The sequence below is a fragment of the Stegodyphus dumicola genome, chromosome 6 (assembly GCF_044657685.1).
Source record: "Stegodyphus dumicola isolate Sdum_Otavi_A_Nest chromosome 6, ASM4465768v1".
NCBI classification, from domain to species: Eukaryota; Metazoa; Arthropoda; class Arachnida; order Araneae; family Eresidae; genus Stegodyphus; species Stegodyphus dumicola.
Genome location: NC_140773.1, coordinates 164,331,777 through 164,475,955, shown reverse-complemented (window position 1 = coordinate 164,475,955; position 144,179 = coordinate 164,331,777). Strand labels below are relative to the sequence as shown.

General features: G+C 32.6%; 3 protein-coding genes across 6 annotated transcripts; 1 reads left to right on the top strand and 2 right to left on the bottom strand.

Moving 5' to 3' along the window:
- Positions 1 to 37,327: 37,327 nt before the first annotated feature.
- On the bottom strand, positions 37,328 to 92,137 carry LOC118181867 (docking protein 5-like). Of its 2 annotated transcripts, XM_085819133.1 has the most exons (8): positions 91,898 to 92,137; positions 87,010 to 87,174; positions 83,684 to 83,789; positions 78,172 to 78,394; positions 70,949 to 71,065; positions 50,288 to 50,477; positions 45,275 to 45,419; positions 37,328 to 44,169 (listed from the first exon to the last, which is right to left on the bottom strand). In XM_085819133.1, exons 3-8 carry the CDS (start codon positions 83,747 to 83,749, stop codon positions 43,921 to 43,923), a joined length of 990 nt encoding a protein of 329 aa, XP_085675259.1. In that variant the 5' UTR covers positions 83,750 to 83,789; positions 87,010 to 87,174; positions 91,898 to 92,137; the 3' UTR covers positions 37,328 to 43,920. The 2 variants fall into 2 exon arrangements, with proteins under 2 accessions (XP_085675259.1, XP_085675258.1); XM_085819132.1 differs by lacking the exon at positions 87,010 to 87,174 and having other exon boundaries at positions 91,898 to 92,136.
- An 18,740-nt stretch (positions 92,138 to 110,877) lies between these two features.
- Positions 110,878 to 116,760, bottom strand: LOC146996892 (uncharacterized). 2 transcript variants are annotated; one of them, XM_085819130.1, is made up of 2 exons: positions 116,425 to 116,760; positions 110,878 to 115,724 (listed from the first exon to the last, which is right to left on the bottom strand). In XM_085819130.1, the coding sequence occupies exon 2, from the start codon at positions 114,775 to 114,777 to the stop codon at positions 113,251 to 113,253; it is 1,527 nt and encodes a 508-aa protein (XP_085675256.1). In that variant the 5' UTR covers positions 114,778 to 115,724; positions 116,425 to 116,760; the 3' UTR covers positions 110,878 to 113,250. The 2 variants fall into 2 exon arrangements, with proteins under 2 accessions (XP_085675256.1, XP_085675257.1); XM_085819131.1 differs by having other exon boundaries at positions 110,880 to 115,724.
- Positions 116,761 to 119,901: 3,141 nt separating this feature from the next.
- On the top strand, positions 119,902 to 136,579 carry LOC118191810 (leukocyte receptor cluster member 9-like). 2 transcript variants are annotated; one of them, XM_035362657.1, is made up of 2 exons: positions 119,902 to 120,108; positions 135,088 to 136,579. In XM_035362657.1, the coding sequence occupies exon 2, from the start codon at positions 135,100 to 135,102 to the stop codon at positions 136,183 to 136,185; it is 1,086 nt and encodes a 361-aa protein (XP_035218548.1). In that variant the 5' UTR covers positions 119,902 to 120,108; positions 135,088 to 135,099; the 3' UTR covers positions 136,186 to 136,579. The 2 variants fall into 2 exon arrangements, with proteins under 2 accessions (XP_035218548.1, XP_035218547.1); XM_035362656.2 differs by lacking the exon at positions 119,902 to 120,108 and adding an exon at positions 128,944 to 128,966.
- Positions 136,580 to 144,179: the final 7,600 nt, after the last annotated feature.

Sequence of the window (144,179 nt, the reverse complement as noted above, 5' to 3'; positions counted from 1 at the left end):
TAAGAATCTGTCTACTTTTTATTTAGTACACAATTTCAATATCATTGTTTCTTGTCTCATGTTAGCTAGTTTCATTCTTAAGTCAGCAAGTATAGCATTATCAGTAAATAATTCTAGTCGATCTGCAAATATCGCATTCAGTCAGTAATATAGTTCTGTCGGTACTATAGTTATTGTTGACAATATGGATAGTTTCAGTCAGCAAGTATAGCTTTTTCCGCAAATTCTTCTTTATTTTGTATGCAACTTTCTGTCTTTGTATATGTTTTTGTTTAACTATTGCATATTTGAGCCTAGTATTTTTACAGATGACTTGTTTGTTTGTTCCGTACTCTCCTACTGTTCATATGCATTTTTTTTTTTTTTATTTTCCAAACTGTGTATCATTGCAAATTATGTATTCATTTCAATTATGTATCATTGCAAATTTTGTATTCATTTCAAATTATGTATCTGTTTGCTAATATCAATAAACGACTGGGATCACGTAGTGGGAAGACGGCGCTAAACCAATTAACCAAATGGTAAAGGCGTGGTGCCCGTCTTCCCCGTTCCTAAATCCTAATCCTAAATCCTAAGATCAGATCGATAATTTGATACTCAGCATGCCTAGGCGTTGTACAGACCGTATTGCATCGTCTGGGAGACATACAATGTATTAACAATCATATCAACCATGTAATATTGTTTTTTTGTAAATAGGTTCTTTTTGCAATTTGCTCCAGGGAGAAAAAATCGCTAATTTTTTTTAATAATATCAAACATATAGCATCTTTTTTTGCTCTTTACCTTTTGTTTAATAAATAAGCTTTACAAAAAAGTCAAATTTGTTTTGCTTCTAACTCTTTCTTTGCCTGATTTTGCATTATCCTTAATTTATGGACATGAGTGTATTTATCTATTTATCTAACAGAGAGTTTGGGTTGAAAAAATTACTAACTTGAAAACAGATTTTCTTGAACCTTTCTTCTAACTTGAAAGGCCTGTTTCGTGTAATTTGAAAGAGCTTTTCCAGACCTGTTTCAAGTTACACGACACAGGTTTCTTGTAACTTGAAATAAGTCTGGAAAATTTGAAGATATAACGCTGATTTTTGTTCTTTGACTTCTAAAATAATAGGTTTTCTATTAGTAATTTTATTTAAGTAGCAAGATTTAGAATTTGTTTACGACGTGTATCTGTAGATTTAACTTGTAGTTATAACGCTGGAACGTTCTTCAAAAAAAGATCTACCTTTTAAAGCAACTTTTTTTTCATCAAGCCTTGCGCAGGTTATCGAAGCCTATATAGTATATTGTTACGTTTTTCCTTTTCTGACACCAGTTGTTGCGTTATTTTCTTCGTTCACGTTCGTACTGGGTTTGTGGATTTGGAGTGAATAACGACGCACTTGATGAAGTATCGAAAGACACTTTATTTAGCCAATGTTAATCAGGACAGCTCTAATAAAACTTTTTGCAGTCGTCAGAGATCTACTATAAACACGTTGAAACAATGAATGACACAGCCTTCACATTGTCAGGCAGTAACGGTGCAGATAGCTTCACTGCAAAGCACCCGAGTACAGCTCTCAACTCTGCTTGGTTGTTCTCAGAACTCCACGTACTCTCGAGACTCTCCCCTCGACGATACACGAGAGTATAGCTCTCGACTCCGCACAGTCTAAGACAAAACTCGACGATGCACTAATTTGCGATGCACTAAAAGACTCTCTCGATGCACTCGACGACCACATCGGCGCTAGACCTCGAGACACTCGCTCAATGACTGACTATCAGATCGCTAGACGAGGCACACACACTGAGACACACTGACTGCGGACCAGCAGTGTTTATATAGTTTTCGGCTTGTGTTCGAGAACATTCTGGGCTAGAATTCGAGAACATTCTGGGCTAGAATAGAGAAGATTCTGGGATGAGAAGATACTGATGACTCGTCTGCGTTTTCATCTACATCAGCACCAAATTATTAGTTCTCGACAATATGGCTTTCGGCCCGGTTCATCTACATTACATGCACTGCATGATATCACACAAGACATCCTGAATAATAAATTCTCTGGCTACCACACCGCATTAGTCAGCTTAGATCTTAAAAGCGCATTCGACAGTTTGTGGTGGGTAGCTATTAAGCAAGCTCTGGTAAACTCCAATTGTCCGAGTAATATTTATAAAGTTTTAGAACACTATTTGCAAGACAGACGTCTTATTGCAGTACATCCAGCGGGAATTATCGAAAAAGTACAGACAAGAGGATGCCCGCAAGGTTCTTGCGCAGGTCCTCAACTCTGGAACCTCACTTTTAATAAGATCCTTCAAGCTCCCTGGCCTGATATATGCGTATGCTGATTATGTGGCTCTTGTTATCCGGGGACATTCTCGCGAAGTTTTACAGCAAAATTGCAATGAGTCTCTTCAAATCTTTCAACAGCATTGTGATGATCTGAAATTGATTATTGCTGAAAACAAATTCAAAGTACTTCTTGTACCTAAGAAAGGAGGTTCCTTGGTCAGGCGACCAAGAATTGTCCTCAATAGCCACAGGTTGCAAATCCTTAGAGAAATCAAATATTTGGGAGTTATCATTGATGATAAGTTAACCTGGATCCCACATATTCTGTCCATTAAAAAACAAACAGAGATGATTGCCAAACAGCTTCGTTATCTTCAGGGATATCGATGGGGATTAAACCACCATATCCAAAAAATTCTATATTGTACTGTCACAGAAAAGATTGTTACGCCGCTGCTGTTTGGGCACTCCCCATGCAGGGGAGAAAAGTCAAACATCTTTCAACCATCCAACGCCTTTTTGCCCTGAGTATAACTCGGGCATATACAGGGTGATTATAATTAAAGTTTAAGTTTCAAAACGCTATAAAAAAGAACCACTGATGAAAATGATGCGAAATTTGAAAGGAATGTTATTGAAGAAAGCGGAAAGCGTATGGCAGAAGAAAAAATTTAGTTTCAAAAGTTAGCAACATATGGCGCTGTAAGCGGCAGAATCACGACGAGAAATGATTCGTAAAACAACGGCTAAGGGGGAAGTTACACATTAAAACGCATTGACAAATTAGAATTGTTGAATAATTTTATTTGCATGACTGTACATATCACATCGAAAGGGACAAATCGGTTTCAAGAGTTTTGCGGCGACATACCGCATAAGAACCATTCATCAAAGAAGTTCGGAACTGGCGCAAAACATGTTCATTATGGTGTCCACCGTTGTGTGCAACAAGTTGAAAGCGACAAACAGCATGTTCCACAACGAATCGCAGTGTCTCCGGGGTGATGTTCAGAATGCGTTGCGAAATGCGTGCCTTTAATTCCGCTAAATTTGCAATTGGAGCATGGAACACAACATCCTTCAGATATCCCCACAGCCAGAAATCACACGGAGTAAGATCAGGCGATCGGGATGGCCAGTCTGTAGGGAAATGACGGCTGATAATTCGAGCATTTCCAAAATGGCGCCTCTGCAGCTGCTTCACGGGATGTGCAATGTGCGGAGGAGCGCATCTTGCTTAAAAATGATTTCATCCACACATCCACGCTGTTGCAGAGCTGGAATCACGTGGTTGCGCAAATGAGACGCATACCTCTGACCAGTGACGGTTGCGGTAACAAGACCGGAAGCACCCGTCTGCTCGAAAAAATATGGTTGTAGGATGATTGATGCCGTAAAGCCACACCATACCGTGACCTTTTTAGGATGAAGTGGTACGGGGTGCGTTGCCAGTGGATTTTCTGTTGCCCATATTCGACAATTCTGGGTATTCACGTATCCTGTCAGATGGAAATGGGCTTCATCTGTCCACAAAATTTTCCACGGCCATTCATTATCCACTTCCATGCGAGCCAGGAATTCTAACGCAAACGTCTCCCTAGCTGTCAAGTCAGACGGAAGCAACTCTTGCACATGGCCAATTTTGTACGGATAGCATTGCAGGATGTTTCGTACAATTTTCAGCACCGTGCTCGTAGGCCTGTCCAATGTTCGGGCAATTCCTCGTGCACTGCACGGTTGCACACCACCGGCCGACCCCTCCTGTAATGCTGTGGCCACTTCTTCAACTACCGTCGAATGCACTCGTTTTCTCCCTCTACCAGATTGCACTTCAAACGAACCTGTCGTTTCGAATTTTTGCATCATTTTCTTTAGACGTACGACACTCATTGGACCAACGCCTTCTTTTATACCCTTCAGTATCCTGAATTTTTGCAGAGCTACTCTTGCACAATCGTCATTCTTGTAATACAGTTTTACCAGCAGAGCGCGGTCCTGCAATGAAACACTTATGGCGAACGTCTGAGACGCGAAATGAGGAACAGCCTGGTACCTGGCGGCTTTATAAGACTGAAATTTAACTAACATTTTAATTTGTCTTCTTCCGCTTGCAGCGCCATCTGTTGCTAACTTTTGAAACTAAATTTTTCCTTCTGCCATACGCTTTCCGCCTTCTTCAATAACATTCCTTTCAAATTTGACGTCATTTTCATGAGTGGTTCTTTTTTTATAGCGTTTTGAAACTTAAACTTTAATTATAATCACCCTGTATTACAACTTCTTCGGACTCACTAAATGTTCTAGCCGGTCTACTCCCTCTTCATATTAGAACTGAGGAAGAGGCTGTTCGTCAGTTACTTGTGCAACTACGCAGGCCTATCACATTTGATGGAGACCATTATTTGCCTGATGACTATGAAGCAAAACTGAAACCTTTTAGTATTCATCCAGCAGACTATGGGGTTGGAGTTAGGCTCCATATTCCACCATCAGTGTTACGTAATTCTTCAAGCCACGTGATATATACTGATGGATCAAAGATAGATGATAACGTAGGAAGCGCTTTTGTTGCTTTTCGTGATAATCTTCCTCTAGCCCACTGGAAGGGACATTTATCTATGCAGAATAGTGTTTTTCAAGGGGAAGCAGTGGCGATAGCACGCGCTATCCGCTACTTGCTGACTCAGAATATAACACAAGCGACAATCAATTCTGATAGCCTTTCTGTCATCCACGCCATTGGCAATCCTGAGCATTCCTCTCCAATTATACGAGACATTCAACAGGACTTACGTGCTTCTCCGTCTTTCACTATTCATATTGCTTGGGTTAAAGCGCATGTAGGAGAATATGGTAACGAACTTGCAGATGCCTATGCCAAGGAGGCGGCTTCTGGTGATGCTGATGAGAATATATCCATTCCTTGGCCACATTCTTTTCTCAAGCGAACTTTACGTCTTCGAGCAATTAGTAAGTGGCAAGAGGAATGGGACAATAGCTTCACCGGTCGACGTACTTTCTACCATCTTTCATATGTGGCGACAGATCGCTACTGTGGCAATGCCCATCTTTCCCGTTACATTTCGGGGCATGGACCTTTTCCTGAATTCTTCGCACGCTTTGGCATAAGTGATACCAATGTCTGCAGTTGTGGTGAACTCGGCTCTCCGGAGCACTATTTAGCCAATTGTCCCCTGACAGAAGGCCTACACATACGATTTCCTACGCAAAATCGTCAGGCATTTTGCAAACTCTTAGTTAAGCAAAGACACCTGATCCGCAAACTAAATTGCGTAATGGAGAAAGTCTCCAGCATTGGGCTTGACCTATGTCAAGTTTAATCTAAATGGTTTTCAGGAAATATATTAACCATGTACTATCTGCTTTTTGTAGCTAGACTGTTAATAACAAATGAAATATAAGTTTGACTGCATCACGTTAGTTTGTGTGTATCGAACTCCATCTATCACCTTTTCAGGTTTGTTAGAAATTTTTATTTTTATTTTTATTTATCTATTTATATATATATATATAATATATATATATATATATATATATATATATATATTTAAGCTATGCCTTTACATAGTTCTCATGTTGGTTTGATTGTACTGTACTCTTCTATCGATAGTATGCTTTTCTTATTAAGTTGATTGTCTATAAGACAATCATTATCTTAATCATTGTGTCATGCTTACAAGTATCTTCATTCAGTATGGTATTATTAGTAAATTATGTTGGTATGTTGTATTGTAATGTATAGTGAGCCTTTGTACTATAACAGAAATTGTAAATGTTTATTTGATGGCATCATGTTAATCTAATTACATTGAAATCTGTCTCATGTTGTAAGAATCTGTCTACTTTTTATTTAGTACACAATTTCAATATCATTGTTTCTTGTCTCATGTTAGCTAGTTTCATTCTTAAGTCAGCAAGTATAGCATTATCAGTAAATAATTCTAGTCGATCTGCAAATATCGCATTCAGTCAGTAATATAGTTCTGTCGGTACTATAGTTATTGTTGACAATATGGATAGTTTCAGTCAGCAAGTATAGCTTTTTCCGCAAATTCTTCTTTATTTTGTATGCAACTTTCTGTCTTTGTATATGTTTTTGTTTAACTATTGCATATTTGAGCCTAGTATTTTTACAGATGACTTGTTTGTTTGTTCCGTACTCTCCTACTGTTCATATGCATTTTTTTTTTTATTTTCCAAACTGTGTATCATTGCAAATTATGTATTCATTTCAATTATGTATCATTGCAAATTTTGTATTCATTTCAAATTATGTATCTGTTTGCTAATATCAATAAACGACTGGGATCACGTAGTGGGAAGACGGCGCTAAACCAATTAACCAAATGGTAAAGGCGTGGTGCCCGTCTTCCCCGTTCCTAAATCCTAATCCTAAATCCTAAGATCAGATCGATAATTTGATACTCAGCATGCCTAGGCGTTGTACAGACCGTATTGCATCGTCTGGGAGACATACAATGTATTAACAATCATATCAACCATGTAATATTGTTTTTTTGTAAATAGGTTCTTTTTGCAATTTGCTCCAGGGAGAAAAAATCGCTAATTTTTTTTAATAATATCAAACATATAGCATCTTTTTTTGCTCTTTACCTTTTGTTTAATAAATAAGCTTTACAAAAAAGTCAAATTTGTTTTGCTTCTAACTCTTTCTTTGCCTGATTTTGCATTATCCTTAATTTATGGACATGAGTGTATTTATCTATTTATCTAACAGAGAGTTTGGGTTGAAAAAATTACTAACTTGAAAACAGATTTTCTTGAACCTTTCTTCTAACTTGAAAGGCCTGTTTCGTGTAATTTGAAAGAGCTTTTCCAGACCTGTTTCAAGTTACACGACACAGGTTTCTTGTAACTTGAAATAAGTCTGGAAAATTTGAAGATATAACGCTGATTTTTGTTATTTGACTTCTAAAATAATAGGTTTTCTATTAGTAATTTTATTTAAGTAGCAAGATTTAGAATTTGTTTACGACGTGTATCTGTAGATTTAACTTGTAGTTATAACGCTGGAACGTTCTTCAAAAAAAGATCTACCTTTTAAAGCAACTTTTTTTTCATCAAGCCTTGCGCAGGTTATCGAAGCCTATATAGTATATTGTTACGTTTTTCCTTTTCTGACACCAGTTGTTGCGTTATTTTCTTCGTTCACGTTCGTACTGGGTTTGTGGATTTGGAGTGAATAACGACGCACTTGATGAAGTATCGAAAGACACTTTATTTAGCCAATGTTAATCAGGACAGCTCTAATAAAACTTTTTACAGTCGTCAGAGATCTACTATAAACACGTTGAAACAATGAGTGACACAGCCTTCACATTGTCAGGCAGTAACGGTGCAGATAGCTTCACTGCAAAGCACCCGAGTACAGCTCTCAACTCTGCTTGGTTGTTCTCAGAACTCCACGTACTCTCGAGACTCTCCCCTCGACGATACACGAGAGTATAGCTCTCGACTCCGCACAGTCTAAGACAAAACTCGACGATGCACTAATTTGCGATGCACTAAAAGACTCTCTCGATGCACTCGACGACCACATCGGCGCTAGACCTCGAGACACTCGCTCAATGACTGACTATCAGATCGCTAGACGAGGCACACACACTGAGACACACTGACTGCGGACCAGCAGTGTTTATATAGTTTTCGGCTTGTGTTCGAGAACATTCTGGGCTAAACCGGTAAGAATTCATTCCAGAAGGCTCTCCATCCGTCCATGGCATATCGCCGATTTTGTCGCAAAATGGGCGATTTCTCGCCAAATGTGACAAACCTGCCCCCCTTTGTCATTTTATGGCAACCCTAAAACTGCTTTGCGGAGAAGCTATCTGTATATTTCGTAACAATATATTTCTGCAGTAACAATATATACCTTCAGTTTAGGTTGGATTGCGCTTGTCAAATTTGCGCTATGGAATATCGAAATCATGCTAGCTCAATAAGTCGATAAGCCAATTCAGAAGATAATAATAAGTCAACTAGTGTATCTGTGGCACGTGGAAAAACATAAATTCTTATTTGGGCTAGAAATTTCGAAATCAGATAAGCGATCGGTGGATGGAAATGCAGTCGGGTAAAGCACTCAAAATCTAATATCTGTTGATATAATTAGTACCCCTAGAACGAAATTCTAGTTGCACAACACATTCAACGAAAAGTTTAGGTTCAAAATGAAAAGTATGCTTAATACCTAAAACAATTACCTGTAAGAGAAAATTTTGTCTACTCAAGGACTTCTATGTTGCTGAAGCTCGATTTCTGTATGGTTAGAATCAGAAATGTCGCTTATCGTCTCCTAATATTAATCTACTAAGAGCGTAAAGTCGAATCTACTATTTCCACTCTAAAAATCAACTCGTTCTTAGACAAAATGTGTAAACATTTCATTCATATGCACAGTGAATCTTCAAATCGAGTGTAAATGTGCATTGACATGTGATCTTGGATATCTTGGCAATGTTGTGATGGCTATTTTCTGCATCAATCACAACTTAAAAACTTTTTCTCATCATATCATATAACTCATCAATCATCGTTCTAGGATAAATTGAGCAACCCATGTTACATTGATGGTGATTATCACATCAAGAAATTCATTTTCATCATAATATCTCTGCAGAAAAGTCTCTCCTGATACGATGCATTTGTTTAAGTATTCGAATGTCAGGCTGTTCGACACCCACTTTAAACACAATTTTCGGCACAAAAGATGCTTTATGAAATTTTCACAAACAAGGAATAGGATACCTACAGAAAATTACTAAGTTTCTTAAATATAAAGCGACGGTTTTTCGAAATTCGCACCCGTACCTAATGCACAAGGTCGTCGTTGATGTTGGACGGGTGCCCAATTCGCTCCACATCGTGGACGTCTTAATGATTTTGGACCACAGCAACTTGACCTCTTGACGGAAAAGTATCTACATCAACGGCGTATTATCTGCATGGCTTAGGATGTTAGGCGCAGAGACGTGACACAGCTGATGATGAATTTCAATTAATGGTAATCTTTGTGCATCCCAAAACTTTATCCCTAACTTAACCTCACACTTGACGACATAGTTGACATTTTAAGCTGTTAATAAATGCGATACTACAAGTTATCAATAAGTGGCAACAGTCTGAAAAGATTTAGCCGCATCCTAAAACTCTCAAGCGCTTGCATTCGCCTTTCGCAATGCATAGCTTGCCATCTCTTGCCAGTATGGAAAGTTATTTTCTGGATGCGCCTTATATGTTTGCATACAATACTTATATATAATACTGTGTTGCATATGCACTTGGATATAATATTTTCATAAATACACTTTTGGGAATACCACTTATATACCATATGTTTACGTATTTTTCTTGTATTATTTACAAATAAAGCTTTCGGGATTATAGATATTTCTTGCACTTAGATATGGTTCTTACAATTGTGTAGAGTTCTTACGATTTTTAAAACACATATAGAATACTTTTGCTTATGTGGTGTTTACAGCATTAGACACAAATCCAGTTTCAGTTTCGAGAGTTGCTTAGCCCTTTCATAATTTTAGCAAGGAATGCTGTTTGTTTAAAATACATCAGTATTTTCAGTTGGAAAGATTATGTGTTTTTTGTTCATGCGTCAAAAGTGTACAAGATAGTGTTCAGGAGCTTCACTTGATTCACAGGCATCTTGATCTATTATGTTAATGTCATGATTGAGAAAATAAATGGGAAATAGGCCATGTTCTCGTAAGTACTTTATTACAGGTTAACTGCACAGAGTTTTCGTAGATTACTTCCTGTGTGATACGAATATAAGGCAAACCCTTTTAGAATGTCCTCATGTCCTCTACGTAGGCATCTTTGCCTCAGGCCAGGGTTTTTTAAACTGTTTTCAGTCGCGACCCCTTTTTATCATTGAGATTTTTTCGCGACCCACAGTACCCCATAATATTTACGAACATTTTTGTGGGACCCCTATAAGCATTGCCCAAATCCAACAATCGCGTGCGTGAACTGTCAGTTTTTTCACTTTGTACTGTAATATACTATTGCAGTTTTAGGTCATTAGCTTTAATTTCTAATTTTAGGACATGGAACAATGTGAAAATTTTAAATGAGTAACAGACGAAATGACAGCGTCACGTGCAAAGCGTTAATATTACACTGACTACCAATAAGTATTTGGACACCTGTGATAGAAAAGGAAAACTAACTTTATTCATAATCAATATTTGGTAGAGCCTCCAAGAGACGTAATTACAGCGTGGATTATCCGGGGCATACTTTCCACAAGCCTTTGTATGACAGCTAGTAGTATTTTCTTCCACTCGGCTTGGAGAAGATATAGAAGTTCCTTCACCGATTTTGCACGGGTAATGCACCCCTGAATTCGGCGATGCAACTCGTCCCAGAGGTTCTCGATAGGGTTCAGGTCTGGACTCTGGGAAGGCCAGCCCATTCGATGAACTCCATCAGCACCACACTCGTCGGTCTCTATCTCCCAGTTTCCTTGGTCTGCCGAATCGGAGCACATTCCGACAATCACCGCTCACCTTCCACTTCATAATCACATAGGCCACTGCGAATTTTGGGTACTTCAGATCGCTAGATATGTCCCTTAAGGATCGGCCACATTTGTGATACCCGATAATTATACCTTTCTCAAAATCAGAGAGCTCCAAACTGCGAGGCATCTTGCATGCGACTAAAGCCGATGCTGTTCCTACACGATATATACCGTCGGAGTCCGTGACGTAGCTTAGGACCGCAGATATCATCGTTTGCATAGGTGTCCAAATACTTATTGGTAGTCAGTGTATAACAAGAATGCGTCGAAACGCTTTCCTTTTTTGTTTGTCTGTATTATCTTATCTTTATCTATTTTCAGATACATTGCGCAAAAATATTTGGTGATTGTAAAATCATTATAATTAGTTAAAGAATTATCAAAACTGCTAAATGTTTTGGCGAACCCCTGCTGCGAAACCCGCGAAATTCTGCCTTAGGCGAATAATTCTATAATAGGTTTTTATTATTACTAAATAATTAATCCAATTTCAGTTAATATCACAATATTGGCTTTATGTAAATGAAGGCTTTAGGATTTGCCTTTAAACAAGATATTCAATAAAGTTTACTATGAGGGTTGTTTCCTTAAACATTGGCCTTAATTATAACTTTATCAACTGCAATTTTGTTTTCAAAATTTGGTAGAGAATTTTATGAAAACAATTTTAGTAATGGAAAGATAAAAGTTTCATAGATATAAAATTTAAACTGTTCGTATGATAACAGAAAATTTGAGATCAGAATATTTTTAATCAGATTAAGAGAAAATACAAAATTAAAGTTGCTTATTTTGGTGAGTAATGGTTCTGTGTTGAGTAAAACAGCACTCTTTATTATCATTAATAGATTGTCTCATAACATTATTTATTATGAATACCTCAGCTAATTCAACGAGTAAAGATATGGGATTTATTAAATTTAATTTACTAAAATACGTTATTTCGTTAACAATTTTTTGTTCTATACGAGCCCAATGTTCAAGAAGTAAAATATTTTATATCTTTAATTTTTCATTGACAAAACCCCCTAACTTCGTGCTAAAGCTGTTTCCTTAAAATTCTTTACGCTATTATATTTATTATTAATATTTATAGAAATAAAGCCTGTAGCCTTTTTTTTTTCAAACCTTCTATATAAAATTAAATTTTAAAATGTCAGCTTTTAAAACTCGAATTTATTTTGAGATCATTCGCGCTTTTAAAAGTCTATGGAAAAGCAAAATAATGCATCCATATATGCAGATAAATAAGGGTAAGCCAAATTTCACTGTAACTTTATTTATATTTTAGAAGGCATTTAACGTCTTCCAGTAGAAGAGTATTTGCTTCTTGAAACTAACTCTCTGGAGAAACAGATTTTGTTTATCGAATCCACAACATTCACTTTTCCACCGTTTATTTCTCAATAAAAGATAAATATTCTGGAAGAAGCAGTTCTTACTAGTCTTTTCTCTACAAATGACAGCCTCGTAGAGATTGCCTTAAAGCGGGATTTTACGTCTGAATCCCAGCTGTGCCTGAAATCCACGGTTACGTATTTAATGGATTAAAATAACCCGGAACATTTTGGAAAATCTCTCAAGCATTTTATAAGTGAAAAGAGAAATTTAATTCCCAGTTTAAAGAGGGAGGCATTCGGGAATTGCATTACTTGACCTTACATTGCTTTGAGGCATATTTTAAATAACTTTAAGACTTCATTCTAAGAGTTGAATAGACTGGAAGAGTTGAGAAATATCTGCATTTTTGTTTCTGATGACATCGTAATCTAGGACTGTTCTCAAGTGGTCATGGGAGCAGAAGGAAAGCTTCATCACTCGAGAAAAATAGAGGCAGAGAGAAGTAACAAGCGTAGAATGAGTCATAAATTAGAACACGTATTTATTCTCAGGGGTAATTCAGAAAGCAGTTATGTCTTCATACAAGTTTGTTCGTTGAATTTTTCGAGTTTCTAGGGTAAATAAATGGCTCGTAACTTAATTCTTCGTGCTTTCCAGTTTTATGAAGCTCTTTAAACTTCCAGATTTCAGTTTGCTCCAAAAAGAGATTTTAATATTATTTTCAGTTAGTTTACAACTAATGTTCCTTCTTTCGGCAAAATCTATTCCCTCGTACACATTGATATTTTCATATTGAAAATCGGTGATCTATGAAAAAGCTCTAGAAAAATTATAAATAAAGATTTTAAACTTAAATAATCAGTTTTATACCTCAAGGGAAGTATAATACTGTCTTGGTAAAACTGATAGATGAGAAGATCTAAGTAGCCCTTATCCTTGTGATGTAGCAGCTCTTGGCAGTTCTCAACGCACGAATGGCAAGGTCTTCAATTCATCTTCCCCGTGCCTTCAATCACATCGAATTATTGGACAGCTTCCGATTTGCAAACAGTAAAACTTTCAATTTATCCTTGCAGTTTAATCAATCTGTTAATGATACGGAATTTTTTGTAAAAGCAGTGCACTGCTAGAGCGCGGAAAAAAAACAGAGTTTGAATTTATTTTAGCCAATTTCACAAGTTGCTGGTTTTGTTATTATTAAATTTAAGTTGATGCAAATACCGCTATATTACGAGAGCAGTTTATTTTTATTTGATTATGAGACTCCTCGCACTTTGGCGATGAGAGTAGATGTTTTGTTTTTCATTCTTTATTCGTAATTTTTTTTCCTTAAAACTAAAAATTAAAAAACGCAATTTCAACCCATTGTTTATTTTTGTTATTTTTTATTATTTTTGTTAGAGACTCCAGTAATATATGTGTGTTTGTCCATAACAACGATCTGTCCGCCCTTATCAGCTTTAGAGATAATGATATTAGTATCAGAATGAATTTCACGTAAGATCTCATTTTCCTTTTTGCTAAGATTAGAACCCAAAGATTTATTGTTAAAATTAACGTTATGAGTAATTAGGTGGCGGATTGTATCCTTCTGCGTTTCCGAAATTTTGGAGAATTTAAAGGCTTTCTCTATAGGGGCGATGATTTGAGGAATTGAAGCTTTAGATGTCTTTGAAAAGTTGAAATTATATTTTAATACTTTTAACTGATCCTCCGAAAGATTCCTATTGGAGATATTAACGATGGAGTTAACGTTTACAGTGGGAAGATCAGCTAGATAATTGGGACTATCCGACTGGTGTGTGAGTTTTTGGAATTTAGAAATGAGCACATTTTTATGCCGTTGACAAACGGTATCGGTTCTAGACCAGGATGTATGTTCAAATGAGGAAAAATTTTCCGTGGAATTAGCAATTTTTAAATGGAGGTAATATAATTCAAATTCAATTTTAGATAAACGTTTGCGTGTGTCCCTTATAATGTGACGAAGAAGTGCCAATTTGAATTTATGCAAAATTTTTGAAACGTGAACGGAAGCTTTAAGGCTACATTTCACATGTATAAATTTGGGAATGAAATTTTGATGTTTGCATTTAAGTAGAAACTGTAGATGATTCAAGAATTTCGTACGCTTAAGGCGTAACTTACAAAATCGGTTCCTGTCAGTGGACATATTGTGAAAAGGGCACAAGCAAGAAACAAGTGAACAAAAGAAATGTAATTCCGAAAGTCCAAACAAGTAATTACTTATAACATGAAAAAAACACCAATAAATAATGAAGACAATTTTCATCAACAAATGACAAAAACATTCGAAAAGGAGAGAAACATCCAATACTGAAAACCAATAGCCACGTGGAAAGAAGCAACGAAAGTCAAAATCGTGCACGTGGTAAACCGAAAAAATATAGAATTACCTCGAAAATGCCGGTTGATAGCATAAACCAAATCCGAAAAAATGATGGCCACGTGGAAAGAAGTAAATAAAATGGTGCGCGTGGTAAAACAATAAACAATAAAATATTCTCGAAAATGCCGGTTGATAGCACAAACTAGACTAGAAGAGAAACACGCTAATGTGACAATCAAAATCGTAAAAAACAACCTTATATTTAGCGTAGGTATAATGAAACACTCAATCGATTTCGAGGGCAGCTAAAGGTCCCTCCTCATCAGGAGAAAGAATTACATAGAAAGAAGAAAATAGGAATCACAGAAACACGTGGTGCTTATCAGCACTGCACGCGGTTATAACTAGATTTTTAATCAGAGTTGCACTGGCCGCCTACTTTTACTGAGCCAGGCTGTCTGATCAAGCATAAAGAAATATTAGCGAAGTTAAAATAGGGAGCGAGGGGCAAATGCACATTACGCTCAAAATCTGAACTTCAAATAATGGAAAGCAACCACTGAACGGATTTTTATACCCTCTGGTAGTACCAAGTGCGAGGAGGTAACGCCATCTATCGGCAAAAATAATTGAATTAAGACAGTAGAATTTTAAAGGCATTAGGAAGGACTGGATTGGACTTCAAATCATTAACTAAACTTTCTAAATCTTTGTGAATGTGAAAAGCCTCAAGAAAATCCAATTCGCCTATGGAAGAAGCCTTTTGGATGATTTTTGCAGACCCAAAATCAAAATTATGGTTAAAAGTCCAGCTATGATACGCTATTGAAGACTTGTTAATTTCCCCTTTTTTGACATAAGATTCATGTTCCTTGATACGAAACTTCAACGCTCTTTTTGTTTGGCCAATATATCTTAAACCACACTGACATGATATACTATAAATTCCCCAAGAATTCAAGACAGAAACGCAATCTTTTAGAATCGAAGGGTGAATTTTATTAATAGGGGAGAAACCGACTTGAAAATTGAATTTCTGGAGAATCCGTGCAATTTTATAGCTAACAGAAGGATAAAATGGAAGCACGACAAGGTCATTGATATTATTTCTAACAGTAGAATGTCTTCTTTGATGGGAATCTGAAAATTTTTTGACGGCTTTATCAATAATCACGGGAGAAAATCCACGGTCAATCGCAACTGCTCTCAAATAATTAAGTTCATTGGTAAGCAAAGATTCAGAGGAACAAACTTTTAGCGCGCGGAAAACATAATAGTAAAAAGAAGCCATTTTATGCTTAACAGGGTGGCATGACTTGGCATGGGGTGGTAAACAAACTGCAAAGGGTTTACGGTACACAGTGGTGCTAAAATCGGTTTCATTGCGGATTATAAGAATATCGAGGAAGGGGAGAGGAGCATTGGCATTGGCATTAAGAGGCTCATTGGCATATGGCGCTAAATCAGAATTCAGTAAAGTTTGTGAAATATCCAAGTCAGAAATTAATTCTGCGGCCATGATGTGATTTTTCAATGAACAGATTGATAACAGTGCAAAGAAGACCACTTTACATTTGTACTTTGGTAGAAGTTATCAGTTTGGCACAGTCAGTGAGGAATAGCAATTTTAGAAGATTGAGAGATCCGTTCTTCACGGTTCAGGGGCTGGAACTAAAGAGGCGGGGGCGTGTCTATGCCTTTTAGCAGGAGGATAGATGCCGTAGTCTTGCAACATGTTGGCTCTTGGTCGTTTTTGAGATCTTGGAATACCAGTATAGTAGACAGGAAGCTGTTGAAGTGATCGGTTATCAGTCTGTTCAATTTTGAGGAACAAATTTTGTAATAACAATATCAATTGGTTGAATGGAAAGATCCAAGTGGATCACATCAGTACGTATGTACCAGGCTTCAAATAAGGACTAACGTACGGTTTTACTTTAAAAGGCTTGTAAATTTTTTTATGTGACTCTTGACAGCCGTACCCCAAATGGTACACGCGTACATTAAAATTGTCGAATAACTGAAGTATAGAGAAGAGCTTTGTTTCTGATATACAGATGACTCTTTCGAGCTAATAGGGGGTAAAGTTGGGATCTGACGCTCTTCGCTTTATTGAGAGTATTCTCAATGCGAAGATGCTAAAGTAATTTTGAATCAAGTATCACTCCTAGATACTTATAAAGAGTTTGACCAGGGAATATTGTCCTCAAATAATTTTAAATTAATGGAAGGGTATGGGAGTCGGGAGCGTGTGAATATCCTTCGCAGCGCATTTAGCGATATTAATTTTGATTTTCCAAGTAATGAGCCAGTGCTCAAGGCTTGAGAGATAACTCTGAATGTTGTGAACCAGTTTATCCAAGTGTTTGTGCTTGGAGAGGATGGCCGTGTCATCTGCATAAAGTCCTAGAGTGACACTGGGTAATTTTAGTATGTCATCAATGAAAATGTTGAACAAAAAGGGCACTAAAAGACTACTTTGTGGGACTCCACTTAGGATTGGGCGGAGCGTCGAAATGATAGAATTATAGAAATAACTCGTGCTGTGGAAGAACGGTTAGTGAGATATGAGTTCATTATGTGAACAAGTTGAGCCGAAATATCAAGTTGCATGAGCTTGATTATGATTCCCATATGCCAAGTCCTATCAAATGCTTTGGCAATGTCAAGAAAACGTAAGCCGGTAAGCATTTTGCTACAAAAGCCTTCGTGAATAAACTCCACTGTTCTCAGAATCTGGTGCGTTGTGCAGTGTTTTGCTCGAAAACCAGATTGTTCTTCAATAAGGACTTTTTGGCTCCGTAGAAAATCATTCAGACGTTTAAGTAGCGCAAATTCGTATATCTTAGATAACGATTACAGGATGCTGATGGGTCTGTAATTTTGAGGATTTTATTGGTATAGGCCAGGTTTTTGAATAGGCACTATAAGTGCACGCTTCCAGTTTTGAGGAAAATAGCAATGAAATAACATATAGTTTATTAAAATTACTAAGAAAAATAAATAGCTGCTGGGTAGGTGTTTAATTATGCGATTAGAAATAGAGTCCAATCCTGGTGCCTTTTTAGATTTGAGCTTAGATATATATTCGCTAATTTCGCTCTTTGTTGTGTACTGTAAGTCCCTCATACACGGAAAAATGGAGAAATTGTTCAAAATCGCGTTGGAAAGAACTTGAGGTATTAGCAAAAATTCCTTCATTATTTGGTGTTAATTGAGTTTGGAAGCTGCCAGTTAATAATATAGCTTTCTCCGTGTCTGTATGGGCCATCACTGAGTCCTTTGCAAGGACGTAATGCTAGGATTTAACCGTGTTTAATTTCTGCAATGAAAACTTGTCATTAACTGATTGATAGGAGTTTTTCGGGATAATCAAACAAATTTTGATTCAACTTACTGTTTCTGACACATTTCAGAGCATGTATCTACTGTATCAATTATGGGTTATGTTATCTTTACCTTTTTCATAATGGATATCAAATCGCTATTAATAAAGAAACGAGTCACTAAAGGAAATTTAACTAAATTGAAAAGTAAAACAAATTCGGATACTGTTAACGCAGAGGAGGCAAAAATCGATCTTTTCAAAAAGAAATTGAACAGTTTAAGGGCAGATGTGTCACGCACTTTTTATAATATTTATGTAACATGTAAGAAAAGGGAAGTTGATACCTATTTTAAGAATATCAAACAATTCAAAAGGCAGTTGATGATCTTTACTAAGATTCAGAACGAAAACGTTCTCGAAATACAACTTCTGAATTTAAATTTAACTGCTTTTAGTGGAAGTTAGATTAATGGCTTAGCGACCTTTTTAAGGCAAGTATACATTAGAATATTAAATTATCAGATGCTCAAAGGCTTAAATATCTTAAAGAGGTATTGAAAAGCTGATGCTCTAAAAATAATTCAAGCTATACCTATTTCAGATTTAAATTACAAAATTTCTTGGAATTTGCTCGATATATTTTCGAATAAACGAGAACAACTGAATGCATTAATTAAGAAGATTATTTCGCAGCCAAATATTGCTGATTCAGCGGACGCTATTTTGAATCTCGTTGACGTCACTAATGAAGGCGTTCGTTGTAAAAGTGCTCAAGAATAGAAAGTTGAAGGCTTTGGTGATACATTGTATAACTCATTTACTTGTAGAAAAATTGGATAAAAATACACGCATTTGATATTAAAGGCAATTATAGGACGATCGACTGGAAACATTAAATGAATTACTTACTTTTTTAAAAGGAAATGCCACTTTACAGCGGTAAAACCAATTCTAAGGAAAATATATAAATTAAGAAAAGGTGATAAATTCTAAATTCACATTGTTAGTATTACAAACTTCTACAAATTATCCTTACTGTAATAAAAATTATCACTTATATAAGTGTGATCAATTCAGTAAACTGCCTGCTTAGAAGGGAATCTATTTTGTGAAATTTAATAAAATTTTTTAACTGTTTATCTAATGTGCATAATATTAATGCTTGTGAAAGCTTGAGTATATGCAAAACATGTCATAATAATCATCATATTATTGCATTTTATGAAATCTCAAGATGCTGTTTTACCTGTTATTAATAATAATGAAGATACATTTTCTGCTCATTAAAAAGTGTTTACTCCTCGAAATATGACAGAAAATACGATCCCAGATAATGTTTCAAATAATTTTAATAAGGTAAACTCTAATTTTGAGATTGATAGAAATATGAAAATATAAATTTTGTTATGCACTGCTACAGTCAAAGTTCGGGACACAGTAGGCAACTTCGTACAGTGTCGAGTCTTACTGGATTCTGGCTCATAGGAAAACTTTATTAATAGAGCTGTCTCTAGAAACTTCGTCTGGATTGAAAAAAGGTAAAGATCCAAATATCTTCTCTAGGATCAGCCGTCAGCCGCATCTAAAAACAAATGGAGAACTGGAGATTACGCCCCCCCCCCCATTTTGGTTCAGAACCTTCCCTTACAACTTCTGTTTTTATTATAGACAAAGTTTGTGGAAACTTACCGCATGCATTAATACCATCAAATAGTGAAAACATTGAATTACCGAGTTTTTGTGGATCCTACATTTTATGAATTTGCTCCAATATATATTCTTCTAGAGTCAATGTTTCCATGTCACTTGTCACTTGTCCACTTGTTTTCCATGTCACTTGTAAGGTGAACCATTGAAACGAAATTAAGAATTTCCAACAGCTGCTCTTTCGAAATTAGGTTGGATCATTTCAGGAATACCGTTATTTAATTCTGTATATCGTTAAATGATTTAGGGTTAAAAACTGCGGAATTAGTTAAGAAATTTTATACTCTTGAAGTAGTCTTGAAAGAAATTGTTCTCACGAAATCCAAAGCAAAATGTGAGGAACATTTTTAAAACTCTCATAACAGAGATGATGCAGGTAGATATGCAGTAAAATTATCATTGAAAACTTCGCCGTTAGAATTAGGAGATTCAAGGGAATTAACGTTGGAGATGTTTCTACTTTTAGAAAATAGATTGGTTAACAAACTTGAACTGTGTAAATTATAGAAGGAACTTCTTGATGAATATGGAACACATGGAATATGCAACACATGTCATATTCAGCCCATGGAAAATGCAACACATGGAAGTCTTCATGGAACACATGGAAGTCAGATTCTGAACCTGTGCCTCCAGTACCACATTACTTACCTCACACCCGGTAGTTAAACCATCAAGGGCTAGCACTAAATCAAGATTTATATCTGACGCATTAGCAAAAACATCCAGCGGATATTCGCTTAATGACTTTTTGCATGTAGGCCCTAAATTCCACTAGAATTATATGCCATTTTCGTCCGACTTTGAACATATGTCACGTTACGTTACGTTATGTTCCGCTATAAACTCGCTATCTACTTGAATTATCCTGGAGGTCTAAAAACTAAAAATGAGATGTGTGGTCATGATATGTTTCATGAGATATTTAATTTATCTTCGACTTATACTAGAATTGTTTTTAAACTCTGAGCTGTTTAGATACTTCTTAATATATGTAAGGTTCCTTTGTGTTAATTAACCAGTTATTTTATGTTTTAGAACTTCACTGTCACATCTTCCTTCTGTTTTCCCGCCAGGATGCAAATTAATTCGCAAGTATTTAAGGTGAGATTTTTATATTGTAAGACAGAGTGTGTTCTGCCTCTCGAGGCTATGTTACTAGGTTGCTAGAGCATACACAAGATTTGTAGTCTTCAGTCTTCCATCATAATTACCAACAGTTGATTATCCACGCCGGTTCACAAGTGGTTGGCTGTAAGCCCCAAGAACGCCTTCTGTTCTTATTAAGTTTTAAATAAAAAGTCTTTTACACCCTTCTCAAGTTTCAGCGATTATTTTAAATTTAAATATACGTTATTTTAAATATAATTTTAAAAGATGTTTTTATCGCCGTACATTATGGGCTTTTGTAAGAGACTGCATTCTTTATATTAATTAGTAATTTATGACAATTCTTTCATTAATATTTTATGCTAGAAAAAACAACAAGAAATTAAATTCTCTAATCATATTAGCAAGCGACCGCGAGATTACTCTATTACATTTATGGATATATTACGTAAAATCATATTGAATTCTCTCAGTACGATATTCCATTAAATGATAGTAATATGATTTAAAATACAATACTATGTTCACTTAATGATCCGAAATGAGAAATTCTACTTAAATAATAATTATAACTAATCAGTTTAGAAAATTAGGCATAAATGTATTTTTATGCGTAATTTGCTCAATAAGTTGAATGGTTTAATAAAAATGCTCATTCTCTCAATTCAACTGTAATACAGAACATAAAAATGTTATGTACTATAAATTTAAAGCTGCTCTCACCAGGAATCTAACCCGAGACGTCTCCGTAGCAGCCTGAATGTGCTGACTGCTTAATTACAAGTATGCTTTAGATGAATTTCTTTAATTCCTTACATATCTCTCTGAATTTGAAAGGTGATAAAGAGCAGAGGATTAGACCCAGTCCGATTATGCAAGGTTACCATTCACCACGTTCTGACTCAGGAAGCCTGGATAGTCATTAAGTACTGCAGGTGAATACGATCCAAATGGGTGCGAGGGTATGTTGACAGTAGACAATTGCACTAAAACAGAGGTACGTATTAAATCAAAAATCTCACAGCCACACAGCTATGTCCCAGCCATTATTTGAACTCTGGATCTTCAGACTGCTAGTTGGACATGCTACCAGTTACACACAAGAACACGCACTCAGGAATTAGTTATATTTTCCTCTATTTGAAGGGCGACCAGGGAGAGTATGGCACCTACTCAGAAACATGTAGGTGGTAACCTTTTTTTTTTTTTTTTTTTTTTTTTTTTTTTTTTTTTTTTTTTCCTGCATCACTGTAGAAACATTAAGTTCTTCTGGAACTAAGTACGCAGTCCTTCTAAGTAAGTAGAAGAAATGTTGAGAACATCATGTATTATTTTTTTACGTAACCACTCTTTATTAAAAAATAATATATTATCGTTTCAAGTAATATCTTTTCAAATAGCAAATTTAAGGACGTAATGTTTATTTTAAATAACACCTTTTTTTTATGTTAATTTTCTTCTTCAACTTCCATTTTATTCGTCAACCTCTCCAGAACGCAAACTAGGTGGAGTTTAAATAGCGAACTAATGAGTTAGTTAAGGATAAAACTTCGGCAATGCATCAAGAAAGAAGATAATTTCGCGAATCACCCACCTATATGCCGATACGCATTTCGATGAATGTTTTCTTGTAGTTGATAGGGCTTATGTTTAGAAGTTGCGAGTAACTGCAGCCATGTTGTATAGACACTAAAAGTGTATACAGACAATATTTTAATAAACTTTATGCTATGGTTTACACCTTTCTATATTTTTAGAGTTCTAGATTAAGTGCAAAGACAATATGTGGTCCGAAACGCAAGGAAGTTAGTTAGGAAACACGTAGTTAGTTTTAAGAGTTAATTAGAATTTAGACTTAAAAGAATTCCGCCTTTATTTTGCATTAACTTCTTTAAGATACTCATTCTTATAGGAAACAGAAAGCATCTAATTTCAAATTCCAAATTAGTTACACTTTCGCGTCATATGTAAAATTGATTAAAAGTCAGCCTTTTACTTACAGTAGTTTTAGAGAGAATATCTGTGAATTTTCAATAAAGTAAATATTCCTCTTCCTCGAGGAGCAAAAATATTGTGCCACTTACATACCTGTATAGATTAACTTCGACAAATTGAAACTGGAGATAACATACGCAAAAAAATGCATAATGGAAATTTTGATGTACTGGGGAAAGAGTTGACGTTAATTTCAAACTCTTCTTTTTAATATTCAGATGGACTTGCGAAATTCAAGTGATCAAAATTCTGCTATATATTCCACACAGTATTTTGCTTTATATTTCTGCTGCTTGGAAAAGAATTAGTATGTGCTTCTCTCCTTCGAAATGCATAAAGTAGTTTTATAAACGAGCATCAGTTATAAGTTTGAATTTTGCTTGATTTTAAACAGTCACTCTTCTTAACCGTATTATGTAAAACTCAACTTATTGGATCACCTATACCCGGAAAATCGATTTCCAGAAAATTCTGCCTTAACCTTTATGGACAGCCCTCAGCTATAAGTAGGTATCCAAAGCGCCGAAACTGTAGCTTCGAGCTATAAAGTTCAGTAATGTTACCCTCAGAAAAACTGTTCAGACCAAGGTATAGAGCTCGATTAAGCTGCTGATCTTCCGAAAGAGGGCAGGCATAACTTTTCTCCGACCCGTATGTCTCAGATTCCATCGTTTTAGTGTGAGTGAGTAGTGCACAGTTAAGGATAAAGCCTGAAATGAATGGGTGACTGGTGATGTTAAGGTAGATCTGACTTTATTACCCGTGATGCAGCGATAAACAAGTCGAAGATATGGTGAACATAATATTGTGAATGTTTCTGACGGTAGTAATGTAGTCAATTACTCTGATTATCTGTCAGCCTTTCTGACATAAATAATAGTTAGCTAGATCAACATAGATCTTCTTACATTTTTCTATCATACAATTCATTGATCGCAGATATTTATCTTTCTGATAACAAAGAAAATTACTTTTTATACAGTTTTATTTGGGTTTGTTTATTTAGATCAAATCATGAATTTAATTTTTGATTTCATCTGCCGACTCGATTTTTTAAATGTTTTGTACGTACATGTCTTGCTAACTACATCCTATTTCTCAAATATTTATAAGTTCGGTACGGAGTTGATTTTTTTTTTTTTTTTTTTTTCGTATTGAGTTGAATTTTTTCACATTTTCTTATTTAACAGTCACATTGCAGAATTTTTATCATTACTTCTTCGGATAGAACTAAAAACATTCTTTAAAATAAAATGTGTTCAATATTTCTAACTTAATCTACAGAATTTTGGTGGTTTCTCAAATTCCGTTCGATCCTTCAGCTATCGTACAACTGCCAGCAATAATGGGTTTTTTAAATTAAAAAATTTAACTCTGCGTACTTATCATCTTCATAATTTTAAGCGGAGATGAAACTGAATATTTTAAAATTAAACGAAAAAAAAACAGAAATTTAAATGAGCTGAATATAAATTTATGCTACTAGATATATCCTTAAAAAATAGGGGAATGAGTCGTGCATATTTGTTGTTATTCTGATTAAAAGGAATAGTTTTCATACCTTCATAGACTGTCATTTTCTTACTTTATTAGCTTTGTTTTTCATACATTAAAAATACAAAACGCATGAAAGCAATATTCGAATATTATATTTTTTAAGTTAAATCGAGTAAAAAGTAAAAAATCTAATATAATATTTTTGGACATATGCTACTGAAAGTAAGAGCGTGGGATACTCGTATAATGATAGCATTAAGATTAATTTCAAGAAGCAATGGAAGTGATCACGTAGAAATTATATATATATATATATAACTCTTAAAATATTCCAAAATTATTTTTAAAAAATAGAAGGGTAATTATTTAGATAATTAGGGCATGTGTGGGTATTGTCCAGCCGCGCCACATTTCGCTATATCCGTATCCATATTCGTATCAGTAGCAGTTGATACCTGTACAGCATTTACTATTTATACATATAAGCTGCATATATAGAAATTGTGGGGCAGTTATAACATTCCCTGTGTTGCATCAATCAAAGCTATATCGTAAGAAATTAGTAAATTATTTGTTGAAGATGCGTTTGTCTGCAACTCTATCTTTCCACCTACGTAACATCTTCATTCTTCTGTGGCGCATATTATTTGTGTGCGAACTACATCTCTCTGAAATATTTTGGCCATTACTAAAAAGTTAATTTGTTTCATCTTCCGCCCAAACTACAACATCATACCCACAACATACCCACAAAAGGCTTTACCCGGCTCCTTTATTTCTGCACTTGTTGGTAATAAATATACACTTTGTTTCAATGTTCCAAGTGGCTTAGTTCTTTCTGCTAAAATAATTACTAAAAATGTTTATTCAATATTTTGGCATTTTTAATTTTAAAAATTCAGTTTTATAAAAATTTACAAAATCTAATTTTTTATACGCTCATCTGGTTTCTATACCTATATTTAAGAAAATTGTATACCTGATATAAAAAATAAAATATAAAAAGATTTATCTTCCATACGATGAAATTGACGGAAATATTTGAATTTGAAGCTGGAAACCAAATTCAGGAGCCCTACTCAAATTAAAGAGTGAAATGTTTGCATTCTGTTTGCATGTAACTAAAATTAAAATAGCAGTCTAGAAAAAAGTTTCTGATGTTATTAGATCAAGTGACGAGCATTTATTTGCAGATTGTTATGAAAGATGAAGATCAACGATACTTGTTTTTTCAAAAAGATAATTTATTTACAGAATCTTATAGAATTTGTGTTCTAGAAAAATATTGGTAGGCTTCAGGACTAGAACATAGCCAACTCACAACATTATTCGCGGGATTCAAAAATTTTAGATACCTCTAGGTTGATGAGTTTTTGTATGATTATTAGATAATTATTCTAAAGTCATACTTCATGGGTATCATAATAACACATTTTTAGCAACTGAGAATTTATAAATTACATGTGTCGTTAAACCGATTTGAGACAATGATCATTAAGCAATTGGAACAGATATTTAATGAAGGCAAAATTCAACCTGGAACTGATGTCAATTTCAAAGGAAAATTCTATTCGTCTCTATGGAGTAAAAATCTGTGTCTCTTTCCTTCGACATTCAACATTAAAACATTCTTTTCTATAGCTATTAAAATCATAAATTATTACTTACTATTAATCAAATGCGATAAAAATATTCCAGCTATTCAACAGAAATCTTCGCTTAATACAGATTCCTTTCAAATTAATACCATTCTTAATTATCAGTAAAATAAAAAGAAAAAAAAGTGCTATTATGCTTAAAGAAATGCTATTATTCCCTACTGTTTCTCCATTCTTTTTAAGCAGATCTTAAAAACTAGATAGCATTCAGTGCTTCAAAAACCATTTAATATCTATTGCTGACATGCTAATTTTTCACAGTCTTTTAATGCAAAGAAAAAGACATAAGTGTGGGGGGGGGACAAACCAACCGGAAAAAGTCACCAACATGGTCTTTACTCAAGACTTGTTATGCAATTTTAAAACAAGTTCCTAGTCTTCATTTCTGTCAAAATGCATTTATTTTTTTTTTAATTTAGTTTTTTCAAAAAATTAGTAAGAATAAGAATAGTCAATTCATTTTAGGAATTTTAAAATGTTAAGATCGAATGCGAATTGTTTTAGAATAAGTATTATCTAATAAAGCAGATTACTCTGTTACGTTACATTAAAGCACGAAACCAAAACAAAATTACGGATAAATTTAAAAAACAAAAAAAGCTTGATAAAATTTTAAAAAATTAATGGATGAGATTTTTAATAATTAAATTAAAGTTAATTACGAAATTAGATGGACATTTAATTAAATGCTTCAGAAACTTTTTTTTTTTTTCGAATTATTACACATCATGAAAAAATAACCTTTCTTTTACACAAAAATTCAACAGCTTAGGAAAAAAGAACATATTACATCTTTTTGCTTTACGGTGCTCATGTTTCAGGAAGGTTTAAAGGCTCGCCTCCATTTTCTGCTCGATTTTCCACCCAATTTCTATTTTATTTATTTCGGATCTTTTCTGTATTAAGATTGAAATAAGGATCATGAATAATATATTATCCGAAGTTTTTTCTTTCAAATTTAAATGCCGATATATCGGGCGAATTTTTACATTTTCTTTGTATCTTCTATCGATAGCATCGAAATTCATAGTACTTTTTTTACAAAAAAAAAAAAAAAAAAAACTATTACTTTTTTGTATTTCATTCTACTTTTCGCATACTGAATCATATCCAAATAATGCGTTTTTATAGAAAATTTAAGAGTATATTTTCAAATAATTGCATTAGTTCGTTTAATGTTGAATTTTAACAGATAAAAAAGACCTAATTATCATATAAATTTTCAAATACTGCATTTTATAATGTCCTACCTGGAATGAGTATTACTTTATTCATTATTTAAAAAATTTAATTAGTTTCACGATGAAAGGGAATTAATAAAATTAAAGGAATTTCTTATAAGAAATTATTTTTCTCAAACGTGAAATTTTTATAAAAATTAAAGAAAAAAAAAAAGCTTTTCATATTTCAATAATTCAAAAAGTTGTTAAAATACTTCGCAAGATTTCTAACGTTTTAGAAACCAGCTGATAACATCATGTTGGTACAAAAATTTAGTAATTCAGGAAGAGTATTCAAATATTTTTATTTAATATACTCAAAAATAGCTAAGATATTTTCTGTTAAAAACTGTTACATTTTTTCTTTAATCATTCGACATAAAATTTTAGATGTGTTATTCCTTTAAAATTATTTAACTTTAAATGTTAGAACAAAGAACGATATATCGGCATATGAAAAATTCTTCCGAGTTTTCAAAATTTTTAAATATTCCATAACTGAAACTTGTACAATAAATGCATTTTCTTTTAGACGGTTTTGTGAATAAAATTGATTTTATAGCATTGGATGATTTTTCTAATTCAAAAGTACCATTTTTTTTCTACCAACAGTTAATATAGTTGCTCTTAAATACCTATTCAAGCTATCAAAAAGTTATCCTTCTAGTTATCTGAAAAAATTCAAAGTATCGGAAATTTATAACAAGAGAAAAATATTCTAAAAAATATTAATATTTAAATTAATTAAATATCGCACTAATTTTACATTAAAAAGTTACAAATCTCAGACAAAATGAATTTAAATAAAAATCAATTTAAAAAAATAATTATTATTTGCTCTGAATTTAAATATTAAACTGAATCTTAAATATTTTAAAAAGTAAGTCGACAAACGTTTGTTGTAAAATACTTAAATGAGAGAATTTAAAACAAGAAATTTCCTAAAAGAATTTATAAAATCAAAATCCAATAATAATAATATTTTTAAATGCCACTTTCCAGCGGAGGTATTTTCAACACTTAGACTACATATAGAAGTAATTTACTTAAAACTTTCAATGCATCATTAAAATTTTCCACAGAACTGAACGCAATTCGGAGTTATAAAATTAATAAAAATGAAGCAGTATTTCGAAATTTCTTCACTATCTTATTTGTTTAAAAATTATGAAAGTTTCAAATTGCTCCTAATTATTTTAATTAAATGCATTTATCATATAAAAAATGGTAAAAGACAAATTTTATCAATCTTTTTCTATTTAAGCACCACATGACCATGATAAATAGCCAAAACTATAGTTTAATTCTAATTAGCTTAAAAGCTGCAGACGTGTCTCTGATCGAGATGAACTAAGCTTATGGTCTGCTTTCCGCAGTGTCACTTGTCAGGGACGTGTCCTTTTGCACGTCAGATGGATTGGCATTGCCTTTATGATTACTATACGTATCAACCTACACGTAGGTAAAAACGTGTGGCTTTTCATGGCTGTAATGATAATTCTTTCCATCTCCTTTAAAATTCACTATAAAATTGCTTTGAGTATTATCTAAACAGCTTATCTATGCAATATGAAGAGCTCTTAGTATGAAACTAGATTGATTGATAATGTTAGGAAGTCTGACGGCAAATTCACGATATACACATTTGAAGAGTATAAGTCCGATTGATCTCTTATTCTTGAAATTAAATGCCTTAGACGTAGAACTTACATACCCAAACATCGTGCCAATTTAACTATAAGCTCATAAGGTACCAGATGCGGGCGCAGCTAGACCCACCAAGCCGGTCTTAAAGCTTATAAGATATTTTCTCCCTCCATCTAGAATGGCTTCGTGATGTAACGGTACCACACTCGGTGCATATTTGAGTGGTCCAGGTTCGAGTCTCGGGGAGGGCATCGCACAATTTTCACATCTCCTGCTTTAAAAAAAAAATCTGAAAGGTTTCAGTCTTTATATTACGCCCTAAGGGACTTTTTTTAAAGTTTTGTGTGTTACTTATTAAATATCATGTTCTTCGCACTTAAAACATAGAATTCAGTTCAATAGCTATATTGCAAAATAATTTTAACATCAGCGTATCTTTAAAATTTCCGATACACAGTCTCCAGCACTGGAGATAAGAATGTTTCAAATAGTTAACAAAATAATAGATAATAAAAAATATGAAATATATAGTTAATATAGAATATGAAATAGATAATACAAAATATGTATACAAATATATACAAAATATGAATAAGAGAATAAAACTCCAAATCTGGGCTCTCAGATGACCATAATCGGGTGGAAACGTATTTAAAATTTGATGGCTCTAGGTACCGTTGTTTTATCACAATGCAAGAAGCATACAGTTACATTTATGCAGATTCCTTATTATTTAATTTCTTTAAATATAATACAGGGCTCTAATATTTGCTAACAACAATTTGAAAAGTGAACCGACATTTTAAGTTTTCAACGCAAAATGCCAAAACGGAAATAATAGTCCTTCTAGGCAAATTGCCCCTTTGGACTAAAAAATCTGAAAGGTTTCAGATTTTACATTACGCCCAAAGGGGCGTTTTTTTAACGTTTTGTGTGTTACCTTTATTTATTAAATATCATGTTCTTCGTACTTAAACCATAAAATTCAATTCAACAGCAATATCGCAAAATAATTTTAGAATGAGCCTATCTTTAGAATTTCCGATACAAAGTCTCGCGCGCTGGAGAAATTTTTTTTTACAGTGTTGCCATTGCTCGCTTTGAAATCGTTTTCCAAATTTCAAATTTGAGCTTCCAGATGCACATATTCTGTGGAGGATTAAGTTATTCAAAACTGGATGGCTCTAGGTACCGTTGTTTTATCACAATGCGAGAAACATACATACATTTATGCACACTCTTCATTATTTAATTTTTTTAAATATAACACAGGCCAATAATATTTGGTGGCAACAATTTGAAAAGTGAAAAAGACATTTACAGTGAATCAACGCAAAATGCCAAAACGAAATTAATAGCCCTTCTGGGCTAACGCCCTTTGGGCTTTAAACTAATGACTACTACAGTGGCGTCCGAACTAAAAGACGATGGACAATAATTCGTCATTACCAGAATCTGGCGATGCTGTATCCTAATCACCAGTCGCCCCTTAAAAGGGTGAGTATATAAGGTATTTTCTCCCTCCTTCTAGCATGTCTTCAAAGCATAGCACACTCGGCGCATATTCGAGAGGTCCAGGTTTGAGTCTTGTCGAAGGTATTGTTCATTTTTCATGTCTCCCGCGTAAAATAAAACCTAATGACTGTACAAGCCCTTATTTTTTAGAAGTTCTCTTAAGCTTATTGTATTGTTCCACAATTTTGTTCTTTATATGTAATGCTATTGAACTGGTAGATTACCAGTTTCATGCGAAATTCTGCAACTAAAATATGTGATGCGTTATCGTTCAAATATAACTATTAATATATAAATAGTGTTTCTTCCCGTTAGCAAACATATCATAGTTGGTTTCTTTCCGTCTAGACCGATTTGGGTTTAAAACAGAAATCGTAAAAAGGTATCGTAATGACTGAAGTCATCTGAAGAATTTTAGTCCGCGTCCTTGTTAGTGAAACATGTTTCATCACAAGATTGACTGTACCAAAAGGCTTGGGCTACTGAAAAAAATGCGTCTAGAATGCATAACGTACATATTTTCTTAATTTAACTTAGGCTAACACTATGTATTGCAGAATTAAAATACTTATTCTACCCGAGATTAAAGCTATTTTTGCTAACAGCAGTGCTTGTTATAAACAAAATAACAGGCGATTAGCATCTAGGTCCAGCAATTTATGAACAGAAGTCAGGATATATTTTGTTTTCAATATTAAAATAAGTTGCATGGATAATTCTAGGAAAGTACACCTTTTCATAAAGAATAAATCAATTATCTCAATGCAACCTATTCAGCTGAATTCTTGAGATCTGGTTGAAAGATTTTATTGATTAAAGATTGTCATCACGGATATACTAAAAAGAAGAGAAAATATATCAAGTCCATTTTCCCAAAATAAATTATTCTTGGATAAGGTATTAGAAGATTATAATAACACTTCAAATTCATTCGTTGGCTGTGCAGCTTAACGCTTTGGCTATATTTGACGCATCAGTACGTCATGCATTTGTTTGGGCAAAGACGCACATGACGTTATAATACGTCATTGAAACTGAGACGAGATTTAGCTAGCTGATTCTGATTTATTTCAAATAAATGTGCATCTGTTGCAACAGAACAAGTAATTTCAGTAGTTTGGTGAACCTTGTTTGGGATACACAACACCATAATGACAGAAATAGAGAATATATTTTATCAAAGTGATAACGACAGTTTTAATGAAAGTAGTGATCTTGAATGTGATAAAGAATTTTATAACGATCTTTTAAGCGATAAAGGAGAATTTCAAAATGAAAATGATGAAGAATACATAGAACTAGAAAGTGATAATGATAGTGATATTATTCCAAGACGTAAAAGACGTACGCTTATCAAGCATCAAGCAGTGATCGTGAATCTTCTCGTGAAAAATTAGATGAATGAATATGGGAAGAAAGAGAAAATGTACCTGATGTAAAATGGTTTTCTGGAGTACCTGCAATCAATACTTTTCATTAAAACTGTCGTTACCACTTTGATAAAATTTCTATCATTATGGGTTTATGTATACCAAACTACTGAAATTATTTGTTCTGTTGCAATAGATGCACATTACTTTGAAATAAACCAGAACGAACTAAGTCTCGTCTCTGTCTCAATGACGAATCAGAATATAATGTCAGTCTTTGCCCAAACAATGCATGACGTACTGGTCAAATCTAGCCAAAGTGTTAAATATGCTCCAAGTGCAAAAATACTTTTCAAATGAATGTGTACCCAAAGGGTTGAATGTATTTGATAACTATCATTGAGTCGCAAAATCACTGAGTGTACATCGTTGAGCAATATCCTTAAGTTTTTACAGAAATGTATGTTCATTTCTAATGCTTTCACAAAAATCTCAGAAATGTATCAATATTATAAAAAATTCAAGAAGGAATATATTGATTTTAATGTACAAGATAATCAACTTAAAGACACTAAACGAGAAAGGATTCAATTTATTTTTAAGGGGATAAAAACATTAGGTGATTAGTTTTCAGCACACTACACTTACAAGTACATCAGTCGCTGTTATTAAATAAGTCTTTCTTTATCTGGAAGGAATGATTCTAATCCTTAAGTCTAATGAATTTCAGATTGTTAAAAGTTGTTATATACTATAACTTGTTAAATGACTTCAGGTGAATCATCTTTACTTCGTTGCACGAAGTAGACGCGAAAAATTTCGGATATCAAATTTCAACGAAAATATCCATTTTGACTGCCCTAATCCATTTGAACGATGCTTTCGCATGACATTTGTACTTACGGACAGAATAAAGAACTCTTTCCCCCCCCCCAAAAAAAAGTGGATTGTAAGATGGATTTAAATCGGATTCAGAAGAGATTTTATCGTGATGTCTGTACGTATGTATATATGTATCTCGCATAACTCAAAAACAAGTAGCCTCAAAACGTTGAAATTTTGTTTATTTGGAACTGGTATAATATGTAGTTGTGAAACTTCCTTTTTGGTGTTGCAATCGGCCACAACAAATGTATATATATGTGTTGTGTGTTCCCAATCTGTTACCCGGCTCGGTGAGCTGCTTTTTATTATTATTATTATTATTATTATTATTATTCTATAAGCATTTTTTCCTTAACTATATTGTTCTTATATTCCAGTTAAGGTTTTTTATGCCTTTAGTTCATCTTCATGCAACAGTTGTAGAATTATCAACAATTTAAAAGTGATGCTAAGCTTAACGATGCCGCCATTTGTTTACATTTGAAACTCTTAGTAGAATCGGGAATTAAGTCAGTTTGTGCACCAACTTCAGTGTCATTTTACCGAATGGGACTTAAAAAAAATTCAGTTGTGTTCAACGAAAAATCAGTCTTCCTGCTCGCTGGGCGAACTGCTTGTTTTGGCGTAGAAATTCTAATTTTAAATATAATTTTTTTTAACTGTTTTCAATCGTATTTGGTATTTCATGTTTTTCTGTATTTTACAATTTTTAATAAAGATGCTTTGAGTTTATGTATTCTTGTTTTGCCGATATCTCTAAACATCAGTTAAAAGCAGTTTAAAAAATAATTCTGCATAAAAACAAACAATTCGGCTAGCGAGCAGGAACAAAAAATTTTCGGTGCACAAAATTGAAAGTTAACTAATAATTAAGTACTAATTTAAGCATTCAATGTGCAACTGCTAACCACTAATGGATGCTTAGCCTTGAAATTATTTCAATAAAAACAGTCACTTTCATCTTTGTGCCTTTTTTTTAAAAAAAATTCCCCAAAAAAGTATATTTGGAACTTGAAAAATTTAACTTGAAATAAGGATTTTTGTAGTACTAATATGATTTCGGTAATAAGTTAGATTTGTTTACCTTGTATATAAAATGGACTTTTGTTTAAAACACACGGTGGAGATATTTTGATCTCGCACTTTTAAGGATACATGATCTTAGGGATAAATCCACATTAACAAATTTCATCAATAAAGATATCATTACACTAAATTTTATATGAAATGAAACATATAAGTCCATAGAATGACTATAAAACACAACTGAAGGAATTTTAATGGAATACTTGAATGTGAATGATTTTGTTATTGTTTAGATTCTCAATGAAAAGTGTTATTCAAAGTGTGGATCAACTTGAATATAAAAGTTGGGATTTTTATATAATATATAAATGAAAAGATATGTCAAGAATTATAGTAAAGGAAAGATTATACCACGAACGATATAAATAAAATTTTAATAAAAACATCTGCTAATTATTATCGTTTTCTTCAGTTTAACACATCATTTTTATTAGAATTGTATGCTTCTGATTTTTAAGTAATAATATAATCATTTCAATTTATATTTTTTTACACTTTTAAAGTTAAACTTTAGTATAAAGTTGTGTTTATAACATTCACGCAGATTGAACATTTTAACCAAAAAGGATGCTTATAGATCTATTTAAAAATGCAATGACCATTATATATTCCAAATACTATTAATTAAATTAAAATAGATATTTCATAATGTATGCAGGTTGAAATTTTTGCATGGCACGAAATGAAAAGAGATCAGTAGGATACATGATGCCTTTTTTTAAAGACTGAAATTTTGAATTCATTAATATAAATTTATTTATTGTTAATTAAATATATCATATTCTGTGAGAAAAAGATGAAATAATAATTCTGTTGACATTTCTTAATGTATAACAAAGAAAACAATTTTAAATTGTCAAAAAGGAATACTCGTCCCCAATGTGGGGAAAAAAAGAAAATATTTCAATAATTTAATTTTGACATTTGTCTTGGTAGTTAAAATTCATCAACGCAGCTAAGACTACAATTATCCAAAACTAAGATTCATATTTTATGCACTAGAGAGCAGCACTCTACTTGCCACAAATTTATAACACAGTCAAAAGTCGTTAATTCGGACACCCATAATCCGGAATTATCTATAATCCGGACCTCAAAGCTTCAAACTTTCTGCGCATGCGTCGCGTTGACGCAAGGCCTTTACGGCTGAGAATATGCTTGTGCGCGTGCGCGTTTAATGTATAACGGACGGTAAAAGCTAAGCTAAAATTATTTAATTATCTATTTCAGTTAATGTTGCAGATTGCGTTGTTCCTTAACCTTCGAATTGGATCCGGCTTATTATTTTTTGCAGACTGTTACAGCAATTTTATAAAAGTAAGCTTGAACTTTCGATTATGTCAAATAGAATTTCTAATATATATTTATTAATATGTAAATGATCTACAAAGCAAAAGTATGTTTTGAAGTTAATTAAACAAAAAGTGGAATTGCTACAAAAAAATTGATAAAGGCATATCCTTTGTTTATCTAAACTTTAACGTTTGTTTATCTAAACTTTGTTCATCTTTAACGCCGCGGCGCCATGCAATGAATTGGAAGTTGATCTGTCAGCACTATCCTTATCTTCAGGGCAGATGTTTTTATTTTATTTGGCTTATAATTCCTTATTAAATGTAGTATTTCATCTCGATGTATCCCATCTTTGATATGATTTAAATCAAATTCCTCGTCATTATAATTCGCTTCCGATAGCGAAGAAAGTGACAGAGGTTATTGAAAACGAAAAAATTTCAATTGACAAATTAGTCGGTATTCTCGACACAGCAATTATAGGACTTGAACAGCGGAACTTTGTAACTGAACAAGAAATTATGTCTGAAGAATTAAAGAAAATGTATTATCACATAAAAAACGAAGCAACTTAAACAACTTACATTGAAAGAAATGTTTAATAAAGTAAACAAATAAATATTAAGCTTTTTTTTTTTGTAAATTTTGATACCCTTTAGATCATAATTGTTCTTTATTTCATAAATTACGGTTTCATATTTTTAATTTTATAATTTCTGCATGCCATCTTACCAGATTTAAACTGATGATCTATAATCCGGAAAAATCGATAATCCGGAATCGCCGAAGTCCCGACGAGTCCGGATTAACGACTTTTGACTGTAAAGTTAAGTTACATAAAAAAAGACTTGATGAACTACATAATTGAAATACTTGATGAGACTGCCAAAATTTAATGAAAAATAAATCATAGACATTTCAAAGGCCAAAGAAAACACAATCTAGCTTTGAAAAAAAAAAAAAAAAAAAAAAAAATACTATCATATTTAAAAGTTTCCTATATAAACATGTAATCCAAAAAATTTAATTGTATTAGTTTACATTTACACTATTAAAATATTTTGTGAAGTAATAATTCACATTCTATTATGTATCAAAATATTAAATGAATTATTTTAAATTTACATTTTTATTATTATGCAGGACTTATAAAAAAACTTATTCTACAAAAAAAGGGGGGACTGAATTCTTTCAGTCAGTCTCTCTACTAAATAATGTTTCATTACAATAATCACTCGTAAATGCTTAACCATTTCAATGCCTCACCAGTGAGCAAGTGGACACTACTTCTGAATAATAGTATTTCAGCTCAAGTGAGAATCACAGCTTAATGAGCTGGCAGCAAAAGCATTTTCATTATTTTTCTCACTTATAACATAATTATGGGCCAGTATCCATTAAAAGAAAAGAAAGGTTTGCACTGAAAAACCTTTTTTTAATGATTAAAAACCTTTCTTTCCATTAAACGGTTTGCACTGAAGGTTTCAGTGCCATCAGCCTTTGCATGTTTTACCATAACTTATTAAATGAACAACCATTTTGGTAATTTTTCTAAAATATTTCTCATACTAATTAATTAAACTAGGAAATTATAAATTAAATTAAAATTTTTTAATTAGGAATTTTTTATCCTTCCTTGAAATGTCCATAACAACAAAATGCTTAAATAGCATGACCACATGCTACATGCACAAAATAACTTTAAAATTTCTAGAAGATTGGTCTGTTAAATATTCTTTCTCTATTGCATCAAAAGAAAATAATATTAAATTTATATATTACATTTACTATAGATGAAGGTGTTTGAAATTCCAATAGTGTTTAAAGGCATGACATCACTCACTGCTTTTTTTTAAGAATATTTTTTAAGCTCAATACTTTTACATTTGGAAAAATATTTACTGCAGAAGAATCAGTAAATACATATTTTTCTTTTTTTTTAAAAAAAAGCATATTTTATGCATTTAAACTTTTGACATTATTTTTGGACTCACTATTTTTTTAACTAAGTGTTTCATAGACAGTGTTATACAGTATACTTGAAATTTATCACTTAGAATTTGTTAATCCTACCTGGTACATGAAATTTATTGATCCTAATTTTAAAAAAAAATAGAAAACAATAGAAGCACTTTTACTGTGAACAAATAAGTTAAATAAGACTATAAGGAATGCAGTCATTTAATTATTTCAAATGCAGAATGAATTAACAAGTTACAATTAAATATTTAGTTTCAGAAATCAGAATTTCCTTTCAGACATTTAAACACACACACCAATTAAGCTTACATAATTTTTATTCATGAAATAAAAATGATAAGTGCTACATTTTGAGCAACATAAATGGAAAAAATATATACATACACATAAAAACAAAAAAAGACAAAATAAAAATAAAATCTCATGCACATATATAATCCAAAAATATTTAAATATGCAATAAATATAAGGAATGTATCTGTGAAGAAAAGAATCAAACATTTCACTTTGATATGAAATTAAAACATGCAAAGAAGGGAACTAAAAGAAAATAATAAACATACACAATATATTTTCACTGCACGTAAATACTGATAGTTTCAAGTAAATATTTGTGAAATTAACACAACACAATTTATAATGGCCAGTCAATTAAAATAATCTGAAAACTACTGTGCAAAACCTATAGGATAAGTAGTAACACTGAATGCCAAAGAAGCAGTCACTGTCAAAAGGGAAATGAATAATATACATATATAGTGCTAATCGGACAGGCACTGAATCATATGATTGAAAAGAAAGCTGATCTATTGGTTACACCATCCAAACAAGAACTGAAAAGTGTTCATAACAATATACAAACAATGAGATATATTGCAATACATGAAAACAGAAACCCCCTTAACATTCTTGTTTCAGTTCAGTACCTCCATTTCAATTCCTTGGATAAATAGAAGCAGTTTCTTTTAGAAAATCTTCCTAAATAGATAGATTGCTTCATGTTTTACCAAAATAAATTAACCAAATAATATTCTACCAGCAGAAAGAGCAGAAGGCAAGCAAACTTCACAAAAAACAACATTTATACCATCAAATACTGCAGTGAGCTCATTGATTTTGCAATAACATAGCCATTTTTGAATGCTTGCATATAGCTGCTTGAATTGTACAAATACTAGGTGGTTAGTTCCCTTTTCAATCAAACAATGCAGTGTTTACTCCCTTTAATGTTTAATGCACATGTTCATAATTTCCTTTACAGTTGTAACTGCTTCTCCATCATTTCACATTATTGCTTGGCCGATAGGTTTTCGACAATACCCTTAGACTCAATTTTTGTCAATTTAGTGTAATAAATATGAAATAAGTGAAATAAGTAGTGTAATATATAAAAGTGTATCAGTGTTTAAATATATATAATAGTTTTTATGCAAGTATGTGAAAAAATTTGTGATTTATATTCAATATTATGATGCACTGTACTGCTGATACTGAATCCATGAATCTTTTCTTATACCAATTATGGAATAATTTTTCCTACAGGTATCGGCAAATGTTTGTTTATAACTGTGCTTTCTAAATAACTATAATTTTCTTGTGGTTGCATATGTCTTATACACTGCATTACCAAAACCATAAAACAATTATTTATTTTAAGTAATGAAAGAGCATCATAGAATAACATCTGCTGTTCCCAAAAGAATAATAATGCACATTTAAAGAATCAAAAGTCTAGGTCAATCAATGAATTTTACTTTCAACACAAATGTGAAGATATGACATGGCTCTCAATCATTTGACCACAAATTATGTATTTAAGAATATACTGCATTATATTAATCTATATATATAATACATTCCATAAAATTATATATTAAGTTGATAGAAAAGAAAGTGGACAGGTCAATTAAATTTTGGAAACTTAGTACAAAATTAGACCTTGTATCTTTTCCTACCTGCGTTTCTATGCAGAAACCAGAACTCAAATATGAAGGCTCTCTGAAAGTCTTTTAATTGAAGTACATGTAGCAGCACCCTCTGCAATTGGGCCTAAATATCTAATATAAATTTAAGATGCTGAATTTCCAGATTCAGAGAAACCTAGTGGATAAAAATGAAGAATACTATTAGTTCATTCTGGTCTTGATTTCCTGCAAACAAGCAGATTTCATGAGAAGTTCCCATATGTAATGTAAACACATGAGCCAGTCTGGCTTAGAAACTCCTCTGTACGACACACAGCCTTGAATGCTTTGTCATAATTAATCAATCAACTTTCACTTGGGATGTCAGTATCAGAAATAAAAGAATCTCAAGGTGAAAAATTTGGCAACTAAGATAGATGAGAGACTACTATGAAATTAATTTCTGCCAAACTGCTGTACTTTTAGAGCACTACTGAAGGTGCTTTGGTGCAATATTATGGTTAAACAAACATCGTATTATTGCACAAGTAAGGTCTCTTCTGTCAAATATACTCTCTCAACCCCCTCACAAAATATTAAAACAATTACCAGTTCAATTAAAGAAATACTAAAAACAATGCAGACTGGCTGATCTGAAGAAATTAATTTTCAGTGCATAATACTTGTCATGTGAATAAAACTTTGTCTTTAATGAACTTTATCTGACTTTATGCGGGACCTATTTTGAAGCCAATTTGCTCATAATTATAGCATAAGATTAGATATATATATACATATATATGTTAATACTAGCATAGCTTTTTCATTAAATTCAATATATTTTGAAGATAACTAAACTATTTCTTCCTTTCTCTTCTTTAAGATACTAAAATTTTCAGAATTTTTTTGCAACTTGAATTTCTATCAATACAGTCTGATATAAAATCTATACCAATCTTTTTCTTCTTTTTGGCCTAATTTTACATTTTATGTTGGTATATATATCTCTTTCTTATATTTTTAGTTATGAATCACACATACTACTATGGCTCCAGGCACTAAGCCCTTATAAGACATTTAGGCCTTTACATAATTTAGAATTCTAAATTAATTTCAATCAAAAGACTTCTTGCAGCATACCAGTCAGGATGCAAGTTCTGGAATCAGCATATAAGTTCAGACAGAGCTACATTCTTTGAATTCAATTACTCTACCCAGCTACAATACTTTAAGATATTTAATTACATTTGTAATTTTTAGTTAATTCCTAATGGAAAACTCAATCAACTTTCATTATTACAAAAAATTCAAAATTCTAGATACTGATTTAAAATAATAACAATTAAACACTATTTTTAAAGTATTTAAACTCTATTTTATATGCTTAAAAAAATAAAAAAATAAAAATAAAAGCCTATTATTTCCTAGCTATTAAGTTAGCAATAATGTCACACGTGAGTTTCCATATGTAAAATAACATTAATGTATAATGATTAGCCATTTAAAAATATATAACTAGGGATACATATAATTAAAATACTTTAATAAAACCTCTTAGAACAAAATGTTAGAAATTAAACTGATTTAGAGTAATTTAAATTAATTTAAAATTTCATAAACAAAAATTTTTTTAATAATTAGTTTTGCACAAGCATTATTGTTCTGCTTTTTTTATTAATCCATAATAAAGGTTATTACACGTTGTTATTTATCAGTTGGCAAAGTTACCTGGCAAACTTTTCTACCTTTATGAAAATGGTAAAAAATATACCCAAATAACACCAATACCTGAAAAGTTAATAGTTTACATGAAATTAACTACAGCTTCTAAAACAAAGGATCTGTACTGACATAATGACTTATTTGTAATAAAAGGAATTCAAATCTTAACATCAAATTGCTGTATTATGCATGATTTTTAGTTAACTCTTGACATTCAAAGTGTGCTTGTAAAAGTAACAAAAAACGTAGATCATTTGTGTCTATAAAAAATTTGAAAATTCATACAATTTAAATTGGTCCCATTTACTGTATAATGTATTTTATAGCTGCTTGACACTGAATTTAAAATATAGAAAAGTAAACACACATCGAAAATTTAATTATAAACGGCGAAATATAACACATGATTTAGCGGTAAAAACATTACAGACCAGTATTATCTTTGTTTGTTAGTATAAAAAGAATGATTTTAGCACCCTATATTATCAAAATTAATATATAATGTGTACCCTGGCTAGATTTTAAAAACTATAGCTTCTGAACTACTCATAGAGGGTCATCTTAAAGCAAATTTCACACAAAGTAAAAACTTATAATACTCAGCAAATAAATGCACTGTTCAGTGCACTTTTTCTTACATAAAATAAAAATATCAAATCAGATTTAATCAACTCACAAATATTTCAAGACATCAAACAGTAAAATAATGAAAGTAGTGAAACACTTATAATTCACCCTGTGAATATTCCCAATTGAATAGCTTGGCTGCTTGAAATTTTCCCAGTTTTCTCTATGTGTGACATAAATGCACTCCAATTTCTCTTAAATCTTTCAGGAAACAACAGTCCTTATAGCAGATGGCCAGTATAGTTTTAGCTAATAATTCAATTTTCAGATTGCATGATTCCATTTGCTATTGCTCAAAACAGGTAATTTAACTAATTTTATATAATTGTTATTAATTGGTTTGAAGCTCCAAAACAAACATTACTATATTTGCAAACGAATAATGATTATACTCATAAAAATTATGATCCCCATTTGAAAATGTAAATTTACATTTATTAATTAAGAAAGAAAGTAAAAGCATGCATCAGACTTTTCTAGAAATTTCCTAGCTTTGCATCAAATTTCATTCATTAATTACAGATATATTTAACAGTCATATTCATTTTTAACATTTCGCAGAATTTTAGATAATTCAAAGTTTATGACACTAAGTGTTGCTATAGTTCAAATTAATAATAAAAAACTGTTTTGAACAGATGAAGAAATTTTAAAAACTGAATCATAACTAAAAATTTTTTCTAAAACAAAAGAAAAAAAAGACAGAAAAATCAGTATCACTGTCTGAGATATAGTTTCACTCTGTTTATAAAATATCAGCAGATATAAAACTTTTTGTTCTCAGATGAACAAACTCGGAAATTTCAATAGATGTAAATGTGAATATCGAAGATATATACAAGTATTACTTTATTTCACTTATGGTACATAAATGAACAGCAAACTATATTGTTATCTAATCACCTTAGATTGAACAGTATATGGCAAATTAAATGTTCAGTATCAGAATAGGAAATAAATGGAAAGGCGGGTGAGGGGGTAGTATGAAAATGTAAGTTCATATAAAAACAAGTTGTTACCAAGACAAACGTTAACAACCCCTTCACCTTGTACTAGAATAAAATACATTTTATGCAAAAATACAAATCATTCTTCACACAGTGTCATACATATTTTTAAAATAATTTCATCACATGCACTTTGTTTCAAAACATCACTTAGTAATCTCAATCAATTAAATCTGTACATACTTAAGACAGCTTGGATTCTCATACAGAATTCAAGCAAATTTTAGTAGCTAAGTCTCATTTGAAACACAAAGGTGTGAAAAACATACATGATAAAAATTGTTTCCTTGCATAGGTATAACTGGGAATTCATCAAACACTGGTATTTAATTTCCTGAAATCAATCTCTTATCAAATTGACATAGTAAAAATTTTAATTTTAACATTTTTCTAATAAATATCACCATAAATTAATATTAACTGACAAGTGAATTATTCATAAGGTCAAACAAGAAAAACATTTATATATAAATTTGTACTTCAAACTTACTTCAACTTCAGAAGAAAGTTTAATTTTAAGTATTAAATTGGTGTGGAGATATATTTTGTAACACATGAAAGTAACGCAAATCTATAGAGCTATAAGTAACAGTAAAACAGACAAAATAAATTCTAATCTAAAATCTGGTTATATAACAATTTACAAACATAGGAAATGCATTTTAACTGATGCTTTTCAAACACAATATTAATAACAGCACAAATTCAACATTTAAACACCCAACTCCTGATCAAATGAGGGTAATTTAAGCAGTCCACAAAAAGTCTTAAAATTGTTTATTGCAGTATAATGGAAAAATTACAATCACAAACTATAAGAGGCAACTGTGAAACATAACTGTCTGCGGAAGATACAAAATAAAAATATGTGGAATAATAAATAGGAGGGAGTAAGGATGATGTCACACTTTTTGCAATCTGAAATACACAAATCATTAAAAATAAACTGCTATGTCATAATATATCAAGTGTACAGCCATTAATCATCTGTTCACAATGACTCTACAGAAATCCAACTGTTGTATGAGCAAAAACATTTGAAATGTTTTCTTTTTCACTTAATTAATTTGCATAACCGAATTAATTTATTTTCTAAACTCTTGAAGACACAGGTAAATAGTTAATAGCACTTTTTTAGTTATAATATGGAGTATTCCTCTTTTCTCCAAATGCTTTTGGATTCAAATGCATTTGGATTAATCATAGATATCATCTCTGTTATTACTCTGGTTAATCAGGAGTTGACTGCAATGTAATTATCATTATTATGATTATCATTTATAAATATTAACTGTTTATGCAACAGCTGAAAAAGGGAGAATTTTTTTTCAATCATAACAACAAATATTTATTTAGGCAGTATTCAAGGTGCTTGCTCTCATACTGCAAATGAGGTTAATAAAAAATAAATTTATATTTTGTACAATTCAGCATAACATAAGACACAAATTTACAATTGTCAGGCATATATTTAATTCTCTTACATTTGTCAGGCATTTAATCAAGATTTTTAATATGAAAATGGAGTGAAAATGTGAAGTGCATCTGTGACTAACAAGACTTTTTTCTTTCCTTCTTTTCAATATTTTTAAGCATTTATTTGTCCTGGCACAAATAACTGCTCACAGTTGATGTGATGAATGCACAGCTGTAAATTAATAAAAAATATTATATTCAGCTCAAACATTAACATTATGTATCATTTCATACAAAAATGATAGATGACAGAAGCACACAAAAATACTCTGTTGTCTGCAAAAAGTCACATAATATTCACTTTCTTCTTAGGTTTTCAAGAACAACTATTTTCCATACTGCAATAAATGAGAGCGTAAGCTGCATTTTGATCTTGGTCTGGGAACAGTCTGATGAATTAAAGTTTCTTCACTAGCTACCATTCGTTTATGATCAGCTACTACTTGAAGATTGGACACAATAGCTTCTTGATGATCTTCATCACTGTCCTCCATAATATGATAAGAGCTAGATTCTGGAAATCCAGATGGATAAGACACACTTCTTGAAGATGATCCCTTTTGTGATGATGAATCCTAAGTACAAAATTCATGTAACAGAAATGACAGTAAAAAATTAATAAAATATGTACATTTATAAGCACAATTATAAATAGTACAATTTTTAAATATATAAATAATTTTACTGAACAGCGCTATATGAAGAAGGTAGCGATACCCGATGAGGCAGAAAACTGTTGTTTCTATCATTAAGTTGCCACATGGTCATGGAATTTTGAGGAAGCATACATCTACTATTTATGAAATGTGTTTTCCCTTCTTTTAACCACACAAGGATTTTAAAAAGCCTTATATCTTATTAAGCCTTATATCTTATTTCTATATTATTCTGATTTTAGCCTTATATCTGAAATATTCTAGACATCAGATGGCCGGTTTTCAGTTTTAAAAACAGCTGAATCTCCTTCCCTTCCTGTAGCTTTTAAAATGCTATATTTTAATTTTATGTCATGTAAGATTCAGGTTTATGCCCACCATAGACTGAATAATATTTAATATAAAACCATAAGAATATTTCTTGTGATTTACAATGGCAGCCCTTAAAAGTTATGGGTAGATTACTTGGTTAATATTTCTCAGTTCTAATCTTTTCATATACTGAAAGACACATAACTGGCTAGTATTAAATTAACTGATTTCATTTTCACAGAAAAAAGTTTCAATAGTGAGAGCTTGACTATTGCTTCTCTTTTGTTTTGATCTTAATATATATTAATTGGAAGTAACCATCAAAATTGTCTCCTGCCATTTTCAAAAGCTTTGCTTAATGTACAGTTTGAAAATTATATCAAAAGTTGCAAGCACTACTGTTTTTAAATTTTGTTGAAACATTAGTCATGATCACTGTGTAATATTATAACACAGTTAATTTGAAAACATATTTTTACAATAAGAAAGGTTATATTATTCTTCTAATCATTTAGAAAGAGCTATTACTTAAACTAGGTTGAAACCCTATGGATGAACATGTAAATTTTAGAATTACAAAAATCTTTCTAAATAAGTAAAAGTGAAAAAGATTGAGAATTATATAATACACTAACATAAAATAAATATAAATATAAAAAAAGAAATATAAACAACACAGCATTCCTAATAAATTATGTTTCTAATACTTTACTTGATTAAAAAATATTTTATCATTATGTTCCTTCATTCTGTGATGTGCTTCAGCAATTGCAAGTGTTGCCTGATGTACTTTTCGATAAATTCTATCACCTTCAAGAGTTTGAAAAACAAACATCCCTTCACCGGTTACACACTGCCTAAAAACAAAGACATATTTATCATTACATAAAAATCACAAATGAAATGCAAGACAATCACTAAAAAAACATACACTAATAAAATTATGAAAACAAGTACCTAACATTGAACATAACTCATTAGATATGTATAAATCAGAAACTAGTATTTTAAAATCTAATGGCAAAACAAGCATTTTGGAATAAGAAAAGAAAATCAGATTTTTCACAAATTTTTCTAACTTTAAATGAAATCATTGATTAGAATTACTTATATAGTAACTGATAACAAATGCACATAGTGAGTAGTCATAACACAGCAGATATCAATTTATGTGATCACAATTAATGTCATCATTCTGATATTGTTGTCAAACTATCCCATTTATATAAAAAGTCCCTATATATTATAATTAAAGTTGTATAAAAGTCCTTCCAATCCACAAAAAAAAAAAAAAAAAAAAAAAAGAGGAAAATACATTGTGATTCGGTTAGTATGATCAAATGATAATAATTTGGTTAGTATGACCAAAGTATTAGAGGACAATTTTTTTTAATTTAATTAAAATTGCTGTATGACACAGAAATGTCGCCAAGTAAAGAAGTTAGTCATCAAACTGCCCGATTTTAGTTTTAATGAGTCATTTAAAGTTATGCAGCATTCCAAGTTTGATGCAAATTTTGAACACCTGAATTGATTTCAAAGGCGATCAAGACAAGTCCCTCCTCTTAGGAGCAAAATTTTCCTACAGACTCTTTTTCCCCAAAATTCCTGAAAAAAATGTACCTGAAATACGGCTTTTTCTAAGGGGATCCTAATTTTAAATTTTACAATGGCATGTTCTCTTCTAACTTGATTAAGTCAAACCATATACAAATAAACCTGTTTTCCAAGTTTTAGAAAGATTTGCTGGATTAGCCAGTCTAACCAAACTGGAATTCTAAATAACCCTTCTTTTTATGCATCAAAAAAAATTTTGCTGTGTTTTGAGATTTATTATGCTAATCAGGAAAAGGCATGTGCCACTAAAAATCAATCAATATTGCACTGAAGTTATCATATATTTCTGAATATAAACTGATCCAAGTATAAGCCTAAAATTTGTTTTTTCTTTAAAAATTTACCCAAAATTCAAAATGCCTATATAAGTCAAAATGAATAAGAAAATTCTTCTAACATTGAAGCATGTCATCATGAGGTGAATATGTTGCCAAGCAAATAAAACGAGAGGAATATTTTATAATTAAACTGTTGTAAAGTAAAATATCAGACACCAATGATGATAGCTTTATTTTTCATTTTATTTTTCTGAATGATGAGCAGGAAGAAAAGCCTTATATGGCAAATTTCAAACTACAGGAGATCGTGCCTGATGAAAATTCTAACAACAGCATGGTTGCTCTGCATTTTTCCATAAATGAAAAACAAGTCTGAAAATGGAGCAGGTACAAATTTCACAAGCAGGTCTTTTATTTTGGTCATGATGCAAAAATCTAGCATCATAAAAAATTTCAAAAATAATTCAAACCAATAGTATCTGAATATATCACTTTCATTAAACAAATAACTCATTTCACTTAATTCTGCTCATAAACTAAAAAAATAAAAAAGTGAAATATTTTGCAATTTATCTGTTGTGCCCGGCCAATGGAAAAATACCTATTTCTTTTGCGAAATAAGTAAATCTATACATAAGCTGAAACCCGTACAAAAAATTTCGAAAAAAGAAGAAAAAAAGGTTAAGAAAAATTTTCAATAATTCTTGACTTATTCTCAGTAAGTGTTTCTCAATCCCCCTTAAGGAGGATTTTAAAGCAAAATGAAAATATTGTTTACAAATAAAAGCAAAATTGAAATTAAACCATGAAACATAGATTTATAAAAGTTTGTGAAAAAGATGTGGCACTCAGGGATCCACTGATATAAGCAGAAAAGAAAAGAAGAGTCAAATTGAATAAGAGTCAAATTGGGAAAGGTAGTAGTTTGGTAGCAATATATGACTGATTTAATGAAAGAAAATACTGTTTATAAATACATTAAGAATGAAGAAGAAGATGCTGAATTAACTGTTGCAGGACCATGTTTGCCAAATGAATAACCTAAATTCTCTACCACATACAGTCCCGAAAACATTTATAATATAGACAAAACAAGTCTATATAACACTATACATTGGCCTAAAATGCATATTTATTTAAAACTGAAAGTTCATTTAGATTGTAAAATATCAAAAGATTGCGAGACTGTTTTATACTGCATCAATTTGTGTGGCAGGAAAAGAAAACTGTTTAGTAACTGGGAGGGAAAAAAAAATCCCTGATGCTTTAAAAAACCAAAGTTTTTACCAGTAGATATAATTTAAGGCACAAATGATGTCAGTTATTTTTAATGAATAACTTCTGAAATGGATAACGACAGAAGAATATTTTTTTTTTTTTCTTTTTAACAATACAATGCATGAGTAAATGTCTCTCTTATGCTTATTGCAATTGCATACTTGTAAGCAAATACCACAGCTTTTATTCTGAAATGCAACAATTGCAGATATTCCACTATTAATGACATTTTCCATACATGAAATGCTGTGAAAGCTGTGCTTTTATATTTTTTTTTATATTATATATTATACGAGGGTTGGAACTTTAATAGTGGCAACTATTTATTTACAAGGAATACAAAAGTGATTCATGTCACCATGTTTTACAGTCCTTCAATATAGTCGCCAGCATTGTGTACAACCTGTTTCCAATGATGTGGAAGTCACAGAATACCTGCAGCAGCGCCTGTTTTGTTCATAGTTTGAATGGACCGGTCTACTGCCACAAGAATCTCAGGAACAGTTTGGAAGCGAGTGCCACGAAGTGGTTCCTTCATCTTAGGAATTAACTCATAGTCACAAGGGCTTAGATCTGGGGAGTATGGTGGATGGTAAAGCACTTCTCAGCCCCATCGCTTGAACAAATCAGTCACAGCTTGCGCTGCATGCGGCCGAGCATTGTCATGCAAAATGAGAGGACCTCAAAGCTGGTCGGAGATTGTGCTCCAAAAATGAACAGTAACACTGTGCAATGACGGTCTGCTGTGGGGGAATGGTATGCATTAGGATGACACCATCACAGTCGTACACGAGAATCACCATAACTTTCACATTGCTGGGGTTCTGACGAAATTTCGAACGCCGTGGTGACCCGTGATGATGCCATTCGTTTGATTGGCATTTCAGTTCTGGTTGGTACGATCGGGCCCAAGTCTCATCCAGCGTAATGATATGGCGTAAAAAAGCATCTCCTTCGCGCTCATAGCGCTCCAGGTGAGTTCGGGCAGCATCGTATTGTAGCCATTTCTGCATTTCCGTCAATTGATGTGGAACCCATCGTGAAGCAATTTTTCTCCCGGACAGGCATTCCTTCAGAATGTGCAGCACAGTCATTTGCGCTAATCGTGTTTGTCCAGCCAAGTGACAATTTGTTTGGCGGCGATCACTGTCCATTAGTGCGGCAACAGCTTGCACGTCTGCATCGCTGACACTCGGACGACTTGGCCGCAGCATGTCTGCCACTTTTGGCGTCCTTCATTGAATGCTTTCACCCATCTTGCTACAGTTCTGTAAGGCAATGCAGATTCCCCGCAAGCCTCTTGAAGCCCTTGATGACACTGTCGTACTGTATGACCTCTGGCACATTCAATTTTTATCCAACATCATTGTTCTTGTTTTGAAAACATCCTGACAACACTTATTTTAGACCGCGAGCTAATACAAGGATCCGTTCTTCGCGTCACTCTGCATGCACGTGACGTAGGCAGGATGAGTCTGTTTGCTGAGAGGTAAGGTAGGTATCTAGTTTACGTGTGGTATACGCGATATTCTTTGGTTTTGTTGCGTAGCATTTTTTCAGCTGTGTTGCCACTATTAAAGTTCCACCCTCGTATTTTATATAAAACTGCATATTATTTTTATATTACATTTTATATTAAAACTGTATTTTATTTATTTTTGCTTTAAGAGTATGAAAAATCATTTTGAAAGTAATTTCATTGGTGAATATGCAATACTATTTATGCAAAATATTTTAATGTATTTTCATAAAAGAGCTCTTTCAGACTCTAAAAATTTCTCAATAATTTTTCGCTTTCCCTACATTTTTTTTTTTTTTTTCCTTGTACCCACATTACTTCCTTTTTTTAGGTTTGAATTATATTGAATTTATCTTATTTTAAAAGTTGATTAGTTATTTATTATTATTCTGCATTATTTAGCCATTTATTTACATACTATTTTCATAATCTTAAGATTATTTTTGTCTTTTAAACCTCAAAGAGGTGCTTTTAATTTTAAAATTATCATTCATGTTTCTGCTTGATATGATTTTTACAGAATTCTGAATCTAGTTTCTTTTTATTTATTTATTTATTTATATATATTTCATGGGAAACTTAAATTTGGACCCATGCTTTCAAAATAATTCAAATTCAATTTTCCCTTGAATTTGTATTCAGGAAACACTATTTTCTGCTTATCATTTTCCCCTCACAAATTTAATAAGTAATTATCATCAGCATAATATTTACTCACTCAGCTAGTACAACTACACTCTAAAAATATAAATTAAGCAAATATATTTTTTTGAAAATCCAAATCCAAGGAGTATAATTTTTATAATAATTTATAACATTAATTAGCAGAAACATTAAAAATTTAGCTGCAATTACATCAGAAAGAAGCACTGTTATAATACTATAAAAATTTAATGCTTCTATGAGTTTTTATGATAAAATTTGAATAACATAGTGCATTTTTAAGATCTAAGGGAAATTTAATAATTAAAATAACTCATATGATTAAAAGGTATAAAGAAAATACCTATTTCATAATATATTTTATGTTTACCTTCCTGCTTCAAAAGTGAATTTAGAAGGATCACTACCATATCTGCGTAACGCAGTTAATGGCCAGGCCACCAGTTTTATTCGAGAGTTGTTGATATCCCAGAGGTAGATATTTTCATGAGTTACTTGTAGTAAGCATTCACCAAACACATCAAGTTTAGGTGTAGGCATTAGGTAAACATGAAATTGCTCTGTTTTAAAAATAATTAACAATATTATAAACATGCTTAGCAAGAATAAAAAATTTTTTCAGAATTATACAAAAATAATTACATAAAGGAAACATCAAATTGATAAATGCATTGAAAGCTTATTGCAATAATACAAAAATATGTTATTGAAGAAAATCGAAAAGCTCATTTTATTCATTAAAATATAACTATAAATAGGATATTAAAAGAAAATTATGTTCATTAGTAGAAAAACCAATTATGTTGATATAAGACATGAAGCTTTTTAACTTGCATTATAAATTTGATTATTCAAAAGCTATAGGTTCATTAACTTAATGTATTTATAATGTATACAACATAAGATTAATAATTTTTTGTTTCAATTCAGCATGGGCTACTAAAGATGCAAAATACTTTTTTTAAGTGTGAAAAACTATTACTACTATACAAGCAGTACCACAAGCTGTGAAAAACTATTCATAAGGCAATGCACCATGCAGTCAAAACGTATTTATGTGACGACCCATGATATCACCAAAAAGTATTTATCTCCCAACTCAGGTATGCACACAGCATCTTCCAGAGGTTTCAACCTTCTCTGAATATTTTCCTAGTGTGACTGTAAGTTATGATCCTTCCTATCGGAATTTCAGCGTTATAGCTTAGTGGTGCTCCACATACTGCAGTCTTCATTACCTTTGAGAAAACTTGGATTTGGCTTTTTGCAAAAAATAGAGTGTAATGCGACTTGCTTAAAAGCATCATTTCCCTAGTTTTCCCTTCTCATTTTAGAAGGTGCAAATAATCATAAAGTACCAAAATAGATTAGCTATGTTATTGTTATTTATAAGTTGTTTATTAATGTGACGGAAAATAATTATGAGTTAATATTTTTCCTATATATGTTACAGTACTTATTTAATAAGCTTTTTTAGGATTGGGGGAAATAAACATTTTGAATACTTAATTCTTTTGAAAAGTAGTGCCAGTTTTAATCATCATAAATTGCATATCAAACTGAAGACAATTAATTTTATAAAGCTTTTAAAACTGTTTCCTTCTAAATTAAAATATCAGCTTATTATAGATGAAAAGATTGAAAGAATTATGAAATTTAAACATTAAAGTATTTTGCATCTTTAGTAGCCCATGCTGAATTCAAACAAAAAATTATTAATCTTATATTGTATACATTATAAATACATTAAGTTAATGAACCTATAGCTTTTGAATAATCAAATTTATAATGCAAGTTAAAAAGCTTCATGTCTTATATCAACATAATTGGTTTTTAGTACTAAGGTTGCATGTGATGCTAAGTTTGTCAGTTCTCTGATGCAATTTTAGCGAAAACAGATCATTGCATACATGGTGAGAACAACAGTACATAAAAAATACAAAGTGTGCATATGTTGTATGGAAAAAGAAGAATGTAAAAAAACATGCAGTACTCAATACACTGTTGAAATAGATGAACTTTTCTCTCCGACGTCTTCAAAGAGTTTCAAATGCTCCCCAAAGTCAGCAATGACTTTGCAGTTTCTCAGTGGGGATGTGGATACCCAGAAAGCATCCATATTTTAATACGCAAAATAACTTTTTTGTTAATTATAAATTAAATGAAACAGAAGACATTCAAAATAAATTTTGTTTACACAAAACTGATTTGTTTGCAGATGACATAGCACTGGTCATCATGACATAGCACTGGTGGCCAGAAGCAAAAGATATCTAATAGAAGTATTTGAAGTTATTGAGGGAAACTAAGCCAATGGGCCTTATTATTAACCAAGACAAATTTCAATAGAAGTCCATCTGACTTCTATTGGAAACACACACTTACTTAACTCATCTCTTAACTGGGGATTATAAATTTGAAAAGGTTATAGATTTCATTTGCCTGGAATTGATGTTTAACAAAAACTGACTAACTGAATAGGAGAGACATATTGTTGTGACTAATAAAACTTTTTATGGATTACAGCACTTATTTAGCTATTACTCTCCTGTTAGTTCCATCCTGTCCCGAGTTACATTTTGGAGATGTGGTTTATGACTGCAGAAAGAAATATTTTCAGCTAGCCCAGTTAACACAAGAAGAGGAAGACCTAGCCATCGATGGATAGATGCTCTTCAGGAGGTTTGTTTTGTTCTTAAAACTAAGAACTGCAGAAGTTTGGCTGCTAGTAGAGGTAGTTGGAAATGTCTAGTTCAGAATGCCTTGGCCCAACCTGGGCTGTCATGCAACAGATGATGATAGATGATTTCATCATCCCCATGGATGATGATTAAATCATCCATCATCATTCGTGGTAAAATTCCAAAATCTAGATATTCAACAACTGGAATGATCTATTACTTGGACTCCAAATAAAAATTTTTGGAAGGGGAGAAGAATAAGTTCTTTTTTCTCACATCACACAAAGCAGGAATCGAGATTATTAAATTTGAGGAAAAGAAAAGTGCTACAAATTGATTTTCTTTCACTGACAAGGATCATTATCACAGTGTATTAACCCTTTGCAGTCAGATTAAATTTGGAGATGTGTATCGTACTGGTCAGAATTAATTTCCGTCGATAGAGCATAGATACATAACACGCAAATTTACGATGGATAAACAAGATTTAGTAATTCTTTTGTGAACTTTAGATATATCTTTATTCAATACACTCATCTAGTGATACAGGGTTCATAGCCACATTTTAGTTTAAAAAAATAAGCACCTATAAGCACTTTTCAAGCACATTTTAAGGAAAAAATAAGCACCTGTCTAATTACATTATACACAACTGCATAACCTTAAAAGAAAAATTAGACTTGTAATTTAAAATACGAGCAACACAATATTTAGTAAGAGAATGAGCATTACCTCAACCATGGAAAACAATTAACTTTTTTTTAAATTTTAAATAACAGTTCAATTTACAGAATTAGTTTACAATGAGAGAAAAAAAAACTATGCAGAACTAAACTATATTACCAGATTTAATGATGAAATTTCAGTTCAAAATATAGAAAATAAATAATAATAAGCCATATTAACTGTATTCGTTTGGCACCTAATAATAAATACAATTTATTTTTCCACTCATATTAATATTTAAATAATTTAACTTAAATCAAAATTTTGAACATTTTCTAAATTTTCATTGCATAACAGTTTGCCCTTAACATATATTCCAAGCAAAGTAATTTAAGTAAAAAAGAGGCACATTTCTGAAATCAGAAGACGGGAAATTGCTTCATGTAGTCATCCTTTAACAGTAGAAGCTTAACTAACCCGCATGCTGGGAAATTGCTGAATATTCCGGGTAGTAACTGGAAAAAGAGGAGTGGGGAGATATTGTAGCCGTTCTTTAGATTTCTCGGCTAAATAAATGATTTTGACATTTGAATATGTGCATCATATAAAAATAGACCAACTGAACTGAGAAATATTCTGCTTAGAAAGCACAGTAAAAACTCTTTTAAGTGTTCATAAACAAATCTCAGACTAAACATCAAAATTAATTATCTCTGCAAAATACTGCAAACGTTATTGTGCAATACGTGTGGCGTAATCGGAATCAACAGCTGCCGGTATTCGGAGAATAAAGAACTAAATAAAAAAAAGAAAGAGACTTACTAATCTGGGGTGTTTCCGATTCTAATTTTCAACAGACTGCGTTAAATTTCCGAAATAGAATCAATCTTCGCTTAGGTTGGGTAGACCGCAAAAACTTTTAGTCCTATTCAATCCAGATCGGACAGTGACAAAAAAAAAAAAAAAAAAAAAATCCGTTGCTTCAATATTAGAGATTTTGCGGAGAAAGGGGAGAACCTCCCAACCTCCGTACTGTATGATGTATTGGGGGGGAAAAAATTCTTTTGACTATTTGATTACTTTCCTTTTATTTAAGCCATTCCGAATATTATTCCTTAGAAAGCTAATATGTGTAAAAACACACCCATTTTTTGGAAGTTTATCTATAATTCACCAGTTACTGCAACTATATTATTATAAATATTCATGCATATACTCATAATATAAGCATAATGATCATAATAAACTGACCACGCGGAACAAGAATGCAAATTATTAAAATCTTGACAGAAATTCAAACGTGTGTAGTATTTGGATGGGAGGAAAAGAATACCGAATGTACAGAATTTTCTACCGTTTTCCCAATTCTTTGACCAATAGAACGACGTGCACCTGTCTGTACTCTCGCGCGTACCATAGGTTACGTTAATGCAGAGAAAGGGGGGGAAAAGTAATTTCCGGGAGTATGATTCAACATCTGACGTTGCATATAAGGAAGAAAAGTTGTTTATTTAGTTTCGGCTTTGGTACGGGGGAAAATGCGCGTTCATTAAAAAAAAAAAAAAAGGATTAAAAAAAAAAGCACTAAAAGCAAAAAATAAGCACTAAAAACAAAAAATAAGGGCTTTACAGAAAAAGTAAGCACCTATAAGGGCCTTTATATTTTATTTTCAAATATAAGGACAAGCACTTGTAAGGACCACTACGAACCCTGTGATATGTTTTTGTATAAAAATAATGTTTTATAGTTCTCTTTCGTATGATATTTTTCTTTGATCCTGTCGAAAAATTAGTTTTTGATTGTGGCTGATCTGTGTATGTAATGTCTCTCCAAGTAGTAAATTCGTTTAGATTACTATTCTCATTTTCATCATTTTTTTCTGTTTCACTGTCGCTGGATATTGTTAACTGCCTTACTCGTCACTTCACAGGAACTATGTCACTATCAGAGTCACTGCAATCGTTATCACTTTCTCCATCGGAGTCAGTATTCAAGAGGCCAAAATAAAACTCATCATCGCTATTGTCAGTTTCACTGAACACTTCTTGCGGTAACTTTCTTTTTGCCATTTTGGGGAATTATTTTGAAATATTTTAAGATGAGAGAATGTCTAATTACTGTTAAATACAATTTATAAAATATTCTTTGGAATTCTACAAGGTATCGTTGAACGTTGTCGATTTCATTACGTTCAAAAGACGATTGACTCGCCACTGTGTTTTGCACGGCGAGCGCTGGGTCACAACTTTTGTTTAGATTAGATTACGTTATCTCCAATCAATGGAGCACCATACTGGTTCGTTTATAGGTCCTTTAGGCATTGAGATTCATATAGGAAAAGTGTAAACTGATACATGAATGCATACAGTATACGATTCGTATAGTTCCTTGCTGTGGTGGCTGAGAGCAGACATACGATCGGAACGGTAAAAAGGCTGTGGTGGCTGAGAGCAGACATACAACCGGAACGGTAAAAAGGCTGTGGTGGCTGAGAGCAGACATACAACCGGAATGGTAAAAAGGCTTTGGTGGCTGAGCGTGGACATATGACCACAAAGGGTTAAATCATCCTGCATACTATTTCACTTTTAAATGCCTAGCAGCTAGCAAATCATGTTTTCAATTTTGGCCCTTGAGTAACTGAGGAAGCAGCATTTTTTCTATTTTGTTCAATCCTTCTACACAAGAAGCCAAAGCCTTACTCAAGCTCAAAAACTCATATTTGTCTGCAGTGGAGTCGTATTTCACATACTGGTCTTCTTTTGTTAGTATGGCAGGAAAGAAGGGTTCCACTAAATTCAGGCTCAGGAAGCACTGCAAATTGCATTCTATCCTAACTTTCTGATTTGATGCAGCTTTTTATTTTGTTCATCCTATAATTAATAACCTTACAAAAATTAAAGCTTTCGTAAATGATATCTCCACTTTATTCTTTTCTTGAAACCGGACATCCAACATTCAGCCAAAATCATGCTGTGCACATTAAAATGCTTCGTGCACTGGAATGAAGATATAAAGCAGCCTGTTTTAAAACATGCAACAGTGTGAACTCTTTAACATAAATATGTAATAAGAAATATATTTGAAATATTTTAATATACAAATGTGGGTCCAAAAAATAACCAGATAATTTTTTATAAATAAGAAAAAATTACTAATTTTCAAAAATTTATCTCCTTTTTAAAGGAATTCCTCCTCCTTTAAAAAGCCAAAGCAGTCTATACAATTTTTCCGATGTTTCTTCATCGCTGCCTATAAACAGTATTTCACTGAAATACTGTTTATAGGCATTGCAACTAACCGTTGGCAAAATGCATGTAAGGTTTGATTTAATATCCGAGATAATTTCAAATCTCTATCCCTTCATGACCATCTGAAGCTTTGGTAAAAGGAAAAAATCAGCTGGAGATAAATTAGAAGAATATGGTGAGTGATTTGGCACTGCAATTGAATGCTTAGCAAAATACTGTTGTACAGATACTCTCCTGTGGACCTTAGCATAATCACGTAAAAGAAACCATTGCCCAGAATCAAAAAATTCTTGGAACTGTAAAATCTGTAGCACATTTTTTAATTCAGAAATATTGCCATTTCAGCTTTGAGCCACATTTTAATCAATCTTTATTGATGTTGAATAGCTTTCCTGAAGGAAAAAAACAGTTACTTGGTTATCACTTGGCAAATTCCAAATCATGAAAATCCATTTTGCATGCAAGGAAAAAAAAAAGGAGAGAGAAGAACTGCTACGATTAATTGAAAAATGTGATTGTTTCAGGAAAAAATCAAAACCAAACTAATTACATTGAGGGAATAAAGCAAAACGAAAGGAATTTTTTAATGAGGAATTTTCTATGTTATACAGATCTTGTCCCAAGCATGACATTAAAATTGTTATGGGAAATATGAAAGCTAAATTGGGTAAAGAGGATGAATTTAGACCAGCAACTGGAAAGCATGGCTTGCATGATAGTACTAATGACAATGGACAACGACTAGTACTTTTTGCTGCTGAACACAACATGATAATTTCAAGCACTGTGTTCTGTCACAGGAGAATACATAAGATGACTTGGCACTCAGCTGATGGAGAAACCTGGAATCAAATTGATCATGTACACATCGATTATAGGCATTCTTTGGATATCCAGGATGTTAGAACTTATCGAGGCGCCACCTGTGATTCCGACCACTTTTTGGTTATTGCTAAACTAATTGCTAAAATTTCAAATGCCTGAAAAATACAGGGAGAGAGGCAAAAAAAGTTTGATCGTGAAAAGTTGAAAAATGAGGTAATTGAACGAAATTTCCAGTCCTCACTCAGGGGAGAACTAAGATCTAAAAACATGGCCGAACTGGAAACCGTGGAAAATATATGAAGTTTGATCAAAGACTCGATCATACGCTCAGCTGACAACACACTGAGATATATGGAAAAACCCAAACCAAGGGATTGGTTTGATAACAAATGCTTCCTTGTAACACAGGCAAAAAGAGCAGCTTATACAAATATGGTCCAAAAGAGAAATTCAAGACTTTTGAGGAAGATAAGAGATCTCGAATACAGGAGAAGATCCATCGGCTTAAGAAAGACTTTTTCACGACGACCTATTTAAGGATGTTAAACATCTGGAGAGGGTCCAATGAAAGCCGTGCTTTCTATCATGCAATTTATCTTGGCCGCAAAGATTTTAAGCCTAGAACCACTGTCTGTAGAGACAAAAACAACATCATACTAAATGATAGAAAAAAAGGTACTTCACAGTTGGAATGAGCACTTTAGTAACTCGTTGAATGAGCATATGTGGGATGGGTCTTCAACCTACCCAACTACCTCTGTAAACACCGACAGTATTCCGCCACCATTCTTTGGCGGAAATTAGAGAAAGAATAAAAAGCTCAAAAATAACAAGGCCCCAGGAGCTGACTCACTTACTTCAGAACTTATTAAAAGTGCTGCATGTCAAAACAATGAGGAAATACATCACCTCATCGAATCAGTTTGGAACCAAGAAGTTTTATCCGAAGATAGGAAACTGAGCATCATCTGTCCTATACACAAAAAAGGAGACATTCTGGAATGTACCAAATACAGGAAAATCAGTCTCCTTTGTGTTTTTTACAAACTATTTTCTAATATACTTTTTAGTAGACTAGTAACTTATACAGAAAATATTGTAGGTAATTACCAATGTGGTTTCTGCAAAGGAAGATCTACAGCAGAACCAATCTTTAACATTAGGCAAATTTTGGGAAATAAACTAATATATATGGCATTTCAACACACCACCTTTTTGTTGATTTTAAGACTGCCTATGATTCAATAAACAGAAAATATTAAACTGAAGCTATGAGAGAATTTGCAATACCTGAAAAACTTATAAATTTGGTCACCATTACTCTTACTGAGACAAAACTTAGGGTTAAAATGCAGAATAATCTTTCTGAGCCTATTGTTGTTTCAAATGGGCTCAGACAGGGTAATGCACTGGCCTGCTTCCTTTCTAACCTTGCCCTCTAAAAAATCATAGAAGACTCCAACATTAATACTCGCAAAACTATCTTTAACAAGTCTGTTCAGATTTTTACATTTTCTGATAATATCGACATAGTCACACGCACTCCCGAGTTACTTAGAGAGGCTGCAGCCAGCAAAATGCATCTAGCAATCAACCAAAATAAAACTAAATACATGCCATGTGGTAATAACAGCAGCCCCTATTTTGAAATTGGGAACTGCTAGAAAATTTAAATATTTAGGATCAGAAGTTAATACTCTTGATGATTTAATGCCCGAGATCCGTAGTAGAGTCACAGATGCTAACCGATGTTTTTTCAGTCTCAAAAAAATACTTGAAGTCTAACTTCACTAGCAGAAAAACGAAGATTTTAATTTACAAAAGCTTAATCAGACCCATTCTTACATACTCTGCTGAGACCTGGGCAATGACAGAAAAAGCTAAAAGTATCATTTCTGTCTTTGAATGAAAAATTTTGAGAAGTATTTTTGGTGGCATAAAACGTAACAATATCTGGAGAAGAACTAAGTCTATGAATCTTTTAAAGAAATAGATATAGTAAAATATATATGGATTTAGAAAATTAAATAGGCAGGACACCTGTGCAGAATGGATGAAAATCGAGTAACTAAACAGATCTTCTCGGCCAGACGATTCAGCACTCGAAAAAGAGGGAGACCTAAACTTAGATGGCTCAACTATTTGGAAACAGACTTAAGAATTTTAAAAACAACCAATCGGACGTCCATGGCCAGGGATAGAAGAGCTTGTAGTTCGATTGTGAGGAAGGCAAGGGCCCATCCTGGGCTGTCTGGCCATATGCGGGATGGGTCTTCAAACCTACCCAACTACCTCTGTAAACACCCACAGTATTCTGCCACCATTCTTTGGCGGAAATTAGAGAAAGAATAAAAAGCTCAAAAATAACAAGGCCCCAGGCCCTGACTCACTTACTTCAGAATTTATTAAAAGTGCTCCATGTCAAAACAATGAGGAAATACATCACCTCATCGAATCAGTTTGGAACCAAGAAGTTTTACCCGAAGATTGGAAACTGAGCATCATCTGTCCTATACACAAAAAAGGAGACATTTTGGAATGTACCAAATACAGGGAAATCAGTCAGTTTGAAGAAGAAGAAGTAAAACAAAAGAGTGAGAAGCGGGAAAAAATTATACTTTCCAATTAATGGCATACATAAAAAAATGCAAATAAATGCTAAATGAGGATTTTAAAGTATTTTTATAGCATGCTTTAAATCAAGACAGTATTATCATCAACAGTGAAGAAACAAAGAGATCGTTATGAATAAAAAGATTTCAACAGACTATTTAGTGGAAATCCTTGAAATTCTTTAATGAAAATTCATGGCAATTATAGGACTTAACTAACGTAAATGTATAAATGAACAAAAAAATTGCATCTGTATGAAATTAAAGAGAAAGTATTAATTGCTTGAGCAACTTGTGTTGGGAAAAAAAATTAAACTTAAAAGAAAAAGTTACACTGAGATACTCCCCAACACACACACATTTAGATTCCTTTAAGGCAGAAGTCGACAACATTGTGCCCACGAAGCAATTTTAAAATGCTTATCATTCAGATACCTAAATTCTAAATTTTAGATATATGGGTAACAAATACTCGCAACTGTAATAAAAATTCCTGCTTTATCTTTAGAATTTCAACAACTGTACACATTTTACCATTAAAGTTTTGGCAAAAGCTGAATTTTACCCGCATCTAGATAAACACTACATGATCAGATGAATTTATTTTAAAATGCTAGAAAAATTTGATTCAACATACAGTAACCTATGATTGTTCCCATTATGTCCATGTGTGGAAATTATTTTGATTAGTTGATAGATGGCGCTAGCGCTGCATGTTAACGCGACGCGACGTGCCTTCTGAATTTCCATAGACTCTCCACCGGCAGTTCGATAGATGGATGTCTGATGGTTCGCACACTATTTGATTAGGAACACGTCGGTTCCTATTTAAAAGATTTCGATTTTCGATTATGAAAGCATATAGATTTGTTTGTCAACTGAACCACCATGATTGATTAATGATCTGTAAATATTGTACATATTAAAAGTTCCATTTTAAAGTGATTGATGTCGATTTATAGATCTTAGAATATTTTGAAACAGCTGGTGCAAGAATTGGATTTGGCACGTTGCAAGTGTGCAAAGTCAGCAAAAGGTAAGGCTAAATTTTCTAATTTGTAGAGTAACTATGGCGGAAGAGTCTGTTGTTAAATTAAAATTGAAACGCAAAGTTATCAGGACCACCGTGTCCAAGATTCTAAAAAAAATCGAATCGGAATTGAATAAAGAAGAAATTGATACAAGTACATTAGAAGAAAATTTAGATCAATTAATCCCGAAATCAAAAGCTCTGAGTGAGTTAGATGCTCAGATAGAGCGTGACTTGAAATCAGAGGCAGAAGACTTTGAAACAGAAATTCTATCTTGTATCGAATACGAAGAGAAAATTCCGTTATGGCAATTCAGAGCAAATAAAAAATTGAAAGAATTAAATAAAGTAACAAATTCGGATGATAAAAACTCTCTTAATGAAACTAATTCTAAAATCGAAACCAATAAATGTACGCTTCTGCCAAAATTAACCATCGGTAAATTCTATGGAGATTACACCCAGTGGACAAGTTTCTGGAACTCTTTCAAGGTAGCAATCCATGATAATGAATCTTTAACAAAGATCGAAAAATTTAATTATTTAAAATTGTACTTATGCGGCAATGCTGCAAATGCGATAGAAGGTTTTTGCATTTCGTAACAAAATTACGATGAAGTTATCGAAATACTTAAAAACAGGTTTGGCAGAAAAGATATAATTATAAACTCACACATGCAAAAACTCCTGAATCTTACCCCAGTAACCAAATCCAGTAACACTGTAAAACTTCGCAAACTTTTTGACACTATAGAAACTCAAATACGCAGCTTGAAATCATTAGAAGTCACACCGGTTAAATACAGTTATATGTTGATTCCAGCCATAATGAAAACTCTGCTGTTTGATATAACCTTAGAATTCAATCGTAAAACGGATTCGTCATCTTTTTTTAATGTTGACAAATTATTGCAGCTTGTTCGTTTAGAATTGGAAAGTCGCGAGAGAAGCCATCTTTTGCTCTCCACTCATAAATCAGAAAGCACTTCCTGTGTTTATAAAGAGAAGGGTGGGAAAGGGAGTATCGTCCATTCCACTCAGCAACTGCTGGCGCCGGTTAAAGAAAACAAAACTACTAATTGCTGTCTGTTTTGTAATACATCCAAACATGTTACTGAAGACTGTGAATCACTGACAGTTGATGAGAAAAGAAATTTATTACGGAAACATGCCAAATGTTACCTTTGCTTGAAATCAAACCACCGCATAAATCAGTGTCGAAGCGATCTCGTCTGCTCCAAGTACAAAGGTCGACATAACCGTTCAATATGCTTTCGCGCTGAGAAAGAACTAAATGAAAAAAATAAAAGTATAGAAGATTCGCATGTTCTTTCAGCATTCTCACGCAGCAAAATTAAAACTATTTCGCTTCAAACTTGTTGCATAACACTTCGAACAACTACGCAGTCGGTTTTAATTAGAGCTCGACTGGATTCAGGTAGTATGCGTTCCTTCCTGAGAAATGAACTCGCAGATAAATTGAAGCTTCCTGTTATTCGAACAGAGACTCTTTCGGTATTTACGTTTGGAAATAAAACACCCATCAGAAAAACATTTGACGTTGTTAAGATAAAATTACAGAACAAGGAAACACCGAATTTGAAAATCGAAATTGAAGCTCTCGTGACTGAACAAATTTCAAGTTCTGATTTACCACCTCCTAATCTGGATAGACACATTTTAGGCAAACAGTTAGAAGGTTTACAACTCGCAGATTCTTGGGATTGCAAAGAAAAAATGGTACTTTTCCGTTTTGCCGGCGCAAACCATAAAGTCGCCAATAATGGTTTAACTGATGCCAGATGGAATATCTTCGCTGGTAACCTTTTACGCCTCGGTTTCAAAACAAGTTGAAGCCATTTCTTATCAGATTGTTTCTTTCAATACTGGCATACAATAAATATAGAATTTTTACACGATATTTAAATTTTATCCCCTAAGACAATTCACGGTAATTAAGTCAATTAGAACGCAATTACACCGCTCATCCGAAGGCGAAATCAAGTGTTAAATTCATCAATTCTAATGAGAATGCACTAGGGAAGTAAAGCACTGCGGTTTTACATAATTTCTGAGTAAGCTATTCGTACGAATTGAAGTAATTCTTGCATTTAACTTGTATTCCAAATTAAGATTTAACTTGAAATTAATGTAGATAATTACTGAGCGAATTAGATTTTAGTAGCGTAGTTTACGTGAGATGAGATCACTTGGGGTCACGTGATACGAACCGGCGAATCAGGATTTTGAACCATGAAATCATAGTAAATTCTTAAATTAATGTCTTTTTACAAATTTATTGTCTTTATTTATTGGCTTTTTACAAAATTTTAAACCATATTACAATGTTTATGCCTTCAAAATAAAAAAAAAAATTCTTAGAATTAACATGTTTTATGTGTATACTGTATGCTGTCGCCAACAAAGTCTGCTTGGCGAGATTTGCGCCGGCGAAATGGAAAAGTACCGAAAAAATTACTCTTTTGATAGGAGCTGATCATTATTATGATGTAGTAACTGGGAAACTTAAGCGTTTAAAGAAACATTTAGTAGCTGCTGAAACGTTATTCGGTTGGTCTCTGCTAGGTTACACTAAAGGTATAACACACACATCCACAGCCTTTAATATCATAGTTGAGGAAGATATAATATCTGATCAGATAAAGAAATTTTGGGAGCTTGAAAGTTTAGGTATAAAACCTAAAGATGAATTATCTGACCCATTAGACAATACCATAATGGAAGAATTCAAATCGGAAATTTTATACAAAAATTCTCGTTACAAGGTTAGGCTGCTATGGAAGTCTGATAGACAATATGAGTTACATGACAATAAAGCGATTGCGCTGAAACGATTTGAGAAACTTGTAAAGCGATTTCAGAATAACCCTGAACTCTTTTATTCGTACCAAACAGTTCTACAAGATTATTTAGAACAAAACATCATTGAACCAGTTCCAGACACTGTTGATAGTGAATCTCAAATCACATTTTATTTGCCTCACAGAGAAATCGTTCGTAGTGATCGAACTACTAGTAAACTAAGTATCGTATTCGACGCGTCTTCACATGGACCTGGTGAAATCTCGTTAAATGACTGCTTGCATATTGGTCCAAATTTGTATCCTGACATTCTTGAACTTCTGTTAGCCTTCAGGCTTCATCCTGTAGTATTTACAAGTGACATAAAGCAGGATTTTCTTCAGATAGAAGTAGATGAGAAGGACAGAGATGTAACGCGTTTTCTGTTTACTAAAAACCCATTCGATGATCCACAAAATTTTATAACTTATCGGTTCACACGTGTGTTATTTGGCGTAAATAGCAGTCCGTTTTTACTGGCTGCAACCATTAAACACCATTTGAAACAATATGAGAAAAACTACCGTGCCACTTGCGAATTTCTAAATGATCACATTTATGTAAATGACATCATTGGAGGACACCAAAGCGTTGAACTTGCTTTCAATACCAGTTTAGAATGCGTCAGCATTTTTAGAGATGCTAGTATGATTCTACATAAATGGCACACCAATTCTCAAGAACTGCACGAATTATGGATTAAAGAAGGTATTGAATCCGAGGAATCTAGTCATGTTTCGGAAGCTAGAAATCCTCCATTGAAAGTGTTAGGAGTAGATTGGGACAATCAAAGTGACATAATTTACTTTGATGTAAAAAATTTTATAACATTTCTATCAAAACAAGTTAATACTAAACGTTTTGTCCTTCAAGCAATAGGACGAATTTTTTATCCTGAATCCTTTGAATTTTTGATCTATTATCACCGTTTGTACTTAGAGTCAAAATCATATTGCAACAAATTTGGACACTTGCTTTAGATTGGGATGATGAACTATCAGAAAATTTATGTTCTGTATGGAAAACATGGTGCAAATAAGCTTCCAGTTTAGATGAAATCGGTATTCCACGATATTATTTTTCTGCAATCGGTAATAGTGATGTGGAAAGGATTGAACTGCACTGTTTTCTGACGCTAGCAAAAAGGCGTATGGTACAGTAGCGTATCTGCGTATAATTTCTAGCAATGAACAAATATTTACGGGTTTTGTTGTTTCAAAGACTAGAGTGCGTATGGTACAGTAGCGTATCTGCGTATAATTTCTAGCAATGAACAAATATTTACGGGTTTTGTTGCTTCAAAGACTAGAGTAGCGCCTTTAAAACCACTCACTTTACCTAGGTTGGAACTAATGGGAGCTCTTTTATCAGCCAAACTGAGCACTAGCATCACTAAAGTTTTGAAGTTACAACTTTCTCGTTTTTTTTTTTTTTTTTTTTTTTTTTTTTCGGACTGATTCAAAAATCACACTTTTCTAGATAAAAGACTGTGGAAAGAAATTTAAGCTTTTCATTAAAAATCGTATTCAGGAAATACAAAATTTGACATCCCCAGAAAATTGGCATTATTGTCCCGGTAAATGTAATCCCGCTGATTTGGCTTCGAGAGGAGCTAAACTTCATGATTTGAAAAACAATCCTATCTGGTTTCAAGGACCAGAATGGCTTAGAATGTCGTCTGAGTTGTGGCCTCGACAGAATGAAGAGAAACCTGTCACTGAAGAAGAATTAGAATACCACAAGAATATTAATGATATTTATGAATTTGTGTGCACAGCAGTTGAAGAAAGGCTTATAGACATCTCAAAATATAGTAATTTAAGAAAATTGTTGAGAATAACTGGTTGGATGAAGCGATTCATTGGCAAAATTAGGAAAACAAACCATTTGACAGGTCCATTAACGACTGAAGAAATAGTGGATGCTGAAAATTATTGGATTCGATCTGAACAAGAACGTTTTTATCCCGAAGAAATTGAGTCTCTGAATAAAGTGAATAAAGTCGAAAAGAAATCATCCTTGTATCTTTTTAACCCATTTTTAGACCAGAACGGGACACTTAGAGCGGGTGGAAGATTAGAACATTCTAGTCTGTCACATGATGAAAAACATCCGGCAATTCTTTGAAGAGACTCCTGGCTAACGAATTTGATAGTAGAAAGTGCACATGTTAAAATGATGCATGGAGGAGTAGCAACGACCTTAGCTGAAATTCGAAGTCGCTTTTGGATTCCAAAAGGACGTCAATTTATCAAGAAAATAATAAACAAGTGTCTTATTTGTAAAAGATATTCATTGAAATCTGCTGACCAGACTACTTCTCAAGTTCCAGAGGACAGAATCAATGAGACACCACCATTCTACGTATCTGGCATCGATTTTGCTGGACCGATTTATGTAAAAAACATCGAAGGAAGTCAAAAAGCCTATGTAACATTATTAACATGCGCTATCACTAGAGCCATACATCTGAAACTTGTACCGAATTTCTCTACAGATTCTTTCTTGATCGCATTCAAAAGATTCACATCTAGGAGAGGCAACTGTCGAGTAATTTATTCGGACAACGCGAAAACTTTTGAAAAGGGGGAAAAGGAACTCGAACATTTCTCTAAACTATTGTCGAATGAGAAATTCCAAGATTTTCTGTCGAATGAAAGAATCAGTTGGAAGTCTATAATAGAACGAGGGGCTTGGTGAGGAGGCTTCTACGAGAGATTAGTAAAATCAGTGAAAGAGTGCTTACGAAAAATTCTCGGTAAAGCTTTACTAACGTTTGAAGAATTATCAACGGTTTTAGCACAAGTGGAAGCTGTTTTGAATTCTCATCCTTTGACATATGTATACAATGAGCACAAGGAACCGTTGCCACTGAAGCCAGTCAATTTTTTTTTATTTTTGGAAACAAAGATTCTACATTACCTATCAACTTTAATTCCATTGTTAAAGATGGCTCTACCAAGTCCTCTCTGACCAAAAGAAAGATTTATCAAGATTTATTGGTTAGGCAATTGTGGACTAAATGGAAAAAACAATATTTAATGGATCTTCGGACAGCTCATCAATTAAAAAATCCTAACGTTTATGATGATCTTAAAGTTGGTGATCTTGTTTTAATTGAAGGCAACAAAAAGTGCAAACTTTTGTGGAACTGTGGCAGAGTGATAAACGTTTTTCGTGGTCATGATAATAAAGTTCGTTCTTGTGAACTAAAAACTGCTGATGGAACAATAATAAAACGACCAGTTCAATTATTATATCCTTTGGAACTTTGAAATTTTTTTTTATCGTTTAATAATATGAATATGTTTGAATATGTTTTATGCAATTGTTTATTTTGCTAATTTAGTTTCATATGCTTAGATTCATAGTAGTCTAGATTTACTGAAGTAGTATCAAATTGTATTTGATGATAACATACCTTTTTTAGAATTTAGTATAGTGATTATAGTTTGAATATATTTTCTATTCATTTAATATACTTATCATATAAAATTATATGTTAAAATACTTATTGATATAAATTTGATTGTTGTTAGATTAATGTGAACTCTTGACAAAGTTCAGGTGGGGAGTGTGTGGAAATTATTTTGATTAATTGATAGATGGCACTAGCATTGCATGTTAACGCGACGCGACGTGCCTTCTGAATTTCCATAGACTCTCCACCGGCAGTTCGATAGATGGATGTCTGATGGTTCGCACACTATTTGATTAGGAACACTTCGGTTCCTATTTAAAAGATTTCGATTTTCGATTATGAAAGCATACAGATTTGTTTGTAAACTGAACCACCATGATTGATTAATGATCTGTAAATATTGTACATATTAAAAGTTACATTTTAAAGTGATTGATGTCGATTTATAGATCTTAGAATATTTTGAAACACCATGTACTCTGTTTCACCACAGCATGCTCTCAGTCCATACAACTTGCCATTTCTATTTTGAAGTTGTAAGCAGAGTACACAACCTTCTCTTCAAATTAAAAGATACAGCCGACACAGCTTAAGAAAATTATTTCAGCTGAATGTTGTGCACCAACAACTTATTTCATAGTACAAGAATATGCAGTTTTCTTCCATAGCAACATTTATGAACAATGTGCTATAACAACAGTTTTCATAAATATTTCCATAATAATATATTATTAGAATACAAGGTCTGTTCCAAAAGTAATGCGCCCCATTTTCTTCTGCCATGACTATCCGTTGCACTTAGTGCTTTCTCACCTTACTCCCAGTGATTATAGTAAGCTTAAAAATATTTTATGTATTTTTATATTCATTAAATATACAAGATACTCAGTAGGTAATTGAAAAAGTTGGGAAATATTTTAAGTTTTCTGGTCATTCTAATAATAATATTCTTTATAACAAACACTTGATGGTCAAATTTGTTACTTGGTTTATCAAGCCACCTTTTTTATTATTTCTTATTGGCACTAAATATCTTTGCAGACTTAAAACAGATTGTTTATCATCAGTTGGTAGTTGATGACTTTGAAGCTGCCAAATTAATATGCAAGTAATATTATTGATGTATATTTTTCATTTTTGTATTTAGGATGACATTCAAACTTTAGACAGGTTATGCACAATTATGAATAAAATATGCAACAACGTAAAAGAGATAACTTATACAAAAGCTCCAAATAAATCAGTACACAGTGAGTTACTGATTTCTATGTACAGTGCACATTTTTAAATCAGAACTAAAATCAATTATAATAATTGATAAAATAATAATAGAAAGATTGTTTTAAAAATTAGCAAAGCCACTGATGAACCAAACCAGTGTACAAGCCTAACATTAGTGGTGCACTATTCAAACGCACTTGTCCAGAGGAATTGCATTTTTTTTTTTTTTTTTTTTTTAGTTTTGATAATTAGCCGTGATATATTAAAGCCTGTAGAATGTCTTTCTAAAGTGGGTACAGAAAGTAAACAAGACTCAATTTCTAAAGACAGTGGATTAAAAAAAGAAACAGCAACTGGATTGAATCGGTATTACTGCTTTCATCTGTAGGGAGGCAGAATGGAACTGTTTTAATGCAATCAATAACTGGATTTATTTTTCATACCCATTTTATTAACAGTTGCAGACTTTTGTTCCTTGCACTGGAGTATTTCTTAGCAATTTTGCCATCAGAAAATATTTTTCTAAATAAAGCTGGAGCATGATCCCTTGCATTCAGTGGCACATTTTATTCCAGTAAAAAGGCAGAGAACTGGCATTCTGCATTAACAACATTTTGGACCTTCCCCCCCCCACACACACACACAGAAAAAATTTAATTTTTCCTTTTGTTTTCAGTAGAACTCATGTCTTCTTGTGTTTTTGTCAATGCACATGTTTGAGAACATTGGTCCTTTCACCATGTGAAATCGAAAAATCGCAATAAAAAAAGGTGGTACACATTCCAAATGTATTGTTTCTTTGAGGAAATAATAGAAGGAAAATCATCTGCGTACGATTTTTGAAAAATACATTAGTATTTTATCTTTTTCGCAGACATAACTAAATCAAAAGATCATAATTTTTTAAACTATTTCTTGAAAGCATGTGCACTCGCACCACTCAGCCACAAAATGACCGAAATAACAACCTCGATCTTGTTTTGTGCTCATTGACTAATATATGCTAGATGACACGCAATGGTGCTTGAAGCTCATTGGAGAACTGGAACACAATGTTTTAGGACACATGCTCTCACTCGCGAAGCAGAAGCATGCAATAATTTCTTACTGATGAAACTACTTTGGTTTCCTTTTATATGTAATCTACAGGAAAACCAAGTGCTTTTAGATGCCCAAAATCACCTTGTTTTGTGCAAATAACAAAGTACAGTGCAAAGTTCCAGACTCGTCGTTGCTTAAGTTGCTTTGTTTTTTATACGAATACTTTCTCTTTAATTCTGTAGACATATATAATTTCTTGTTCAGTCATAAAGCTCCATTGTTCAAGTTCTGTAATTATTGCGTCAAGAATTTCGACTAACTTGTCAATTGAATTTTTTTCGTTTTCAATAACCTCTCTGTCACTTTCTTCACTATTGCTAGTGGTATTTTCTGGACCTAGAACTACACTACAGATTTTGCAGGACTGTTAATTGATGGATGATTGGAGCATTGTCATTGCAATGAAAAACGTCTGCTATATGATTTCATTTATTACCACTTCTTCAAATTTCTCTACAAAATCTATTAATGGTTTGCAATATCCAAAAACTGTCTAATTCGTTCTAAAAAGACTATATAATGAGAAAACATCTAACTCCTAATTTCAGGAATTCTTTCAGGTTGGAAGTGCATTCTTACTCCAAAGTTACTCCCTTTTCTTAAAACCCTACAACAGCATTCTTTTGGACATCCCATTAAAAACAATTAGTTGTTTTCAATGTGAAAACAAAAGCTTGAGGGAGTAAATATTCTTTCCAGGAATATTTACCCCCTCAAGCATTTAACCCCACACAACATATTGTTCCCTTTATTTCTTGTCTATTCAGTATACCATTGTTCAAAAGGCTAGGACAAATCTTTGAATTAGTGACCTCAAAAAATAAGAGTGCACATGTATCTTTTGAGTTTCTTCTTGAAGAACTGGGTGTGCGTTATACGGCAAATATACATAGCTTGAAATTATAGATGTGTGTTATACACCAGAAAATATGGTAACTATTTTGATTTTAAGCATAATAAATTAACATATGAAATACAAATAAAGGAAAAACTAAATAGCATTTAAGGTATTTACTGGTTAAAGGACAGGAACATGAATACATTTTCTAGCAAAATAGAGAATATACAAAAAGGAAATTAAAATAATCATCAGTATATTATAATATACCATGCTTCTGTTGGCAACTATCTTGTTTTTTCATGCATTCCATTGCTACTCATAATTAGTTGGATGGAGCTCATAGTTGCCTCTTTCTTATTCAATATGCACTTCCATGATTTGCAAAATACTTATGATGTTATTATTAGTTGCAGTAAAATGTTACATATACAGTGAAAAATGCAATATTTATTTCTATGTGTCAACAGCAAGAATTGTTGCCCATTAATAATTACAACATTTAAATTAAGCACCAATTACCTTGTAATTCTTTCTGGATGCCAGGACTTAATACATCAGGTTCACCAGTGGCAAATCCAGGCTGTGGAACTAGTGATTCTTGAACAAGAAGCTTTACCCATGTGTCTGCCTCCATATCTAATAAAAATGAAATAACTGAATATTCCATATGGAAATATCTTTGCTGAATATAAAAAATGTCTTAAATAAATAAATTTTAAAAGAAATAAATTTTAAAAGAAAAGGAAAAAAAGGTCAGCTTAATTCTTTTGTACCAAATGACTCCAAAATTCTTTCCCTCCAAACTCCAGAAACACCAGACTTTAAAAACTTCTATTCAAAAAAATTCTCATCCACCTTCAAGAAATAAGTGTTAGAATGTTTACAAATAGACTAGAGATTATTTATCTCTTTGGAACTTCATCATACACTACCCTTTTCAGTTTCATCCCTTGACAGGAATTCCAATAAGATGTATCAATAACTTTTTAAAGTTCCACTTAGCATTTGCAACTATTTTGGAACTTCAAATTTTTGAAAGGACAATTTTTAGGGCGTGGGAGCTCTAATTTTGACTCAAAGTAGTATATATTTAGACATAAATAAAATTTTCCATTGCCTAAATAAAGTTTTAACACTTTTTATAATGAATAATAATTTCAACACTTTTTATAATGCACACTTTTTATGTGCATTTATTTGAAGAAGAGTATAAAAGATGTGGTTTTGTTTCTATTTAAATTGTGTAACATTTTTCTCATTCCCATATAACATGTTTACAGAATATATGTTGCCACAGTACAGTAATATAAATATCTGGTCTCACAAATATTTCATTGAACTAAAAATTTCACAATCATCCATAAAAACCTTTATAATAAAGTATGTACATATAAGCACAGATGGCTTCAACAAGAAACATTTTTAGACTCATCCAATATTGGAGAAAACACATATTACTTAATCCTTAAGCAATCTAAGTGAAATTACTTCCTTTATAAATGTTGCACATTTTACCCCGCATAAATGTAAATTCCGAGAGTATGGATGTATGCCAAGCAACAAATACAGAAAGTTTCAATTCAAATTGACTTATACTTTCATTTATTTTTAAACATAATTTCATTCTATTGCAAGACAGATTTGTTGAGAATTTTCTATTGTTTTTCAAAGAAGTAATGTGCTTCATTACATCAGTTTTATGTGCCTCAGGTGTTATTTATATATGTTATTTGGGTTAAAAATTCTACAATATTACTTCTTTAAAAAGGAACAACCAATAACATCAGTTGGGAAGTTGAAGTGTACTGGATTCAGACATCATTCAAGTGAAAAGGTAAATGAGCTGCCTGACCATACAACAAAAAATACAACATTAAGAGAAGATTGATACTGACTTGACAAAGTTAGAACACAATTGCACATCTGAAAGATCTAGGCTCAATTCAAAATGGGTGAAAAATCCATTCTAGCAGCAACACAAAGACTAAAAATGATGACTTACTACAAGGAAATTTTATGTGGCCAAATAATCATCATCAGTCATCAGAAGAGTTTGTTTAATTTTATAAAGCCATCAGTATCAGAATAACTGTTAGAACATTTATTTGGTACTGATACGAGTGAGAAGTACATTCCTTATTGCATACTTCTCACCTAAAGAAATATTTTTTAACACTTGGTCCTATTCATAAAATCCATATGTAATATTCATATGCAAAGTTAATGACTTAATGCACTTTTTGTCAGGCACACAAATCACATAACTTCACGGAGGTCGCAAAAAAATTATTAAAAAGAAAAATCTGAAAGGTTTCAGATTTTAAATTACATATAAAGGAGCATTTTTTTAACATTTTGTGTGTTACCTACATTTATTACATATCATGTTCTTCGCACTTAAAGCATAAAATTCACTTCAACAGCAATATCACAAAATAATTTTAAAATGAGCATATCTTTAGAATTTCTGATGCAGAGTTTCGCTTGCTGGAAATCTCCCATCCCTCCCGGTACAGTGTTGCCATTGCTCACTTTGAAATTATTTAGTCTGTTAATAAAAAATTCATTGAAGTGTTATAAAATATGATATAGATAATAAAACAAATTTCGGAAGATCACATTACTCAAATTTTTATCGCTCTAGGTACCGTTGTTTTATCCCAATGCGAGAAACATACATACATTCATGCAGATTCTTCATTATCTAATTTCTTTAAATACAATACAGGGCAATAATATTTGGTGGCAACAATCGCAAAAGTGAAATAATGCTTTTTGTGAACTGATGCAAAATGCCAAAACGAATTAGCAGTCCTTCTGGACAAATTGCCTCTTAGGATTAATAAATAGCCATTGCTAAGAATTAGACATGGAGTGAAACAACCAGTGTTCTGCATCTCCCATCTAACATGGTCCCTCAGCTGTGAAAATACATAGCCAGGCACTGATTTGTCACTATAACAGCACACTTCCAGCACTCACAGCAAACTGTAAAACATCACCTATAACACCCATGGTGATATTATACATGTTAATATTTTAACTAATATCTGGACACAGAAATCGCAGGATTGAAAAGTAGCAAAGAGGGTAGGAAAACCTACAGGAACTGTGATAATAGCCTGAACATAGACCTGACCAGCTGCATATATGTTTGATTGTCTGGTTATCTTTGCTGAATTGCTAAAAACTGGGGATCTATTTTAAGAGACTGGACCTCTACGATGATAGCATTTTGCAGATTGCCAGGGTTGCAATCTTTGCCCATGGCACTTTTTAAGTAGACTTTATTCACAACAACTAATACCATAATTATTTACTCAAAGACACTTTAACATTAATCAGCTATAAAAAAAAAAAATTAGAGAGAATATTACTTCATTCTCTTGAATACTAATGGGTTAAATATTGCAAAAAGAATATTATTTAAAATGGAAAAAGGGTTAACATTTTAAAGACCATTTTAAAAGTCTATTTTAAAAACCTATTCTTTAAAATGGAAAAAGGATTTACATCAAAATGTGAATCAATTTTCTTAGGAAAAAAAGACAACTGAAAGGACACAAAACAACAACTCCAGTAAATCTTGTTTAGAAATATAGCAACTAGAATATTCTCAATCAATGTAGTTAAATAATTTGTTTTGGACATACTGATTTCAAGTATCAGAGCAGTACACAAACAAATATTTTAGTGATACGGAAGCTGGCTGCCATAGACTTGAGCCTGGGTTTTAAACCTAGAGAAGGCAAAAATGTTTAAGACACATTGCCTTTATAGCATGGTGGCACTTAACACTAGAATTACAGTGGTCTTCGCATACCTAGAATTACGGTGTCATTTTGACCAATTGATAAAATATTGGCATATTTCTCTATATGATATAATATATTTGTGAAAAAGAAATTAAAATAACGCAAATTATGACAACTGTTTATCTTAAAGAATATAGAGACTTTGCAGGTATGTAGTCAAATAATAAACAAGCATTTAAATATTTGCATCAGAAAATGTAATTTCCCCTACCCCTTCCTGATAGCTTACATTTCAGAAACACAGAAAATAAAATGTATAAACATTTACAAAATCTTTTCCAAAAAAAGTGGTTTTTAATCCAAATATTAAAGTACTTTAAAACAAACTTTTTGCTATAAAGAGTACATAGAAATAGAAATATATAGAAATATTTTATTCACAGATAATATATTAGTCAACGCAGCAATTAGTACACATGCTTATCTTTGATTTTTTGTGTACAATATCCGCATACATATTTATTACAGTTGTCGCAAATATTAGAAGCTTTGTTACCTTTGCATTTCCTTACTTGACATTTCTTCCTTCCTTTTTTTTTTTTTTTTTTTTTTTTTTTTTTTTTAATTCTATTGAATCTTATCCATCCACAAAGCCACTTGAAGAGAGAACAAATTTGTTTTTACTAGATATATATTCTTCTATTAGTTCTTCTGCCAAACACAATAGAAAATCCCTTCTGCTGATATTTTCTTTTGTAACTTCCTTATACAGAATCCCCGCACTTATGCCTGCTAAGTCCAAAATATTGTAGAACACATGTACTGGCCAACGACGTGATGGTGCTTTCACGGAGTACTTTCTTGCCATTTGATCCAAAACATCTACCCCGAATTTTGTAGAATTCTAAAACTGTATTACATCAGGAACCTTCTTTTCATTAGTTTCAAATTCAACTGATGAATGGAGTGTACTTAATAAAATTATGTTTTTGTTCCTTTTACCTTGATATGATGTAAGTGTTATATAGTCCTGTTTCATCACAACTGAAGAAAAAAGTTTTTTTTTTACGTTTTTGAAACTAGAGGGAATTTCTCTTTTTTTCATAGTTTCATGAAAAACCTTTGGTCCCCAAGTCTTGGACCACAAACTAAGAATTGGTAAGCCCTTGGCAGCTAATGCCCCCCTTACGTACAACAACGCTATGAATGCTTCCAGTTCTGCTAATAAAATAGTGAAAGAATCATCATGAAGTTTACGCTTGGCTTCAGCATCAGTACACTCCTTTATGACGCGTAAAATTTTTTCATTTATTATTAACTTCCCCGCACCAGAACAAATGTGATGTTTAGCACAGGATGTCGGTCCTGCATTTTCTCGCAAGATATTTTGCAAGGGTCGCCGACCAGAAGTATTTTCTACTTTCCATACAGTTCCATCACTAGCAATTTCTTTACAAGTGTTAGTCTGAATTACATTGAATTTCATATTCCCTTTTGAGCATCTACTAGTTCCCGCTCTGGCATTCTTAGGTACGACAGAATTTGAACTCGTAGAAACAAATCCATTTGTACTTTCACTTGAGCTAGAGGATGATATTGCCTGATTACTTTCTATAATAAATTCAGAATCACAAGATGTTTCACCTCCATCTTTATCTGTAGAATTATTTTTGATTTCAGAACCGGAATTGGCATCAGATAGTTCTTGCATCAGTTTCAAGATTTCTTCATGCGTTAGTCCTTTTCTACACGCCATTAGTATATCACTATAATAAATTCATGTAAATAGAATAAAATTTTTCACTAAAACTTGTTATGAATAATAAACAAAATATCTATGAAAAATCTACAAACGTTCAACTCCTAATACTCTCTTTTCTCTGATTTCATTCCACAAAGGAAAGTATCGCACATATTTCAAATCATGTGACTGGCAGATGTGAAACTACCCAGACCCACCATATTCTTTTCCTTTGTTTTTATTTTGTTTAGCAGGTGCAAATAAAAATAGTTTACAGAAGTAACAGTGTTCAGATAATACAATGAAATGTATTCACATTTCTTTTCTCTCAAAGGGGTCAAAATGACACCTGCTGTATTTCTAGGTATAATCATTTGTTGGGGCTAAAATAAAAATATGATTTTCTTGAAATCTTTACTATTTCATAAATCACAATGATTTAGGAAAAGTCGAGAAAAAATTAAGATATTTGCGAAAAAAAGAAGAGCTGTTGGAGATAAAAGTTCACTAGGTGTCAAAATGACCCCTTCCATAATTCTAGTGTTAAAATATTGTTGACCTCTCAAGTTTTTAGTAGTAGGTAAAGAGTGGTACAAGAGCTATTCTAAGGAGTGACCTCCAATAGAAATGGGATTGAGCTAGGCAGATTGATGTTGTCATCTGTAAGTTGCCAAGACATACGCCAACAATATTCACAAAATTTTCCCTTTTGGCCACACTGAATTCATGGATCTGATCTAGACTATGTTTGATCAGGTGAATTTGTCAAAACAACAATATATTTTTAATGCTGTACATTAAAAAGGTCAGGTATAACGTAAATATCATTACGTTATACCTGAAGTTTCATCTTCCATTACATTACATCTGAAGTTTCATCTTCATTTACTAATAGAAAAATTTATTTCTGTTTAAATTAATGTAAAGCTTCAAAGAAAACAAAATTGCCTACTTGTAACAAAAGCAAATTTAGTAATTTTTTCTTAAGAATACTCACTGATAATTAATTTTAGCATAGCATTGAACCACTTAACTCTCTGATTTGCTAAGTATTTATCAGTTATATCTGGTCACATATTCTTGGTATCAAGAATTTTTTTGACAACAAAACACTTGCACTGAAATTTAGGTAATACTTACCAAAATCATTTTATGCAACAGTAATCATCTACTACTACATCAAATATTCTTTCCGACGAAGCTTATATTATTAAGTTATCAGTCACGCTGTTTGTAATTACCTCTATTTAAGTTTTTGTAATTCTAATTTCAAACATTTTTAAAAAAACCTTCACTGGTTTTGCAACATATGCTGTCAACAATTTATTGTTTCCACTATAACCTTCTAGTATGACTTACATTTTGTACAACTATGTGCAATAAGAAAAATGTAAGCTTTATGAACATTATAATTCTTTTAAAGTAAATTCAAGTTTTCCGAATTACTGTGCTGTTTATTTTCATCTTTTGTACTCACTTGGGTTTTTTTCCTTTGACCCCAAAGTAATTATTGTTAAGATTATGTGATTTAGTATAACCAATAAGTATCAGTTGCTGTAATACATATGCTATTCAAAAATACTTTGGAAACAGAAAATAATGCTTAAAAATTTTAAATTCCCCCAAAAAAATTAATTTCAGGCATTGAAAAAGGAATTTTACATTTCCTTTTGTTTACCATTTGCTGATACATATTTCAAAAGACGTTCATTATGTTAAAAAGGCACAAAATTTCAGCATTTTAGCTAACCTGCTAACACTTTCATTCTCTTCCCCCAACATTTAAAAAAAAAAAAAAAAGTTGCAATCTTTATCATCCAAAATTATTCCACGACAAAATTTAAGGTAGTCTTAATGAATTTAATGAATCTCAGGCTGACGATTAGTCAAAGTTCTTCCAAGTTTATGCATCAGACATTCATCATAACCTTAGTTAAAATTGGAATATACAACTGATATCTTTGCTACCTGAAAACTAATAAACTGTTACCAGTAGTCATCAACACAAACCATAACATAAATTTCTAAAATTATATATAATTAACCGATCAACATAAAAGTAATGTATAATACACATTAGATAATTAATTATCCAAAAATGTTTACATATCAAAGAAAACACTGATTTCTAAAATCTATTATACACTTAACAAAGCATTGCCTTTCAGGAAGAAAATTACAAAATTCAGAATTATAAAGATTCAACTCACAAATTTCACATCACACTCTTTTTAAAAAAAACTTACCAGAATCACATGCAAAACATTTTGTGGTACAATCCAGAAAACAGATCGTAAAAGCATGTTTCTTTACACTGCTTGGAACTCTACATACTGTGCTTACAGATGTAAGAAGAGCTATTTTATGGCCAGTAACAGAGCGAGCAGCTTTTTCATCAATATATTTTTCCAGTCTGCAGGGTGCTTTACTTGATGCTCGCCTTAGTACAATCCATCTTCTCTGCCACAGCTAACAAATAATAATTTTAAAAATGTCACAAAATAGCTACGAATGAATTTCCCTCCTCTCTTAAAATAAAAACTGGCATGAAAAATAATATTTTGTTACATCAAACACATCCAAATCAAACAAATGGCTCATGCGTAACATTTAGCTGTCTCTGTTTTTATAATTAATCAAAAAATATTTTTAACTCGTAATAAATAAAATGTTTCACAGATATTGGCTTCTACTGGATATTTAAATAAGTTTTTTTGAATTAAATTTCAAAAACGTACAAAAGAAAAATTATTATAAATGTTTCAAAATGCTACAAAGAGAAAAAGAAAATACATTTCAACCTTTACAAATCCTCAATTAAAAAAGTCTCTATGGACTATGCAGGTGAACATTTTAAATCATCCTTCATTGTGGAACATGTTTCTATCTGACATTTCGTCAACTTGCTTTGATAGTAGAATCTATGGGTTATACCAGATTACTAAATAAGAATATTCAGTACTTTGACCCCCAATAATGAATTGCTAATCATTTGAGATACCTCGCCGAAATCTCGCCACATATTCTTATACCTCATTACATGTTACATCTCGGTTGATTAATGATTAAATTCTGGGGGCTGCAATAATAAGGAAATACTAAATACTCTTCAGAGCCGACAAAAAACATGGTAGGTGATATTAGTATATGCCAAAAGTTATGATTAATGTCAAAAAGTTTAAAAGTAATTAAACATTTTGGGACACCTCATACTATATTTTCCTTATGGTTTTTCTTATAGCTATGTAATACAGAAATAATATTTGCATAGTACAGAACTATAACTACATGGTGCATTTGTTTAGACAATCATGAATGTTTTGTGTTGACAATCGATGGTAAAATACATGCAAGAAATAATATAACCAGCAACAATTCATAAAAATCAATGCACTGCATCTCATACATATTGTTCAAAGGGAACTTAACCACATACAGAGGCAAAAAAAAATCAACTAAAAACAAAAATTATTCACAAATACAACTATTTTAGATTTCCTACATTTCCTTTTTTTTTAATATAAAATGTCATCATCATCATCAAGAATTAAGCTTTAAACCAGTTCTGGCATCAAAAGAACACTTTTTTCTCAGGTTTCAAACAAATTTTACTTTAGAGCAAAAATAAAGAGATTTTTCTCTTAAACCTACTAGATATTACTGCAAGGAATGTTCTGCAAGGAATTTTCCTCACTTTTTGCTATTATTTTTTTATTTAAACTCAAAAATTTTAGTTCATGTTTGACATCTTCATTTTACATACGATTCACTCTTCTGCAAATTTTAATAGTTCTCAAAAATGATCAGGGATTTAAAGTTATCCAGAATCAGAAGTTAAGGTAGGCACAATGTAAGCAATAGCTAGGAAGTGCTGAAAAAGAAAAATTACTGTAAAGCAAAAGCAGCTACTACTCACATCTTGAGCACCCATTATAACTTCTGGTTCCAGATTACAAGTACCAGCCCTGTTCCTTGTTAGACAGCAAATATAAAAAACACTTTATTAGGCGAACTGACTATTAGTCTTGAAATGACATTTTGCATCAAATCACTAAGTAAGTCATTTCACTTTGCAAGTCTTTTGCCATTTAGCAAAAACTAGGATATTTGTCTTTCAAACTGAAGTTTTCTGTTGCGGATTAACAAACTAAGCTATTTTAAAACAACAGATGCAGTTCTTAAGAATACTTGTTTCTTCTTTTTCAAGCCGGCTGACTTAACAAAACTGCCTTTAATTCATCATCTTTCCAATTAAAAATATTCAGTATGTTCACAAATGAAGTGAGGTATATTTTTAATATTTATTTCAAAGCTTGTAAAACTTCCAATTAATTTTAGATTAACAAACTCAATGATTTGAAAGTGAGAGTGGCAATACTGTATGGATATCTCCAGCATGCAAGAATGAAATCTGAAGATATGCTGTTTAAAATATTTTGCTTTTGAATTTGATTTGAATTTTACGTGTCAAAAGTGTGAAGAACATGACATTTAATAAAGTTAACACATGAAACATTAATAATAAAAAGACAAAAGTTTTGTATGCCATCTTACTAAGAAAACTGAATATTGACACAATTGATAAAAGACTAAAAAATGTATATATAAATGTATTTAAAATTTTATACTTTTGCTGTTGATTTCTACATAGCATAAATGGAAAAAGTGCTTTAATAATAAAACTAAAAAACAAAAATAAGAGAGGGAATGAGTGCAACAGCAGACTGATAAGACTCCTAGCTCAGGAAGAGCTCCTCAGCTCTTTCATAAACCCTTCTGGGTAGATCACCCACTTGCTCTTACTTGGTCGTATTGGACATCAAACTCTGTCGACCTAAGGTCTCGTATCCCCTTGGCCGAGAAGCGCACCATTTGACAGGTCGCTCGAGGGAGGGAGAGACGATACATAAAGATTCTGAGGACGGTAGAGAGGGCCATAACCTCAGAGAGAAATGAAGTGAGAAATGTATACATGAGTTATGCGACCACAAGATTATTGATCCAGAAAAAGAGATTGTATCAATCGTTATGAACTCGCAAATATTCTTATAATTCAAGATCCATGTTCTGAAATATACATCATGTCCACAAAAGTCCTTAACTGTCCTTTACTTTCATAACTGCTCTTCTTGTTTAGGTTGAGTTTGTCAGGTATCAGGCACCTCTGCTAATAGCATTCTATACTGAACACACCTAACCCAATGCTTCCTAGCTCCACCTGTATGGGTCACCCACTTTGTTTATAAAGTCTGACAACCTTTAATAGAGCTTAGGTGTAACTCTTTAGTATTGAGAAATCCTAAAGTAGTCAAGCAAGTTAGAGTAAGAGCATCACACTCATATATAATATGGTGTGCTATTTCCTCATTTTTAAATATTTCCTGCATAAAGGGTCTTGTTGAAAAAGTCCCATAGTATAAATGAGTTTCCTGAAATAGTAGTAGCCCATGATGAAGCCCACAATTATTTGTATCTTCAGTCTTGAGCACCTAAGAATTTTAGAGGCAATCTTAGCAGAAGGTCTGATAATCCCACTTTCAGCATGTTTTTGTCCAGAAGAATCAAGCCAAACTCTATTCATCTTCTGTTTTTCCCATTTAAGGAGGACACTCTTGGGAGTTTTCATAATGATACTACAGAAGGGTTCCACACCTGTTGGAATGATCTCCGTTTTGTAAGTTTATCTGCCTTATCATCCCTTATGTCCTGGTACCCAGATTAGTATTATCTTGTTTCTGGTTGCCAATTCTCATAGAAGGTTTCTGCATTCCAAAACAATCTTTGATTTAGTTTAAATAAGTATAAAGCCTTAAGCGCTGCTTGATTGTCACTAAAAATGAGAATCCACTTACCACGGTAGCCTTTTCTTATATTTATTTGCAGACAGTTATTAATAGTAAGAACTTTTGCCTAGAAGAGAGTGCATATCCCCCAATAACTCCAAAGAGATTAATTATGGATATACACCATGTACTCCCAGTTCTGAAAGGCCATCTTTTTTTTAATCCGTCTGTCAACCAAATTAGATTATCAGTATTTAAATTGAACATGTTGTCATTTTATTTATTTCTAGCAGGAAAAACTACTTCGAATGGCCTGTCAAACATGCAAGTCATTTCCAGTAAGATCATGAATTTTCTTAGTAATATTGATATGACCTTTAGCAGTAGACACCACTGATTTTGCAGCATCATTCTATATGCAATCACTCTGGCAATACTGCAAATGAAAATGTCCCAGGAAATTAGATCTAATATGATCTCTAATGCTCTGGTAGGTGCTGAGGGCATTGCACCTGTGATACACAGGCAGGCCAATCTTGGCAGACTTCCTAGCTTGTCATTCACAGTTCTCTGCTCAACCTTGCACCACCAGATCACAAAGGCATAAGTAATAATAGGTCTGATAATTTCCGTATACACCCAAAATATCATTTTTGGCTTCATAACTGTTAGTCACAGACATATACTTCCAATTACAAAAACGTTTTAAATGATTCAAAGATTTGGTATTTTAAAATTTGAAGACATGAATTTAGTAAATATTATGAAATCTAAGTTTTATACAACTCTCCAGTCCTTACACTTATATTTAAAAAGTTTTATATTCATTGTCACACAAAACACAAAAGGTTTTGACTTCCATATGATAAAAATTGATTGTCACTAAAAATGATGACTTCCATATGATAAAAATTGATTGTCACTAAAAATGAGAATCCACTTACCACGGTAGCCTTTTCTTATATTTATTTGTAGACAGTTATTAATAGTGAGAATTAATATATTTAATTTTGAAATCCATTATTTTTTATGTAATATTTAATTTGTATTAAGGAATCAGTTATTAAATAAATTAAAATAAACTTAGGTTGATTTTTCCCCTTGAATGTCATTAATGATACTGCTTTGTGATTTAGTGTCTTAAATGTATAATTTTACTATTTTATTAAATTTGGTATACCTAAAGAATTTTCACATAAATCATTCATATTTTTACGAATCTTAAAAATACGTTATTAATATTATGATGAATTTTTATCACTTTAGAATCATGATCTCATAATCATACAAAAAATTCATAAAATTATAAATATTTTTCATTTTTAATTACTGCAAATGCCCATAATGTCTATATGCCCATAACGAAGCCTGCCAGGGTTCTGCCAGCATTTTTCATCTTAAAGGTTGCCAGTGTTCAGAACATGAATTTAATGGAAATTCTGTGAATAAGATCCCCATTAAAATATATATATATATATATATATATATATATATATATATATCATGCTGATCTGTAACTGGTTACATTGATCTGCATTTTCACAATAATTTGTATAAAAATGCTTATCATACGATCTCTTAACAGTCGAAATATTTATTTAAATGATATTTTATTTATAGTTACATACACACACACATTTCGCTTTTCAATTTGTGTACAGCTCCTGAATATGATTCTTGATTTTCATATCAAATATCTCCGCAAATTTTTGTCCTACGGGAATCAAACCTCTTGTCTTTTATTTTTTGTAATAAGCACAAATTTTACCTAAATATAAGTATAGGAACTGGAAGAATAATCAATTTTTCTTTAATTTAAAAATATGAAAACATGAATCTTTAGACCATTTAAAACATTTTTAAAACTGGATGTATATGTCTACAACCAATGATTGTGTAAACAAAGGTTGGGTAAGGACTTTGTGGATACAGTGTGTAAAAAATCACAATTCAAGTAAATATGCTGAATACTTACACCAAGCTTACGACTTCGAATTCTGAGATAGCCTTGTTTTACAATATCACTGATGTCGGTTGCCATAACTTACAGAACATTCTAAGTAACATTAATGAAATCACACCTAAAAAAGAAAAAAAATTGTATTTTTAACAAGTTTCAATAGGTGTTCATTACTTAAAATATAACATAAACTGTTTAAGCTATACCTATAACTGCAAATTAAAATATGAAGCTGAAAAACATATTTAAATAGCCAGCTGAGCATCAGCTAGTCATTTTACATGCAGGGAATGCAGAAAAATTTTCACATATATGATTTTTGAGGATAAAAACAATATAAGAAAAAATAAAGCAAAACCTAAAAGATAAATCTGAAATGCAGAGAAGTAATAGCAGAGTAATACCGAAATGTATGTTATAGCAATATGTAAATCAACACTCAAACGCCAAATGATTTTCGAAATTAAATTAAAAATTATACTCTTTTTCACACTGCCCTTTATAAAATGATTATTTTCACTAAATAAGCCCAGTTCATGCAAAAAATAATTTTAAATAATTTTCCTTTCGTATAGATCTTATTTTGCAGTTGCACTTCAAAGACACTTCTTTACAATTAATTTCATTCTGAAATATCAATCTGCTACAATTATTGGATCTTCTGAAAAATTCTACAGCTTTTTTATGATAAATACAAATGAAGCAGTAGAAGAACAGAATAAAATTTCATTGAATCACATACACATCTCTTTGTTCTATGACTTTTTTGCAATCTCTGGCAGCTTCACAATTTTTCTTAAAAAATTATTAGGTTTATTAGTAAAAAATTTCCAGATACTGTTTGACCATCTTCAAAGAAGTAAACTCCAGGCTGTTCAGTAAATTTTTTAAATGATCTGAAGAAATCACTGAAGGGAAAGGCTGGGTGAACACTGGGGAAGGGAGGTGACACAAAACATCTCAGTTATACTCAATAAGCCTTTTGTCTGACATTTTATCGATATGTGGGTTGTCATGATGGGAAGACGACATCTCGAGAATTGATCATTACGGGTGCTTTGCATTGATTTGTTTTTTAAACTGTTATTTGGGAACAGCATTTTCCTGAATTTATTATCTGAATTAGTGGCAATAATTCAGAGTTCCTTTACTCTCATACACAAAGCATTACATTTTTGGTCATTTCAAAAAAGAAGTTTCTTTTTTTCTTTCCAGCAAAAAATCACATGTCAATACTTGAGCAAGCACATTCTGCTTTGTTAGAATATAGGGTACCAATGCATTGTAATGGCTTACAGTCTCTCTGGAAGTTCTGAACTGTATTACATGGATTTTCAACAATTGCATCTTTCAATAGCCCTTGTTTACAAAAGATGACCATCCAAAGCAGGCATCATCTCTAAGGCTGAAATTTCTGCCCTTATCTATCTCAAACATTCTTCAATCTACATCATCAGAAAGAGTACTTTGTTCCTATACTGTACAAATGTTATGAGCAGTTAGGCTAGCATTTCTTCCTTTTTAAAAATAAAGGAGCATTATATGGTGAAACAAACTTTCAGGTCCCCCATTCTTAGCATTTTAATGAAATAATTATGCCACAACACATGCTAGAACAACACTTCTTATCAACAATAACAAAATAATTGGAAGAAATTGTGCTTGAATTTAAAAAAAACTGCAGAATTTTTCCAATGGCTTAGTATATTAGAGACAACAAAATATTTTAATTATAAGCTCATATGTACATCAAGAAACAGAAAATCGTTTGACTAGATAAAGGCAGTCATGCCATTCAGGAAGTTAATAAAGAAAAGTTTAACTATACAAAATGTAGTGATGGGTTTAGTTCACTGGTTTTCATTTAAAAAAGGCTGCAAATATTTTAAGTGGTAATATTGTCTACTTTGGCAGGATGAGAAATTAATAAACAGAAAACAATAAATGCCTGCAAGAGATTTCTTTGAGGTATGTAAAAATCTATTGATTCTTATGAATGTACATGAGTGTCAATAAATTAATACACGAGAAGAAAGTTCTATTTTTTTTTTTATCTGATTTTGGTTTGTGTGATTTTGGCAAAGCCTAGAGGGCTATCTGCCAAAGGAGAGGGATGCCTTCTTGGAGGACTTTCAAAGGGAAACTGGCTCGTATATACATTACAATAGGGAAAAGCATGAAAACGCCCATGCAGCCAGCCCGTTCGTGGGATTCGAACCTGAGACCAAACTACCAGTGTTCAGCGACTTTACCACTTGGCCACTGGTGGGCCTTTCTATAAATCTGTAACAGCATAGTTTTATTTAACATTTTGTTTTATGCAAAGCATTACAAATTACAAAACAAAAACACTTCTTGTATAAAAAACAAAGAATTAAAATATCCATTGCCATCAAGAGTACATGGAATATCTCGACAGAAAAACGAAGTTTTTGCAAAAGATTCGATAACGTGCATTTTATTTAAAAATACAGATATAACTGATATTGTTTTTCACACAAATATACTCAGCTCATGTATAAAAATAAAAAGAAATTAATTAGCTGCATAAATGAACTTAAAACAGCTAATTAACTTTTATGTAACGAGATGAATTTTTTTGGAAAATTTATCTGTTTGGTACACATTTCTAAAAAAAACTATTGCGTGTCTAATTTTAAAACTTGGTATGGTAGCAGAAAATATAATGTTTGAGAGTAATAAGAAACGACGTTCATTTTAGCTAAAAAAATTAAATTTAAAAAATTTTATTAAAAAACTTGGAAAATCCCCAAAATTTTAAGAACATGTCTTTCATTATTTTCAAAATTTTTCTGCTCGGATTTATAATGTTATGTATTTTTAAAGAAACAAGTTAGTTGTACAATTTGGGAAAGTTTAAACACTCACCTGAAATAATTTGTTTAGAAAAGTGTACCAAGGCATTAAAAAAAAAACACATTCTAATAAAAAAGGGCAAAAACTGTACACGTTGTGATAATTCTTAAAATGTACTATTTTAAGACCTTCCAGCACCATAATCATTTTGTTATAACCTTTCTGCATCAATTTTTCTCCATTTTTTCATTTTATTTTTCACTCTGGCTGATTTAGAAAGTTTTTGGAAACAAGAAAGCTTCTAGAACTCAAGAATCATCATTTTTTATAATGATTATTTCATATAATGGCCTGGTTCAATCCCTAATTGTCTTAGAACTTTTATGCAGTTATAAGCCCCATCATCGGTACTATTTCGTTAGAGAAACGTCAGTTAAAAATGCCTCTTTTTTTTTTTTTTTTTCCACCAATTATTGCGAAGTATAAAATTATAAAATACTTAAAAAAAAAAAAAAAAAAAGTACTTTTTCACAAGCAGATATGTCACTTTATTATCCTCAGATCCCCAGGGGGTTGGTATACATTGCAGGACAATTGTTTTTCCAGTAGACATTTAGTATTTTAGATTTACTCAACAAAAATGAATCTTCTCAGGTCTGGTGTACTCAGTTAGGCTGCCTGGATACTAGCTACAGTGAGTGAGAAAAACTTTTTTTAATTACCTGATTCTAAGAATAAGCTACAAGAAAAGATGTTTAGGTAATGGTATAGCATGCAATCTATGGTTTTTAGTTACTTATTCTTTAGGTGGTGCCACTAAAACTGGTTGTTTTAATCATTTCTTTTACTACCACCTGCAGGATTGAAAAAGTTCTTATCAATCCTGCAAACAATACCAATACTCAAACATTTGACTCATGCTGGATGATTTTGAAGCTCAATGTTAAACATGGCATGCAGAGTAGCACACTGAAAATGCTTCCACATTATCTCCCTGAAGCATGGAAAAAGTCAATTAATAAAACTAATCACTTTTTGTTTTTTGGCCATGCTGCACGATTCATAAAAAATGCCCTACTGCTTTTGCTTCGCAAAACTTGAAGGAATTTAAAATTAACAGAAATAAAGTTTAATAGGTCGTTAAATTAATTAATGGAATCATTTTCATTTGAGCATTAATTATTTATATCCATGTTTAACAAGAGCATTTTAGAAGTACAATCTAAAGAAATAAATAACTAATTAAAGCAGTAGACTGAATACTACCTCTCCAAAGTTTAATTACTTCAACCTCTCTACCACAACTTATACTATTTGGGCCAAGGAGAAAATAAAATGAAAACAGATCAGGGCTAATCTTTGGAATATGGTAACAGGTAGTTTGGCAACATTTTGGTAAGGCGATAAAGGTTACTACTAGCTTAGGACTTTAGCAGTGTACATGGATAAAGTCAAGAGTATGCGCAATGCCATTTTTGTGCAATTCTGGGATGTTTTTTTTAAGTGAAAATAGGTCGACACATACATGGATACCATGTATGTGCAATTCTTAAAAACGTGGCAAGCAGTGGGCGATTCTGCACTTTCTCCCAATTTCGCACCTAATCTTCGTCATGATTAAGCACTTTTGTTCCATAAAAGTTCTAGCATAAGCGTAATTCGGCTAGCAGATTAATGAAAAAAATGTTGAGTTAAAAAAAAAAAAAAAAAAAAAAAAAAAACCATGCCTTTACTTCGTGAAAACAAAATGGCGTCCAAAACAAAACTAGCAGGTTGCTGTAGCAGGGTTGGTCGCCAAAAAATCGCCAAGTTACCATAATCCAAAGATTAACCATCCAGATCAGAATAAAAATCTGGCTCCAGTAAATTTCTCTAGAGAATATTTTGGAACCATCAACATATTTATGTAACCCACAATATTCAGGGTATCTAAAATTTCATCATATTTCAAATCAACATATTTATGTAACCCACAATATTCAGGGTATTTCAAATTTCAGCTGAACTTTAGAATATGGTAACTGGTAGCTTGGCGACATTTTGGAGGTGATAAAGGTTACTACCTGGGACTTTGGTAATAATGTGAGCAGTACTCAGTTCCGATTACGCATTATTTTGCGTGAGGGAAATGAGAGATCATGGGATATGTCATGTGATATTAATGGACGAATTATGGTTCTTTAATCGGAAAAGGGGGGAAATCAGAAAAAAATCTGGAAATTTTGTATTTGGCTTTATTCTGTGTTGTGTGAAACAGTGTTCGTTAATTTTTGGATCCCATGGCCCTAACTAAAGTGAATTCGAAATGGGTATTTAGTGGGATTGAAAGGGGTAGTAATAAGTGTTTCTTTAAGGTTGTGCGAGATAGAAGTAAAGATGTTTTATTAAGTTATTTATTTTACCTGGTACCTTGCTGTGAACAATAAGTATGATTTTAAAGATCCTGAAACAGGCGCACATACGCTTGCTTTTTATTTAGCGGATAAATAAGAAAAGTTTATCGCACACGTAATCAAGATTCTGAAGAAAATTAGGTAAGTTAGTATTTTTAATTATTTGAGGATATTATTTTTATGCACTGTTCTAAATGTAAGGTGGAAGTAAAGTAATTTGGTATTATTGGGAAAATTGTTATTAGCAATGATTTAGTTTAAAGTAATTAGGATTGTAAGCTAATTTTTATTAATTTAATGTATGTGCTTATTTATATTTTAAGTAGTGTTTTTGAATTTAATTATATTTTAATTAAATGATAGTTATTTTGTGAATTTTACGTTTGTAGGAATTTGGTATACATTTTAGTTGAAGTAAACGTGCATGGAAATAATTTAAATATTTGACACTAAGTATTTGTAATGCTTGCGGTATGAATTAGTTGGTGACGTTTATAATATAATAGATGATTTAGAGGTAAAAGTTTTTGGATATTTTATTTATTTTACATGTGGAAATGTTCATATTTGGAAAGGGTATATACTTTTTCGCGATCAGGTAATTTCATATATGTTCTTTTTAACCGGGTTTAAAGATTCAGAAAACTGTCATGTATTTTCGTGAAATTTTTCTAATTTATGAAAAAAAAGCAGTGTACATGGATATAGTGAAGAGTGTGCGCAATGTCATTTTTGTGTAATTCTGGGATGTTTTTTTAAGTAAAAATAAGTCGACGTGTACATGGTTTATGTGTATGTGTTATTTTGAAAAACGCGTAAGGAGTATGGTATTGTGCACTTTTTCCCAATTTTGCAGTGAATATTTGTCATGATTAAGCAGTTTTGTTAGATAAAATTTCTAGCATAAGTGTAATTTGGCTAGTAGATTGTTGGAAGAAGTGTTCAGTAGATAAAAAGCAAAGAAACATGTCTTTACTTCGTGAAGACAAAATGGCGGCGGGGAAAAAAAAAATAGAGGGTTGCTGTAGGAGAGTTGGTCGCCAAAAAATCTCCAAGTTACCATAATCTAAAGATCAACCCAAATTTCATCATATTTCAAATCAACATATTTATGTAACCCACAATATTCAGGGTATCTCAAAGTTTTTAAATTTTGTACCTTATAAATAAGAATAAAAAACATATGTATCATCATACCTTATGCACCAAAAAGTATACCATTTACATTAATTTAACTCTTTGAGCACCATGGCCGGCTTTATCCGGTATTCTTACTTTCTATAATAATATAAATGTCATCTTAATAAATAAAAGTTTATGAAAATAAAGTCTAAAGTAAGTAAATTACAGAATTAGCTAATAAAGGACCTTTAAACACTGGTCTTTATGACGGATCAAACAACCCGAGCCATCCAGAGGGTTAAATCTTTTGTGTAAAAATTATACCATCAAAAATAATGTAATATACAGTTTGAACAATCCTGCAACAAAACTTTCCAAACCAACCATCTTTATTTGTCCCTCTGATGAGTACTTTTAATTTACACAGTACAAAAAAACCATTACTTACGTATTCAAAAAAATTTTTTTTTTTTTTTCAAAAGTAAATAACAGGGAAAAAATAAATTTTTTCTTAAAAATAAAATTATAAGAGGAAAATACGCAAAAATTTTCATATTAACTCAGTTTATGCGGATTTCTAATGAATAGTGGTGCTCTAGTGTAGAATCTCTAGTCTAAGAATTGGGTGCCCCTTCGATTAGCGACAATTTTTTGCAAAATTTTGGCGATGAAATCGCATTTCTGGTTACTATGATAGTTTTGCTTTAGCCTCCTGACTTTTTTTTTTTTTTTTTTTTTTTAATAAAAATAGATTGATGTGTACATGGACAAATTTAAAGCAGTGCGCAATGCTTATTTTGTGCAATTCTGTGATTTTTTTTAAGTGAAAACAGATCAATGTGTACATGGACACAGAATTTATGCAATTTTTGACTTCTTATTTTGGTTTTGTGTAGCGGCCATCTTGAAATTGTGTCTTACTGACACCAATCTTGACATCAAAAAAGAATTGCCAAAAAACTAGGGGCACCCAATTGTAAACTTCAATAGTGGATTTTATTTTCCCTTTTTAAATAATACTTATAAAACAAAGATTTACAAAGTTAACTAACCAAATTCTTTATGACAATCTTGCTATTAATAAAGAAGCTTTTTTTTTCCCCCCATATTGTTTCAAGGAATTTTGGTGGTATGACTAGGAACTCTTAAACATTTTATAATGCTCTTAAAAGAGAAAGATTTGATTTAGAACAGAAGGAAATAAAATCTGCAAAAGCATTCTTATAATAAACATGAGTAAGATTAAACTTGGATACACTTTTTTGTGCATAAGAGTCTGAGAAAAACTATAACAGCGTTTATTAAATCACTGGCATCGAAAACTCACTTGATCTAGCTATTTATTTTTCTAAGAAATGAGGAGAAAGAAAAAGTATACTTAAAAGTTGTTTTAAAAATAGAAAAATTCATAATAAAATTTTAGTTATTATGTTCAAAAAAAATATTTATGTTACAATCAACCAAAAAATGTTTTTTAACTATAGGGCTAATCTAAAAAAAAAAAGCATAAAAAATTTTTCAATCTTATAGAACTTTCGCTACAAAATACAGAAAGCTGAAATGAAAATCTAATGCAATCTACATATTTTTCCATATTATGCAAGAGGATTTATGCTGTGAATATCTAATAAATATTCACAAAAATATAATGATTTTATAAAACAGAATAGATTTGAAGCAACACAGTACAGATTTTACAATTTTAGCACACTGAATCACAAATTATAAGAAGTCAATTTTCATTACAGTTCAGCATTACAATTTGAAGTAAAATATACTCCTGTCACGTATATATACACTATAACCTTCTATCTAAAAATACTTGAATTAAAGCATCCGAACTAGTATAAACAATGAGTTACACAAATAAATGTAATGGTTGAAGTTCAATACAAACATTTCATCTTTGACACGTTTGATCCATTCAGACACAAATTATTAACTATGGATAACAGCGCGTGTAGATAAAACGCCAGTTCTCTGTCGTTAACACAAAAACACGTGTACTTCAAAACCTATTCAAGCAGTATTGTCCCCAACATAAATTACTCATTCATGATAACAAGTTCCGCGTTAATCACAAGCTACATTCAACATACCAACAAACTCTGATTTGTTTTTTTATTTATATATTTTACCTAATGCCCTGTCATAATATGTTGCCAAATTCTAAAATGAAATACTACTTTAGAGGGGGTTGAGACAGTTGCAAAGAATCTCTAAGGAAGATTCTAGAGATTCTTTGGTTGGACAGAAATCCTCAAAGTTCGAAAAACAAATACATTTCAGCATAAAACTATAGTTACGAGTTCATAGAAAATCAAATTAATAAGGACCCTAAGTGTTCTATGTCTTAAGATACAAACATAATGAGCTGAGGATATTTTCAACACGCCGTGAGTTGTATAATCCAAACTTTACCCTCCCTAAAATTTCTATTCAACATCAAGGTTGGCAAAGTTTCTCCACAAACTTGATGCAACATATCCCATATTTATGCTATGAAAAAAAAAAGAACATCGTGACGGCACAAAGAAGAATCTTTTACAGCCTAATAGTTCTAAAAAAGTGTTGTTAAAAGAGTGTACTCTTGAAGCAGAAATTTCCCTAGTACTAACGCATTCCTGACATCTGTCATCTCCTTCATCGAAAAAATTATAACTTCGAAATACTCATCTGAAAAATTACAAACTGGATTCCAGGCAACAATGTTACTCATCCAGTTCTTTGAGTCTGAGAACTAACACAGATCGTATTTTATTCTCGAGTGTCGTGATGTAGAAACATCTCTTTACTCGGCTTCTGACAACAATCTGGAAGCAAAAGAAAGAAGAAAGTAAGGAACGCGATCCACGAAGTAGATAGAACATAGCAACAAACTTCTGACTTTCTGATCGTTGGTTCGGGCTTCGGCCCGGCTCACTTTCTACAAATTAATTATATCTTTCTTTTTTTCTCTTAGACCAGCAGCAGCTTGACTGTTTTAGCACCTTGGCATCCTGCTTCGTTTGTTTATGCGAAGACTCATCTACGCGTCATTGATTATTGTATTGACTTAAATTCTTGACTGAAATTTGTATACAAACTTAGACCCTAGTCTTATAGCATAGACTATCAGAATTTATTATTAAGTAAAAGAACTACTGAACATTATAATATTCTTATATATTCATCACTTTTCCAGTATCCCCACATGTTTATAGGTTCAATGTCATATTTCAAAATCAAAGTTATTTATGAAAGAAAACCTTATGAAAGTCACCTTATAAAATCTGATAAATCATTTGTGTGGGCAAATTTTTAAATCTAAATCTCTTACATTAAATTAGTTCCGTCTTTTAAATTACATCCCATTATTTATTTCAATTTAATTTATTAATGCGTTTGTACTAATATTTCAAACTTCTTTGAAATACATTGTGTCCTGAAAATGCCAAGTATTTCCATAAAAAGAAATAAACAGGCATACAAAATTATTAATAGCCAGTATTATATGATTAATTATTCATTTAATAGTTGATTTAATCACTTTTAACATATTTCATGTCTGAATTTTCTACACAGAAATCCTCTGTCTAATTTTTATTATCTTTTCTAAGACAATTTTCAAAGAGGAATGAATTGAAGTGTCTGGTGTGCAAATATAGAAAAATAACATTTCTCTGACTCCAATGGAACCAATATTTTATTCCTTACGATGTTATATATTCATAAGATTTATTTACATTTTACATGCACGTAGCATCGCGTGACAAAAACTCGAAGTTTGTTTACTTCGTTCTTCGCGGAGACTAGAAGGTGTTGCCATTCCGCTTTAACTAAATTTAATTAGAAACTTGACGGAACTGAAGCGACACTACACACCCCCTTCCTAGTGACAGCGATTATGGAAGATAGTCTTTAAAGTGACTGGGAAACCTCACATGTTTGTCGGTTCTAGTAGTCTTGGTTTTATGATGAGTTTCGGAATTTTCTTCAGTGTTCTTGAGTGCAGGTGTTTCCCCAAGTTCCGCTTTCTTGGAATGGGAGTTTTGAAAAGGAATATCAGAATCTTGCACTAGGAAACATGGCTTTTGTCTGTCTATTGAAACTCTTTTAACTTTTCCTTGGATTTCAATATCGAAGTACTTATCCTTTCTTGATCTTACAGGATACGGTCCAAGATAGACAGGCTGTAGCAACGAATTATTAATGTTGTTGTATAGGAATACGTGAGAACAGTTGGAAAGATGTTTAGAAACTAAGACTGTTCTATTTCCATGGGTGGTGGTAGAACTTGGCTTCATAGCTCTTATTATTTTCTGAAGGTTTTGAGAAAATTCAGACTGTTTTATATGAGGTACTGTTGAAAAGAATTCACCAGATAATGCTAAAGGGGTTCCGTACACAAGTTCTGCGGATGAGCAACCTAAGTCGTCCTTGATGGCAGATCTTATGCCTAAAAGAACGAAAGGCAATGCTTCCAGCCATGATTTTGATTTGAGTAGATGACATTTGAGACTTGCTTTTAAAGTTCGGTGTTGTCTTTCGATCAGGCCATTTGCCTGTGGATGGTACGCAGTTGTAGTGTTTGTATGAAAACCAAGATATTTTCCTAAAGCTTGAAAAAGTTGGCTATCAAATTGCCGACCTTGGTCAGATGTTATGCGATTCGGAATTCCAAAGCGTGAAAACCAAGTATAAATCAAAGCTTTAGCAATAGATTCTGCTGATTGATCTTCTAACGGTACCGCTTCGATCCATCGTGTATAACGATCGATGATGGTTAGAAGATATTTGAATCCCTTGCTAGGAGGTAGCGGACCCACCAGATCTATGTTTAAATGCTGGAATCTGTGTGGAGGTACTTTGAATTCTCCCAAAGATGAATGTGTATGTCTGTGAACTTTAGATCTTTGGCAAGATAAACATGGTCTAGTCCATAGTTGGCAGTCTTTATTCATATTGGGCCATATGAAACGTCGTGTTATCAATTTTATCGTGGATCTTATTCCAGGATGAGATAAATTATGGATTGAAGAAAATATTTTCTGCCGAAACTTTGCAGGGATGTATGGTCGATTATAATTTGTAGAAGTATCACAGTAAATTTTCTTGTCGCTGTCCGGTATAGGGATCTGTAGGATTTTTAAGTTTGGGTTGTTTTTTAGTATCTCTAAGTCGTCATCTTCTTGACAGTCTACTATAGTTTCTAAGTCTATTGCAGATGGTACAGAAATGGTGTCTATGCGAGAGAGAGCGTCAGCGACGGTATTTTCATGCTCTTGTATGAATCGGATATCGGTTGAGAACTGGCCAGTATATGACAGTTGTCTAGCTTGTCGTGGCGAAGCTTTTTCCAAATTTTGTTGGAAGGCAAATATTAGTGGTTTGTGATCCGTGTATATTGCAAAAGTTCGCCCTTCTAAGATGTATTTGAAATGTTTTACTGCTGTATAGATGACTAAGAGTTCTCTGTCGTAGGCACTATATTTTTGTTGTGCTGATGTCAAATTTCGGGAAAAGAAACTTAAGGGTTGTTTTGCATTATTCACAATCTGATGTAAAACGGCTCCAATGGCAGTATCGGAAGCATAAGTTGTTAGCGATATTTCAGCCTTTTCGGATGGGTGAGTTAAGTTTGTGGCATGAATAAGTGCATCTTTTAAGATCTGGAAGGCGTTTCTTGTTTCTGCCGTCCAGGTTATTTCTTTTCTGCAGTTCTTTTTAATACTACTGAGCAATGTTGTTAAAGGTTGTTGCAGTTTTGCACAATTTGGTATGAATCTGTGATAAAAATTCACCATACCTAAAAATCGTCTTAAACTAGTAAATGACTTTGGTTCTGGGAAATTTTTGGTGTCATCAACTTTCGTTGAGAGAGGTTTAAGTCCTTCAGCTGACACTTCGTATCCCAGGAATGCAAGTTTTGTTTGACCAAATTTACACTTTGCCGCATTAATACACAGGCCATATTCGTTTAGTCTCTCGAGGACTGCTCGTATATGTTTTCGATGAGTTTCTTCATCTGGAGAGGCTATTAGAATGTCATCCAAATAGCAAAACACGAATTCTAGTCCATTCAGCACACTGTTCATGAAACGTTGGAACGTTTGGGCCGCATTTCGTAGGCCGAACGTCATGAATGGGAACTCGAATAAGCCAAAGGGAGTGAGAATGGTCGTTTTCGATATATCTTCTTCGCGAACTGGAATTTGTTGGTACGCTCTAATGAGGTCTATGGATGAGAAAACTCTTTTTCCAGCTAAAATGGAACTGCAATCTGTTAAAAATGGGAGAGGGTATCTATCAGGAATCGTGACGTTGTTTAACGCTCGATAGGTCTCCAATCACCTGATTTCTTCATAGCGAGATGTAGTGGGCTCGACCAGTTACTTTTGGATGGCCTGCATAAACCCATTTGGAGCATAAATTCAAACTCCTTTTTAGCCGCTTTAAGTTTCTCAGCTGACAGTCTCCTGGCTTTAGCGAAAACAGGTGGACCTCTGGTTTCGATATAATGTTCGATGTTATGATTTTTAACTTTATTATTAACTACATTAAGTTTTAACAAATCCGGAAAATCGTTAATTATACGTTTATATGGATCATTTACGGCATTTAAAATCGGAATATTATTATTGTTATTTTGAAAACAAGGAGTTCCATTGGTTGTTAAGAATGTAGTACCATCAATCAACTTGCGATTTTTAGAATCTACCAAAAGGTTAAAATTTGCAAGAAAATCCATGCCTATTATCGATTTGTTTACGTCCGCAATTACAAAAGGCCATGTGAATGATCGTCTGAGTCCAAGATCAAGCTTGAGTAATTTTTGGCCATATGTTTTAATTTTCGTACCATTTGCAGCAAAGAGTTCTAATTTTGAGATGTTTTTTTATCTTCAGGCAAGGGAGGAATGACAGAAATTTCTGCCCCAGTATCTATTAAAAATTGGGTAGCCGATTCTTTGTCCTGATGAAAAGACGACTCAGCTACACCCCTTGTCCCTCCGTCGTCAATGAGAGACGGTAAGCTGGTTTTCCGGACTATTTGTCTGTGATGTTGATGAGTAGTTGCAGGGTTGTTTACACTTAAATGACTTATCACCGAATTTTTTATGATAGTAACAAATATCACTAGATCTGTTACCAATGTAACTCCTATCTCGTGATTTGGATCGGTTACGACAATAGGGATGACTGTGGCGTTGCTTGTTTAAAGCAGAAACTTGTAAGCTAAGTTCACTAACCTGTTTTTGTAAACTTTCACTCACTTCCTTTTTTACCGTTATGGATGATGCAGCAGCTATTTGGGGAGTAACAGGGTTTAATTCCCAAATCTTATCGGCCATTGTAGCCACTTTTGACAAATCTTCACTACTAACAGATATAATGCTACGCATATTAACGGGTAAACGTTGTAGCCACAATGTTTTTAGGAAAGTATCTGTTACTTTATCGCCAGCCAAATTACCCATCTCACACAGTAATTGAGATGGCTTTTTGTCACCGAGTTCTAACTCACTCAGTAATTTTTGGGTTTTTTGAGTCTCTGAATCAGCATATAATGAAATCAGTCTATTTTTACTTGCCTCATATTTATTATCTTGTGGTGGACTTAGCAAAATATCAGATACCTGTGACAAAATATCGGGTTCAATGGAACTTATAACATAATCATATTTTGTCTGATCTGCACTAATTTTTGCATTTCTAAATTGTGCTTCTAGTTGAATAAACCATATTTTAGGATCTGGCTTCCAAAAAGGAGGAACTTTAATGCTTACCTTGGCGACAGATGGAGCTGTTGCTTTAATTTCGGTTTCGTCTTCGTCAGCCATTGTAGAATTCGATCACGCCGGGATACACCAGTGGAGTGTCTGGTGTGCAAATATAGAAAAATAACGCTTCTCTGACTCCAATGGAACCAATATTTTATTCCTTACGATGTTATATATTCATAAGATTTATTTACATTTTACATGCACGTAGCATCGCGTGACAAAAACTCGAAGTTTGTTTACTTCGTTCTTCGCGGAGACTAGAAGGTGTTGCCATTCCGCTTTAACTAAATTTAATTAGAAACTTGACGGAACTGAAGCGACACTACAGAATTAAAGGCTTGATTGAGCAAAACACATCTTGAAGCTAAATGTATTCTAAGAAGTAAAAAAAATGTAAACAAGAATTTGTCCCTACCCCCACCAAATCAGTCATTTAAACTATTCCAACCTTTCAGGAAAACGATAAACATTGTGAACATAAAAATCTACTTTTTTTATATACACTTTAATAAAAAGAGATGCGTTCCTTCTTTTAATATATATAAGAAAAGGAACCCATTTTCCTTTCTAAACTTTGAAAGTCGCAAACGCTTAAAAAAATTATAAACTACGCCAAGGTAGTAACCCACCTTTAAAAAAAAAAAAAAAAAAATTCATTACAACACCTAGGCAGTTCACGTAGTAGAATCCGTTTTTTTCGAGGTCGCCGCTTTTTCGGATGGCCCAAGCTTTCCTTTCCCCATCGATGACGAATAGCTGATAGCTTTGCACTTTGTAATCGATTACGATGTCTCGATACTTTGTTTACGTTTTATGCGGAATTGTGGTAAGGTTGCATATGGAAAATCTTGCCGAATTGGATAAGGGCCGCTCTTCATATGTAACTTTTTTTCCTTGCTGTATACGAGAGTGCACGCAGTACGAATAAATCTCTATGATACAGTCAATTATTTCCATTAATTCATCGTGAGAACTTTAAAAGTCTTAATAAACAAAAACTTACTCATATTGCTGATACGAAAGTATTGATATGCTTTGTTCAATTCTCTTGTTAATAAAAAACAGCAATTGTGCATGTAATGACAGTAAAAAGTAGTGAAAATTTATATATATGTCTGTATTGTTGCCTAAGTAGTAATAATGCATGATTATAAAATAAATATTAGAATCTACTGAAGTAATAATTACATATGTTAGAACACAAGAAAAGAATCTGAATTTTTATTTATTTCAATGACCCGTATTTTTTTTTATTATGTTCACAGAGTTCTTTTTTAAGTTTCTTCTAAACAGCAGAGATGCGTGTCCTAAATTTTGTACTGAACAACACAAAATTATGTTCAAAGAAAAGAAATTCATAAATTCTGCATTACCTAGGATTGCTAGTCAAAAAAGTCATGTTTTCCATTTCCCCACATCGAAAAATTATACTGGGGGGGGGGGGAGAAACCACTTCATTTAGCATTTGATGTTTTATATCAATAAAAATCCCATGGTTTTAACTATTGATTCAAATTTTAATCCCTCTTCATTGTTGGCTTTTAGGGAAATTTGCTTCTTATTTGCATTTTGGTCTCTTTCCGTCAATAGTGGTATTAAGGATTTGGTTTTTATCATTTAACCATACTCTCCAGTTTCTTTCTGTTGCTTCTCTTTCCCACCAAGTGCGCATGCCGTGCTGAATGCATTATTTCAGATTCAAAATGTATAGACAGAGAACAGTACCAGAACGACAAAAGTGGTAATTTAACAACATAAATAACATTGGTATCAATTATCCCCTCCCTAAGACAACCACTTCCATAGACAAATTTTTATAGCAGCTGTGTCTGGCTGTCTTACAGACAGTTCATTGTATTTTGTGATTTAAAATTTATTAGCTCGTTATAATACTGATGCAATTTAAAGTTTTTTCTTAGTTAGTTCAAACAACCCATGTTACTGATCAGAAAGTAGTATCTTATGATTTATAGTCATATTATTAAAAATTTCAAAATGGCTTTTGGAAATTTTCCTCCTTACACAATGATTTGCAGCTCAATGCGCATGCGTGGTTGATGTTGGTTGGAATAGCTCAGACGACTAATTGCACTGATGGTGCATTCTGCATTCTTTGGCATCACAAGCGTCTAGCCCCTCAGATGCTAGTTTCCTCCTGATTCCTCCCTGATCATTTGCGCAGATTCACGCGCAGCGTGTTTATGTCAGGGCGCTCGACATGCAGAAAGGAATCAGCTGGCACCGACGCCGTGCCGTTAAGTTACGTAAGTGCTGCGCATTACTCAGTGCAAATAAATTTCTTTTATTAGTTTTTCTGCAGTATTTTTCTTTTTAAGTCGGATACATATTTACATGTTTGATATTGATTTTTGGTTGTTTCTCATTTTCTATCAAATAATGTATTATTTTGATTTGTGTTTTCCCTTTTGCACCGTTTTGTTTCGTTGTTTAATTATAAATCATATATAAAAGAATTCCTGATATTTATTCATTCATTCATCTATACATCATCGCTCAAAGCTATTAAAGATGCAGATATCAAAAGCTAGGAGCTCATTTCTTGTCTACTGAAGGCGTCATTTAAGAAGAGATTTTTGAAAATTCGGCACCCAAGGGGGGAGGGCAAAACATGTTTTTACGTTTTTTTACATAAGGAAGAAACAGATGTACACAAGAGTCTTGCTTTAAAATGTATGGAACATGAATACTTAAAAACCAGTTTCAGAAGTTCGATCCCCCCAAAGACCCCTACCCTTGGCCTAATTCGGCCCCCAAGGGGGTAGGGGGCTATGGTAATACAATTTTTATTAAGGTAGTACAATAATTGAGACAGATCGTTAATAATCATAACAATAGAATAGAATAAATGTTATTTTGTCTTTCATTGTTATGGGTTACCAGACTGGCAGCGTTGTAATAAGCAAGTTGCCACAGGGGCAAAAAATGTTTCTCACATATTTCTTCACACTTTAGATATCCGTAAGATTCAGTGGTGGATAAGGCTGGTGGGCTGGTGCGGTTATGGGCTGATCAAGAAATTCGAACAATCAAATTGATACAGATGACTCGGCGAGACAGCCATGCGAGGGAGGGTATGTGCGTAGAATTAATACTTTCTCTGAAAGGTATATCTTCTAGTGGTATACAAAATGCACTGATATGACAAATGGCAAAATGTTCTGGATAAAATATCAACTTTTAGAATAATTTTGTCTGCTCATGTATATTTGAAAATATTTCATTATACTGAGCCAGTAATGAAATATTTGCAGACTAAAGGATTAGATTACATCCTAGCATATAATATAGTTAGGGAGGCTGCAAGCTCTTTAAAAGCCATTTCTAAAAACTTCAATTTAACATTTAATGCATCAAAATTGTTTGCAACGGATTACAATAATAAACTAGAAAGGCAGGGTTGTGATATAAAAGAAGAGCTACCTGTTAGAAGATACCAAAAGTCAAACAAATAGACGATGAAGAATCGGCCGACTATAATTTAAATTGCTCTAACAAACAAGTTATTGTCTTTACTTTTATATTGGATAACGCCATTTAATCGATGAATAATAGGTTTAAAGGGCATAGGAAGTTGTATGAAGACATATCACTTCTCGATCCCCAAAACGTTTCGAAGCCATTGTCGCCGAACACTTTCGACTATTTTTCTATATTATTAGGGCATTATGCAGGTGTAACAGCTGGTTAAAATTCTTAAGGATGAATATCAGGACCTAGTAATTAAATGTGAAATAATAAAAAATTCAACTGAAAATCATTATTCTGAATCTAATATTGAGTCAGAAAGAGAAAAAGCTCTATCTATTCATGAGCATTCATCCACTCATCCAAAGCTAAATGCAATTTCTTGTGTGCATATAAATTACTCTTGAAATATAATTTATGTAGTATTGTGTATGCCAATGTCTTTTTTGCTTATACGTTTGTACTCGCCCTATCTATTACGATGAATGTGAAATAACGTTTTCAAAATAAAAAATTGTAAAAAGTAGATTAAGGAGTGCAATGAAGCAAGCTAATTTGAAGTCATTACTATTGATGAACATAGAAAAGCAAAAATTAAAGATATTATGGAGGAAATATTTGCCCAGGCACATGGAATTAAAAAATCTTTAAATGGCTAATTATGAATCAGCGGCTGTTTTGTTTATATAATATTTAGTCACTGTTATTTATTGTTTGTAGTTTATTTGAATATATATATATCTGAATAAAGTGTTACTTTTCTGTAAAGGTAACGCTTTATTCAGATATTCCGTCAAAACCGCTGCTGTGCGTTGAGCCATATGTGGATGAGCATTGTCATGCAGGAGCACAAAACCTGCTGTAAGCATTCGACGCCTCTTGTTTCAAATGGCGCATCACAATTTCCACAGTGTTTCACAGTAACGGTAAGCGTTTACTGGCTCACTACGTGGAAGGAACTCAATGAGCAGAATGCCCTTCTTGTCTCAGAACACTGTGCACATCACTTTGCGTACCGATAGCGTCTGTTTGAATTTCGTCCCGACTGGAGATCCACTATGCTGCCAATGCATTGACTGCTGCTTGTTTTCTGCGGTGAAGTGCAGAATCCAAGTCTGATTGCCCGTGACGATCCCATCGAGGAACGTGTTGCCGTCATCGTGATACCGTTACAGAAATGTCAGTGCTGCTCCTAAGCGTTCAATTTTGTGTTCAGATGTCGGGTTTTTCGGCACCCACCTGGCACACAATTTTTTGAACAGCAGGTGCTTAGTGACAATCTCTTGCAACAAGGATTGTGATATCTGCAGAAAATGGCTGCTCAGCTTCGTAATCGTGAAGCGATGGTTCTCCATCACAAGCTGCAGCACAAGCTCAACAAGATCATCATTGATGAGGTACTGTCTGCCATTGCACTCTTCATTATGAGCACTTTGACGACCTTCTGAAAACTGCCAACACCAACGATGCATCATCTGCTTTACTCATGATGTTTGTCCCATAGACCTGACAATGAATTTCAATTGGTGCAGTACTTGCATTCAAGAACTTTATCACTGACCCAACCTCACAGGCGGCAGGAGAAGGAATAAGAGCTTCCATCTCGGACCACTGCAACCACACTACTGGCACGAGGCACAAGCGTCTAGCCCCTCAGATGCTAGTTTCCTCCCTGATCATTTGCGCAGATTCACGTGCAGCGTGTTTACTCCAAAAAGCTCAGCGTGGTCAAAGCCAATTTTTTTAAACGTTGCGAACTTGGTGCGCATTACTGAGTGTAAATTAATCTCTTTTATTAGTTTTTCTAAAATAGTTTTCGTTTTAATTGGTATACATATTTATTTGTTCAGATGTTTTATTATAAATCTATACATAAAGGAAGAATTCCTGATTTATTCACCTACAGATCATCGTTCAAAGCGATTAGAGATATCAAAACTTAGGAGCTTATTCCTTTTGTACCGAAGATGTTACTTAAGAAGCGATTTTTTAAGATTCCACGGGCAAATCGTGTTTTTATGTTTTCGTGTAAGGAAGAAAGAGATGTACATAAAATTCTTGCTTTAAAATGTATGGAATATGAATACGTAAAAACCAGTTTCAAATGTTTTCAAAATTCGGCCCCGAAGGGGGGGGAACGTGTTCTTTACATATTCCTTCATATCTCAGATATCCATAAGACAAACTTATGAATTATTGCTGTAAAATGTAAGGAATACGAATAAATGCTGACATCAAAATGTGTGGGGAGGGGGACTGATTGGCATAAAATACAAGTTTACATAATGTACAAGTAAGCCTTATTCAAGGTACAGGAATACCAGGTACCTTTACCAGGTATGTAAAGCTAGTTATCATTAAAAAAATTAAGGTTTCTACTATTTAATGTTATTAATAATTAAAACCCCAAAATAAAAATGTAGCAATTCACAAAACTGTGATGAGATTGTTACAATGTTCAGTTAGTTTTAAACCATTCTACGCATAATAAAATGGCCAGTGCACAACATGTGAATGTACATGGGGTTGAATAATTAGAAAATAAAAATCTTGACAAATATTAAATAGTAGACAAATATTAAATATTGCTTACTGTTCAAATTTGGGATTGACTCAGTTTCACCAAAATATATACAGTCAAAAGTCGTTAATTCGGACACCCATAATTCGGAATGATCTATAATCCGGACCTCAAAACTAAACACTTTCTGCGCATCCTCCGCGAAGACACATGCGCATAGGCGTTTACGCGTGCACGTAAGACCTTTTACGACTGCGCATATGAGTGTGCGCAAATGCAGAATACGTTTACGCGTGCGCGTTTTATGTATAATGGACGTATGAGCTAAAATTATCTAATTATCTATTTCAGTTAATGTTGATGATTGCGTTGTTCCTTAATTTTCGAATTAGATCCGGCTTATTATTTTTTGCAGACTGTAAGAGCAATTTTATAAAAGTAAGCTTAAACTTTCGATTATATCAAATAGAATTTCCGATATATATTTTTTAATATGTAAAGGATCTAAAGCGAAAGTGTGTTTTGAAATCCGAAATCTGTTTATCAATTTCACGCTGCTCGGCAGGGGGAACGCCGCGGCGGGTGCGTAATGAATTGGAATTTGATCTGTCAGCACTATCCTTATCTTCAGCGCAGATGTTTTTATTTTATTTGGCTTATAATTCCTTACCAAATGTAGTATTTCATCTCGATATGCTCCGTCTTTGATATGATTTAAAACAAGTTCCTCGTCATTATATTCGCTTCCGATAGCGAAGAAAGTGACAGAGGTTATTGAAAACGAAAAAAATTCGATTGACAAATTAGTCGGTGTTCTCGACACAGCAATTATAGGACTTGAACAGCGGAACTTTGTAACTGAACAAGAAATTATGTCTGTTTAATAGAATTAAAGAGAAAGTATTATCACATGAAACGAAGCAAAACTTAAACAACTTACATTGAAAGAAATGTTTAATAAAGTAAACAAATAAATATTAAGCTTTTTCTTTTTGCAAATTTTGATACCTTTTAGATCATAATTGTTCTTTATTTCATAAATTACGGTTTCATATTTTTAATTTTAGAATTTCTGCATGCCATCTTACGAGATTTAAACTGATGATCTATAATCCGGAAAAATCGATAATCCGGAGTCGCCGAAGTCCCGACGAGTCCGGATTAACGACGTTTGACTGTATATCAACATTAAAATGTTTGGTAATAATCTATTGACTGAACAGTATAAAAGTCAATGAATGATTGATTGTATGGACAATATTTGGTACTGTTGGACTTGGGGGGGAGGAAGGAAGACAGTAATGCAAGGAGGATGAACAAAAATAGACTTACTCATTAATCACAGAATATATCAGCCTATCACGAGGACCTGAGATAAAGGTTTAAAACCCTGTTCTGAACTTCTACATCTGTTCCTGATAATTTTAAGGATCAAAGTGGGAATTATCTTATTATTAAAGAGAAGTTCTGAAGAATGAGAGAGATATTATATAAATAAGAAAAAAAATATCATCTGACACATATAAAACACTTACAGGCAGTTGAAAGAAGATGTTTTAGATGATAAAAATGGACAAAAGGAATTGTGAATTTACTAATGACTTGTTAAAATATATTTTTTTCACTAGATGTGTTAAATTTTTTCTGTGGTATTATGTGTAAAATTTTTGTCATCCAAAATAATTTTTAGAATTGTATTCTGTGAAGTTACTAATTTTGTCAATTTCCTTTTCGTTTTGTATTTGAGAATCTTTTGAGTATTATATTTTTATTAGGTGGAATATCTTTATTAGCAGTTGGGAAATGTATTTCTTGTGCAATTAAAACATGTTTGTTTTAGTTCATTCTTTCTGTGTTCCAGTGAGAGGGTCTGTGATTTTTTTTCGGCTACTTAATTCAAAATTCATTTTTATCATCTATAATAAGTGGATAATTCATTATGTATTGTAGTTGTAGTATAAGTAGCAGTATTTCTAGTGTGATGATGTAAGTAATGTATTTAATAAGTAGCAGTATTTTTAGTGTGTTTGCACATACTCCACCTAACTTATAAGGTATTTCTCCCGCCTTCTTGGTGTGGTGGTCTGCACACTGGGCGCATACTCCAGAGGTCCGCAGTTCGATTCCCATCAAAGGCATTGCTAATTTTTCAATCCGTCTTGCTTCCAATGTAAAATTCTAATGTCTGTACAGTGGCGCCCGAACTAAAAGGGTGTTAGATGATTGTTCTCCACACCCAGGATTTGGCAATTAGATTCCCTAAAAACCCCAGTCGCCCTTTAAAAGGGGGAGTATATAAAGTATTTCTCCCACCTTCTTGGCATGCCTTCATGGTGTGATGTGTATCCAGAGGTCCGCGGTTTGATTCCCGGCGAAGGCGTTGCATATTTTTCATCTTGCCTGCTTCCAAAAAAATATCTAATGTCTCTACAAACTGATGAATCAATACAGCTGCATATATATCAATGAATACATAGATTACACACAGTGCACTGTATGTGACATGTACAAGTTTTGTTACTTTCATGTATAGTGTATATTTCTGTATGTGTTGATGAAACAGACCACCCATTCTCATTCTCCATTACTTATAAACATAGTGTTTCATTTGTTTTATGTCTGATTCTTAAAACCCAAATCTTACTTGTTAATTTAGTAACTTTATTTGCTGTAATTAAGCAGTTAATCATTTTATCTCTTACAAATCTCATAATACCATGTATAGTGTTATCCAATCTCTTAACATTTTTTCCATGAAGATAAATATATTTTAATGTTCAGTGATATCATTCGATGTGCATGTTTGTGTTAACACCACTGTGAAGTCTATAACAGTATGCCCAGCTAGATGTATTTTGTAAATAATATGTTTCAAAGTAATTTGCAAATTCAATAGTGTCAGGATCTTCTTTAAGTAATTTTATTGCTGCTTCTGTCAGTGTATGAAAAGTATGAATGTCTTGTTCTTCTAAGAGAAATCTAATAATTTTATATGTTTTTGCCTGTTTTTCAATACCATTGATTTTTTTTTTAAAATTGTTTGTTCAGGCTCTATCAATATGCCATGCACAAAAAAAGACGTTTCTGTAGTAAACCCATTTCAGACATAAATATTTGTGGTTGTATTTGCCCAACATTTTCTTTAATACACGAAAAAAATGATAGCACTGGCTGATTACATGGATTAGAAATTAAAAATGCACACGGGAATCCTTGGCACAAATCATCTATTGTATGTAAAGTAATGAGTTCAAATCTTTATGCATTCACCCCATGTGCACCATCAATACATACACAAGTCAGAACTAAATTTTTTCAGTATCTCTCTTTGTGCTCTGCCATCATTATCAAAACAAAATCATTTCCTTTTAAAAATGAATATTGTGTACAATATTCACTCATGCTATGTTGATCCCTGGGTTTTATAAAATGAAATGCATGGATGTTCGGAATTTTGCATTTCAGGTACCCACGTATCTACACAAACCCAATCATTTTCATATTTAACAGAATTAGAAGACAAATTGAAAGATTTTTTGATGTTATGTAAATCTTGTTTTGTAAGTAAATGAACCCTCTCAAGCCCAGCATCTCATAGAGAATTTCTAATTTCATCTAAAATATTATCTAGAGAAATTTTTGCTGCTTTGATGCAATATTTTTTATTTCATCTGTTGCTAAAAATAAGTGACCTAATTCATTCCGATGCTCAATATGTATTTTCTGATATGTGTGTGTGTGTGTGAGATTATGGCAAAGCCTCGAGGGCTGTCTGCCTAAGGGGAGGGATGCCTTCGTGGAGCACTTTCGGTTTAATCCTAGTATCCGGTGCACACGGGATTTGGCTACTTTTGGCGACTTTATGATGAGCAGTAAAAACGGGATATATACGATGAGTAGTTAACGGATCATTCCAAGAAAATATACAGTTAAACATAGTAGATACTGTGTATATAGTATATATACTATGTGTGTATAGTATATATATATAGACGTTCCTTGGATCATTTTTGGTGTTGGCGGTAATTTTCTCCAAGTCGCGCCTAGACTGCACCGTATACTAGGACTTTACCGCACTTTCTAAGGGAAACTGGCTCGTATACACATTACACATGGGGAAAACCACAAAAACGCCCATGCAGCCAGTCCGTTCGCGAGATTCGAACTACCAGTGTTCAGCGACTTTGCCGCTCGGCCACTGGTGGGCCCTATTTTTCTGATATGACACTACACATTTGCCATCTGTATGTTCTGTTACTTTTAATGCAGCTGGGCAATATGCATTTATTTTATTGCTATCAAGGATTTTTAAGTGAAGCAAACCTTTACTTTCTGATATAAAATTTCCTGAACAGTGGCATTACACCATGTATATTAAATATGCTTACTCCATAAGAAATTTTGACTTCGCATTATTTTCAATTTCTGCCTTCCATGCCAAAAAATCCTCAAATGAATTAAATTCTAGCTCAGTATGATTCAAATCAACATCATGAACATTATTGAAATGAAATATTATTTCTCGCATTTTAAAATTAGCATAACATACAGGACACACATAATTACCTGGTAGAAGTATGAATTTTATTTTGATGATATTTCCAATTTTTCAGTCACTAAATTTCAGATAGCAGTCCTCACATTTGTAGCTTGGTGATCGACCACTTTTTAAAGAATCAATAATGTAGTATTATTAGAGTGTAATGTGTTGGTATGGCGTTTCAAACTGCATTTATTTTGGTACGTTTTTAAGCAATCACAGCATACAAATTTACTCTCAGCCACACTAAAATTATTTGCACAATCAACCATACTATTAGAACTTAGTTTTCAGAACTCAATTAATGTAGTATTATTGTAATGAAATTTATATGCATGGCGTTTCAAACTGTATCTATAGTTGAAAGTTTTAAGCAATCACGGCAAACAAAATCACTCTCAGCTATACTAAAATCATTTGCACAATGAACCATATCACTCACAACACAATCATAATTATCACACATACCACATTCAGAATTATCACACACGGTTACTCCTTCCTGCTTTTGATTCGATTTAGAATCAAAAATACCTTCTGAGAAAACAGAAGTACTTGGCCCTGAAATGGGCAGTTTTACTTGATTTTGTGCAGAAGATATAATAATCGAAGCAAAATAAAAAAAAAAAAAGAGAACTGCATCAGCGAATACACGCTACCACAGCAGTCAAAGAGCAGAGTAAATAGTAAATACGAGGCGCCTTCAGGAAAATGACGACATGCGCAGTAATCTGCGCAGATGTTCATGGAGGAACCAGGAGGAAACTAGCGTCTGAGGGGCTAGACCAACACCTCCTTATAGAAGGAAGCCGGGACACTGGATTGTGACGTCACGCGTAGTCGTCTATGTCGAAACCCCGAGAGAGCAACGAAACAAAACAGGCTGCGCGCTAGTGCCGTACTTAACGTTGATTTCACTATTTGATATAGATACTTGGGTGGGATTTTATTCAGAGATTCAATTATATATAATGAATAATTTAATTACTTCAAAATTTAACACAATAAAATTTGACATAAATTTAAGAATTTTTTGTTTCTTATTTCTTGACTTTAATGAGTTATACTTCCTTGTAGGTTTCACAGCAGCATTTAAAAAGTTAAAAATCAGCCATACTAACTCAAAAAAGGAATTTCTGACTTTTCCCTCATAATTTAATATTGCTTTATGAAAATGGTATAAAAATGCACTAGATTTTGTCTATAATATACTATGTGTCTTGCAAGTTTCAAATAAATTAGTATATCAGAGGTTTGCTTAGCAAATAATTCAATGTGCAATTTAAAATTATTGCTTAAATCTGTAGAACCAATAATATTAGTTGTATATGTACTTAACTGTATTGTGATAGTTATATAGCTGAACTTGAAAATAAAGATTCACAAGTGAAAAATAAAAAAATTTTTATTTACAATTTTATGCAAGCAGTCAGCATAACAACACAACACCTAAGTTATAACATACAAATAAGTTAAAACCAGCTGATCTCTTTTTATCAATAAATTATTCAAACTTTCTTGTAAAAATTGAAGCAGAAATCTCATTAAGCATATTGCCATACTAAGAAATCTCATCAATTCTTATTTATTAACAGGTGTGAAAATTTCAAAACTGCTTCTATATTAATTGGGTCTCATCAGAAACAATAAGATGAGACTATGTGACCTTAATATTTAAATTTTGATACTGCAAGTTCAAGTTTCTATTCGTTAAATTTCAACCCATTTTGTCTGGCAATTACAAACACCGTTATTAACTTTTTACAACAGCCAATTAATAGTTTCAAAATGTATTACGATACTGCCATAATATGGATAAATATCGGGCAAACACTTGAGAAGACCGTCCATTACCATTTAAAATACTTCAGGTGCACAAATGATATTAAATTTTATACGATGGCTATTATTATTTATGAAGCATATAAAGATACATTCAACAGCAAATGGATGTCAGCATCACCAGTATATGTAAAAACATTTATTGATGTTGTGTAAAGGAAGTGATTATCAGTTAATGTTTCAAATATAGAAAATAATAAAAATGTTTTACCTATGCACCAGTATCCAATTTGAAAGTATCTGGTCACTACATGCAACACAATTTTGTTGTAATTTTTCCAAGCTAAAATCGTGATCTTCTAAGTTACTCGCTATCAGGCTTGTTTAATTTAAGCAAAGAATATATCAAAATGATTTGTCCAGAAAGCCACCAGTCTTAATTATGGGACACCGGTAATTTCAAAATGCACATGAAAATCACAGGTTTGTGAAATGAGTGCTCCTAATCAGAGACACCCTTTATTCAGCCAATTCCCAGAATAATAGTAGGAGTTATTACAAACCTGTTATTTTGTCGCCATGCTGAAACACATAACTGTTATCTTGATAAAGTAATTTATCATATGGTAACATGAAAATTATACTCAAATGATATAAGTAATGGCCACTTAAAGACACAACATAGACCCTTTTTTACACAACAACAAATTAAAGACAAGGAAATGAATTTTTCAATATTTTTAAGTGTAAAACAGTCAGTACATGCCCATATAAAAAATATAAATTATAATGACCCATTCTCAGTATAAAAGCAGCAGTTACCATAAACTTGTCATCTTGTAAGCATGCTGAAACACAACTTTTATCATGAGAAAGCATTTTACAGTATGTTAACACCAAATGATAACCACTTACTAAACATTAAGTGGTAGCCATTTAAATACAACCCAGATACCATTTTATGCAGCAAACACTCAACAGCACGAAAATGAATTTTTCAATATTATCATCTTTCAAGTGCTCTGAATATAAAACAGTCAGTGCATGTCCATATGAACAAAATTATAATGACCCATTCCCAGTATAATAGCAGCAGCTAATATAAACATACAATTTTCTAATCATGCTGGAAACATATAACTGTTACCTCGATAAAACATTTTACCATATGTTAACACAAAAATTATATCAAAATGATAAGAGTAGTGGCCACTAAAAACATAACCCAGACACATTTTTATGCGATGACAAATTAAAGGCAAGGAAATTCCTTCTTCAATATTTCAAGTCATAGAGTGGATATATATATAAATATATTTATATACGTTTGGTGTGGCCGATTGCAACCAAAATACGAGGTGCACATATACATGTTATAGCAGTCCTATATACAAAATTTCAACGTTCTGAGGCTACTCGTTTTTGAGTTATTTGAGATATGTACGTACGCACGAACGTACGTACATACGTTCGTACAGAAGCCACGAAAAATTCTCTTCAGAATTAATTTTAGTTTAAGTTTTTTTAAGCAGTTTTATAATTTTTTTGAAGGAAAAGAGTATTTTATTCTGTCCTTACGTACAGATATGGTGCAAAAACATCGTTAAATTGCATTCGATAGCGGTCAAAATGGATATTTTCGGTGAAATATGCTGCCTGAAACTTTTCGCGATTACAATACTTCCTTTTTACTTCGTACAAGGAAGTAAAAAGGACATGCCTTCTTCAATATTTCAAGTCATCTAAATATAAAACAGTCAGTATATGTTCATATCAACAAAATTATAATGACCCATTACCAGTATAACAGTGGCAGTTATTATATACATATCATTCGGTAAGCATGCTGAAACATCACTTTTATCAGGAGAAAGCATTTTACCATATGTCAACACCAAACTTATACCCAAATGATAAAAGTAGTGGCTGCGCTAAAACACAAACCGAGACACCTTTTTACGCAATGACAATTTAAAGGCAAGGAAATGCCTTCTTCAATATTTCAAGTCATCTGAATGTTAAACAGTCAGTATCTGTCCATATCAACAAAAGTATAATGACCCATTACCAGTATAACAGTGGCAGTTATTATATACATATCATTTTGTACCCATGCTGAAACATATCACTTTTATCAGGAGAAAGCATTTTACCATATGTTAACACCAAACTTATATCCAAATGATAAAAGTAGTGGCCGCACTAAAACACAAACCGAGACACTTTTTTACGCGATGAGAAATTAAAAAAAGGACATGCCTTCTTCAATATTTCAAGTCATCTGAATGTAAAACAGTCAGTATCTGTCCATATCAACAAAAGTATAATGACCCATTACCAGTATAACAGTGGCAGTTATTATATACATAACATTTTGAAACATATAACTGTTACTTTGATAAAGTATTTTATCATGTTAACACCAAAATTATACCCAAATGATAAAAGTAGTGGCCACATAAAAACATAACGCAGACACTTTTTTACACAACAAATTAAGGGCAAGGAAATGAATTTTTCAATATTTCAAGTCAATTATAATGATAAAGAATCTTACCATATGTTAACACTAATTTGATATCCACATTAATAATAAGGACCACTTAAAATACAACCCAGACACTTATTTACATAGATGCATAGAAATGAATTTTTCGTTACTATTACTTTTCAAGTGATCTCAAGGTTAAACAGACAGCATACATGAGTAGAAAAAAAATAATAAGGAATTCACAATAATGTGTAACAGTAACTGTTAGATGCGAAAATATTTTTTCAACAGAAATAAATCTGAACTAACATCACTAGGCTTTGCAATTAATTTTTTGTGTCTTGTTACATGCATTAAAGTTACTAAACTTACTAGTCTATGAAATACAGCATCATTTGAATTAAAACCTACATTTTTTAAATGTTTAATTGCTTAACACCCATTATATTTTTATTTATGCTTTAAAGTTTTCAATTTGCGCTCTTTTGCAATGCTTTTCTGGTTTAGTGTATCATTCTTTAATTTGCAATAATTATTTAAAAATGTGTTCGTTGATGACCAAAGAATCTGCTTTAACACTTTCTGTGACTCATGAGCTTTAGGGCAATCATCTAGATTTAAAAAAATGTCATTTTCTATCAGTATGTCTAGAGTTAAGTTACATGCTATATCCCTCTGATTTGCAGAAATAAAAATTCATTCTCAAATTCTTCAGATACAAGTTTTTGAATAACAACATAATTATATATTACTGAATTTAGTACATCAGGATGAGGATATAGAAGTCCTCTATCAAATCTTTTTATCCAAGACTGTCCTTCATTTTCTACAATTAATTCTTTATCAATAGTTAGATTGCCTTTACAAATATCACAGCTTAATAGTTTCACAACTTTATAACTACAGTAACCAGCTATATACATTAAAATTGGTATGTCATTTTGAACATTTTGTATATCTTCATTTGTAATAGTTATTCTTCCTGAGAAAGTGCATCCAATATTTTCTTGCTCCAGAGATTCAATACACAGGTTTTTACAATTTAGATAAATAGGAATTCCTCCATACTTTGATGATTTAATAACAGTTGGCAGAAGACTTTGTAATCTTAATTTTGCTTCAGTTTCATATACTTGCCTTATAGAAATATTATGTTGTGAACCAGCCAGCTGTCTATATTTTCCGAATCTATTCTCTAGGAGATCTGTCTGAACTTTTCCTGGTAAAAAGTAAGTAAATTTTAGCTCTTCAATGCAATACCTTGCCATTTCGAGCAACGAATAGCTAGTATGTGTTAATGCAAAATGTGTTTCCTTAGTTAGTCCACCACTAGAACAGCCTAAAAGTTTCCACTGATCTAACCACTCAAGTAACTTATTTAAATAAATATATCTAACATCATCATTTTGCACAGTTAACGGCTTTTGATACTCATTCATCTTATGGTGTCCTTTAAAGATACTTTTGATATTGACTATTGACCACCATGTAGATATAATTTTAATAAATTCAGCTGTTGTTTCGTAATTTAAAATACTATTTTCTTTACCAATAACCATTATTGCCTCTGCAAGACGACTGTCAAATATTTGTAATGCTAGCTTGACATTTTGTCTTTCCAAATTGGTTGGATACAGAGCTTTCAGAGTCAAACCATAACTATATTTTACAATTCTGCCTGCCTCTAATGAATGGAGACTTTTTATGCATGCAAATGCCGCTGTTTCGACCTTGGAAAAATTTTCAAAATTTGGATAAAATAAACATTGCCCAGAAGTTTTTTGATTTATCCAGTTGTTCCTGACACACTTCAAGATGTGCACTGAGTCAATAACAAAAAATAGTGGCCGAGATAAGTCTGCAGGGTTTTTATACACAATACTAATTTTTGGAGGCATACAAAATAATGACATGGCTTTTTTATTTATTGAATTATTGTCAGAGACAACTGCCACAATTCTATAACCTATATTTTCTAAACCAATTATAATTTTCTTAAGATATTGATACAGATCCTCAGCATTTAATGATTTAACTGGTAATATATGTGCCACATCCTTGAAAGGTGATAATAAGCTATGTATCATAAAAACATAAGCACTTGTAGCAGCTTTTTCACAGTTGTAGGCCATGCCACACAAATTTCCTCCTTTAAAATCGAAACATGAATTTAAATGCACTTCATCCATCATAATAATTACAGTTTTATCATTTTCTTCTAAATCCTTGCATCTTTGTTTAACATATCCTAAAAAGTCATCATTAAATTGCTCAGTAATAGGATTAAGAGAAAACGTTGAACAAATTCTACGAATAGTACGTGGATGGGGAATAGAAATGTAACCTGAATGTCGTAAAAACTTGTATGCATGCGGTGAGATCGAGTTTAACAAACTGCAAAAAATAAGTAAATCTGGAGTATATCGATACTTCTCTTTCTTTACATTTAGTTTATTTACTTGCTCTGAAAGGAAGTTCAGTTCAGTTTCTTTTTCAGGTAACACTCATTTCAATTCTGAAAGCATATCATCCACAATTTGTATAGAATTCTTAATATATTCTTCATTTTGTAAGTTATGAGACAGACTTTCAACTTCCTTTAGTACTTCTAGAAACATATTTACATTACTAATTTTTAGAGGGAAAACAAATTTACCAATAGATTTTATAGCGATGTTTTTAATATAAACACATACTGTTAAATCCTCATTTATTACTACCATCATTACGATTTCTGAATTTCTGGAGCTGGGTCACTTAAAATATCAAGTAACATAGTTGAATTTTCAGTATGTACAGTTGTCCAAAATGTTTCTAAAATCTGATGTTCTAGGCAATTATTGAATTCAATTAAACTTTCAAATGATCGTTCATTATCATACCGTTCTTTCATTTTCAAACTTTCTTCTATCGCTTTCTCCAGGTATTTCTCTTCTAAACGAGCTTTCTTCTTTTCTGGTGACATTCTCGATACAGAATTTGATGACATGTAGGATGGGCCATCAGGGAACTGAGAAGGTATGCATCCTTTTTTCAAACGTGGCCTAGAAATTGGGGCTTTAATTAACTTCGCTGATTTCTCATCATACATTTCGATTTCTCGTATTATTTCATCTGATCGAAAATGTAATTCACATACCTATAAAAGAAAATATTCAAAAATCAACTTGTTGTGAGTACAAAAGTTAGATGCATGTTAATATTTGGTAACAGAAGTCAATAAGCCCTATGATTTAAATAAATAATTTGATACATAAATACGAATTAAAAAACCAGTAATATCATTTCAATTACGTGTATAATTTAAGTAATTTGTAAAATCTGGAATGCTCATCATAATGATTACAGCTTTATTTACATTTAAAGAAAATTATATATTTGAGATAATTGTTTACAACAAACACTGGTTACCAAATACAAATAATTACCTTAAATACATCATACCAAACTTTCATATATCATTACAAAAATTTTAAAATGAAACCTATTATGATTACTTAGTAGTTCCTTGTCATATAAATTATGATAAATTTGGAATAACTACAGAATCTGCCTGCACAGTATACTAGAAAGCATTTACAAATTATTGGCATTTATGTAATTACTAAATTTAGAATTATTCCTGTTATATGGAACTTTATTTCATTCATAAAACTTTGAAGGAAAATATTTTTTTGAAATGATTAAAACAGGCAAGATTAAAATCTTTCAAACATAAAACTTCTTACCCACAGATCAAAATCTAATATCGTAAGCATAAACATCACATACCTATCAATAAAAGTAATAAAAAAATGTAAAGATACAAAACATAAAAAATGCAGTAAAATTGAACTTACTCTGGTATGTTTAGTAGGTTGAAAGCCATCTTTTCTTCGTAGACTCCTTATCCATTTCATCCGGAGTTCAGTCTCATTTGGAAACTTGAATACAGCCACTTTTGGTCCGTTTTTATAATTACCACGACATGTGGCTACAGCACATTTATGAGGCATCGTATGAAATTATAAAAGCACGAGACAATATATAAAAAAAGCACGAGACAATATAAAAACTCTGTCGCTAACGCAAATAACCGCTCCACGTTCGTCGCTCTTGGCTCAACTACGGGGCTTTGATTTTGTTTGAAGGAGCGAGGTGAGTCAGAGACGACTACCTGTGACGTCAGAGCTTCCCCTCGCTTCAGTGTCCCGGCTTCCTTCTATAAGGAGGTGTTGGCTAGACGCTTGTTTTGGCATCGCACCGTCATCCCCACCCCATGCATTCTATGATTCTAACCTCCTTGTGCTGGGTGCTTGAGGAGCCACCTAAGTCACACATCACAAGTTTTGAAAATCAATTTTACGTTAACGTTATGTATTTTATGTCACTCTGAAGATTACATCATTTAACCTCCTGTATTCTGTTTTTATCTTAAAAGTAATAAATTATGTCTTAAATTTTGCTTTATTCGCAATACAGCCGCTATCTATTCATAAAGAAGTTAGAAAAACATTGAGAGGACCTCAATGTTCAATTGAGTGAGTTCAACTCTCTCAATGTGAGTTTTCTCCAACGACTTCATATAACCAGTATACTATCTCGTTGGTTTTCTCACGAATATTTTTCTCTTTCACAGGTTACGCCATGTCATGCGCAGAACGTCTGCGTTTTAGCCAGTAAAGGCCCGTTTCCACTACTGCGTATGCGTTTCTCCAATCAGCGAGCGAATTCACTTTGATTGACATCTGCAATCCGGTCGGTGTGCGGTGACGGATGACATACGGATGGAGTTCAACAATGTTCAACTTCTATCCGTATGTCTGCGGTTGCGTTGGGGTCACGTGGTGAAAAAGGAGCAATCAGGTGCAGTGACTAAAAATTAATGGCGGCAGAAGTAGCGATGAACGCTCGCTAATAGGGAAAGAATGTTTTGCTAAGAAATACTTATTTCTGAATTAACATTATAGCGAGAAATCTGCGTGCTGAAAATGACAGCAATCAGCTGAATTTAGTTTAAAATGATAAGAAAAACAAGATAACTGCAACTACAGTACTTGTTCATTCAAGAAAATCAGTGGCAAAAATTATCATTCCAAGTCCATGAAATAGCAAAATTTGTTCTGATAATCATTTTTTAGTTCTGCATACTCATTTAGCTTTAATGAAAATGAATGTCTGACTATATCAAACTGCTATAGCAAATTAGATATGATTAAAAGATTTGCTATTTTTTCTTTTGAAACAGGTAAAAACTAAAAACGTTAATTATAAATTAAATTTGATAGCCTTTTAAATACTCCAGTTCACTGAAGAGTATGTTAAATTTGTATTTCCCTTTATAAATATATCTTTTTGGATAACATATATTTGTAAGCACATGAAATATATTTTTAGCAGCCCGTTTAACTTCAATCGGAACGCCACATTAAAAGATAATGATTTTTCCAAAAAATGTACTAGAAGCTGAAGAACAAACTCTGGTGAATTTTTCAGACAATAGCAAAGTGAAATAGGACCAAAAAACTTAAGTTTTAAGAATTGATTTACTTGATGATGTATATAACCCAAAATATGCATGCGACTTCGTGTAATCCTAGCTTAGTGGTAAAGCTAATGGTAACGATGTCCACTTTTTGGAGTCGTGAGTTAGAATCCCATAGGCTTTTTGGACCATGTCTGCAACTTTCTTACCTTTTTATTCCAATTTGATCTATATTCGTGTTTTATAATTTATTTCTATTATTATATGCATTAAATATATTGTTTTATTTATGCTCTTATTTATTTAAATTTTTCCCGCAAAAAAGTTTGAAAATTATATAATACTAATTTAAAGCATATCCTGTACATATATATTTGAATTTAACAAACATTCTCTATTCGTAAAAAGCAAATTTAAAGTTAATTAAATTTAAATGAAATTTAATGCAAACAAAGAAATGATTAATTATTGCTGTGCAAGTATCAAAATCCATGAATAAATATATAATTCCAAAAATTTATTAATCCTTAAAAAATTTATAAAAATGCATAAGTGAATAATGGGATAGATTATTAATCCTAAAAAAATTATAAAAATGCATAAGTGAATAATAGGATAGATTATTAATCCTAAAAAAATTATAAAAATGCGTAAGTGAATAATAGGATAGCTTATTAATCCTAAAAAAATTATAAAAATGCATAAATGAATAATAGGATAAATAAATTTTTCGAATTATATATTTATTCATGGATTTTGATACTTGCACTTGATTTACATATGCTCTCAGAATTTAAATGATATTGTATATTAGTTCGCAGCAATAATTAATCCTTTATTTGTTTGCATTAAATTTCATTTAAATTTAATTAACTTTTAATTTTTACGAATAGAAAATGTTTGTTAAATTCAAATTTCATTCCTTGCAGCAATGGCGCAAGAGAATTATTTAAATTTAATTTATTTTGAAACCCTGCAGATATATATATATATATTTTCGTTTCACTTTTATGTGAATGTATATACATGTGCTCAGACTTTGGGATGTTTACGACTCTAAACTTTCATTCCAATTAACATGAGACAGTATTAATGCCCTAAACATTTTTTTAACAAAAAATTACTATAATAATTGCTTTTAAATTCAGTCCTCTCCTGCAGAAGCGCAGGAATTAATTAATTAAATATTTCCATTTTCTTTACCTAATGTGTGTATATATAAAGAGAAAAATCTTATTTTTATAACTTCTTGTATAAAAAGAGATATGAATTAAAAATGTTTAAATTAAAAATAATATTTTATGGATTATGTATAAAATATAACTGCCCATAGTGCATTTTAAAACAAACGAGATTTCTAATAAATTATCCAGCTATGACCCTGAAGTCAGCGGTATACAAGCATAGCAAATTTTGCTTAAATATTGTGAACCTTTCCTTACAGTTGCTCTGTACTTTTAAAGTACCAACTATTTTTTAATCCCTTTAACTTTTTTATTTTATGTTATTTATTTGTTTACTTTTTCACTAACAGTACATTTTAGTTTTAATAATATATATATTATTTCATAATATTTAAGGCTTCTAGAAACACAAAATTTTTTTTTTAAATTTAGTTCAGCTTCTATGGAATTCGTGATGTTCATAATATGCATTATAACCTTACTTATCTAAAATTCCATATCAAATCCAAAACAAACAATACTCGCTTAAGAGGGAAAAATTCAGTCGTCGTAACTTGCGAACGAGTATAATTAAAGAACCTTGCTTGCGAACTGCTTGCGCCAAAATATTACAGTGACACCTAGCGGCGGAAAATGAAAATATTTTACACATAGGCAGCAGTGGAAACGCTTGTACGGATGCCGTAGGCGTGTCTTCAATTGACGCAACGCGTTCGTACGCAGTAGTGGAAACGAGCCTTTAAGATTTCATAACTATTGGAAATATGACATAGTGTTATGCAACAGCGTGCATGCTGTTCAAAGGGGACACTAAAAGAGCGAAGGCCGGTGCAGACAATGGCAGTTGTTGTCACTTGTGAATTGATCGTAGGCAGGTAAGTGTGTATGTTTTGTAATTGCCTGTTATTTAAGTTAGTTTCATATCAGTGTATTATAACTGCTGACTAAAACCTTCAGTTTTATTTTTTTCCCTCCAGCGCTTGAAGTTATTTATGTAATTGTATACAGGTCCTAGATTAGATTTTTTTTCATATGAAAAAATATAAATCTTATATTTGTAAATCTGAGATCACGAAGATTTGGGTGTATAGTAAAATATCTATCTTTATTATTCAGTTAAATTTTAATTTGGGTTTTTATATTAATCCTAGGTTTTGATATCTGAAAATTAGTCAGAAACATGCTGCATTATTCACGTACTGAATAAAATATAGCGTCTGGTATATTCGTTATAATACATTTAGTGAATGTCATAACATTCATTTCAGTAAAATGTATCTGAATTCAGCGCCGTGCCTTATGCTATCTACTAATGTATATCTGTTTGCAGTGCTCTTGTTCTTTTACTGTAATAGTTATTTTTGGTCTTGAAATTTCAAATTAAATATATTAGCCTCTACGAAATATTTAATTTTAGATTGATCTTGGAGTTTATATGAGACAGAGACAGTTGTTAAGAAAATTTTTGGATTTTGTTCGTTGTCAAGAAAAATAGTGCTTAGGTTTGACTGAGAAGTTTTAAAATTACAGCAGCAAGATTTCTTTGAAAAACATTAATTTCTTTAACGCAGAAAAATATGAGTTATTTTTATCATTCTTGAGTGTTACTATAATAAATAATACTAAATGCCAAATAATGTTATTTAGCTGGTAATAGACAGTGATTTAGTATAGTGATTGCATAAATAAGAATAATTCTTCAAAATTAAAATTGTTCAAGCATTGGAAGAAAATTATGATGAAATGAAATAAAACTTCTTATTTTGGTTTTGTCTAGCAACCATCTTGAAATTGTGCCTTCTTGGCATCAAAAGAGAATTGCCAAAAAACAAGGTGCATCCAATTGTAAACTTTTACCTATCAGTCACCATGAGGGATTATATGGCAAAATCATTCAAAATTCGAAAAACAAGAGGTAGCGTAAATAAATTTATTTGGGTTCTTTCTAGACTATATGCAAAAAAAAAAAAAAAAAAAAAAAAAAAAAAATATATATATATATATATATATATATAAATAAATAAACTTATAAAATATTGTTCTCACAGTAGGGTGAATAAGTTCCTGTTTAGAACTCAGCCAAGATTATAGTTGTTGTTTGGAAATAATTCAAGATGAGGCTGTCTTGAATAAATCAAATCTCTTAGCCGGTGATTGCCGGACTGAGCTGTGTCCAAGCAGGATGCTTTTTGTTAGGTAGCGGCGAACCCGACTACCTCGCTGTAAATCTCTTGGCAGAGATATTAATATCGCTCTACGCAGAGCAAAGCAAAAATTTAAGCTCTGGAAATACTGGATCCACTATTAAAAATACTGGATCCACTATTAAGCTCGTGGCCGAGCTTAACCGAGAGGAGGTTTCTCTCTTTACTTACTGCAACTAACTCTCACATTTTCTCTTCATCTCTCTCTGGAACTGCATTCCATGATTTTGTTCAAGTTGTCCTGGGCGTGTTGGTAAAACTTCCAGGATCCTTATTTATCCGTGATTTTTAAAAGCGCCTCTTGATTGGTGAGAGCACTTTGATTAAAAACTGGATATGATGAAGACAGCCTGGGAAAAAGTACGTGGGAACTTTTCAATTCCAACTGGGGGTCTTGAACCGGGTGGTCTGAGACACTGAACCATAAACTGATGAAAGAGAACTGAACAATGTCTCCTTTCGAACAACTATAAGAGGAACAAAATGCTGAGATTGTTTTATGACTGCTGGTCACTTCCTCTTTCCGAGAATTCTCTAAGAAATACTCTGTCCATGGGAACTTTCGAGGTGGTCATTCTTTTTCTGAGAACTTTGTGATGGTCGATAAAATAGCTTAAGACATTACAGCTATATTCCTTCCCCATTTGGGAAGAACTTTTCTCAAGTTTAGACTAGAGAAAAGTTCACCTAACTTCTGCACTAGTTCGTAAAACAAAACACACAGGAGATAAATATCTCTGACCTCTAAATAATATCCTCAAGCACATTTATACAAGAACACTGTTGCATTCAATAATAATAATACTAATAATATCACTAATAGATAGTTCACATATATGTCAATTAGGCATTACCCTTAGAGGCGAGAACTTAATAAATTCAATAGATATACACACATTACAATATGCTTAACAGGAAACAAAAATAACTTGTATACTATTCTAGCATTATATTTGCACATCATAAAAAATACATATTCAATAACCGAAGAATCACATCCTAGCACAGAGTGTTTCCTCTGGACGACTCAGCCCATTGGCATTTATTTAGCCTCCCTGGGCGATAAACAACCTCAAATTGCAAGGCTGCAACTGTACTGTAAAGCTAAGGAGCACAATAAATCCTACATAATTCTAAAAGAATCAACACACAATATACAAATACAAAGTACTACAATAAACGAAAAAAAAAATTATGGTACTCGAAACAAGTTCTCGGCTCTTATTGAGACCTAATTCAGATAAAATCTCAATTTATTTGGTGCGTTTTCGCACTTCCGAGCCTTCATTATGTCTGAGTTTTCCACTTACGGTTAAATTTTTTGTTCCTATCTTCCAAACTACTTTGCCAGTTATCTGTTCGATTTCGATGTTCAGCTTCCAATTTCAGAACAGCATCGTGAATAGAAACGCTCCGGGGTCTTCCTGCACTCCTTCTTTTCCGAGTTCTTTCTTCCAGGATTCCAGACAAAAATTCGTCCTGGCAGACCAATGTCTTTTTCTTAGAAAAGTTTTGCTTTCTTCGTAAATCTAAAGAAGCCCATGCACTTCGTGGGTTAATAACCGCTTTTGTTACCTTGATTTGTCCATTTCTTGACTTGTTGTCCGAACGGTGAGGACACTTCACTCTTTCTTTGCCTCGGGCCTTAGCTGACTCGACGGGGAAACTTCCCTTTTTCATCTGTACGGACTCCTTGACATTCTTCTCCCTTCTTTTGTTTGGGTTAATGGCTGCATCTCGTTGGGGCATCTTCGCTTGTACTGCATTATCTTTACCAAAGATCTTAATATTTTGGTCAATCAACTGAGCTCTTCGATTACCCAATAAGTAGTATTCCTGATTGAGGTCTTAGCTAATTACTGCCGCTTTGGTAGCTTCCTAAAATTCTCTCCTTCGAGTTGTACTTGTGCAAGAGGCAATCGTACCGGTTGCGGGTCCAAAGGTTGCTTGATCAAGATAGTTTCCTTTAACAATATATTTGATGTTACATGATCCCTTCCTATTAAGTCAATAGTGGATCCAGTATTTCTAAACATTTTAATCTTTCGATCGTTGACTATCACAGTACTAATATATGGGTCAAGCCACATGTTTGGGGTACCCAAAATATCCAAATTATTCATGACTTCGATGTATTCCGTCGTAGCTTTTAATCGCGGGCACTGGTATCGGAGATGATTCTCTGAGTTGCATTTATAGCATCTAGGTGCTCTCTGTTTTTGAATTTGAAGGGTATCTGACTTCCATTTCTCGGCAGTCATTTCTACCGCACCTTCATCACCACAACGTATTCGATCTCTAGGCTCACCTTTCTTCCTTTCCTTAGTGTCTAGTACAGTACTTTTAACAAATAATAGTGCTGTCGGTTTCTTAATGGACCTATGTACTTCTTCATATTCATCTAATTTTCTGACTTATTCAGAGGAAGATATTATATTCGGCCAATCATCCACAAAATGTTCGCAAATTTCGCCATTTACGCAACATTTAATTTGATTTGTCAACATCAAGTCTTTCAAAGAATCAAAATCTCACATTTCCCCTCCGTTCAACCACTCCTCCAGATAATTCCTCAGCTCGAAGCCAAAATCTTTACATCGAGTACCTGCATGCCGATGGTGCTGAACAAATTTAACCCGAAAAGCCTATGGGCTCAACTTGAAATGTTGTAAAAGAATTTTCTTTACGTAAGCATAATTATCAAGCTCCTCTTCTGGTTCTTGTAGAATAATAGAAACAATGGCCATTGGCAATAAAGCCATCAAATGCGACACCCAGTCTCCTTCGTGTACATTCGCTTTATGAGCCTGACGCTCAAACATCGCTAAATATAGAGAAATGTCGGATGATTCAGGATTATATCTCTGCATTAAATTTTTCAATTCTCTTATAGACCTTGGAATATTATTCTGGGAAATTTCTCTGATGTTGGAGTTTGTCAACCTCAGTCGTTCCAATTCAAACTCTCTCTCCCTTTTGGCTTCTTCGAGCCTGCACTGTTCAATCCGAGCTTCAATAATAGACTCTAGCGTTTCCTTGACAAATTTTTCGTCATAATGGGGTTTTTAAGATCCTGTATTTTTGCATTGGGGAAATCTCTAAACCTAATTCCTCAGACAGAATGAGATCCTGTTTTCTACCCTTCCCAAGATGTGACATATTGCTAATTCCAAAATTTCAGATCATACACACAAAAAATAGTATTGCAAATGTATTAGCTGCTTACAAAATCTTTCACACTTTAAAATTAAATAGAATAACACAAAAAAATATTGCAATTTATGATATGCTTGACATAGACTACTATCAAAATCTTTCACAAAATTGCATTGTAATTTATTATATGCTTTACACAGACTACTTGCGATTAGCAAAATTTTAAGGAATTAAAGCAAATTTAAAGCAAATAATTTCAGCTTACAGGTTTAAAATATTTCAAACAGGTGATAATGATCAATACAATAAGCAAATTTCTAAAATACTTTTCGACGAAAGCTCAAGAGAACTTAATTTATAAATAACATATGCCTCTTAAATTTGAAAATTTGACATTAAAATTCGGTTTCTCAGAACCATTCAGGGTTATGAGTGACCTATCAATTTAAACATATAAATTAGACACGGCAATTTCACGTAATAAAATAAATATTGCCTCTACAAAAGTTAATGCCCAAATTGACTTATCCCGTTTTGCAGACAAGTAGATACACATATTTTTATTCTATTCAGAAGCACTTGATCCTAACCATGGCACTATATGTTTCCTTTTTTATATCACTAAAGAAAACACGCTTTTTTCGCTTAGCAGGGAAATCACTATTCGGGATGCAGCAAATCACTTCATAGTAGGTCTCACAGTTGGAGGTACTTCTTTCCGCAAACGCGTATTCAGAGATAAGATCGCTGAAACTTGCTATTGTCCACACAAGAGGAAATTTTCTTCTGTCCTTTTGCAGGCACTTTTTGCACAGTTTTCCACACAGTCTTTGTTGTAGCTGACACTGCATGGGAAACGGAGAAGTCTCAATTACTTCTTCCTCCAGGATCCATTTAGCTGCCTCCATTTTTGCACATAGGCTCTATAGCTGTGACGAATTCGAAAGACAAGAGGTAGTGTAAATAAATTTGTTTGGGTTCTTTCTAGGCTATATGTAAAAAAATAAATAAATAAACTTATAAAATATTGTTCTGACAGTAGGGTGAATAAATTCCTGTTTAGAATTCTTGTTTGGAAATAGTTCAAGATGAGGCTGTCTTGAATAAATCGAATCTCTAAGCCGGTGGTTGCCGAGCAGGATGCTCTTCGTAAGGTAGTGGCAAACCCGGCTACCTCGCTGTAAATCTTTTGGCAGAGATATTAATATTGCTCTACGCAGAGCGAAGCAAAAATTTGCTCGTGGCCAAGCTTAACCGAGAGGAGGTTTCTCTCTGTACTTACTGCAACTAACTTTCACATTTTCTCTTCATCTCTCTCTGGAACTGCATTCCATGATTTTGTTCAAGTTGTCCTGGGCGTGTTGGTAAAACTTCCAGGATCCTTATTTGTCTGGAATTTTTAGAAGCGCCTCTTGATTGGCGAGAGCACTTTGATTAAAAACTGGATATGATGAAAACAGCCTGGGAAAAAGTACGTGGGAACTTTTCGATTCCAAAAACTGGTGGTCTGAGACACTGAACCCATAAACTGATGAAAGGGAACTGAATAATGTCTCCTTTCGAACAACTATAAGAGTAACAAAAAAGCTGAGATTGTTTCGTGACTGCTGGTCACTTCCTCTTTCCGAGAATTCGCTAAGAAATACTCTGTCCGTGGGAACTTTCGAGGTGATCAGTCTTTTTCTGAGAACTTTGCGATGGTCGATAAAATAGCTTAAGACGTTACAATATAATAAAAGTGGTCTTTAGGAATTATTGTAACTTTTGTAAATTGATGTGGATTTCTTATCTACTATTCTTGAATTATAAAAATAATTAACCGACTTTTATCTGGGAGTTTTTTTGCACATTTAGATCTTACATTATGCTGTTTTGAGGAGTATTACTTATATGTGTTAAGACTGATCAGTAAGACCTTTCGTTAAAATTAACTTAAAATTGTTTCAAATGTGATGAAGAATGCTTTTGTGAATAACCAAATGTTATTGTTAGGCAATCATTAAGGGTACTTATGAGGTGTGTAATACAAAAAAAAAAAAAAAAAAAAAAAAAAAGAGAAAGAGAGAGACTGTGTAGCTTAAAAAAGAGTGGAGTCGGCAACAAAAGTTTTTTGTGATGTCATCCCCCACACCTCCTCTATCCATGTGGCCAGTTTCAACTTAACCGATCACAGCGGTTGGGAGTACTGCGTCCTTGAGTGAACTTGGCAACTGCATTCTGCCGGAAAAAATGTCTAATGTAAAAACTGTACAGCGAATTAAGATCAGGTTTCTTGTGAAACTTAAGAACTCAGCCACAGAAGCATTTCAAATGTCAATTGAGGCTTATGGAGATGAAACATTGTCTCGTGCACGTGTGTTTGAATAGCATAAGCGGTTTTCAGGGGGAAGAGACAGTGTAGCATGTCAGAATCAAAATTTGAGGCAATGTTAATTGTCTTCTTCGACATTAATGAAATTGTAATGATTGAGTGGTTCTCAGTAGTCAGACTGTTAATCAACACTACTGCACTGAAGTTCTATAAAAAGTCTTTGTGAAAAAAGGCCACAGTTGTGGAGTGATGGATGACTATTGCACCAGGACAATGCACCCGCTCACACGGCCATATCTATCAAGCAGTTTCTGACTAGGAAAAACATTAGTGTGATGGGGCATCCTCCTTATTCACCTGATTTGGCTGTATGCCTCTTTTTTATATTTCCTAAAGTTAAATCTTGTTTAAAGGGAAGCCATTTTACCTCGGTTGAAGAGGTTCAGTCAAAAATGGAGAATCTCCTGAAGGGCCTTCCGAAAACCTAGAAGGTAATAATGTCACAAAGAACTGATTCTGTAAGTATAATGATTTATTGGACTAGTTTCTTTTTTTTTTTTTTTTTTTTTTTTTTGTGTGTGTGTGTGTGTGTGTGTGTGCCACACCTCATATGAATGAATGTAACCACCATGGTGCAGTCTTTTACAGATGAAAAGGTAAAATTTGATTATCAGGTACAAGTTCACAATTTCCAGTTTTTTTTTTTTTTTTTCCAAAATAATTGTTATGAGCATGCTTGCAAGAGTTTGTCACTTTCTAAAAAATTTATCAACTTCTAATAAGGTGGTACTTTATTCAGTTCCTATAAGTGCTTTGTTCACTCTAGCATGTAATGGTTAAAATGGCTATTTTTAGATTTTTGAAATTCAGTCAAAATATTTAGTTAGTAAATAGTTAAGGTGATTTAAGGATGAATAGTTTTGAGATTAAAAAACACTTTATCAATGAAGTTACCGTCTTCCCTTTCTGAGTAAAATATTTTGGTAAAACTTATTTTTGCATGATGTTGGAACAGAATTGTTACCAACCACTGAATTCTGACATTAGGATTGACTTTTATGTTTTTCCAGGGTTCGTACAGTCCATAAGAATCCTTAAAAGTTCTTAAATTTTTTGGTCCTTAAAAGTCCTTAATTTTGACCAGATTTGGCATGAAGTCCTTAATTTTAATCATCTGAAATTTCTGTCTGTTTTTACTGCTCCCATTTTGAATGTTAATTTGCATTTGTTACAAATATTTTTGGCGATTCATTGATAAATATAGTTATCTTTTGAACAGGTGAATAAGTTCATGGACTATGATTTTTTCCTATTTCTAATATAAATAGTGGGATATTCAAGTTTCTGAGTAAGAAGTGAAACATAAGCATTTTGAAATTATTTCATTTTTTTTCTACTGAAGAGCTCTTAAACAACTTTTCGCTTTGGGGAATGTAAATTCTTTTATTAAATGGTTCTAAATTTGGTGATTTTAAGATCAGTTTCTATAGAAAATTTTTAATTCTGAAAATCTTGGAATTTTTCGAAGATATTTTTTTAAAACATTATAACGCTGATAAATTGCATTAAAATAATGCTAATATATTGAAATTGTATTCGAGAAATAACATGAAGTATTTTTATTTTTTGCTAGCATATCATAACGCAGCATTACTTTCCATTTTGGCAACTTATTACACAATATTTTTAATCTAAAAAATAAACTAAGTAATAAATGCTAAAATTGCACTTTAGCACAGTTTATGAAACAATTCTTAGCAAAAGCAAAATAGCTATGCAATTAATTAAAAATGCCTTCATTTTAATTTTTCCACTGTAAGAGTTTTTCCCATGTAATTGTGTCAATATGCATCAGTTTTCTCTATAAAAGTAATGTTACACTTTTCCTCTTTTTTTTTTTTTTTTTCCAATGTATTTTTGCTTTTTGCTGTTACAGAATTGGTAGATGTAAAATTTTTTTTTAGGATTTTAGCCATTGCAACTTGGAAAGTTTAGGCAAGATGCATAAACCCACGAATCTGGAAGATTCCAGAAAAATGTGTTCATGGTATTAACACGTAATGTATGTATTTTACAGAAAGTTTGTGATGAAGTTTACTTTTTGGGGGGGGGAAGAACAATGAAATCATAATATTTGAATGTTTTACATCTGCTACTAGAAGTCTTTTTCTTAACCTGTTTATCTTCCCTTTTTTTTCTCTACTTTTCACTAGACACAAGTATGGAAAATATCAAAAATGCTTTTAATCTTATCACATGGACAAGCATTTAAAAGGAAGGAATTTTTCTATTACTACAGAAATTGAAAACTGACATTTTAAAAGATTCATCTTATGCATCATCAGTGAGGTAGCAAGTGTGGGACAAGTGTGAACATCTGTCCCCCGGCACAGCATCCATGGGGTGCCAAACTTTTGTAGACTTGTATCTCCCTATTCTGATAATTTGTAGAGTCCATGTGGGTGGCATAAGTTAAATTTGTGGGGCTTCTTGATTACAAATACATTTTAATGGAACTGAACACGCAGCAAATACACATACGACACACAAAATGCAAAATGCAAGATACTGATAGAAAACGGCTTCTTGTTGCTACTCTTAAGAAAGCATTCCTAATAACTTTAATATGATCAAATTATATATTACATGGATTTATATGGTAAGCTAATTATTTAATTCTTTGTCAATTCTTACATTCGGCTATCCTGATGATTCTTTCGCCTCGAAAGATCCGACTTTTTCCACAAACTGGATAACGACTTTACATAACAAGTACAGAGAACTATTTGCTGGCTTCTTCGTCATATACAGTTCTTTGCTTTGTCATTATCAGTATCATAAAATTTTATCGACATCTTTATTCGTATAATCCCCATCTCATCATCATTGCTACTCATATAATCTTCATTTCATCGTCATTATCATTCATGTTATCTCCACCTCTTCATCATAATCATTCATATAATCTCAATCTAATTGTCATTATCAATCATATAATCTTCATCACAACGTCATAATCATTTGTGTAATGTCCAGCTTAAAAGTCATATTCGTTCATTGTCCCCATCTCCATCTTTGTCGTCATTAGTATCTATACTGGCTACTTCTTTATCGTTAATCATCCATACTTTAGCTCAAATGGGATATATTTAGCACCTAAGAAATTTCAAGCTTTTATATTTCAGAACCATTTTAAGTTTTAGTCTTTCAGAACAATCTGCATTTTTATGCTTTCCCGTAACTTTACAGTACTTCAGAATGATTTACTTCCATATGCTTTGAAGTTTCAATGTTACTTTGACGTCTGTAAAATTTTCCATACTAACCAAATCCTCTAAAACTATGTAATTGCTTCTTAATATTATGATCACCTTCTTCGAATATAGCATGGTATAAAATATACACATTACTAATTTTTCACAATCAGAATATCTTCTGCTTTAGCAAACATTTTATCAAGTTAATGTAAAACGTATGTATAAAAAAAGTTTACCTTCTTTTTTTTTTTAATTAAACATTGCTTTTAATTGCATAAAATAAATCAATCAAAACATTGAAGTACATATTATTGCTTCAGCTATTTTTCTTACTTTTAATTCAAAAGCATCTTCGCTTCTTAACTTTTTTGTTCCCTTTATTCTATGATCTGACATCAGCTTATTGTGAAAATTGATAGCTGCTGCTTAAATTGAAGAAAATTTGCTTGGTAATCCCACTTCTGATAATCTGTAGACTTTTCAATTTGTTTACTATCCCACTTCTGATAATTTGTAGAGGGCGGCATAAGTTAAATCTATGGGGCTTCTTGATTACAAAGACATTTTAATGGAACTGAACTAACAGCAAATACAGATATGACGCACAAAATGCAAGATACTAATAGAAAATGGCTGACGTCTTATATCTAGTTTTTGAATTTTAATTCTTGTTGCCAACTCTAAGAAAGCATTCCTAATAATAACTTTAATATGATCAAATTATATATTACTCTGATATATATGATCAGAGTAATACATTAATTTGATCACATTAAAGTTATACTATTAGCCAATTATTCAATTTTTGTCAGTTCCTTCACTTATGTTACAAAATTTTAGAATGAAATGCTTTTCTCCTTAGCATACAGAAGGGAGTGCAAAATCTTCAGTTGTCCCCAGGTGCTGAAAACTCTAGCTACGGCTCTGTGCATCATACACTGGGCTAGCACCACACACTCCTGATGCAATCTCTGTGGATCCTGAATTCTGCTGCCTAGTGCCTTCCTAAATTCTAAAATTTTGCCATTTATAGATTTTGTTACTCAATGTGTCACTCAATTCTAAAAATTGTGTTGCACCGGCTCTGTAATCGGCCCTTACCATATATCATTTCATATTTATTCTGAATGCTCATATTACTAAAGAAATCAAATTAGCACCGTTTCCCATACATTCTAAATGTGTTTAGTTTTTCATAACAGAAATATTTAATTAATTCAAACATTCTAAAATGAAGAGGAAAGTATTGAAGAGAGAAACCAAATACATAAAGAGAAAGAAAATTATTTTTCAAAGATATGTGCAGTTTTTATGTAAATTATGCAGTTCTTTATAATTTCAGCCTTTGCTAATTTTCTGTTTCCTCACTAGAATGAAAATCACTTAGATAGTTTTTAAGGTAAGGTTTTTTGGGGTTGTAAGACAGAATTTGCTTTTGACCTCCACTTGCATGCTGCATTAGTTCCTACCAGCTCTGGTAATTTCTAATAATTCATCTTTGCATTATGGCTTTAGGTATTTGAATTTGTTATGCGATAATTACATTATGACAAGTTACGAAGTGTTACTGAGCCAGCTTAGGTTAAAATTAAATTGTGTAGTCCACATTTTTGGTTTGAATTTGGTTTTTCCTGTTTAATTGGATCATTATAAGCTGTAGTTGATTCTGCTAGCATAAGAACATGTCTCTACATTCTAAGGTCTTTTTAAAAAAGTGGTTTATTAATAACTTTAAACTTTGTAGTTACTTTCAGACATAGTGATAATTTACTTCACATCTATCAGTGGTTTGGGACTATTTAACTTTTATCAGATAAAGTAAAACCTCATAGGTACATAGTCGATAGACTGGCAAGTTAGGAGATAAAACACTCAGAAACTAGTGGGAATATTGTTTGCATATTGAAACAAATTTCTAATTGTTTGTAAAGAGGCACAAAGAGAAGGAAATTGGTGTAAATTAACCAGAATATCTGAAAAGGCTTCAAATTGAAAAGATGCATAAATATTTTGTTGAGTATTGTTACTACAAAATGCAAGTGTTTTCTTGCTTTTAATGTTATAAATTACATGTATTTTAAACTGTGGCATGTTAATAGATTGTGTGTAATAGTGCTTTTTTAAAAGATAAATTTAATAAGAGGCCATGTAAATCTATAATGACTAAGGGTATCTAATTAGCTAATTTAATTATTTGTAACTAACTGACTGCCTTTAAAAGTTATCTCTGCATATTAATGGGAGTTATTGCCTTTTATTAATCTTTATCGTGGTCACAAGATATAGCACAAAAATGTAAAAATTAATGTAAAACTTAATTCTTTTTATCTAGTGATACTTAAAATAATACAAAACAAGTTATCACCTCTGGTACTTTAGTAGCTTATTGGAACCTTAAAATATATAAACTGGGTTACAACCTCAGAAACTCTTCATGAAGTTATGACACTAACTGCATCAGACAGGCAGATCACAATTAACTTTCAAAACTTGACCAAGCGGGCCTACATCAGGCTTTCAGGTTTGTTCTAATCAGCAGCCCTCTCTGTAGACAAGCAGCAGCAGTGGCAACAGCCATTCTTCTGTAATGAATTATGCTGATTATGATTTTACTCCTCATTTTAACCTATGCCGTTTGACATAAAATCTACCTGCTATTTACTAAACCTTTAAACTGAGCAAGACAAAATAAGACATGAAAAATATCAGCATAAAGCTAAATGTTAGCAAAACATTAATAAAATATCACTAATCTTTCGAATATGTCCAATTATTATAAGGGTAAAATATTTAATGCTACTTGATAAATTTTATAAAGTTGATTTTATTCTCAAATTTGTTTTATAATTATTGTTATTATGTTTAATAATAATGTGTTATACTTGTGGATCTATTTTATTCTTAGGATGGTATCACAAAAGTGAAGTCAGGCATAGCTAATATCTTTAATTGAATTTATTCAATTCCCATTTGTTGTTGGGGGCCTTAATTTTTTTCATTAATGGTCCATGCGCAGAAAGCTTCATTTCTGCACATGGTAATTAAGTACTTAATTTTTATGTGCAGAAATATGTACAAACCTTGTTTTCATCATGGAATTTTTATATTTGCACAGAAAAATAAAATTGCCATCAATGTGTACTTTTTTTAAAACTGAATTTTAGCTATTCAGGAGGTATTTTTTTGGATTCAAAAGGAAAGTATTCTGAATGAAATTAGTGTGTTTATTAAAAAATCAAACTATATTATTGGCCATGTAGGAAATGATTCCGAGTATTGTTAACCATTGATTTTAGTTTAAATTTTTTATTTATTTATTGCCATTAAAACTTTGATTTTTGGTGTTTTACATAATCAAGAGCAGTTGCATCTCCTTCTGGGAGGGGTATTCTTTTTTTTTTTTTTTTTTTTTTTTTTTTAAGCATGTTGTAGTAAAACAATTTAAAACTCTATCCCTTGTCCTTCCCCACCCCCCCCAAAAAAATTTCAAAACTTCTGTTGTCACATTAAACAACATAATAAATCAAATGAAAGAAACAATCAAGTTAAAATTTTTTAAGTAAAATATTATTTCAAGTCAGAGAATTCATTGAGAGATTGGATCATTGGAAAGGGAACTGTGCCTATACTTTATAATGCTGAGCTTAAATATTTGTTTTGATGGCTTGCTTACTGCTACAGTGTACAATGAAAATTGATTGTGGACTGATGGTAAGATATAGTCTTTAATAATTGTAGTGACTTTGAAGAAGGGAATATAAAAATATGTCTATTACTTATATGTTGGCAGAGAGGGAAGAAGATTAATTTCGCTAATCGAAAACTGTGATGGATCAAACTTAGGTCAATAGCTTTTTGTAGACTTGTTTTAGTTTAATACTTCTTCAGCAGATTTTGATGAAAGAATATGTGTTATTGAAAATTTTTTCCTAAGCCATTTTCTCAAAATTGTATACAGTCAAAAGTCTTTAATCCGGACGTCCATAATCCGGAATGATCTATAATCCGGACCTCAAAGCTACAAACTTTCGGCGCATGTGTAAACGCAATTGCGCAAAGGTATTTTGCTCATATACGCTTACGCATGCGCATAATACGTTTACGCATGCGTGTTTAATGTATAACGGACGGTATAAGCTATGCTAAAATTATCTAATTATCTATTTCAGTTAATGTTGCAGATTGCGTTGTTCCTTAATCTTCTAATTGGATCCGGCTTGTTATTTTTTACAGACTGTTAAACCAATTTTATAAAACTAAGCTTGAGCTTTCGATTATGTCAAAAAGAATTTCCGATTCTATAACTGCGAGAGGATCTACAAAGCGAAAGCATGTTTTGATGTCCATCAAACAAAAAGTGGAATTGCTGCAAAAATTGGATAAAGGCATATCCTTTGCTTCTCTAACCATTCCAAATCTGTTTATCAATTTCACGCTGCTCTTGGGGGGGGGACGTCGCAGCGGCGTAATGAACTGGAAGTTGATCTGTCAGAACTATCCTTATCTTCAAGGCAGATGTTTTTATTTTATTCGGCTTATAATTCCTTACTAAATGTAGTATTTCAGCTCGATATACTCCGTCTTTGATATGATTTAAATCAAATTCCTCGTCATTATAAATATCACGAATACACATCAAATAGTTTTCTGGTTGCAAGATAAAAAAGAAACCTTTTTTATCTGATTCTGTTTTTTAATGTTTTACATGTTTAATGGTTTGGTTTTCGTATGTATTAATTTTTTAAAACGTGTTAAACTTTTTGGAGCAACAGCTCCTGGTATCTTTTAGGCGAGCTTACTACAATTTCTATTTTACTTATTTTGCAGCATATTGCGCAAGATGTTTTCTAGACCAAATTGATTCTTCAATATTGTAATTACTGCTTTGCTTGATATATTATATATATATATATTTTTTTTTTCCAGTTCACAGTAATCATGGCAGAGAAATCTGACAAGAAAAGTGACAAGAAATCATCCAAAAGTAACAAAACAGATAATGAAAACAGTTCATTTCCTGTGGACTCTAAAAAGCCTTCGATGAAAACTGCCAGTGATGTTATTTCCAGATTATTATGGGATGATTCTCTTCCACAGTCAAAATTCGTAGTTGGCTATTTGGATAGATTTGATGGTATTGTTGAGAAAAAGTTTGATTCCCTTGATTGGCGGGATCCATCTGTTGTTGATAATTATACTTTAGCTTTGCCAAAACATCGTATTCAGTATTTTAAATATAAAAATAGAAAAGTGTGGGACAAAAGGACACGGAAAGATATCATATTTGGATCAACTGGATATCCGTTAAGTATTTATGATTTTATGTCTTCTGTTGATCAAGAACTTTCAGATTTTCATGAGGAAGGTCTCAATAGCACAAATAAAGAAGCTCAAGGTGAATCTTCAGATACAGAAGGCAGTGAAGAAGAGTATGATAACTCTGAAAGAGCAAACTTCTTCATTGCTGCCAGAATTACAAATGAAGACACAATCAAGAATTTGAAAGAAGTTTCAGATTACATCAAAGCTAGAGATGAACATTTAGGTAGCTGTTGTATTCCTCCTGAAATGTATCATTTGACACTTTCCATTCTGAAATTAGGCAGCCCAAGTGAGATTTGTGAAGCCATTTCAGCTTTGCAGTGTTTGGCATCAAAACATTTACCCTTAGCTGTCATAAATCTTGATGGATTAGATAATTTTCGCCATAGGGTTCTGTATTCATGTGTTGAAGCAAATGAAGAATTAATAAATTTGAGAACTGCTCTTGTTGATGAGCTAGTATCCAGGAAATTAAATATAACAGATAAATTTTCTTTTGTTCCACATGTTACAATAGCTAAGTTAAATCGACCTGCCACACGATTAAGACACAACAAATATATAGATCAGTATTTTTATCTGAAGTTTGAAGACAATGAATTTGGAATTGCAGAAATAAATACTTTATATTTATGTGAGATGGGAGAAGCTCGTAGAGATGATGGGTTTTACAGGTGTGCAGCAGAAGTAGCTTTAAACTAAGTACAAATGGCTAGTCATGTTTATGAAGAAAAAAGTTTCTGAAGTTCTTCTTAAATAAGGATATAATAATAGAAATTGCAGATTATATGTTTCATATGATTCATTCATCTCGTGTCAGAAGACAGTTCATTATGTTGTAAGAAATGGAGTGAATATTGTTGTAAGTCTTTTAATAATGTGTAAATCCTCTTGGCTCTGTATTAGTCATAGCTTAATGAACTTAGTGTGCTGATATTGCAATGCTTGAACTGCTGATATTTTGCTATGAATACAATTTTATATTTGTCTTATGATTTATTGTTTGAAGCAATGTATGTTGTTATTAAAGTATTAATTTTAATGTATTTTTAAATAAAAGTATTTTTAAATAAAAAACTGAATTTTTCAATGAAAATCTAATTGTATTTATTTTCAAAATTATTTGAATTGTTTAGCGCATTTTCTGCCACTCGTGCAGTGGTGTGTGATTGCCATTATTGCTGAAGAGCCAATTGTGCTCTGGAGGGGGTGATATCTCAGGTGCCAGTAACGTGCTGTTGTGGGAAAAGCATCATCTTATTGTTGATTTTCAATTCAATCCACGTTACATTTTGAATACGTATGCTGTTATTGGCGTGGTGTGAAGGTTAGAAACTAGTTGTAAACAAAGTTTCATTTCATGCAAAGATCATACACGAATAACATTCTGAAATATACATTTTGCAATAATAGCTTTGTAACTATCTTATAATTAATTCATTTGTTTTATATATGTATTTGTTTGTGATATAGTTTCATATTAAAATAATGTGTATTTTTTACTTATATTGATTCTTTTTTAAATGCCATGTGCCAGCGCACAATGCGGTATCGCAGAAATAATTCTATCTGTAGTGCCTATCACGAGCTGGTGCTTAGTCATAAAATTCTATGCTTTAAGGCTTGGCAACCAATGTAGTATACATAATAATCTTTTATTTCCTCTTTTAAAATGTATTTCATACAATAAGTTAGTTGGTGCAGTCTGTTTTTATGACACGGCATTAACTATCAATACAACCTCACATGACCAGCAATGAAAGTGTTAACTTATTTATGTATTTGCTCATTTTAATAAGAAATTAATATACATCATAAGCAGTCAGTTTTCACAAATAATAAAAGGTTTTATTAATTTTCCACTTCATAAACATGCTCTTGATATTAATAGGGATATCTTATTTTAGTACTGCTTTAGAAATGCAATATAAATTATTATTATTACTTTAGTTGGTATAAAGCAACATTTATAATTTTAAAATATATGTGAAAGTTAATAATTTTGCTGTGATTTATTCCAGTCTGGAATATTTCATTAAATATAATAATTAACAATAATGTTGGTTTTCAATCAAATATTTTTCATGTTGCAAATATAAGACTTTGGTTTTTCAAGGTTTCTTTCAAAAAAGAACCCCCCCCCCAAAAAAAAATCAAAATTTCACATAAATTTGAATATTAATTTTTTTGAAAAATCAATTTTATAAAATAAATTACTTATATTTGAAGAACTGGAAGTTTTTAATGTCAGTCCCAAGACAATTTTAAGTGCATAATGGAATTATTTGAGATTTTTATTTTGTTATACAATTGAAAAGATTTACTTATAATTCCTGTTAATTTACAGTAGTTAAGAATTATTGTTTTATTATTATTATTTCATTATCATATTATTTACATCCAAGACTTATCATAATCTAATAAGTTATATTATTTCTTAATATTTTAGTTCTAATGTTATTTTAATCTCTCATCTCAAAAAAACATATGTATTCTGCTTATGATTTTGTAAAATATTTGTAGTTCATGTACTGAAAGCAGTTTGATGAAAAAAAGGAGGGGATGAGTACTTTTATAAAGAGATTATTTTGCCTCTTGCTTGTAAGCACTTCTCTTATATCTTCCTCTTTTCTTGCCTGATTCTTTTTATTTCCTAGAAAGCCATTGTTGCCTCTTAAAACTGTATTTGTTTTTTGTTATTCTTTGTGTTAATTATCTGTAGATTTATATAAGTGGACATAACATGTGAGATACAAAGACATAATAGACAGTTTCCAAAACTAGATAAATAACTCTAGGAAATCTTCTTTTGCAGTCTTTTATAGATCTTTAAACAGTCTTTGAAGTTTTGTTTTCTTTATATAATTAAATTCTATTCATTGTCAACTTCTTTCTATAGAAATAATGTTACTACGTTCTGGAGGAAAATATCTTCATTTAAGAAAATAGCACTTAAAACACACTGTATATGATTGTAAAATTTTGGTCGTTGCCATTCTCTACTCTTGCTAAAGAGAGATCTGTACCTGTTTGTCCTTGATTGAACTTGTCTAAATCTCTGCCAAACACAAGGCTGTTGCTAATTGTATGTTCTACTTTGGTGCATTTCTCTTCTGTTCTGAACTGCATAACACATAACTGTTTGAAAATGTGCATTTTATTATTAATGACAAATAGTTTTAAATTACTGATTTTATTTACTTAGATTTACTCAGTAGGATATTTCATTTAATAGCTGTTCATAATAGCTGTTAATGTGCATGTTCTTTTTATGCCTTATAGTATTTTCTGGTCATCTGAATTTCTGACATCATAAAAAACTAAGCCATTTTCTGCATCATATTCTTTGTCTGTCCTGTGAAATGGCTTTTTCTAACCCTAATGATTAGCCAGATAGCCATCAAATGCATTGCCATGGTCAAATAAACCATCCAGATCTAATTATTTTGCCCACTGCTGGAAAACTCTTGAGAGATTGAGAGCAGTTGAAATCTTATGCTTATCTAAGTCAAATCTGAATAATAATCTCAATTTAGGCAACAGTTACTAACAGTAATTAGATTCTCTCAGGTTTAGATATTGACTAGCTTGCAGTCATAGACTTGAAATTTGTCTACACCCAAAATGACTGTCTTCAAACATTGTGGCTGGGAAATATTTTTCAGTAATGATGTAACATGTTATCTACAGCTTTTAGTTAGTTATTTTTAGATGGCAATCCCAAAATTGCTTGTTCTTTTAATCTTTAATCTTTTTTATTATTATTATTTTTTTTATTGCACATTTAGATTTTATTGATTCAGTCTTAAGAAATAACTAACTGAACGTGGGATCATGCAAGATCACATACTACTTAATTGCCATGAATTTTTTTAATCAGGAACAAATTGATTTTACTTGTATAATTGAATGATAAATAATTAATAAAAATTAAATTGAAAATTAATTGCTTCCTTCTCTGTTTTATTCTAAAATAATTGACTTAAAGTTATTAGCAAGCAACAGAATAAGGAAATTTCATAATTCTGTTTTTCAAATGTTAATAAGGAATTCATAATTCTGTTTTTCCAATAGTTCAATTCATAATTATTTTTTTCCCCTATGAGTAAATGTACTGTTACCTCGCATAGTCTGGATAATCGGTTTCACTAATATGCTGGACTAATTAATAATCTAAATACATAAAAAATTGATAACTGATTCCCAAAGAAAATTTGCTTTGTTTTTCAATAAATACAATTGATAAACTCGTATATTAGAAACAGTTTTTTTAAAACCAATGGTTTTTGTAATTCATTTTTTATTCTCTGATATCGATGACTAGCTAACTTTTTTTTTTTTCCTTTAGCTTATTCTCTTCAGATATTTGTGTGTAGTAATAAATTAGATTGTTTATGATATCAGCGGTCAATTCTCTCGTAGATGTTTCTAACATAATCGTCGCTGTCTAAGTTGTCATATGAATTTGTTGCTATATCGTTGAAGTCATATGATTAGCATAATCCTGAATGTTTGGTAAGATGACAGTTTTTGGCACTCGGAATAGTTTTCCTTTATTTATTTTCCCCTGTCCTTTGCTCCCTTTTTTCTTTCTATCTTGTTTTTCTCTTCATTCAGCTCATATTTCAATCTTTCATTATAATTCTAACTATGAAATTTGCAATTAAATTTGATACTTCCGCTACGTTCCATTTTTTGCTTTTCTGTCTTAGCATAACGTTAGGTTCCTAAATAGGGAATAGACTGTAATACAGTTTCCTACTCCCCGAACTTACCTTTTTTCTAATCCTTGTTTGTGCTGGTGCTCTAAACCTAATGCAAGCACACCTAAAAATTTTTCAAAGTGCTAAAATCCTGATCAGAGGTTTTTCAGCATCGTTTTACGCTCTGATTAAAAACAAATATTACTTTAACTGGATGTTATTGTGCTTAGTTTCTGGAACGAACAATCAAATTTCCTAATTTATTTTGCACTTATGTTAGGCTGGTGTAATGAATACCTCACTCACCACACTACATGTAGTACAATAGGTACTTTATTTTTAGGTGATAGGGCACCTAGACTTAAATTTTGCTCGCATTGTTCGTTGCATTTTAGGATACGCAACAATTATGTTACATCGCAGTTTCTTTTCTTTTTTTCCCCCCCATATTCTCTTTCTGTCTCACCCCCATAATTCTTTTAAATCTAGTTCGGCCCTTTCCTTTTACTTTTTTATAAACTCACTTTTTTTATCTAGTCTTTAACCCTCCAACCAGCAAGGTCGTATACATGCGTTCGAAAATATTGATTCTTATACTTGCAATATTCGAAATATAAATATATGAATTCGAAAATACTGATTAGTTGCGATCAAAATGTTTGGTCCTCATACTGTCAAGGTGGCATATATATATACGGAAATCTCAATTTCGACACAAAATTGCAAATTAAATATGTATCTGATCTGTCTCGGAATGCCTGCCCTCTGCTCTTAACTTGATCTGACAAGTGATAATTGTCGTCTGTGTGGCAGAGGCGTAGCTAACGAGGAGCAAAGTTCATTTCATATTATTACTTAGGACACAACGTGGCCTGTTCCTCATCCTAGAAACCATCGTATTAGGCGAAAGACGGGAATCAGGCAAATTTGCCACATTGGAGAGCATTATTTTATTTCTGTCGCCAGTCTCACACTTACTGGTGACAAACTTTTTGGTTTCTCTCTCTCCACTACACGACCTGGGGTCGCCACTCCTGGTTCTCAAGTCTCATGTCGGAGTCCAACCTTATTAGCCTGAAGCTCTAACTGGTTGTCTAAAGTGCCCCTACAAGTATTATGTGGGCTGCAATTTAGGCTTTACACAAAACGCGGAGGACAGCGGATTTGAGCAATCAATGGCTCAGTCATTATTCTGCTACTGAGACTCTAGTTTGCGAATTTACAACCAATCACCGCTTAGTCCAACCGTATGAAACTATTTTTCCCTGGGGTTCTAGAACCTTCATGCTCATGTTTTTGTACCCAGAATCGTTACTGTCATTAGCAAAGTACTAAGCCAGTGTGTGCAACCCCAAGGGAAAACATCTGTCCTCAGGCGCAGCATCGAAATTTAAGAATGAAATGTTATTCATTGCAAATATGAGAGTGATACGAAATCTTCAGTTGTCCCTGGGCGCTGAAGTCCGCAGCTAAAGCACTGCTGTGTTGTACGATTTACTGTGTCAAAAAGAATCCTATGAAAATGTACTAATCATGTGTTTATTTTGGATACAGAGAGATACGTGTGACGTTATTTTGAGTGTATGCAGATAATTTTTAAATGAGAACACCGACCATTGTTGCGTAGGATTTTGGCTAAAATTTGTCCCAAATATTCATTATTTTTATTACTTCTTTCAACGAACAAGTGAGATAAAAGAAAAAAATCCCTTGTATAAATATAAAATAAGGTGAATGAAGAGTAGACTGAATTACGGACAACTTTGCCGAAGGCACTGAATCTTAAGTATTTATTCTTTCTTTTTATGTATTATTCGTCGTTTACATATAACTTTCAATAGGAATTAAATATTTTAACCTAATAATAAAGTTGTTATCAGTAAAAGTTTGATAGCTGGAATCAGAAGCAGACAAACATTGAAACAGAAACTCAGCCCAAGCTCTAAGGTCCGAGACCTCCCTTTCAAGGTATGTAAAAATTGATAGTCCAAGACCTAACTGGGAGGGCGCCACCTCTCCAGGTCGCTGCAGAGGGAGAAAACATCACTCGACGTCAGAATTCATCGGAGAAGAGACCGACGGGCGACCGTAACGATCCACAGGGCCGATCTCAATTCCGACTACTAATAACTCAGTTACAGTTCCCACGAGAGGGGTCACTACTCCCTCCCGCAGTACTAAATTTTTTAATACTTAGACAGTTTTATAATTTCAGCCAAGATCACAGGTCCCTCCACACCGACCAAGATTAGCCAATCCCTCTCAGACGGCCGTAACCATCCTCCATGTAACGTCCCCACCACCAAGGATACGGACAAGGCAGTACCAGTACGGTCACTGCCAAGCTGAACCTACCACCGAATAACCGATGGTTCTAATCTATGTGAAGACTGTTTTTTTGCTCTGTAGCCGACGAGTCTAGCCAGTGATCTGGAAGAACCCTAGGTCTCCTCCCATAAATGGTCGGTTCCGGCAATTCCGCCCAGTCGGACCACAGAGTAAGCTGTCCTGGACATTTTATATGATGCTGGACAACCAGCCTATATCTAGCCAGTTGTGCTAGTCAGCCTATATCTAGCCTTTGTCGGCAGTTTCCAGTGGGCGCCACTAGGAGGCTGATGCTGAACGGAGGAAGACATGGCGAACCACCTTATGAGCACCGCCCGCCATGCAGACAAACACTTACATCTCCCTGATTAATTAGTTTTTGAGATTTTATTACTCTGATATTCATATGTATTCAAATTAAATTGAGACCTTTATCAGTCTTCAACTTAAGACATTTGCACTTGTTTCTCTGAAGATCGTATTATTAAGAAATAACATTTCATAAACCTATATTTAAATGCCAAAATGAATATTGTTAAAATAGATATATGCAAAAAATACGTCAGCCGCCACCTCTTTTTGTTATTTCCAGAAATATCTTTTTCGTCTAGCCAGAGTAGAGGGTAGACTTCTTTCTTACGCGAGACAAAAGACCCATCTATTACTAAAAATATATAGCGAACTAGTGTTTCACAAAGTAGTGCTTTCTTTTACTCTGCGTCAGATTAAAACCATCAGTAAAACAAATTAAGCAGTGTGAACAAAAAAAGAAAGTATTAAATCAAGTGGCAGCCTTCAGTCGACGAAGAAGATGAGTTTCTGGTGGAAGGACAAAATCGATGAATAAAAGAGTGTAGCATCAGTAAAAAATGTTAAGAATCGAGAATATCCCAGATGGATATTTGTGTTTTTCTCATGGAGATGGAGAACACCTAAGAGAGTTGATGCAGTTGCTAGAATGAGTGAGAGTTGAATAGAAGAAATTTCTGCAGTGGCGGCTCGTAATAAGCACTGTGGAACTGCAGCACCACCTATTTCCACTTATTATTATTTTTAATATTCAATATAGTGTGCCCTTTAGTCTAATTCTTTCTTTATACTTTTGCAATACATAATCCAAGCTCAATTTCAGTAGCCATCCCCCACTTTATGAAAAGGTACGAAAGTCTTTGTTTGGAACTGCGCGCTTCACTATTCCAGCGACGTGGTGTTTGGCTGTTCTGCGCATGCGCACACAGAAAACAGCACACGAGACGGGTAGAGAGAAGAGCACGGTCGCTCTTGCAGTGCCGAAATTCTGGCATGTTGTTGGAAACGTGATTTCTTTTTACTCCGCGCGTGTGGTATTCCTCCACAAGGTGGAACTTCAGCATACGGGCCATAAACAGAGTTCATGAAAATCTGCAACATTTCAAAGAATTGCCTTACTGAAATTCAATCAACATCAAACTATTGTAAAATAGTATGCATCAAACTATTGTAAAATGTATTGCAGATCAAACTATTGTAAAAACAACAGGAATTTAAAAATATCTAAATGATGATAATTTCAAGTTTTGGTTAGAGCTTTTTTATCAGATGCCTCATGTTGAAATAATATACAACTAAATGCAATTCAGAAAATTTAAAGTTAACGAATATATAACAAATTTCAAAACTGTTATT

Bases quoted from the DNA above. Each gene is read 5' to 3' on its own strand.
- LOC118181867 (XM_085819133.1), bottom strand. From the start codon at position 83,749: ATGGCAACCGACATCAGTGATATTGTAAAACAAGGCTATCTCAGAATT. The intron at 71,066-78,171 runs GTAAGTTTTTTT...CATTTTTATTAG, and splicing joins ATGTTTTGCATGTGATTCTG to ATATGGAGGCAGACACATGG. The intron at 44,170-45,274 runs GTAAAGTATTAG...TTTTGTACTTAG, and splicing joins ATAAAATATTTTTTAATCAA to GATTCATCATCACAAAAGGG.
- LOC146996892 (XM_085819130.1), bottom strand. From the start codon at position 114,777: ATGATGGATGAAGTGCATTTAAATTCATGTTTCGATTTTAAAGGAGGA.